Source organism: Carassius carassius, chromosome 32, assembly GCF_963082965.1.
Source record: "Carassius carassius chromosome 32, fCarCar2.1, whole genome shotgun sequence".
NCBI lineage: Eukaryota > Metazoa > Chordata > Actinopteri > Cypriniformes > Cyprinidae > Carassius > Carassius carassius.
In genome coordinates, this window is record NC_081786.1 from 3,216,816 (window position 1) to 3,360,994 (window position 144,179).

At 36.7% G+C, this 144,179-nt stretch overlaps 6 protein-coding genes, 2 long non-coding RNA genes and 1 pseudogene across 18 annotated transcripts; 5 read left to right on the forward strand and 4 right to left on the reverse strand.

The window, feature by feature from the left end:
- Positions 1 to 7,853: 7,853 nt before the first annotated feature.
- LOC132112413 (syntaxin-binding protein 5-like) lies at positions 7,854 to 46,552 on the reverse strand. 7 transcript variants are annotated; one of them, XM_059519875.1, is made up of 29 exons: positions 46,042 to 46,552; positions 42,752 to 42,849; positions 32,161 to 32,242; positions 31,894 to 31,994; positions 31,151 to 31,285; positions 30,926 to 30,989; positions 30,733 to 30,816; positions 30,201 to 30,324; positions 28,333 to 28,411; positions 27,898 to 28,052; positions 27,286 to 27,358; positions 27,065 to 27,212; positions 26,921 to 26,988; positions 26,717 to 26,757; positions 26,266 to 26,486; positions 24,588 to 24,775; positions 24,307 to 24,432; positions 22,999 to 23,150; positions 21,783 to 21,840; positions 20,933 to 20,991; positions 20,804 to 20,851; positions 19,849 to 19,893; positions 18,514 to 18,627; positions 17,490 to 17,729; positions 16,243 to 16,600; positions 16,003 to 16,168; positions 15,806 to 15,917; positions 14,412 to 14,632; positions 7,854 to 9,996 (listed from the first exon to the last, which is right to left on the reverse strand). In XM_059519875.1, exons 1-29 carry the CDS (start codon positions 46,183 to 46,185, stop codon positions 9,955 to 9,957), a joined length of 3,546 nt encoding a protein of 1,181 aa, XP_059375858.1. In that variant the 5' UTR covers positions 46,186 to 46,552; the 3' UTR covers positions 7,854 to 9,954. The 7 variants fall into 7 exon arrangements, with proteins under 7 accessions (XP_059375858.1, XP_059375857.1, XP_059375861.1 ...); XM_059519874.1 differs by having other exon boundaries at positions 20,804 to 20,991; XM_059519878.1 differs by lacking the exon at positions 18,514 to 18,627 and having other exon boundaries at positions 46,042 to 46,551.
- Positions 46,553 to 58,922: 12,370 nt separating this feature from the next.
- LOC132112415 (metabotropic glutamate receptor 1-like) lies at positions 58,923 to 74,009 on the reverse strand. 2 transcript variants are annotated; one of them, XM_059519881.1, is made up of 8 exons: positions 73,280 to 74,009; positions 71,918 to 72,167; positions 69,000 to 69,235; positions 65,038 to 65,284; positions 64,523 to 64,691; positions 64,293 to 64,419; positions 61,434 to 62,364; positions 58,923 to 60,096 (listed from the first exon to the last, which is right to left on the reverse strand). In XM_059519881.1, exons 1-8 carry the CDS (start codon positions 74,007 to 74,009, stop codon positions 59,271 to 59,273), a joined length of 3,516 nt encoding a protein of 1,171 aa, XP_059375864.1. In that variant the 3' UTR covers positions 58,923 to 59,270. The 2 variants fall into 2 exon arrangements, with proteins under 2 accessions (XP_059375864.1, XP_059375865.1); XM_059519882.1 differs by having other exon boundaries at positions 59,837 to 60,061.
- On the forward strand, positions 73,931 to 82,097 carry LOC132112417 (kelch-like protein 10). 2 transcript variants are annotated; one of them, XM_059519884.1, is made up of 8 exons: positions 73,931 to 74,050; positions 77,606 to 78,098; positions 78,938 to 79,363; positions 80,172 to 80,369; positions 80,550 to 80,699; positions 81,262 to 81,378; positions 81,715 to 81,806; positions 81,965 to 82,097. In XM_059519884.1, the coding sequence occupies exons 2-8, from the start codon at positions 77,679 to 77,681 to the stop codon at positions 82,095 to 82,097; spliced, it is 1,536 nt and encodes a 511-aa protein (XP_059375867.1). In that variant the 5' UTR covers positions 73,931 to 74,050; positions 77,606 to 77,678. The 2 variants fall into 2 exon arrangements, with proteins under 2 accessions (XP_059375867.1, XP_059375866.1); XM_059519883.1 differs by lacking the exon at positions 73,931 to 74,050 and adding an exon at positions 76,907 to 77,124.
- Positions 80,061 to 84,350, reverse strand: LOC132112418 (uncharacterized). Of its 3 annotated transcripts, XR_009424948.1 has the most exons (4): positions 84,215 to 84,347; positions 84,059 to 84,107; positions 81,699 to 82,132; positions 80,061 to 80,383 (listed from the first exon to the last, which is right to left on the reverse strand). It is a non-coding gene; the product is annotated as an uncharacterized LOC132112418 (long non-coding RNA). The 3 variants fall into 3 exon arrangements; XR_009424947.1 differs by lacking the exon at positions 84,059 to 84,107 and having other exon boundaries at positions 84,215 to 84,350; XR_009424949.1 differs by lacking the exons at positions 81,699 to 82,132; positions 84,059 to 84,107.
- Positions 84,351 to 84,428: 78 nt separating this feature from the next.
- Positions 84,429 to 89,437, forward strand: LOC132113360 (E3 ubiquitin-protein ligase SHPRH-like; annotated as a pseudogene).
- A 13,054-nt stretch (positions 89,438 to 102,491) lies between these two features.
- On the forward strand, positions 102,492 to 106,968 carry LOC132113154 (alpha-tectorin-like). The gene is made up of 7 exons (XM_059520974.1): positions 102,492 to 102,844; positions 103,253 to 103,341; positions 103,440 to 103,544; positions 105,173 to 105,333; positions 105,636 to 105,771; positions 106,300 to 106,394; positions 106,758 to 106,968. The coding sequence occupies exons 1-7, from the start codon at positions 102,763 to 102,765 to the stop codon at positions 106,951 to 106,953; spliced, it is 864 nt and encodes a 287-aa protein (XP_059376957.1). The 5' UTR covers positions 102,492 to 102,762; the 3' UTR covers positions 106,954 to 106,968.
- Positions 106,969 to 107,336: 368 nt separating this feature from the next.
- LOC132113155 (uncharacterized) lies at positions 107,337 to 107,843 on the forward strand. Its single transcript, XR_009425096.1, has 2 exons — positions 107,337 to 107,451; positions 107,531 to 107,843. It is a non-coding gene; the product is annotated as an uncharacterized LOC132113155 (long non-coding RNA).
- Positions 107,844 to 108,730: 887 nt separating this feature from the next.
- fbxo30a (F-box protein 30a) lies at positions 108,731 to 113,172 on the forward strand. Its single transcript, XM_059519885.1, has 3 exons — positions 108,731 to 108,815; positions 110,651 to 112,659; positions 112,752 to 113,172. The coding sequence occupies exons 1-3, from the start codon at positions 108,812 to 108,814 to the stop codon at positions 112,953 to 112,955; spliced, it is 2,217 nt and encodes a 738-aa protein (XP_059375868.1). The 5' UTR covers positions 108,731 to 108,811; the 3' UTR covers positions 112,956 to 113,172.
- A 7,883-nt stretch (positions 113,173 to 121,055) lies between these two features.
- On the reverse strand, positions 121,056 to 142,945 carry LOC132112420 (utrophin-like). The gene is made up of 15 exons (XM_059519886.1): positions 142,533 to 142,945; positions 138,174 to 138,304; positions 137,934 to 138,090; positions 136,937 to 137,048; positions 134,977 to 135,236; positions 131,962 to 132,037; positions 131,029 to 131,089; positions 130,523 to 130,584; positions 130,275 to 130,349; positions 129,410 to 129,611; positions 128,201 to 128,286; positions 127,764 to 127,921; positions 126,286 to 126,452; positions 123,248 to 123,359; positions 121,056 to 121,196 (listed from the first exon to the last, which is right to left on the reverse strand). The coding sequence occupies exons 1-15, from the start codon at positions 142,665 to 142,667 to the stop codon at positions 121,056 to 121,058; spliced, it is 1,935 nt and encodes a 644-aa protein (XP_059375869.1). The 5' UTR covers positions 142,668 to 142,945.
- Between the last annotated feature and the right edge of the window lie 1,234 nt (positions 142,946 to 144,179).

Here is a 144,179-nt window from a genome sequence, read left to right on the forward strand (position 1 = left end):
CAGAAATACACATACATATGTTTTTTATTTTCTATATTATATTTATATATTACAAATCAGGGGCGATTCTAGGGTCAGAGCTTTAGGGGTGCTGAGCACCCAATGAGCCCCAATGCCTCCACCCACCCTCTTTTCACACGAAAACAAAAAATATGTCTATTGAAAAATAACTTTATAATTTTAACATTGATTCAACTAACTCCAAAAATTTTTCTTTTTTTTGAGACCTTTTCAAAACAACAGCTTAATTGTGAGAGTTCACACAGACAGCCCCCTGTAACAAACACAAAACTTCACTCAGCTGGTTTTCCTGACCGTTAACTCCATGTGCCTCCTTTTGTATCAACAGTCATCAGATTGGTTACATTAGATTCAACTTTATTGTCATTGAACAAAGTAACAGGTACGACAACAAAATGTAATTCATCTTCTGTAAATTATTTACAAATGGCCATCTCTAACATATCTGGATGCACGCCTGTCTGAACTTTCATAAACCAATATGTCATCAATAAATAATAATAAAAAACAAGCTTCATATCAAGAGTCATTTTAAATGTCTTTATTATTATTATTATTATTGGGCTTAGAAACTTTTTTAAATGACAAATTCCTTTCACAAGAGAAGCTTGTGAGTTTGAAATAAATAAATAAAAAATAAAAGCAGGGGACCATTGACTTGATAAGTAATTTGATACAACAGCAGCGGGTTTGCATTATCTGTTACTTTAACTTAACTCTTTTCAGCAGAAAAAAAAAACAAGACAGAGGTCATTATGGACTGTCCCTACTTTCTCACCTGAATCTGTCTTTTTTCTTTTAAAGAATTGTCGTATGTCCATTGCTCACTGCCAGGCCACAGACACACACACAGACACACACACACACACACACAGAGAGAGAGAGAGAGAGAGAGAGAGAGAGAGAGAGAGAGAGAGAGAGTAATGCTAGGAGTTCAGGAGTTAAGCCTGGTTCAGTATGGAAGTAAAATAATGACTTATGTCTTTGAAACAAAAAAGCATGCCGAATAGCACTATCTGAAAAAATAATGCATTGAATTAACAGTACTTGCATTTTAATGCCTTGTATTTCCAGGGCTTGCATCTTTAGTTCCTGAAATGTAATATAGTTGTTCGTTTAAGCTGTGAATATTTCAATTAAAAATATTTCACACACTTTTTCATAATTAAAAAATCAATAATTCATATTCACGTTCCAGAATTCACTTCCAAAATATTAAATCGGTTAAAAAATACGATGTATAATATTCAACAGGCAAATTTCGGTCCATTTTATTTCACTTTCCAAATTCGCTTCCACAAATTCAGTGGTTAAAATTCGGCAGATAATTCGCCCTTTCACATCCGGGAGCTGCAGGAATAGCAGTAGAGCACAGAGGCATAATCTCCATCTGCTGTCAGTCGCTCACCAGCAGGTGGTGCAAGCAGCTTTTAAATAAGGCCAAAGCAACAGGTGGATTAAGTAATACAGTTACAAAAACTGATCTGCAGAAATTAAGCAAGCGCTAAGTAGAAGTTTTGATTATCGGGGCATGTGGAAAAGCTGATTGTGAGTATGTTTATTTCAACCTCTTTTCTGTTACCAAGTAAGCAGCATTCAATGGAGATTATTATGGTGTTTTACCCAACGCTGAATTACAGAACTAACATTACATCTAAGGAAGACATATATTGCTTTCGGTTGTTTAGTTTGCCTAACTTTGTGTCATGGCTTGTGCGTCTGTGCTGTAATACTGGGGATCCCCTCACGTCACATTCCAGGATTCCCCAATGACGAGTAACACTTCTCAGTCAATTAATACTGTGATATAAGACCTCAGATCTCAGAATAGATTTTATTGATGATTATTCAAACTATATAGACAGTTAAGCAGATGTAAAATATGAACGAACGCTCAAGGTTTCACGCGGTTTCCCTCAGAAATCTGTTAAAGAAAAGAAAACACGTGGCTCAGTGCACTAACAGTGACAGCGATTTAAAAACAAACTCACATCTTACTGATGATGCAAACTATATACAGACAGATGAGGATATGAACGCAAGTTACGGAACAAGAAAAAGTGCATGTTATATATATATAAAATTATTTATTTAATTTATTTAAAAAATAATTAATGAATGAATAAGGGGCCATTCACATATCGCGCCTAATAACGCGTGGAAAAGGCTATGTGCGCCGCTTTCTCCTTTTTTCCAAAGTGCTCGGGCAGAAGCGCTCCTGAGGCTAAGCAACAATGACGCGCTCTCTCCATGAAGACGCGGAAATTTCAGTAAAGGATAAATGGATTTGCAGCACAAAAAAATCGCTTTCAGTAGCTCTGCTACTAAATTTATTTAAAAATGGCAATCCATATACAGCTATGATCAGCAGTTCCTTCATCTTGGCTGAGCTTTCAACGTTGTTACGGGAAATGATGAAGCTGAATGTTTAGTTCTTGTCACATAACCCGCGGTGCGCTTGCGGCATTCTGAAAGTTGAGATGTTTTTAACTCGATGCTGTTCGGACGCGCCTGGAAAAAACGGGACCGCGTCGCACCGCGTGCGCATCGCGACCGCGTCGCTTCCATTATGAGCGCGCATACCGCGCGCCCACATTGGAAATAACGAACTTGAGCATGCAAAAGACGCGATAAGTGAACGCCCCCTAAGAACTGCGGTCTTCTACAGTACTTTAAATATGCCGTGGAGAATCACAGAAAGTGACCGAATTCAAGAACATTGTTGCAGCATCTCTCATGCAACGAATAAACACAGCTAACTTGGAGAATACAGTGAAAACTCCTCCTCGCGTCTGCCCTAGACCCTCGGCACAAACATCTCAGGTTTCTCGATGAAAACATGAGAGAATTAAGAAAAAAAACTTTATTTGAACATTATCAGAACATTTTCCTTGATGCAAGTGGTGCGGATGCAGCCGCCGTCACCAACGATGAAGAGGATGCAATAACAACTCGTAGGAAAAGGCTGGCAAAGGCTGAGCCAGTACTTCAGCGATGATTACAGAGAGTTCAGCCGAGACGGGTGGGAGCAGTTCTTGCTGGAGCCATGTATTCCACCAGATGAGGATCCCATTCAGTGGTGAAACGAAAACACGAAGCGCTTCACAAAACTTATTCGCTTAGCACACCGTTATTTGTGAGTCCCGACAACGTCTGTGCCGTCAGAGCGCGTTTTCTCCGCGGCTGGCCTTATTGTTAACAGACTAAGGAGCCGACTTTCCCCCAATCATGTTTAGGGGAGACCGGGGATGGTTGTAACACGGGTCAGTTGTAACAACTCCAATATGTCCAATCAGGAACTAGTTACAAATCACCTGATTCACTTCGCACATGCTCAGTTTAGTTCTTATTCCACATGTGAAAAAGTAGAGCCCTGTTGGAGACACAGCACATGTTAGAGTGGAAAAAACAATTTTGAGGTATGAAAGTAACTTTTTTTACTTTTTTTGTTTTTGTTATGGGAATTTCTGCTTTGTAGTTAAACTCCTCAAACTTTTATTATGTTTATTGTCTGTCTGTGTAGATATTTTCCATGCAAGTTGTTAGTGCTAATGTTTTGCCTGTTAGCTGTAAGGTGAGCTAGTTCATGGCTACATGACTCTGGGTTAGTTGTAACAACAAGACTCTGGGTTTAATTAAGTTTAATTATGGTCAATTACTATGACTGAGAGTAACACACAAACGTTTAATTCTTTAATTTAGTTCTTTAATTTAGTTCCTATGGTCAATTACTTTAACAGACACACACACACACACACACACACACACACACACAATGTTCAAGTGTTCAATTTTATTATGGCCAATACTAACACTTACAAACAAACAATTTTTGAGTTCAAGTTCAATTTATAATGGTAATTACTATGACTAGTTATATTGAAAAGTCAGTGTTGAATAAAAACCTTTCAAAATATTTTTTTTGTCAAAATCCTTATTTCATTATGTTACATATCACCCCGGTGGATATCATAATGTTACATCTCACCCCAGGGTATGTTACAACTAACCCAGACTATGGGGTGAATTGTAACATTTCACTCCTCGTGTTTGATACTAAACCAAGCATTTTCTGTTTGTGTTGCAAAGATAATAGCTATGTCATTTAATAGCAGACACTTGTAACTAGTTTGGATCACATTTTGAACACACTGACTTCAAAGTACTACAAGCTATAGACAGAAAGGTCAAAATTGTTACAACCATCCCCGGTCTCCCCTACATGCCGTATTTCTTAACAAGAACATTTGAAAGAATAGAAAAAAAAGCAAAAAAGATTTGCTGACAGTTTAAAAGTTAAGTGTACAATAGCCTAATTGCTGCAGGCTGCTTTACGTTTTTTCTTTGTTCACTTATTATTATTTTTTTGCTTTTAATCTTTACTTTTATTTGTTTGCACGCATTTGTAAAAGGTTTTCAGCTACAAAACACGATGTGTAATGTTCAAGCTTATTGTGTGTAAGCTTGTTCAAAATGACGAAAACAAATGTTGCTGAAAAATGTCTGACTCATTAAACTTAATTTAAATAAACGAATATTCGAATATTCTTTTTTTTGTGAGCTCAAATAGTCGAATGTGATATTTGTGGAAAACGCCCATCCCTAGTAAGTCAGTCTTGTATCTAGCAATGTACTACAACTGTTGGAACATGAAAACCCTTTCCAGGGATCTTTAATATGTAAATGATTGTATACTGTAAATATATGAAGGGAGGTTTTGGCAAAATCTCACCTGTAGAAAATCACTATGAGAAATACAAGATTAAGAATTTGACTGTGTTATTTAAAATTTTAATTAAAACACATTGGACCTTTTAACCCAGTCAGTGGAATTGTCAGACGGTCCCTTGGGTGCGGTAGCACGTCAATAATTTCTTCAGTTTACATTTTCAGAATATACCTAGATTGTTTTTAACTCATTTTTTATGTTAATATAAATTGGTTGCATATTGTTAAAACTAATCATGGTATTGATATCTTTGTGTGACTGTCGACTTTATAGACCAGTGGTAATGGAAATCAATTATAAAGAAAATGCAGCGCATTGGATTCTTTTGATCCCATTTGCTTGCCTGTATATAGTTTGCATAATCCTCAATAAAATCTATTCTGAGATCTGAGGTCTTATATCACAGTATTAATTGACTGAGAAGTGTTACTCGTCATTGGGGAATCCTGGAGTGTGACGTGAGGGGATCCCCAGTATTACAGCACAGCGACGCACAAGCCATGACACAAAGTTAGGCAAACTAAACAACCGAAAGCAATATGTGTCTTCCTTAGATGTAATGTTAGTTCTGTAATTCAGCGTTGGGTAAAACACCATTATAATCTCCTTTGAATGCTGCTTACTTGGTCACAGCAAAGAGGTTGAAATAAACATACGCACAATCAGCTTTTCCACATGCCCCGATAATCAAAACTTCTACTTAGCGCTTGCTTAATTTCTGCAGATCAGTTTTTGTAACTGTATTACTTAATCCACCTGTTGCTTTGGCCTTATTTAACAGCTGCTTGCACCACCTGCTGGTGAGTGACTGACAGCAGATGGAGATTATGCCTCTGTGCTCTACTGCTATTCCTGCAGCTCCCGGATGTAAAAGGGCGAATTATCTGCCGAATTTTAACCACTGAATTTGTGGAAGCGAATTTGGAAAGTGAAATAAAATGGACCGAAATTTGCCTGTTGAATATTATACATAGTATTTTTAACCGATTTAATATTTTGGAAGTGAATTCTGGAACATGAATATGAATTATTGATTTTTTAATTATGAAAAGGTGTGTGAAATATTTTTAATTGAAATATTCACAGCTTAAATGAACAACTATATAAAATTTCAAGACCTAACAATGCAAGCCCTGGAAATTCAAGGCATTAAAATGCAAGTACTGTTAATTCAATGCATTATTTTTCAGTTAGTGCTATTCAGCATGCTTTTTTGTTTCAAAGACATAAGTCATTATTTTGCTTCCATAGTTCAGGTTAAATCCTGTGTGTGATGAATGAATAAATACAGCAAAAGAAAAACATGAAACTTTATTTTATTGTCTAGTTTGATAGTCAGCCACAACTGAAAAATAACAGATATAAATCTAGGAATTAATAACAATTCTTTTAAAAAGCCACAGTGAGTGTTTTCAGTGATACGTCGTTTGTTTTCACTCAAAACGCCAGCGCTTCATGTTTCCATGACGACTGACGAGAAAAGACGCACGTGACGTCATGTTTACATGACTCCCGAGTATTAAATTAACGATAAACTTTAACAACAGAGACACACGTACGCACTACACAGGTACGCAGTTTATTTGTCGCGCTTCTGTTTTTGTTTCACGCTCTAGCAGTTAATAAACAGAACTGCATGCGTCTTGCGGAAGAACATTGTAACCGGCGTTACTTCTCTCCGTTTATGACTATGGACGAGTCACCCAGGTCCTGTGCTACTCCACAGCGGCGGGGACCCGCCGGCCTAAAATAGTCCGAAAATAAACACTTATTATAGATGTACCATAGATTATAGATGTATAGAACCACCATGGTGATTCAGGATACTGACTCCAGTATTCACCGATATGGTTTCGGAACTTAGTTGCATCACAACCGATCACAACACTACATCACGGGTTCTCACTCTGTGTGTGTTTCGCGCTGGATGACGGTCGTGCTGAGCGGTGCAGGTACAGAGGAGAAGTAGAAGAAGAGAAGAGGATGACACCATTTGCTATGCGGGGATGTTTTCATTTTCCTCATTAACACCCACAAACTACGGAGTATGTTTTGGACATTATTTGACCGTGTAAAAGACGAACAAAACTTTTATTATAACAACATTTCTCACTCCAAGTTTTAGGGGTGCTGAGCTCCTTTTTAGGGGTGCTTCAGCACCCCTAAAAAGGGGCTAGCCTCGCCCATGTTACAAATTATTATTTATTTCTTCGGAATTGATAGTTCAAGTTGTAAAACTGACATCTAGTGGCCAAAGTATGCAAAATGAGGTGTGGAATCAAAACGGCTGTAAAGACATCTTTCTCTTACATTTATTTATGCCTTATAAACATGTTTCCTAAACTGTTGGGTGGCAGCAGATTAAGACAAACATTCATGTGAAAGTCTGAATAATAAAACTGTACAATAAGTCGACTGCGATGAGAAAACCTGCAACCCACGGAGAATCTTCCCCGAAACTGACCGTTTTCAGGAGAGTATTTTTTTTCCTGGAGTACAGCAATGATGTTCAGGGAAACGCAAATAACAATGATGTGTGTATACTATCAGAGAAAAAAAATCACGCTTTCATTATAATCAATAGAGAGTAAATAGGCTACTTTTGATTCGTTCCTTTACAAACATCTCACTAGCAGGACTAAAGAGAAAGAACCAAAATATAATGTAGATGTAGATAACATCATGCTGCTTTTTGTTGTAAGAGAAATCAGAGAACGAACAGTACAGAGATGGCCAGTGATTTCAGAGACTCTTCAGCTCATCTTTTCCTCTTCCACAGACGACCAAGCAGATGGCTGACCAGAAAAGATTTCATATTTGATTAAGCGAGAATATATACACAAGTTCATCTCAAAATGCACCCTTTCACATTCATTTGTAAATTTAAAATCAATTATATATATATATATATATATATATATATATATATATATATATATATATATACACACACTGTATATATATATATATATATATATATATATATACACACACGTCAAGCGTCAACATATTTGACAGATGCTCGTAATCTGAAACACAGATAGCAGCAATTCCTTGCACCTCATAAATAAGAAAACACACTTAAAGAAAACATCCCAACATATGCTTTCAAATATATTGTATCTTTAGTTTATATAAACGTGAGCATACACATATTCTTGCGTACATGTATGTTCACGAACTTAGTATACGCACACGAGGTTAGGATATATTCATGGGTCACAAAGCAAAGGCAGAAGGTAACGCCCATCCGAGGGCTGCTGACCGAGAGCATAGAGTTGCACTGAACATTTAGTGGTCGGCTCCACTTCAGCAACAAACACAGAGATAGATATATTCAGCTCTCTGTGAGGATGACAAACTCATGCATTAGTCCATCCAAAAAGTCTTCTAAGAAAATACACAGATAAATCCATTCCTTACGTACTTCAGAGGAGGAAGTCACCAGGTACTGTACTGAGTCTCGCATTAGCCTCGAGATTTCCTCGTCCAGGAGAAGTTGCATCATGGGAAATAAGGAGGAAGATGTTTTGCATATAAAGAATCAGTTCTCTTTGCACATTTCAAAGGTGTCTCTTGTGTCCGGAGAACGGATGGGTTTCTGACATGTCATTCATCTCAAGGCACATAATCAAGATCATGCCTAACACTTCCCAACTCTCACTTGCACTCCCTCATGATAAAAATATCCTGCTCCCGTTGATCAAAAATAATTTACGTGCTCCAGATCTCTGTTTGTACATAACCAGCAAATATTCAGCAGTTGAAACCTTTTAAAAGCACGTCTGGATCATATTTCGCCCCCAAAAAAGTTAGAAAAACTTAGAAATAACAGTTTTTAGACAATTAAACCATTTTTTTGCACTGTGACTAATTGGGCATATTTTTATTCTGTAATGAAACAAAACAAATAAATGTACCAAAATGATTAAAAAAACATTTTAATTAACAAATATATATATATATATCATAGTGGTATTTGAACTGTCTTTAATTTATGCAACTAAATAAAACATTTAAATTGTATTACAGTGTTTTTTTCTAAGCACAATGCGAAAATGAATGATCTTACAAAAACTTTTCTTCATGCTAAATATTATTTTTTTCTTTTGATGTTGGTGTGGAATATGAGCCAGACACGTTTTTAGACAGTCACGCTAATTAGATCTTTATATATGTATATTCAAAATGAACATCTTTCTCCAGTGTCAACACAGCGTATGGAGTACATCAAAGTCAGATCTCTTCCCTAAAAGCTCTTTTGAGACCTGATCAGCATAAACCAATACGTCCTTTAGACGAAAAGACAACAAAATGATGCATGATCAGATCAGCTTCACTGCCCAGGCCCGTCTGCAATTTCATATAGCAAATTAATCACATGATATGTGGTAAATACAGCAACTTCCAGCCCTTTAGAGGTGAAATTAAATGGTACTTCATCACACTTTATGTAAGACAATCCGGCCTTTTCCACAGCTAACATGATTACCGGGTGAATCTACTTATGCTTCAACCTAAAATCTAATTTATGTAATATTTTGCTTAAAGAACACGCCTGCCTCCTAAAAAAAGGTTTTCTTTATGCAAAATATTGCTTTTGAGGTGAAATATTAGCTAGCTGAGATTCATCTCAATTACAAAAACAAGAAAAAGCACTAATTTCCTAAATTAAATCACTAGACATGCAACCTATTCTTGCTCTAGTGACAGATTATCAGAAGCATTAAGCATGGCAATGCTGCAGACGTTAGACTTTCTTTTGTCAGCTCTATGTCCCTCTGACCCATTTCATTCATCTTAAATCTTTCATTTCCCTTAAGGTCCTTTTTTGAGTTTCTTTGCAGACAGAATGGCAGTGCAAATGACAGCGTGGCGGATGAAGGTATAAGACAGGGCAGCTCTGGTGAAGAGCCTCCTCTCCCAAGACAAGATCCACGGCTTTGTTTTCAGAAGAGGAAGCTCAACTGCCACCGAGAAGTAAAGGAAATCCCGTCCTGATGCGTTTCGCCTGTCCCGTTCCTTCCCCTCCTGTCTCCTCTGTCTTTCCGCAGCTCCTCAGTTCGAGGTAATGCTGCGTGACGTTGTGCTGAATGCTAGTGGCAGTCTCTGGACATCACAGAGAGAGAAAGATACAGGAAGAGAAGGAAGAAACGGAGGAGGGATGTCTTTATAGGAAGGTGCGCTGACTCCCTGCAGGGACTTCAGAGCTGGTACCATTTCTTGTCCTTGTATTTCAGCATCATCTGGTGGAGAAAGGCAGATGGTTTACCCATTATCAAACAAATTAGCCAACACAAATATCATTCAGAATCAGACTCAGAAAGAGCTTGCGCATACAAGGAATTTGTTTTAGTGACATAAGCTTCCAGTACACAGAGACAACAACAACACAAAGACAATAAAAAAATAAGATGAGAATAAAAGAAATACACATGTAAACATAAATAGACAAATGTTGAAAAATGAATTGAAAAATAAATAAATTGTATGTACAGTTGTGCTCTAGATGATAGAATGGAAAAAAATAGAATGAGAAGCAGGGATGTACTAGGATGGAGGTGGTAACAAATAAATATTAGGTTATTGCACATTTTTATTGCATAATCTGGGGAACATTTAACTGTTCATGAGGTAGATTGCCTGGGGGAGGAAACTGTTCTTTTGACTGGCTGTCTTGGTGTTTGCGGCTCTGAAGGGCCGCCCAGATGGCAAAAGATCAAAAAGGGGATAACTTGGATGTGAGGGATCCACAGTGATTTTCTGAGCCATTCTCCTGAAGTCCACAATCATCTCCACTGTTTTGAGTGTGTCCAGCTCCAGGTTGTTAAGACTGCACCAGACAGCCAGCTGCTCAACCTCTTGTCTGTAAGCAGACTCGTCACCGTCTTGAATGAGGCCGATGACTGTAGTGTCGTCTGCGAACTTCAGGAGCTTGACAGAGGGGTCTTTAGAGGTGCAGTCGCTGGTGTACAGCGAGAAGAGCAGTGGGGAGATAACACATCCCTGAGGGGCACCAGTGTTGGTGGAGCGGTTGTTTGAAAGTGAAAGTGACGTGACATACAGCCAAGTTTGGTGACCCATACTCAGAATTCGTGCTCTGCATTTAACCCATCCAAAGTGCACACACACAGCAGTGAACACACATACACCGTGAACACACACCCGGAGCAGTGGGAAGCCATTTATGCTGCGGCGCCTGGGGAGCATTTGGGAGTTCGGTGCTTTGCTCAAGGGCACCTCAGTCATGGTCACGGCCCAAGACTCGAACTCACAACCTTAGGGTTAGGAGTCAAACTCTCTAACCACTAAGCCTCAACATCTAGATTTGCCTATCTGTCATAAAGCTGGTGATCCACTGACAGATAGAGCTAGGAACAGAGAGCTGGGTCAGTTTGTTCTAGAGGGCTGTTGGGATGATGGTGTTGAAAGCCGAACTAAAGTCAACAAACAGGATCCTCACATAAGTCCCTGTTTTGTCCAGATGTTGCAGGATGAAGTGCAGTCCCATGTTGACTGCATCATCCATGGACCTGCTAACAGTAGTGTAGAGAGATAGTAAGAACGGGTGTGGGGGTTTTCTAATCTACAATAAACTCATTCAGGTCTTCATCAAGTTGTTGATTCGCCTCAGTACTGGGGGATGTTGTCTTGTAGTTTGTGATGGCTTTCAGACCTTCCCACACTGAAGTGGAGTCATTAGAAGTGAACTGATCTTTCAACTTTTTAGCATAGCCACTCTAACCTCCTTATTCAGTGTGTTTCTGGCTCTGTCTTTGTGATCTGATCAGTGAGTTTTTGCAAAGCCAGGCTCACATGCGCCTGCGGAGGAATGTACACACTCACGAGTGAAACAAGATTTAAAGTTAATGAAGAGCACTTCTAGATCAGGACAGCACATCTTCTTTAACACAGTTACATCTGTACACCACCTATCACTGATGTAAAAGCATGTCCCACCACTGCACGATTTCCCCGTTGATTCTTTCCACTATGAAAAGCTGAAAGCACGGCAGATGTAGCTCGCTGTCCGGTATGGTGTCATTCAGCCAGGTTTCCGTGAAACAGAGCAGCAGATTGTGAGAAATCCTTATTTGTCCGGGACAGCAGAAGTAGTCTGTCTGTATTGTTGGGTAGAGAGCAGAGATTTTCCAAATGGATGCTAGGCATCGGCATTCAAAATCCACGCTTTCTGAGCTACACAAGCGTGGCTCCGGCTCGCTTCCCCCGTCTGCACGTCCAGAAGCATCTGATCAGCGCGCTGCTCCGACAACAACAACATTCAGCAAAACATCTGAATAATCGAAAACCGGTAGGAGACTGTGGTTTGTTCTGCAGAATGTTCAGCAGTACATCCCTGGTGAAACTGATCATGTTTGAAAAACAAAAAACAGGAAAAACTAACAAAAACACTAAAACAACTGGAGAGCAAAGCACCATGGCTGCCATGTGTGGTGTCACCTTAATTGTTTGTCAAAAATTACGGCTAAATCTCAAAACATTGAGAGCTGCCTACCTAGACAGCATTTCTGGACATCAATACCAATGAAAATTACAGTTTCTCAAAAGAGGACTCTTCTGAAAATCTGTAAATAATGCACACTCTCACTGAATCAGTGTGTAATCAGTGAAAGATTATATATATTTTAAATGTTATACATTACTTGATGTTTTAACAATTTAACAATATATACTGTATGTCTATTGTTTTAACTTTTTTTAACATATAACAGATTATGAGTGATTGTATTCACTCAAAATATTTTAAAAGTGCATACCCAGTAAAATTAAAAAAGTAAAAATCTTATCTACTGGTGATATGAACCTTTATGAGGATTAGCAAATATTTGCCACAATATACATTATATTTAGTATTTTTTATAGTAGTTTAATAACATCATTAACCTCTAGAAACTTTAATTTCATCCCACAAACTTATAAATATAAACGAGGCAGTGAATCGTTTATGCAGCCGTGTCTCTTATGCCTTTCGGAAGCGAATAGGTTGAAAAGTCTGTAGGTAGTGAATGAATGAACAATGTGAAAGTTATTTTCTGACTGAGTGTTTGGTCTTGTTTTCCAGTACAAATATCTAAACATTCTTAAATCAATATATGTTTACTTAAGAAACTATCAGAAAACAAGACCCAATGTCTTCAGTCATTATGCATCGCAAATAAATATATTTTTAAGAATGTTGATATTTGAACCGGAAAATGACAAAAAATACTCTGTAAATAAAGTCACTGTTTGCAGTCCCTCACTCGTGAACAAGACACCAAGATACTTAAACTCCTCCACTTGAGGCAGGAACTCTCCACCAACCTGAAGTGGGCAAGCCACCCTTTTCCGACTGAGGACCATGGCCTCGGATTTGGAGGTGCTGATTCTCATCCCAGCCGCTTCACACTCGGCTGCAAACCGTCCCAGTGCATGCTGAAGGTCCTGGCTTGATGAGGCCAACACGACAACATCATCCGCAAAGAGCAGAGATGAAATCGTGTTGTCACCAAACCTGACCCCCTCTGGCCCCTGGCTGCGCCTAGAAATTCTGTCCATAAAAATCATGAACAGAACCGGCGACAAAGGGCAGCCCTGCCGGAGTCCAACACGCACCGGGAACAAGTCTGACTTACTGCTGGCAATACGAACCAAGCTCCTGCTCCGGTCGTACAGGGACCGGATAGCCCTTAGCAAAGGGCCCCGGACCCCATACTCCCGGAGCACCCTCCACAGGCCGCCGCGAGGGACACAGTCGAATGCCTTCTCCAAATCCACAAAGCACATGTGGACTGGTTGGGCAAACTCCCATGAACCCTCCAGCACCCTGTAGAGGGTATAGAGCTGGTCCAGTGTTCCACGGCCTGGACGAAAACCACACTGTTCCTCCTGAATCCGAGGTTCTACTATCGGCCGGATTCTCCTCTCCAGTACCCTGGCATAGACTTTCCCAGGGAGGCTGAGAAGTGTGATCCCCCTGTAGTTGGAACACACCCTCCGGTCCCCTTTCTTAAGAAGAGGGACCACCACCCCGGTCTGCCATCCCAGAGGCACCGTCCCCGACTGCCACGCGATGCTGCAGAGGCGTGTCAGCCAAGACAGCCCCACAACATCCAGAGACTTGAGGTACTCAGGGCGGATCTCATCCACCCCCGGTGCCTTGCCACCGAGGAGTTTCTTGACTACCTCGGTGACTTCAGCTTGGGTGATGGATGAGTCCACATCTGAGCCCTCAGCCTCTGCTTCCTCAATGGAAGACGTGACAGCGGGATTGAGGAGATCCTCGAAGTATTCCTTCCACCGTCCAACGACATCCCCAGTTGAGGTCAACAGCTCCCCACCTCTACTGTAAACAGCGTTGGTAGGGCAATGCTTCCCTCTCCTGAGGCGCCGGACGGTTTGCCAGAATCTCTTCGAGGCTGACCGATAGTCCTTCTCCATGGCCTCACCGAACTCCTCCCAGGCCCGAGTTTTTGCCTCCACAACCACCCGGGCTGTAGTCCGCTTGGCCTGCCGGTGACTGTTTGCAGTGAATGCTTGAATTATTTTTGTGATTGCACAATTCTGGAGAGACTGAGATGTGCTCACTAGGTTTTGAAACGCAGACTCTGTATCACTTTAAAAAGCAGTAGTTGTGATGAATAGCAAGAGATTGTCTCACATCATGCGCGTGTTTAGAGAAGGAGTCAGCGCTGGCCATCATGCCTGCTGTCCTCTCCTCCAGCTCGCCTAGTTTCTGTCCTCTCTCGTCCAAAGCTATCCTCGCGCGTGCCAACTCTCCCACCACACCGGACGCGGCCCCCTTCATGCCCTCCATACCACCTGGACCTGGGATGTGCTGCGCCAGGCTGCGTGAAGCTTTACCAGCAGACACCTCTCCGACTGCAGGCGAGAACAAACAAGAGGGATATGATTCAGTGCCAGCATACGTTTTTCAAGAAAGTACACTTAATAGAGAAACTTAGTATCATCCCTTGTAGAGTCATAGCAGAAATTGAAAGCTTGTCTAATTTTTATCTGTGATAAGTACTAATGTAAGTGTGTTCATCTCATATTTTGCCTGGCTGTTTTCACTTGATGAGGAAGTAGTCTATATGGTGCATTCATTACCATACCTGTATTGGCCAAAACTATTTGTTGTTTTTAAGTAACAGCGCTGAAAGCAGATATTAATTTATGCAAATTACATGAGAAAAAAAGTCTCAATTAACATTAATGAGAATTTGGAGTGAAATCTGGCTAATTTTCGCAAAATAATAAAAATAAAATCTTCCTAAAAAATTAAATCCTGAAAAATAGGTTTTATTTCCTTAATGTAAAATTAGAGATTTCACAAAAGATCTATATTTGATCTATATATGACCCATTTTTAATTACGTGTCTTTGTGATATTCATTATATTGTTTTTCTCTTTGCCATACTTACCGTATTTTTCAGACTATAAGTCGCACCTGAGTATAAGTCGCATCAGTCCAAAAATACGTCATGATGAGGAAAAAAAAACATATATAAGTCGCACTGGACTATAAGTCGCATTTATTTACAACCAAGAACCAAGAGAAAACATTACCGTCTACAGCCCTCTCGCGGCTGTAGACGGTAATGTTTTCTATTGGTTCATTTCTCTCGGTTCATGTCAAATTAATTTTGATAAATAAGTCGCACCTGACTATAAGTCGCAGGACCAGCCAAACTATGAAAAAAAGTGCGACTTATAGTCCGTAAAATACGGTATAATAAATAAATAAGAAATAAAGGTTCTTTATTTCTTTCTGGCAAAAGTTAAAGGTTCTTTAGGAACCTTTCCATTCCACCTTATATTTTGGAAAAAAGGTTCTTTAGATGATTTAATGGTTCTTTCCGCTTTTTAAGTGTACTGTACATAAAAATGTTTTGATAGGAAACATTTAAAAAGTTTAATTGATTAAAAACATTATAGATATCATACAAAAAAAAAAAAAAAGATAAACAACCAGACAGAATTTTAGATCGCTTCAATTAAAAACGGTTAAGAAAAAACAGATTTTTATGTTTGAGTGTCAGATCACTGCTTACACAGATCCTCTCTGTCTAAGGACTGAGCCCCGCCTCCAAATAAACCCTTGAAGAAGCCTCGGTTTGGAGCCTCTGGTGTCTCCACTGGAGTAAACAGCTCTCCAAGCATCTCCTGCAAAAATGAGCACCTCGAAATAAATGGCTAATTTTGCCAAAAGGTTTACAGGTATGATAAGACATGATGTGCACAGTCTGACCTGCAGGTTATCACAGGTTTCCTGGATATAGGTGATTCTTTGGATCTCAGTGGGCGATGTGAGGTACAGGGCTTGGCCTTGGTTTGAGAAACAGAAGGTTCTAGCTATCCTCATGTCTGTCAGGGGAAGGTAGTTCACATCTAGCAGTGGCCGCAGGCTGGGCAAACTAAAAAAACAGACCATTTATGAGTAAAAATAAAAAATATTCAATGGCTTTTAATATCAGGTTAATCATGTTACCTGAGGGTCATGATATGGCCATTGGCACAGAAGCAGGCGATGCCGACCCCTGCGGTCATCGTCACCACATCTGCTCTCAGTACGAAGGAGGTCTCTGTGATGTTGTGTTCATAGACACAGTTTTGGGAGGGCATTGCCACCACCTTAGCCTGTTTCTCTGAGCAGACCACAGCGTACTGACAGTCCGGGTTCTCCTGAGAAGAAGGAGGCGAGGTGGGCCGGCGTCTCTGTGGCCGTTCTCTCTCCTCCTCAGGGGCGTTGGGCTCATACCAGGACTCGTAAACATGGGGCAGAAGGGTCCCGCTGAAGTCCAGCTGGGCCATGCGCAAAATACCTCCCTTCAAGCGCACGACTGGACCTGTGATGACAAGAAGTCAAGATAAATGTATTAGTATAGTGCTTTTCAAAATAAATATTGTTTCAAGGAAGCTTTACAGACAGATGTGATGTTAATGTTTATAGTATCTTAACATCTTCATGCCTTATAGTTGCATTTATCCGATCTGAGTGACAATATAGTTACATTCTGCAAAGATACAAGCAATTAAAACTTGACATATAAGTTAACTTTATGCGGATAAAGTAGGACATACTTATATATCCAACTAGGCAATAATATAGTTACGCTCTGTGACAAAATAAACAAGCCGAGATTTGCTATATACTGTATAGTATACTGCGTGTACTGTATACATTATATGCAAATAAAGCTGTATATACTTATATATGCAACTTTATTTAAAGAGCTGGCTGATAGTTGTATTTTACAAGATTTGCTATATAGTATATATTGCTTTACTTGAATATACTGGATGTATGCAGGTGTGAAACCAATAGGTGTGCCTTTTTCCATCAGCCGCTGTTTCCATCCAAAGTTACAAATTTAATACAAAGCTGCAAATGTAACTTGTGCAAAAATTGTAATACTGCATGAAACCTTTTCCTTCCCATGTGTTCAAGAGATCAAAATCGTCAGTTCCTGGGAAAATGATTAATTTCGGCAGGATTGCGATTGAACTTAAAGTTCTTCACACAGATTTTGCTCACATTCAATTTGCAATTTTGACTTAGCGAGTTCGGTTTGAAAAGTGACTTCTGTGGGAGATGTGTTTCATACATCGGTACATATTGACAATAAAAATGTCACTTTTTTCTAGTTATCTAATCACTGGTGTTTCTATGCAGTATCCCAAAGTTTGTGTTAAAATAGGTGGATGGAAAGATAGCTAAAAATAAGAACATATTACCACAGAAAGCGACGCCCACAGGCTGTTGCATCCTCTGCTCTGGTGTGGAGGGCACAGTGAGGGCGATGGCCAGCATGCTGCCCAATGAGGTACCAATCCACAGGCTGGGCACTGCCACAGTCTCGCTCTTCTTGGACAGAGAGTCACAAAAGTAGAAGGAAGAAATGACCTCACGTGACTCTCTGTCAATGCTGGTCACACTGGAGCTGCGTGAGCGGCTGAATGAGTTGTCCCTGGCGTCTGAGGACACGGTGAACCATCAGGGACAAAAAGACAATAATAAGAGGACAATTAGCATGACTTTTTTTAAATCAAGTCTGAACCACCTCAGGACACCTGAAATCTAAGGACAAAGCAGTCAAACCATTAAGCAGTTAATATAATGATGATACATTCTTAGTAAATATGTAGTGTTAATTTAAACTTTACATACAGGAACCGCACACACTGCCATGAAATCACAAGAACAATTCCAATCAGTATGAACAAAACTGGCAATCACCAATTACAGAACAATGTAATGCTGTTTTAATTTCACTCTCAAGAAACACAGATGCATTCAGATATCTTTCTGGCAAGCCTATAATTTTAGTGTAAATTACACTTTCTAAAAGCAATGCAAAGATGAGTCTCGCCAAAACTTCTAAATCATAAAACCTTATAATATTTTGGGGTAAAATATGTCCTAAGCTTTTTGTTTGATATTTACCTAAATAATGTCTGAAATTTGTTAGTAAACTTAAAAAAAAAAAAAAAAAAAAAAAATTATATATATATCATGAATTATTATTATATATTTTTTGTAATGTTTCTGTATTCCACTAATAGTATTAAACTTTAATCAGTTTAAAATCAGACACTGAGAAAAAAAAAAAAAAAAGGTGAGGGAATTTTTCAGTTTCACCAAAACCAAAATTGGACGGCACCAAGACAACGGGGCAAACCCCACACGACAGGCTCCAGTAAGAGTTAGTATGAACCAGGCCAGGCCAGGTCAGGTCAGCCTAAAATAGGACCAACTCACTGGGGTCACAGAATGAGGTCTCATGGAAAGAAACTGAGCGTTTCTTCTTCATTTCCTTCACTGAACTCTGTTGTTTCTTACCAGGGAGAGAGCAGTGACGCCGTAACCTCCTTTCTATACGCAGAACAGTGCACATTATAACGAGCTAGATAATACATATTGCACCTAAAAACAATTGTACACTTTTCCAATCATGCATGTCAGTTTATTTTCTACATAGACCTATATTATATTTGTTGTAGGGGTGGGCGAAATGACTAAAATCTTACAGCACAATATAAGTAATTTTATTTCATGGTAATAATATATATCTTTTTTTTTTTTTTTTTGCTTTAAATAAGGTCTTCATGATAACAACATTTATGATACCAAAGATACGTCTTAATTCTTGACAAAAAAATAATAAAAAAATAAAGAACATATATAAGAAATGCTATTTTGTTTAAGCTAATCAAATGCATAAAAACACTGCATATTCTTGTGTCAATTAAATACATTTTTTTTTTAAGTTACAAAATTAATTAAGTCCAGAACAGTTAGAGCTTTTCTCTCTTTTATTGTTTGATTATCATGAACGACAGACAGCAGCAATATTAGACCGCTGTCACTTTAAGAACTGCCTGGATCCAATATATTGTTTCTCTCTCCGCTGTCTGCTTTCACTTTAGACCTAAATAACTGTGTTTGACAGGATGTTTGCAAAGATAGCCATTTTGACACTTACAAGGGTATATTTAACCATTCAAGCCCTATAAAGTGGCAAAAATAACGAAGTTCAATACTCCCTCTCCGACAGTGCTCAGAAAGTCTCTCAGACAGCGGATACATATAGCAAAATGAGTTCTCTTTCACTGCTGATTATGTATTAATGGCTTAAATTCACTTATTTATAAAGTGCAATGCTTAAAATGCGTGTAAGAGATACGTTTCTATGACCAAATAGCACAGTCATGTGAGCGTGTAACCACGATAGAGACGATAGTCCAAAATCTCTCAGCTGACAAATTTCTACTGGTTAATAACGTCCACCGGTATATCGCACATCCCCTAATTTGTTGCATGCAAAAAAAAAAGTATTTATTGTTATAGTGTCTACTATATCAGATTTATTCAAACTCTACATAAAACGGGAACAATGACTAGTTGTTTTTTAAGACCTGTACAGTTTCATTGAGCAGTTCTAGGCTAGAATAAGCTGCAAACTGGACAAGAACTTTATGCTGATAATATAGGTAAAGTAGTGCTTCGTTTACATCAGCAGCATGGAAGAATTTAATCCCCTGCAAAAGATGCACAGCTACTCCTAGAAACTAAAGGGAGAGAACAAACTCTTACCATCTTTCTGATCAGCAATCATGTTAATTTTCCGGGATATCTTAGCTGGAAAAAAGAAAACATTGTTCTGAACATATAATCAAAATCATTCATCTGGGAAATAATGCTTACTAAAGTTAAATAAGAATTTTGGTAAGTATTAATCAATCGGTTTAAGAGAGAAATAAGTAGGTTGAGACTAAATTTATCAGCTGGAGGATCATGATGTAGAATGAAGCCAAAGAGCAGCCATGAGCCCATCAGCAGCTTTAAAATGAGAGGTTCGTTCATCTAGTATGTTACAATCAGAATCAACTCTATCGTGCCCGGAAAAATGAGTGATTAGTGGCAATGAAAGCAGAACCAATCAAGAGTCAGAACACCAGGAGCCTCATTTCTCTCTAAGATGTCTGTCATTGTGTGTGACGTCTGTCTATGATTTCAGATGTTCAGTAGAGATCAGTGTGAAAACATGATCTGGTCAAAATCAGAAATATGTTAAATGTCTGATATCATTTTCATCATCCTGTGTATTTTTACCCTTGAAACGCACCAGGGCAGAGTAAAAGCCTGCAATGTTAAAGAAGGTTAGAAAAAAGCACTCCTTGAAGAGACAATTTCTAAAATGATGAGAATAATACAGTTTTAATCTAAAATTTCAGTGCAGTATTTACAAACCATTTTGTGAAAAAAAAGATGACAAAAACTTTTACTTTAGATTAACATGCACTTGCACTGAATCATTCACAACTACTGTTGAAAACTTTGAAAGTGGTAAAAACTGCTCTCAAATAAGATCTCACTGCTCCAACATTTGCTGGCACACCTAACCACCAAGCTAAAGTTCAGCTCACCTACGCACTTAGGCAAACCCATGTTAATTTGTTTGGTTAGTTAAATTGGTTAGTGCACAGGAGCCCATTTAGCACAGAAACTGAGAGACCCAGACTGCTGTAATATGAACTTTATACAGTACCAAAGTCATTGGCAACAGTCTTGGATATCCGCTTGCTTTTGGACTTCACTGGAAAATGTAGTGAATAGAACCAATCAAAGAAAATAAAAGATTTCCTAAGACAAAAAAGCTGTTTATAATGTATCGTACCCCTGTCAATGAACCTTTGTTTGCTGTCTTCATCAGAATTGCACGGTGAACCGGAGCCTATAGCAACAACACAGTACAGTATACATAATAATGTGAAACAGCCGATGGGGTCTTACTGTACGTAACTTTTGGCAACCACTGTACGTGTATATCAAAGTCAAATTCCTTGTAAATGAAATGCACTTAGTCAGCCCACCTGATTGGGATTCTGACGATGCTTGCAGAATTTTTTTTATTTTTTTTAGCTGTGCTAAAGAATTTTTAACTATAATAGAGCTTCACGTCCAATGCTCTGGCATTGCAGCATTTGTCAATATGTCTGTCTATAAGTTGCAGTGTGCAATTTCTGCATGACCAATGGAATTGCATGGGTTTGGCAGGACTACCAGTTTGTCCTTTAGTTCAGTTTGGTGCTGCAGAAATTACACTTTGCACCTTAAAAGGCACAGTCAACACAAAACGAACATGCTGTCGTCATGAACTCAACCTCATGATATATCAATCTTGTTTTATTCTCTTTTGTTAAATAGAAGCAGCTAGAATACTTAAAATACAGATGCATATTACTAAACTTCACATTTTTGTAGCTCAGCAGTGTAAGATGAAAGTGGGTGGTGATTTATGAAAAACAAAGGATTTATGTTCTGCCTCTTTAAATACATGTTTAGAACAATAAAAGAGAGAGTAAGTTATGACAGAAGCTTCACGTTTGGGTGAATTGTTCCTTTAAGAGTCTGTCAATCAACTCATCATAAACTACCATCAGTCAATGCTCTCAATACATTTTGTTCTACCAGTAAATTTGACGGAGAATGAAAAAAGAAAGAAGAAAGGGGAATCTTTACCTGAAGTTGGTGATTTGCATTTCTCCTCTGGTGCGGCTGATGCATCATTACCATCACAAAGACCTGTTGAAACAAACAAGTCTAACCAAACAGCCTGGCTGACTTCACGCAATGAACATCATGCAACACTTAAATAATAAATCAGCACAAAAATAGACTATAGTGTTAAGCAAAGAGAAAAAGAAGAATGCAGGCAGATATAAAGAGAAGGACAAGACCTTTGATGAGTGCCATGTGACTTACTGAGGTAAGACGAACGAAGCTTTTTCACAGACTCAGAATAAAAGTTAGAGAGGCCGGACATGCAAGACTTCTTATGCAGAGTGTCTTTACGAAACCACAGAGAAATACGAATATTGAAAGGGTGAGACAAAACAATGACACAAAATCAAATGAACAGCTCGAAGGCCTTTGAACCGACACAGTCCAGAGACTGAATTCAGGACAGTTCCGACATTTGTTCTGCTTTTAATAAACGACTGAAGTCTATAAATAATAATATACAAAATTGACAATAAATGCACAATAATGCACAAGACAATGAATACTGCACATTAAAATTCAAATAAAAACTGTACTGTAGTATTTTTTTATTATTATGCTATCCAACAGAACTGGAAGCTTGTTTCTGCCAGATGATTAAAAAAATAAAAAGTTCATTCTGAGTTCCTCAGAATTACAAGATATATCCTCCAATCCAGAGTAAAAAAGTCAATTGTGAGATACAAATTGTCGCAATTATTTTATTTATACCCAAAAATGAGTAATAAGTGATTGATTGCTATTAAATAATGAATAAATTGCTCTTAAAATTGCTGTTTGGTCACACAAACTGGTAAATTAGTCAGATTTTTTGCAGCAGTGCATCGCTAACAATAATGTGAAATGTCACATGGCCTTAAATTCAGTCTGTTGGCATCTGTGTATTTCAAAGACTGAAACTCAGATGAGTGAACAACAAAAAGAACAAGCAAAGACGGGACAGAAAAGAACAAACACCGGTGCCCTTTACTGAGCATATGGATCGGATGATTTTCTAAGATTGGTGCAGATGGTTCCTCGGCCAGAGACGACCACCTGCAGTTTGAATGATGCAGGAGCATCACGGTCCAGAGACTGACACTGCTCAAGATGAGCATGTGCTTCACATTATCAGACACAAACTCAGACTGACAACATGCAGAGGTTATGGAAGAAGCTTTCTCTTAGATGTCTGTTCACCTGCCGAGGGCTGTCTGGTTTTGCGGGGCGAGCGCGGTTGTCTGTGGTGAGGATCTGTTGATCCATACAGCTCAGCTATGCTCATGTTCAGAAGCAGTGTTTTCTGAAGGTAATCAATCACGGCAAGTCCATTACCATTGCCAAAAGCAACTCTGTAAAACACACAACAGATTCATACTACCGGTCAAAAGTAAGGAATGATTAAGATTTGCACCAATGCTGCTTTAATTTGATCAGAAATACAGAAAAAACAATAATATTAAGACACATTATTAGAATTTAAAATAACTGTATTTTATTGTAATATTATTTTGATGTGTAATTCATTCCTGTGATGCAAAGCTGAATTTTCAGCATCATTACTCCCGTCTTCACTGTCACATCATACTTCAGTAATCATTCCAATATGCTGATTGTTATTATTATTGTTATCAATGCTGAAAACACCTTTTGCGGTTTAATATTTCTGCAAGCTGTGATTTACTTAAGAATTTAAAGTATGGGTATAGTGTCAAAAAAAATGCACTTAAAGATCTATACATAAAAGTAAACTGCTATTTATTGCTATTACTGCTATTAACAGTTTGCATTAATTTAAATCACAATTTCTACTCAAGGTTCCAGAACACACCAGATGTTAAACTGAAATCTCCATCCTGAAACCTAGTTCAAAATTCTTAAGTATTGTAATAAAGAACAATTATTCAAGCATGGCTGCTAAGCTTTAATATGATGGATCATGACACATAAAACTTGTCTGAAAGATACCGAACAGCTTTTGTGGAAAGGAAGTGTTTTTAAATGCTCAGTAAACTCATCATATGTGCGGTAAATGAGCTACTTGAACTTCAACAACTAGATGAGCCCCAGAGACAGATCCCCAATGAAGACCTTGTCTCCTAGAACACGGGAACCAGATGAGTCCTCTGCACAATCTGACTTTGCTGCAGCATGGATGATTGATCCATGCTGAGCACTGACCCCCGATTGAGCCTGGTTTCTCTCAAGGATTTTTCTCCATTTTGTCACCGATGGAGTTTTGGTTCCTTGCTGCTGTCGCCTCTGGCTTGCTTAGCTTGGGACAGTTCATTTACAGCGATATCGTCGACTTGATGCACAGATACTATTTGACTGAACTGAGCTGGTCAACGACATCACTGAATTTAATGATGAACTGCCTTTAACTGAACATTGAGTGTTTACTATTGTCCTTTTGCACTGACACACTATTTTCCTTTTACCGTGAAGCTGCTTTAACACAATCTGACACAGACTTGACTTGACTAGTGTTGTCGTTTGTGGACTTACAGGCTATATGCAGAGTTGACGGCCAGGCTGGTGATCTGTTGTGGCGGCTCCCCGCTGACCCACACCAGCTGAATGAGCAGCTCCACCTGGTAACCCGCAGACTGTTTGAGAGGAGAACTCCTGACCCTGGCCAAGTAAGACACAGGGCACAATTAACCACATGCAAATATAAGTACAGACCAAATCAAGTGGTCAAACATGTGAAGCGACCAAAGTCTGAAGTTGTTTTGACACGCAGCTTAGGTATGAGTAAGTCTGAAATAGATGAAAACAGACTGTACTTGAGACAGGGCACGTTATCTCGCAGGCCGTCAGACGAGTTGTTGCTGCTGGTGGAGGGGTGGGACTGAGGCAGGGAGGTCTGAGGGCTAGATTGGGTTCCTGGGGTGGACACAGCTGATGCCTGCTCGCCTCCGCACTCGGGAGACTCCACTTCATTCAGCTCACACTGCATACGCACCTCCAGGAGCTGCAGACACAAGACAACTCTCATCAAATCTATACAACCATGTGCATGTTCAGGGTTATATAGACAGCTGACATGAAAGCAATTGCACTCTGCTTTCACGCATTCTCTTTATTTTGTCTATAAACACAATCTATGCAAATCATTTAATATTTTAGAATTTTCAACAAAACTGACTGTCCTCATTAAAAAAAGTATTAAAATGATTGATATGGAGAGAAATTATATGGATAGAAATAATAAATAGTGTTGTTGTGTTGGGGATAACAATTTGGGTAATGTTAACGTTGCACTTTATTCATTTTTGTGTTGCGAACTGTTACTGGATGTTCAATTTAAATGTGAAAAGAGGCTCCGCCCCCTTTGTGTGTGAGAGACAGAAGTGGGGTCGAAAGAATGCCTTGCTGGTTCAAGTCAGGGGGTGTACAGTGTTGATTGTGGCCGACAACAGCCCAAATAAACCCCTCTTTTGCATCAAAACGCCTCGTCCTTGTCTGAGAAAGACGTTTAAATATATTAGCCCTATCTTATTATTCATTCTTTTATTATTACAGGCTTTGAAATTATCTTAGAGGTTGACTCTACAATGGAATTTATATATTACCTTGAAATAATATTCTTTATTAATTTGAATTCTATAAAAAAAAAAAAAAAAATTCAAGGTCATTTGTAGTCATATGTAAAGTCAAAAATCTAAAAACACAAAGAAATCTCCATAACTCCCAGAAACAATTGAAGGACACCTAACAAGTGTAAAATTAAGAAGAAGAAAAAAACAGAGGGACAAACAAAGGCGGAAAATAAAATATACAGAAGGGACATTAGATTGAACTGAATATGCTAACACTGTTATATACTGGTATAATGAAATCTCAAAATTTCTACATTTGTATACAGAGATTTCTCTTGTTAAAGTGACTCACCAAATTAATTTCTAATTGAGAAATTTCTTGGGGAACTTTAATATATCATGTAATACTGCTAATACTCAGACAGGAATATATTCTCCAGGCTTGTAAGTATAAAGAAGAGTTTTACCCACTATTAATTATATTTGTAATAGTTATGTACAGCTACTTCCATGTTCATTTATTCAGTCCTGTGTTGTGACACCTCCTCATTAAAAAACAAGGTTTTTAGCATTAATAAGCATAAATAAGTGAGAGCTTTACTCATTTGTGGGAATGCAGCATATGGTTTTCCAACTGTTGTCAAAACAACTTCATGCTTAATGAAATATCCTGCAGTGTGCATACTAAACTCCATCTAAAACGGCTTCAAACAGCACTTTTATAATTGCGTTATAATCACCATGCATATTAATATTAAGCATTTGTCACATAGCAGGACCATTTAAAATGACCTTGTTAAATAACAAACGTAAATCAAATGCTGACCAGCTGAATCTGAAATGTGTCTTAGACATTTGTTCACTGCACATATATACATCCTGCACATTCACACATATATACATGCATTTAAATGGGTCAGACCTGAACCACTTCAGTGGTGACTTCCTGTTTGCTGAACCTGTACACTATGACATGAGCTGAGACTCCAGCCACACAGAGCACACGGCTCTCTGGACACCAGGACAGAATCTGGATGGCGAACGGATCTTCATCCACAATTTCAGTGCTGGATTTCTCCTCTTTACTGCGGGGCTTCTCAAACACCTTCGCTGTTTTCAGCTTATACAAAACCTGCAGCATTACTGACAGACACAAAAGAACCAATTCAACATCTTTATTAGCTGTCGCTAAATATTTGTACAAATTCAATTCGAACTTCAATAGCATTTTCTAAATTTTAAATTGGAGAGAAATCTGTAAAATATCTGCAAAAATGTCTTAAATGTAGCTGAGAGTGTTTTACTCTTGGCAGCTGAAAGCATAATCAAACTGGCCGTACATAAAACTCACATATGCTGTACATAAAACTCACATGCTGAGGCATCCCAAAACTTGATCGATCCATCAGCATGCCTGTGGTTTTCAGAAAGAAAGCAGAAGAAAACAATAACAGCACTGGCGCTAAACAGAAAAGCATTTTTCCTTTAAATATTACAATTTCCCTCTCTAATCCAATTATTATACATGAAAAGGCTTCGGTATAACAAAGAGTGTGTGCATGTGAAAGATCACCTACCCAGTGATGATCATCTCTGAGAAACTTAGTGTTCCCTGGCCCCAGTTACCTCCACTTATAGGCCATTCCTGCATTAAAACACAGATTTGGATCAGCCGTTTTAGGACTATCCATTTTCTTAAACAGCGGAGGACAGAACATTACCTTTTTACTGAACCCTTGTCTCTTCTGTCTGGAGCCCACTGAGTAAAGTGCAGGAATGATTTCAGCTGGACAGTCGGCAAAATATTCACAGCAGGTCACTGGAGACTCATGGATGGACAGAGGATATGGATTCTCAAAGATCGGATACCTGCGCAGAGAGCTTTTTATAAAAACAGCTGCACAAAACAAGACAGAGTGTATAACGTTTGGCATGTACTCACCCAATTTGTGCAAGATCAATGAGAACCAAATCCTTCTCCAGCAGGACAACAACCGCATAAGGCTCCTGGAAATCTGTGGGGATACGGAAGGAATAATTATTTTAAACACTATAATGTAAAAAAAAAAATGTTTTTGATAAATGCTTTTCATAACTAGATTTGTATTTTAGTTCTTACATAAATGATCTACTTTGCAACAACAACTGTCCAGGCTAAAAAATATAGTTCATTAAAAGAAATCTAAAATAAAAAAAAAACTCCCAAGATTATATTGCCCAGCATAAAGCGCTTTGTCTAGTTTTAATTTGTCAGTATTTTTCTACAAAAATAAACCTAAATGTAAATAACAGATGTCATAGAAAGCATATATAAATATTATAAAAGTACCTAAAAATATAATAATAATTTCCAATATATTGCCCGGCCCAACAATGTAGCAATTTTTCCAGTTCTGATTTTAACTACAAGAAAGTAAAAATTAATTAAACAATATATATATATATAAGAAATAAGAAAAATTAAACCGATGCTGTTTTGTATGCCTCTGTTGTTTTTACAGGCACTGTTAAACATTATGGGAGAAATCCAGTTATAGGTGGGGCAGTGACTTGCCGTTTGGATATGGGGTTTCACACAGCGTAAGGAAATCCACTATGGGGTAGTCCATCTCCAGCACTGCAGTGCTCTTCCCATGCATCACAGTCAGACAGGCTCGTCTACCCACTGTATCATATGACAAACCTCCACACAGTATCATGAATGGGTCCCTTAACAAAACAAATGAACAAATCTCATTTTTCCATGATGCAAAGAGAAGCCATGCTGGAAGTGAAACAAATTAGTGCTTCATTCAGAAAGAGTGGAATGAAAAATAAAAATGATTAAATGCAATATAAAATGTACTGTCATATTAGCTGTATATTTTATGTCAGTCATCTGAAAAACAACATGTCATCCTGTAAACCCCATAAAACAGAAGCACCTATACCAGACAGTCAATGTGAGCATTGCATCATTCTCTGTTTGCTTCCTGAACGCAACCCTTACCCTGCCCTGGTAGTTTTGTACTCCACTTTCAAGATGGGTTTGCAAGGCTCCGGCTTCTTTCCATCCTTGGGCTGTTTACCTGCGAGAGAATATTGCATGGTAAACAAGGTGAGCAAGTATGCCCTCATGTATTTTATCTCCTTTTCTATCACCAGTCTCTTTATAGTCATTATCATGGGAACCACAATAAATTAAGTGTAGACAACTTTAGGCACATCATGCTTTGATTTTGATTCATTTGATTCTAATTAGATTCCAAAACCATTTTCGGTGCATCTACTACTAATTTAAAAAATAATAACATTTTAATAAATAATTTCTGTAAACAGATGCTGCACTTTTAAAAAAGAATCACAATGCAATTAAAAAGATTACTTAACTTCACCCTTACTAAGGATTTGAATTTCTTCAGTGAAAAACTGGAATATTATAGCTGAATTTCATAATTTTTTGGAGGATGAAACACATTCACACAGTAAAACACAATCAAACACAGTTTTTAGAAGCAGATGTTGTCATGGCTGTGCAAACTTCTATAGTGGTGAACAACAACAACAGATATTATTTTTTTTCTCCCATTAACACCAATAGCAAAAATCCATGAGAATGTATCTGACTTTACAAAAATCCATGAGAATGTATCTGACTTTACAAATGAGGAAAAAAGTATAGTAAGATTGATTACATGGGTCTTTTTTATTTGTTATTTGCACGTCTAGAGGAGGTTAAGTGTTGGATGACTCAAAATCTGCTTGAGATTATGTTTTTTGGCCCTGCCAGAGGATGTTTAGATATATCCACATATTTGGGATCATGGTCTGATTATTGCCATGACCAAATAAGGAATTTAGGTGTGGTGTTTGACCCAGAGCTGAAATTTGATTAATGCTAATTTGATTAAAGCAGATTAATGCTATAGTAAAGAGTTGTTTTTCCAGATTAGATCTTTTGCTCGACTAAAGTCTATTCTGTCAAGAAAAGACTATGAGAAGGTTATTAATGACCTTCTTTTGTCTCATCTGGTCTATTGCAATGTGTTGTATGTGGAGTCCTGCCAGGCCACTATTTCATGCTTGCAATTAGTTCTAGTGGATGCTAAGAAAATCCGTCATATTTCTTCTGTTTTAGCTTCTCTCAAGAGGCTACCAGTGAACTACAGGATAAAATATAAAACTCTTGTGTATGTTTTTAAAGCAGTGCATGGGTCGGCCCCTGCTTACGTGTCTTGCTGTTCGTCAAGCAACTAGGTCTTTAAGATCCAGTAATAAGTTATTGCTTACTGTCCCTCTTACTCATTTAAAGTTTAAAGCCGATCGAGGCTCTGGAATAGTAAAAACTACTTCTCGTCTTTAGCCTTTGAGAGGGTGGGCTAGTCTTCATTGTTTAATAGGATGTGTCTTGTGTTAAGTTAAGTGTTTTTTAATTGTTCAGGACTTTGGTTTGCAGGTGCAGTTGTAAAATCCTGTATAAATAAAGTGAATGAATGAATTGGTCACAGAAGAGAAAGATGTAAAAACCCTCAACCACTGTGTAAGAAACACTAATGCTGTTAGTTAGTGTTAAAAACATACATAACTTTGTTAGATTTACAACATTGATAACTGTTGATACGTGTCATCACAGTCTGTGAAAAGTATCCATAAGTAAGTCATTCATAGGCTGCTTGACTGAAAGTTTAGTGACTCTTTAAAATCACTGATCGGTTTCAGAAACCTGTTTGGAAACAATCATTTGTTTATTTCATTGGTGCTACTAACGGAACTCAAATGACATATTTCTCCGCTATGGTCTTGCAATATTTATTCTGTGCTCCCTGAAGCGTTCAACCTGAGGAACTTGGAAGGGAGTTTGTTTGGGCAGAAGCGTACCATGTGGCGTAATGATCTGGGCAGGCTTGGCAGGAGCACGTATATTCCATGTGGTAAGCGTGCCATCTGAGTGACTGCACACAAACTGTTTTCCCTCGTGATGCCATGCCACAGAGTGGATCGCCTACAGGCCAAACAAAAGATGAGTAATCAACCACAAGAGAAATCAGGTCAGGCAAACTACGGTTCATGGGTTGTGACAGCATATATGAGTTCAATCTTAGTTCCGTTCCTCATTGATAACACAAACGCATCTGAAAAAAAGTTACTTCCTGTAGAATAGAGTTGTTTATTTGAGTACTCAACAGAGTATTTAAGAGGATGATTTTTATTTTACGCTAAAACTGTAACAGGAAGGATGGCTGGAATTGAACAGCTGTTAATGTAAAGTTTACTGCGTTATATAGAATAACATGCCATAACTGATGTGATGTCACATCTGACAGTACTTGGAGTGCATCCCATCTTTACTGGAGACCTTCCTTCCGTACAGTTGTTTTGCTTTAAACAATGCTCTAGGATTCAGTCTCACCTCATCATAGCTGTACCGATAGTCAGCCTTCTTCGATTTCAAGTCCCACAGCACAACTATGCCACACTCAAAACCAATTAAAAGCTGCAAAAAAAAAGACACAACTTTTCTGAAATGATGCAATTTGACAGCTGAGCATTCAAAAAGTGTTTTGTGGGAATACTCTTAATCACAAAGGCTCAAGGTTTCGTACTTTCCCTTCGTCCATAGGGTTATCGCTGATATGAACTACAGGTCCAGGATGAGTCTTTGAGGAACTGTTGAAGAGAGGTGACAGTTTATGAGGAAAATATTTCATGGTGGTACGCAAAGATCATGCATGATGACCTTTTGTAAATATGTGCATACAAGTCCTTTAATTAAAATCTCCCAAACACAAGAGGAGAATCACTGGAGTTCACGGTGTCTAGACACTCACAGTTCGATGGCTTTGTTCCACATGATCACATAGCCTGAGAGCGTGAAGGACTCCACATTGACAATGTGAATGTTCCCTCTTTCTGTGCCCACGTACAGCCATTTACTCTGAAACGGCAAATGGCAAAACGTGATCCTGCCAAAGACAAGGAGAGGGCTGACCTTAATCAAAGTGAAATATCCCCTGTGATTATCTCATACGATGGCGAACATTTGACTGATCTGTGCCTCGTGACACATTAAGCATGAAAAGGCAATAACAGCAGTGAAATCTGGCAAAATGAATGAGTCACGGTTGAGAAATCATCTGGTATTTCTGTGAACGACTGTGCATTATTGCCATTGTGTGTCTTCTGAATGGGACACAAATCAAGAGCACTTGAGGACTTTGTCTTGCCCTCTTGTCTCCGAACAAACATTCATTTCAAGCCTTCATGGTCTGTTGATTACCAGAAAATGTAGAAATTCAAAGTACATTGCTACTTTTAAAAGACAAAACTTCAAGGTAAGGCCAACTTTTGTATTTTCTGAAGAAAATGTGATGTGACTGTGATGTGTTTGCCTGTGCTGCATCTCACCAAGTGACAGATGATGTTTTGTGCATGCTGTGTTCCCAAATGCATGTTAAAATGACACATTCACAGAGCAGATGATTTATATACAGTATAGAATTTGCGTATCGATAAACACACCAACTCCTATCACAACAGCTGTGCATGGTCTCTTTGGAGACAGGATGCTTACCTCTCCCGGTTAAATTTAAGAGAATGAAGGATGGCTGGAAGTTTTTGCCTCAGATTCCACAAATGAATACTGTCATCTGCCAAAGCACTAACTAGCGCACCCTATGGACCAAACAAACAAGAACAAAATAAAGGACTAAAGAGCTCTACATTTGTAATTCATTACATTTTGAACAAATTAAAAGACTAAATATTCAACCGAAAGCTGCAGGCAATGTCAGAGAGAGGGATAAGATCTGGAGAAATTAAGAAAGAGGGCAGAACTCACTTCATTTACAAGAAACTCCAACTGGATGACTGCTGAACCGCTCTCATGCTGGCAGAAACACTCCACTCCAGCTCGGCCGAATCTGTAGGCTCAGTTAAGGTACATACATCTCTGAACACCTCAGAGTCCCTGTTAAATGTGCTGAACACAGGATATGATGACTAGTGTATAAAAATGCATTGCATAATTAAAGGGATATTTACTTCCGACACAGTATTTTTTTCTTTTGAGATTCAATTTGCATACAAAAAAACTAGATGGTGATTTTTACCAACAAGCTCCAAAAAGTAATCCATATTCTTTCAATTCTTTAGAAATAATACTTTTTGTGTAAGTACTAACTAGCTTAAATATGTATTACTCTTACATGTGTTTACGGCAAAAAGCACTGATTATTGCATGTCAAATATGAGAAAAACCTCTTGGAGCTTTGCAGTAAAAATCATCAGTTTTCACTGCATAGAGAATAGCTCAGACTTTTTGGCCAAGATTCTTTTTTAGGGTTTAAGAAAGTGGAATGTGTTGCATTAAAAATCGATAGACTATACAACTTTACTGTATGACTATATAAATAAACTGCAAAAAGTCACAGCATCTAAAAATATACACATTCATATACATTTTAACATAAAAACTAAATGTTGTGAAAAAAGGTCTCTCAACGTGTTCTTGTTACTCTCAACTACTCACAGACAATGTGAAAAAGCCACCATGGTTCAGAACTATAGGGAATCCCAGAGGGTCTTGGTACCGAGGGTCTTGTCCATTGACTTAACTAAATGGATTATAAAAAGTCTCTAATCACAGTCTTAAGTCTTGTAAGTGAATGCTGCTTCAGCCCTCTGGTGTTGCCTTGCATGCTGTCTATATGCATTTAAGCACAAATGCAAGTTCTGTTTCATATCAGGTTGCAGATACCAGCGTTTCATAATGGGTGAGGAAATGTTTGTGTTGTTCTTTCAAATCTGTTAGATCGTAATATAATCCAAAAAAACCCACAGATACTTTATAGCATTCACTTTTATAAAGGTTTCAAAAAGGAGTTTTCTCAGCACTGCAATCGAAGAACCATTATGTGTTCTCCAAAGAATATTTCCTTAAATAGTCCTTAAAAAAAATAACCATTAGAAGAACATCTTAATATCCCTAAAGAACCCTTTTCCACTCTAACAAACAAATGGAAATGGTTCCAATGGATGTTAAAAGTTTTTCATGAAAACATAGAAGCCAATAGATACAATATAGGCGAGTAAAAAGAGCCTGTGTGACCCAGGGGCGAAGGCTATATCACTCCAGCAATATCCTCAGCTTAGAAAGCTTCTTATCTGCCAAGAAGCATCACTGCAAAACAACATATGGACGCTGTATGTTGTTACCTCAGGACATCTAACACACGTCTCATGCCAGGGAATGAATGCTAAAATAGTTGACACTATAAACAGGAAATGGGTGTCTCGTCCGTACTGAATGAGCGGTTTCCTGCAGCAGTGTACTAATTTCCTCACAACTGTGACAACATATTTATAAGACCTAAAAGTCTTACAAGTACACAGAACCAGCTTAAAGTATGTGAAGCTTGACAGAATCTAATATGTTCTTCAGTCACATGCAAGCTAATGCATCTCTGTTGAATAGATCAATTATGGTAAACAGCATTGGTAATACTGTGCACAGGAAAAGAGCTGAAGATTACACTGAAAATGAACTCACCTTGCTGACACGACAGTTTGCAAACAAGACAGCGCCAGAGAGTTCAAGAGGGCAATAAACTAAAAACAAGACGAAGCTATGGCCTGTATCATGCCTTTAGTCATGTTAATATTTCACAGCTTCTACATAAAACACAGTAGAGATTCGCTGATCTAGAAACGTGCAATTTAAATATAGTTCAAATCCCTAACCTACCAATTTATATCCTTCAATATAACACATTTAGTGAGTAACAAGATACCAGAAAACCATAAAAATTCTAGTTTTTTTTTTTACTTCCCTGCAGCCTCAGTCCTATTAATCATAGAGACAAAATTAGACAAACAGATTCATGAGATATTGTGGACATCAAAAGCTGACAGGAACTTCAACATTTCAGCTGTAATTTTTGCAATGGCATGCACCAGCTAACCAGGACTATGAAAAAACGATATTGTTTGTGTGACTTATTTTTACTTATGTAAATATTGCGAGACTTCACTGATGAATAACAACACTACAACTGAGTTCAATTAACCAAATTTAATTACCAAAACTGTATTTTCTGCTAAATGAAAAATTAATAATTCAGTTTTCAGGTAAAATGTTCATTTCGGTGCATCATTATTGGGGATAGCTTTTGGCTCTCTCTTGAGATGAATTCATTTCTTGAGATGCGCTGATAGGAACTAAACAGGGATGTTTACACAGCAGACTCGCCTTCACCATATTTGGCAAATGGACTGAATAAATAACAGCGGGCTTTTATAAATAAGTTGCAGTGGACCACTGACTCATTATTTATTCATAACTGTAAGCATCAAGCCCTTGACCAGCCAGTTTCTCCTCAGCTTAAGCTCTCTGTGGCGCTGGATCAGAGCCCAGGGTCAGACAGCAGCTCTTCACATTCCCTGCGATCTGGAGCCCAACCAAACAAACAGATCGCTATTCGATTGGATTAATGGATATAATGATCACCACAAACCAGCAAATAACACATTTTCAAGAGAGACACAGAAGCTATAGGACTAAAGATAAATGCTGTCAAATATATACATATTAAAGTTTTCATTTACCTGATAAAAAAAAAAGAAAAAAAAAAAGTAATTACATTTACATTTCATCATGTAGTTGATGCTTTTATCAAGCAACTTAGAATTGACTTGAATTGGTAACATTGGATCAGGGTGTCATGTTCTCGTGGGATATGAGTCAAAGATGACAAAAGATAGAATATCAGAATGTGTCCTATTTAATTTTTTTTTTCCTGAGCAAAAAGTAATGACTATCATAGATTTTTACCATGATTTACAGAATAAACCCACTTTTGCCACTATCTTTAAAACCATTGGGTTTTACCAGTTTGTCAGCAGGAAGTGTATAAAATATATTAAATTAAATCAAAATATAATTCAATTTAATATGATCAATAATTCCTTTATGTATTTAACAAGTACAGATCAGAATAAGCATGTTATTTCGTTTTTACATAAATATATCTGTTGTTCTGAATGACAATTGAACATTATTTCACCCATATTTTAACATTTTATTTTCACAAAAGTTATTTGAAACATTAAAATCACTTGCATTTAATATGCTTTTTATGTATATAAAGTCACTTTGGAAAGTTTTATTTGATGCAGGCACCAAAATGTGTCTCTCAACGTCTCATCTTTGACCCATATAGCTATATAATGTTGCAGACACTAATGTAAATCATCATTTAAAAAATAATAATGAAAACGAAACTTACCAGTGAACTTTTTTGGGGGAAATTATGTTACTGGAATTAAAATACAATTAAATTAAATAAATTAAAATGAAATAAAAATTCATGCAATAGACATAATAAAGTAAATATAACACAAATAAATCTAAACTGACACTTCATTACGTACAAAAACAGATTAGAATGCATTTTTGTTTCCCTACTGTTTTTTTTCTTTCTTTCAATAAATGGCTAACACTTACTGCATACTGGTGAATTATTGTTCTATTTAAATTCACCTATAAATATAAATTGTGGGGAGAAAGTTAACTGACTGGTTGCATATAATGTCAGTCAAATGGCCACTTCATGTCTAAGTGGGCAATTATTTGCTAAAATACATCACAGTGTGTGAGAATAACTTTAAACAGACCATCCACTTTTTGTTATGTGAGTGACACTACTTTCATGACAATTTCTCATTACGATAACCCAAAAGTGATTAATAAAATGTAAAAACCTATGGATCAAGCACCTATGCTGATTTATATCAAAGGCAGTGCAACAATAATCGCTCTGACTTAATTCATTATTTCGATTTTGTGCCAAAATATGACCTGGATTTGTTTATTCAATATGTTATTAATTGATTAATATTCAATATGTACATGCAACACAATTATACATCCCATAAAGAGCAAATGGTCATAGCTCTGTAACATTTCAAATGTAAAATCTACAGGAAAGCCAACACAGCTATATGTGCTATAACAAGCAAATGAACAAAGCTCTGTAACATTTCACATGGGAAATCTACAGAAAAGTTTTACTTTCAAAAGCATCACATTGCCGACCACAATGGGTGACTCAGTTCAAACAACAGCAGCTTCCGCTGAGAGCAAACACTGCAATCTGATAAGGGTGCTGTCATACTATATTCCCTAATAATACAGGCCTTAAGAGTAAAAGATTACAATGCAGCTAAAGCAGACAGGTTTGTCAACCTTCCCTGCAACCGTTGACATCTGTTCCTGAGAACTAAACAGTGCCAACAAGGCAGTGAAGCAGCTCTCAAAAGAGAGAACAAGGAGGAGAAGAGCAAAGCAGAGAGGAGATAAGAATGAAGACAAGATGATGTGGAAGGTGTGAACCAGTCAGAAAACTAACCAGAGGAAACGATCAAAGCCTTACACACATGCCTGTTCAGCACAGCACGAGGTTGGACATCTTTAATAAAACTGCCATCGGAGCATAATTAAAATTCTGTCTCTCTGGTCAAGAGCTTCTTGATAAGTTAATTAAATGAGACTCAAATATATCTAATAAAAATGCAATCTATTAACAAAGAAAGGAAGCTCATCAAGACAGGATTGTTGGCCTAAAGTCTTGCTGAAAAGTATGTGTATATATATATATATATATATATACATAATAATTCTAAAAAATATACAAATATATACATATGAAATAAAAAGAATTATAAAGCTCTAAAATAAATCATATGGGTCAATTTTATTATCATTTTAAATTTATTTTATTTATTAACAATTCCAAGTGAAACTTAAAATATTGTATGAGGCTTGCACTTTAAGTGACAAACTGAACAGAATTAAATCATTAAAATTGCAATTATCTGTATGACATCTGATTGCCAGCTCACTATCTGTGATCATGCCTGTTTTAAGAGTTGCTAGGTGCGTCTCAATCAGGGAGCAGGCCAGTTTAAGGCCCTCAATCACGAAATCCTTCCAGTCCACTGGAACATTCACTCCCTGAAAAATCCCACAATGCACCGCAAAAACTAGGGAGCATCAACGCTCACTATGCTCCCTTACCGGAAATAACGTCACATTTCTGAAGCATGAAACATAAACCACGAGTCAACTCGAAAAATATGACACGCGATAGAGGATTTGAAAAGACAACATTTTTTTTGTATTTTTCAACGTTTACACATCACTTGACAGGTTATGAACATTTAATTAACATTTTTAATTAATATTTGGCTGAAATGTTGTAAGAACGAGAATAAACAATATCAAAATGAGATTGGTCCTGTCTGTTGTCTATTAATTCATGTTCTACTACAGTATGTTGTCCGTTGACGTTGTACGTAATCATGTTACTGATTGAGATGCACCCTACATCATGCAGATACATAATGGCTTTGCTAGAGAGCAGTTAAGGTGTTTGGAATGGTTGCTAGGACACTGCTTGATTGATATAAAAAATATAATTATCTAATATCTACAGCAGAATCTGGCATGCTTCGGCAAAACAGACATGCACATACTGTACCACATTAATGACAAACTCTTGTGCAATGCAACCAAAAAACAAAACAATTATAAAGCTATTTGACTCTACAGCGTGCAAGTCGAGATAGGATCTGTCCAAACAAGATTAAGAACAGTAATCAAACAGGCCCTGGATGCCTTAAACAAACTCTGGAGGAGTCTCAAATGGCCGTTATTTAAAGCACTTGGAGTTGGGTGCTGCCAACAGCAGCCTACAAGAGCAGCAGAGAGGAGAGGGTCATAGATCACGGGGCAATCAACACTGATACACCACTGATGATACTAAAAATAGCACTAATCAATTCAATTTATACCACGCTGAAGCCTAATAAAAAATTCTTTGAGCGTGAATTGAAAAGCAGCAATGGCAAGGTAAATAAGCAAGGAGCTCTGAAGATGGTATCAGTTTTCAGCACACATTTCCTCACTTGGTGAGATCTGAGTGGCACTTCCTCATTCAGATACGTTTCTTAATCCATCTTTTAGTGTGCTCCTACACCTAGTGTAATATTACACAATTTACCACAATATTTTATAACCAACACTTTCTAATCTAGACAAAACATATATCTTTGCAAAGTTCTGCATCTCAAAGTTGCATAATTGTTGGTAATTTTGTGATAGAAGTAATATTGAAACAAAAACGTATACATATGTGACAGGAAAATAAAACAAGATTTCATTGGAGTATTTTAGACGACGATGCTTAAAACTTGCATTAATCAATTAAATTTACATCATGCTAAAGGCCAATAAAAAAATGAGTTACAAATAAATATAATTATAACCCACGCCAGCAGAGACAAATTGCACCATTTATACACTTATCCTTTATTCACCAGCTTATTACGAAATCACTACGTTGACAATCTTTAACATCTGGTAAACATTTTACAGTACAATCTACACTAAATTTTACAGTTCACTTATGAATAAAAAACAGGTCTAATGCACCTAATGTACTCTTTAGGTCAAAATGTCATGGCTCAGAAACCTAGTCACATGCTTTTTGATGCCATGTCAGTCTTTTTTAACCCTACATCATCAAAGTTCATATAGTATTTTGCAGCACTTGTCTTCAGTGAGACAGTTGTGAACTAAGAAAGGATGAAAGAAAGCTGCATTCTCAAAGAAAAGGAGGCAACTTCTTCATCTGGTAAACCACAGTGGCTTGTGGTATTTCTAAGCACAAATGCAAAGAAGGCTTTCCTCATTCGACTGACAATGTAAAAAAATATAATGCTTGACTCAGGCTCAAGTTTTTGTGGGTTAAACACAGACAATTCTGATTTCTTGGGTTAAAGGGATACTCCACCCCAACATGAAAATTGTCATTAATCACTTACCCCCATGTCATTCCAAACCCGTAAAAGCTTCGTTCATCTTCGGAACACAATTTAAGATATTTTGGATGAAAACCGGGAGGCTTGTGAATGTCCCATAGACTGCCAAGTAAATTGCACTGTCAAGGTCCAGAAAATCTGCCATCAGTGGTTCCACCGTAACGTTATGAAGTGACAAGAGTACTTTTTGTACGCGAATAAAACAAAAATAACGACTTTATTCAACAATTAGTCTCTTCTGTGTCTCTCATCACCGTAGTGCCATTTTGGTGAATATTAACTGAACGCACACAGCATACACTCTTCTGTGTCAGCCGCACTGCACTGATGCGCTGTTTTCTGTCAAATCAAAGCATAAATACATGCAGAAAACGTATCTTTGTGGCGCAGCTGACACAGAAAAGCGTACACTGCCTGCATACAGCTCATATTCTCCGAAATGGCGAAACGGTTGAACCACTGATGTCAGATGCACTATTCTGACAATGCTTTTCATACTTTTCTGGACCTTGAGAGTGTAACTTACTTGGCAGTCTAGTGCAACAGTTTTCAAATTTCAACAGCCCACAGTTCATTCATGTAGCTCTCTTCTAACGAGCTGGTTATCTGAATCAGGTATGTAAGATAAGAGAAACATGCAAAATATGCAGAGCGTAGGGGTGCGCGAGGACTGGAGCCTCCCGCTTTTTATCCAAAATATCTTAAATTGTGCTCCGATGACGAACGGAGCTTTTACAGGTTTGGAACGACATGGGGGTAAGTGATTAATGACAAAATTTTAATTTTGGGGTGTAGTATCCCTTTAAGCTTGTATCTTCAAGAAACACATTAATGTTTCTTAAACACTTTTGTTGGCAGCGGTTGATTAAGCTTTTAAGTCTTTACCATGCATAAAACTTCACGGAGCATAATCAGAACAAAAAGCATTCAACAACAATCCATCTGTGAATTATTCATGCATAAAACCTCACAAATGTTTGCTTCTTAGTACTGTAATTTGAAAAAAACATCAAGCAGTGACGAAACTGCATATTAAAAGAGCGCTTAACTGTTTTAATGCAAACAAGCATCTCTAACAACAAACTGCTAGGACTTATTATAAAGCCAAGGCAGCTGAAACTCCCAACTCCTCAACGTCCAGCAAGGTTTCTATATGAAAACACACAGATAGAGACAAAGGAGACCAATCATGTAAAATGAGATATTTACTGTTAGTAAACACCTGAGTTTGTGTCAGCTGAGCTGTGGCGCTGTTTCCCAGTGCTGGGGGCAATGAGGCAAAACGATACATCCTGTCTTTTGATAAATAGCCTAATCGACTGAATGACAGTAAGCCCATCAGCCCTCGCTGCACATTTACACATCCAGGCAACAGCTGAGCAAGAGGAGAGAGCCAATCAACTCAACTCTCCACCACAGAGATCACTGACCTGGTGGGTGGCTTGTGACTTTCCACAAAGACAAAATGCCATTGATACAGTGAAGTCTTGGGCAACCTACTACACACCATTACAAAAGCATAATAGAGCTGCACTCCCACGGCCAAGATTCATATCTGACAAGAAGAAGTCTGGCCTTCAACCATGAAGCCTTTTTTGGTATAACTAAAAGCAACTAAAATCATGTTTCATGGTGTATTTCACAAAATAGATGAAGACATCAAACATTTTTAGGAAGTAGACTTGCATTGTGACATTCTAATAAATTTTTGATGATAAATTGTATTAAATCATTAATCCAGAAAAGTTGAAAAAACAACACAACAAAAAATTCCGGAAATAAAAATACAACATTTCAGAGGGCCTTGTTAATTTTAATAAATGAGTAATAAATTATGACATTTTAAAAAGTTTTGAAATCAATTGATGAGACTTAATTAATTGATTGAATAATTAAAACGTAAAAATTTATTCCAAAAGAATTCAAATGGAAAACTGAGAATGAGAACAGATTTAATGTTAAAATGTATAAATAAAATATTGTTAAACTGTATACATTTCATAATTTTAATTAAGACACATTTTTTGACTATTGAAAATCAATTTAACAATGAAAACATAATACAGAAAATTTTAAATAGAAATTTTTGTTTTTAATAAAATAAAAATTGCATTTCTAACTTTCTTTTTTATGTTTTGTTTATTTGTATAAATTTGATTGTTTTTTATATTACAGAAATGTAACTTAAATAAAGAGAAAAAATAAAATGGAAAACAGAGAATTTTAGAAGAATAAAACTAATTTTTATAGGGCCCTAAAAATTAACTTTTTCAATTTGTTGTTAAATTGTAGAATTTTCCTTATTGTACATAAGACATGCTTTTTGATTGCTGTCATTTGATTTAACAATTAAAACTGAATCTATAATGACTACTTTATTTATTTATTTTTGCATTTCTTTTTTTCAGCAACTATTTACAGACTGTAAAAAAATAAATATGAAGGGTTTGTTTGATAAAAATACCATTAAAAAATATATTTAAAAAACTCTACCATTGCACAATATATACTACCCAGCCCTACTCTGTAGCCATGTTTCTTTCAACTGAAAAAATGGCGTGGTGTATATCTGAACATGAAAACACTCAGAAATAAAGCTGAAGTGGCTCTAACAGACGTGCCCAGCAGGACCAGCGATGTTTCCAGCACGTGCGAGGTGGCTTTCTGGCAGATAGTCGGCAGCACCAATGATGAGACGAGCTCTGCAACATATGGCAGAGGAGCTGCTCATGCCACAGTGGAGATATATTAATGAGCACAGCTCCTCTAGGAATAAAGACCCTGCTTCTAGGAAATGTGCCTCTGAAATAAGGCTGCTCGAATGCATGACTCTGTGAGAAACAGGCTGCTTTGATTTTTACTGCCTGGAATCAACTGACCTTCTCACTGATGACTGAGCATATAGTGCATTAAAGCATCAGTTTTGAAATGCTCATTGTTTCTGTTCTACATTTTAGCCAAGCAATGGAGGAACTGTAGATATGGGCCCCGGCTAATATATACAGTATGAGTATGTGATTTTTACATTTTTTTAAAGCAACGACCCACATAGTTTGACCACAGTTAATATATATTATATTAGATATCAGGATTATATCAGCCACCCTGCCTTAAAAATTGGCATTGACATCGTTACTGAATAACATATATCCGTTGATCAACAATACTAGGCATGTTGATTTGCTAATGCAAATTTTTCTACAAGCCCAGGTGTCTTTAGTCTAGTTTTTCATGTTTCTTAAATCATTAGCTCCTATGAAGCTTCTCTAGGGTAAATATTCATATCTCCTGGGGGAACAACAAGGCTCTTAAAAGCTAATTTACCAGAGGATGTTGTTACTTGTATTTTGCAACTTACATAATCATATGTTTCTGTGGAGTTTAGAAAAAAAGAGCCACGCATGCTTTGAACAAGTCAATTACTTTGTGCAAGAAGGGTGGGAGGACTGCCTTTGTTTAAATATACATAAACAACACGACCGCATTTGACACTTATTGCCCCCCAGGTATGTTAGGATGGGTATGTTGCCAGCTCTTCAAATAAAGGATACAGTCTCAGGGCTCCACTTTGTGTGCCAATAGCCAAAATTTTCTGCACAGGGTCAAAAGCCATGGAGGAGGGTTGATAGGGAAAGCCATGTCGCACTGTCTGTGAAGCAGAAGATGATTTGCATTAAACTACAAACAAGGCAATTGTGTTCTTAAAGAAACAGTTCACACAAAAATGAAAATTGGCACTTACTGGCATTTGGATCAAAACCTGTGTTAACCATCAAGTGCACTATATTCGAAGTCTTCTGAAGCCAAAAGATCAGAAATTACAGAAATGGAAATAATGATTTGCTGGTAATAATGTATGTAACTGAACACAGCACACACATTTACATTTATGGTGTTTTTTCAGAAAAATGTTCTCTTCTTTTATTTCTTTTAATTTTTTTACAGAACTTTTTTTAGGAAACAACCTATATTTCAATCTGTTCCTTATACCAAGCAGGGTTATTATCTTTAACTAAAACTTAGTAGACACAATGTAACTAGTAAAAAAAGTAATAAAATTACTAAAACATACAAGACTAAATTACTAAAACATACTACATTTAAAATGAAAAGAGAAAATATAAATACGAAATATATTTTAAAAAATTAAATATAGTAACAAAAACTATATTAGCATATCAATAATCCCATATTGCCTCAGAGTACTGGGAATATAAAGCATGTTTAACATGTTTTTTGGGGAGCTTTACAGACATGTTAATGCATGCATAAATATCTACAAAAATTGTCTGTTTGCGTTCCATTGAAATACTTCACAAGGGTCAGTTATTAACAACAACAATTTTGATTTATAGTTATAACAATTCAGTAAAACACAAATCATTCAAATTGAGCAAGGTCTGTCTGTGAAAATGAAGAGACAAAATATTTATTATGAGTAAATGTTGACATAAGTAATATTTGTTCATTAGTTATTAGATGTTCTCTTACTGTATTTTTGTCGAATATTTTTTTTTTGTTAATTCAGTTTTGTTATAATATTGTTTTGAATGGTTATTATTAACTATTTTCATAGCTTGATTCTTGGAGAATCGGTTAAAGTCAGTTTGACCTAAAACAGCCTAATAATTATTAGTTATAACAGCATATAGAACCCATGACAATTAAGAAACAAAAACATATAAAAATGTATTATAGATAATAACAAGTGAGATTAAAGGGATAATCACCCCAAAAATGAAAATTACGTGTTCAACAGAAGAAAGAAACCTATGGGCTTACATGTTTATACAGGATGAGTAAACAATGTCAGAATTTACATTTTGAGGTAAACTTAATGACCTTGTAAACAATAACATTATGAATGGTCATGTGACAAGTGTAAACAGGGCTTTAAACTAACTTGAACCATTTAGCTACAACAATTTTCCACAATGAGCGAACTGGAACACAGATTATCTGTTCACGCTAGCAAAAGATCTAATCTGGTCTACAATCCAAATTAAACTGTTAGACAAAACATTAAGCACAGGTATTTCTTGACAGACGAGACTGGCACACCTTGAAATATGACATGAATGAGTGTCTCATCCTAACTTGAATCAGTTCCGCTCCTTACAAAAAGTAATTTGATGTTAAAGGGTTACTTCACTCCAAAATTCAAACTCTGTCATTAATTACTCAGCCTAATGTCGTTCCAAATCTGTAAGACCTTCGTCCATCTTCTGAAAACAAATTAAGATATTTTGAATTAAATCTCAGAGCTCTCTGGCCCTGCATAGGCAGCAACACAACTGAAATGTTCCCAGACATGGAAACGTTGTAAAGACAAAGGTAAAACAGTCCATATGAAACATGGCTAAACTTAAAATTTGCAAAGTTACAGAAATACCTTTTGTGCGCAACGAAAACAAAAATATAAATTTATTCAACAATTCTTCTCCCCGTGTTAACATCCTCCGCCATTTGGAAAAAAGAGTACCCAGAAAAATGCCTGTGCTCTCCCCAGAACATAATCAATGTAATCAGCATTGTTTATGGTGCGCATGAGTCGTGGTACTTTCTAAACAAACGTTTCTGGTTCTAGGAACGTTTCAATTGTGTTGCTGCCTTCATTTTGGGGTGAACTAACCCTTTAAATGAATTTCCTTTTTAAAATAACTGCCACCAATACAGCAACGGTCAACTCAGACGTCACACGAGCGATTAATCTCGTTAACCGAGCTCTCTGGGTGGTTATTCCAAATGGTGATGGTTATAAACGATTCTGAGGTGTTTTGTTTTAACCGAGTTGGAAACCATTGAACGTTGGCGAGCTGCACTTCTAATTAGTAGGGATGGGCGAATCGATCCTGAAATATTAATATATATCGATACTGATGCGAGTATTGAAGGTATCGATACTCAAATAAAAAATATTGATACTAAGGTGTTTTTATTTACCAATGATTTTGTTTATTAAACAAAATATAATGCCTACATTATGCCTTAAATTGGACGAATAACCTATGTTAGCAAATAATTGTGTGTAAGGGATTTTCCTGCTCATCTGAACACGCAAATGTTGCAAGGCAGAATCAATCGATTACAGAGAGCATTCACTCACTTCTCACAGTGCATTTAAATAGAGCTGCGTTTCCCAAGAGTAGCCTATAATAAGAAATAATTTATGTTTTTGAAAAAGGCAGCCCAGAGCAATGCAGAAAAAAACATAGGCTATATGTTTGAGTTATTTCACAATAAACCTATTGAAATTGTACCCTAGTTTGTAGTACATTTATTTAAATTTGAATGTTAAAAGTTCATATTGCTCATGTTCTATTCTGTATTTTTATTATAAATAATATACTCTCCGGATAAAAAGGTTGGATTTTATGCATGCAACAGCCTATTACTGGCAGTCCCTTATGACAGTGAACCATAGTAAAGTGAACATAGTTTAACTATTGTATTTGTAGATTTCCTTGTTTACAACTACAGTAAACATATTTTAACCATGTGTAAACAAAAATATAACCTAATAAGTTGCAATTAAGGCATATTGAATGTTAAAATGCATTTTAAATATAAAGTTAAGTAGGTATTATTACCAATTGTACTCATAATAATTAAATAAATGTCATAATCTAAAAGTTCAGTTTAGAAGTATCGTATTGGTAGTGAGTGAGATATATCGGTATCGACGATACTGGCCATTAAAAGTAGCGGTATCGTATCGGAAACAAAATATGTGGTACTAATTAGAATATTGAGTCGAGTTGACGCCACTCACTCACCTCCACTCACTCAACCCCAACCCCCCCCCCCCCCACAAGCATGAGATCACAGTAACTAATCCCACCTTGCAGAGCTGGAAATGCTCTGACTGCAGGGTCTCCTGAATCATGTCATTCTCCCGGTTTCCCGACTGAAGGGACGCGGCGGTGGAGGAAGAGGACGCCGCAGTCAAGCCGTCCAACACCTTCCTGATATTAAACTTCTTCATTTTGCCTCCCAGCGAATGCGAAACGAATGCAAAATGTGCATCAACAGAGCGAGCATAAACAGACGGTGGCGGAGACAGCCACACAAGCGCACTGTTGTTGTATTTGTCCTGACGTCTCACATGTCAGGCAGTGTTGTCATCCCGTCTCGTGTCATAATCCCACGCTCATTCCCTAAACACGGACGCCGGATGGTATGTCACGTCTTTTTCATTTTAATCGAGGAACGGGCAGTGTAATTCAGTTAGATTTGGCCACTCTCGCTGTGCTCCGTTCCCCCCCGCTACTAACGCGGAAAAGCAGAGCGCTGCAATCACCGCGACGCGTCTGCGCTGAAGAGGCGACACCCGGATGTGAGGGAGAGAGAGACGCCGCTGCGGCGCACTGACTCTGGATCAGCGCGCGTGGCCTGTAGCTGTTGTCTATAATAACCTTCAGGAAAGTCAACAGTTCAAACATTAGATGATGATTGTGATGAAGATGAGGGCAACACCCACCATGATGGCTTTAATCGGATTTATTTTAATATACACAATAATAATAATACGGTTATATGAAATCAATATAAGAAAATCCAATAATATTTAAAACAATGATTGATATATATATATATATATATATATCAATCATTGTTTTAAATATTATCAATCATCATCTAATGTTTGAACTGTTGACAAATATAAAATGTATAATATTATTGTTGTTTTATAAAAAAAATACCATTCCCCATTTACCATGATAACATTATTTAGTTGTTAACCTATTATTATTATTATTATTATTATTATTATTATTATTATTATTATTATCTAGCAATATTTACTAAATTATAATTAGATTTAATGTAATATTATCATATTGTTAATAATATAATATTAATAGAATTATTTAATAATATTTTATAATAAAATTATATTATTAACTTATTTTTATATAAATAATTATATAACTAATTATAACACTTTATTGTTATTATAAATTGTATTAATAATAACAATATTTAAAATTTTGTGATAAATAATAATGCTAATAATATAATAATATTATATAATAATAATAATAATATATATATATATAATATAATTGTTTTATTTAAAAAAATACAATTTACCATAATAGCATTATTTAATTTGTTAACATTTTATTATTATTATTATTATCTAACGATATTTACTAAATTATATTCAGATTTAATGTAATGCTATCATACATTTAATACTAAAAATTTTATAAAATAATTGAATACTATTTTAGAAAAAATTATAATATTAACTTATTTTATATAAATAATTCTAATACCTAATTATAACACTGTTATTATAAATATAATTAATCATAACAATAATTAGAATTTTATGATAAATAATAATGCTAATCATTTGGTCTTTAACTGTACATATACATTTATACTCAAGTGTTTTAGAAAGAGTGCAGTTAACAGTATAACTCATTAACTCAACAGCTTTCTCTCTGTAACAGTACTGATTGTTCAGGTCTTCTGGGTACAAAATATTCTCAATGAAGCCTGTGACAGACACATGTGGCCCGTCCCTCCTGTAATAGCTGCTGTTTCCGGATGCTTAGTAACACACAGTCTCCAGGGTCTCCTCTCAGCATCTGAGGAGATTAATGGTCTAATTTTTAATCCTACACTATTGTCTATGCAGAAAATATTACAAAATCCTAAAAAATACTGTGCATACATAATAACTGCAGTATATGATAGTGGATAGTGGATCCAAATAATGTAATTTGTATATTGGTTGCTTTATCATCACAATGGGTTTAAAATCAACTTTAAACTCAAACTATACTTTTAAGCATTGTACCATTTCTGCTTCATAATGGGTAAACATAATGGGTTAATTTTAAGCAACAAATCACTGGCCTCTTTGAAATCAGAACTAATTTAAAGGACAGTCTGTGTTACACACACTAGATGGAGCCATAATCATTCTTACATCCCAAATCAACATTGACATGAATGAGGTGATTCATATGTTGACTGTTAAATGAAAATAACACAATCTCTATATTATAAGAGATAATGCCTTAATTATAGTGTCATCAGTAGTACTATCTGAGAGCAGCGGTAACACTTTACAATAAAGTCCCATTAGTTAATGTTAGTTAATGCATTAACCAGCAGCGAGCAATACATCTGTTACAGTATTTATTAATATTTGTTAACATCAGTGTATAAAAATACAACTGCTTGTTAGTTCATATTAGCTCAGATTCATTAAATGATGATTATGATGAAGATTAAAGCAATCATCCATTATAATGGCTTTGCTCAGTTTTAATTTAGTATACACTGAATAATAATAATAATAATATATAATTTGGTAACACTTTAGAATAGGTAACACTTGTTAACTATTAACTACGACATTTCTCTCAATAAATTCTTAATTTGCTGCTTATTAATAGTTGGTAAGGTAGTTGTTTGGTTTAGGTATTGGGCAAGATTAGGGATGTAGAATAAGGTCAAGTAGAATAAGGCATTAATTAGGTAAATAATTATAAATACAATATAAATCTTGTATAGAAATATAAAAAACTGTATTATATGTGCTGAAGAGGGGGAAAGTGATTGACAAGTTCCGTTTTTCCATCTCAGGAGCTGTCATACCAACCATCACAGAGCAACCCGTCAAGAGTTTGGGGAAGCTTTTTGACTCCAGCCTGAAAGACTCTGCCGCCATCCAGAAGTTCAACAAAGAACTTGGAGCTTGGCTCACCAAGGTTGATAAGTCCGGTCTGCCTGGTAGATTTAAAGCCTGGATCTACCAGCATTCCATCCTGCCCCGAGCTCTGTGGCCCCTGCTGGTCTATGCAGTCCCGATGACAACAGTTGAGTCCCTAGAGAGGAAGATCAGTGGCTTTCTTCGGAAGTGGCTAGGGCTTCCACGCAGTCTTACCAGCGCTGCACTGTATGGGACAAGTAACATCCTGCAGCTGCCCTTCAGTGGCCTCACTGAAGAATTTATGGTGGTACGCACCAGAGAAGTCCTACAGTACAGGGATTCCAGAGACTGCAAAGTGTCATCAGCCGGCATTGAGGTGAGGACAGGAAGGAAGTGGAAGGCTGGGAAAGCAGTGGAGCTGGCAGAGTCACGCCTAAGACAAAAGGCATTGGTGGGCACCGTGGCAACAGGCAGAGTGGGCTTGGGCTACATCCCGAAGACTTTGGTCAGCCAGGTCCGTGGCAAGGAAAGACACCATCTACTCCAGGAAGAGGTCCGAGCATGTGTAGAGGAAGAGCGAGTGAGCAGGGTTGTGGGACTCCGGCAGCAGGGAGCATGGACAAGGTGGGAGAGTACACTGCAGCGCAGGATTACCTGGGCAAACATCTTGCAGGCAGATTTCCATCGGGTCCGTTTCCTGATACAAGCAGTCTACGATGCCCTGCCAAGCCCAGCGAACCTCCATGTCTGGGGGAAGAGTGAAACACCTTTCTGCCTTCTTTGCTCTGGAAGAGGCTCCCTAGAACATCTCCTCAGCAGCTGCCCAAAGGCTCTGGCAGATGGTCGCTATCGCTGGCGCCACGACCAGGTGCTTAAGGCAATTGCTGAGAGTGTAGCCTGAGCCATTAGCACCAGCAAACACCATCATGCTCCAAAGAAGGCAGTCCTCTTCATCAAAGCTGGAGAGAAACCCCTGGCACGTCCACAATTAACAACAGGTCTCCTCCACAAAGCCTCTGACTGGCAGCTGCAGGTTGACCTTGGAAGACAGCTGAGGTTCCCTCAGCATATTGCAACCACAAGTATCCGCCCAGACATGATAATTACTTCCGAGGCTTCAAAACATCTGATCATGCTGGAACTTACGGTGCCATGGGAAGAGCGTATTGAGGAAGCCAATGAGAGGAAACGCGCTAAGTACCAGGAACTGGTGGAGGAGTGCAGGGAGAGAGGCTGGAAAATCTTCTATGAGCCTATAGAAGTCGGCTGTAGAGGCTTTGCAGGGCTTTGCAAAGTCCTTAGCCGTTTGGGTCTGACAGGGGCGGCCAAGAAGAGGGCCATTTAATCTGCAAGCGAAGCCGCAGAAAAAGCTAAAAGGTGGCTTTGGATTAAGAGGGCTGATCCGTGGTCTGCTACTGGAACGCAAGTCGGGGCTTGATCAACCCCGGCTGGGTCGCCTGGGCGAGGGTGTATGATGTTGCGAGACCCGAAACACCCAATGATCCCAGGATACATCACTGAAGATGTGTCCCAGTGCATCCATGAGATGTTTCTTGCATAGAGTCTAAAAACTCTACAATAAATACACTTAAGGATATAGGATAAATATAAAGTCTAGTATAAATCTTATTTGATTTTATCAATTTCTTTTGTGGCCAATAATAATAATAATAATTTAAAGGAAAAACAATTCAGAGAAACTTTTAATTTACTACAAATGGCCATCTTGAAAGCACCCTTCATTGTTAGTTAATGTTAGCTAACATCCATTAAATTTAGATTTTTAAATATTTTAAAGTTCTAATATTGACAAATGGATCCGTCTTGTGAAGTGTTAACAAAAAAAAGGAAAAAATTTCTTCCGAAGTTAAATCTTTGTTTTAATTAGTTTAATCCTAAAACGTATTTCCAATTACGAAATTCACAGATTTGCAATATGGACCCCATGTACAGTATACAGACTTATCAAGGTCAGAAACATATTTGCAGAAAGGTCACGTTTGGTTTGTGTTGCTGCTCCTCATGTGTCCTGTGGACTCTCTTCTGTCCAGCTTCCCTCCTACTTGTGTGATTCTCAGGCTCTGTACGTCAGCACAGTGATCATCCGCTTCTCCATGAGAGCCATCTGCTCACTCACATGAAGCCACCGCTTTACCCATCGCACACAAATACAGTCTCTTGTGTCCCATGACAGAGTTTGCTCAGGGTAAGTTGTGTCTTGTGTAAAGGGGAAGGTTGATGGAGTATGAGAACAATTAATGAGTGCTTATTTTGCTGAAAACTACTCACAATCACCTTGCACCAGACAGGAAAAGGTTTAACATTCAGAAAACAATTTTACCCCCAAATTTCTTTGTAGTATTCCATGGAGCGCTGACAACAGACCAATAGTATTTATTTGCTGGAAAGCTATTGTCATTATTAACAGAGCCACTGACAGACTTTATCCCACAGATACTAGTTTGGCCTTCATTTAGTAATTCATGGATTATTTGGCAAAAAATGTATAAAACATATCGCATACACTCTTAAAATAAAGGTTTCGGAGTTTATTGTTCCAGGAAGAAACTTTGTCATCCATGGAATCTTTCCATTCCATACAAATTTGGAAACGGCTTCTTTAGATCACACACGAAAACTGCATTTTGATGGATTTGTTTCTTTCAAACACACATTTTTTTGAATCACAAGAGTGCACTGCAGTGGTGTGGATTACTTGTGGATTATTGTGATGTTTTTATCAGCTGTTTGGACTCTCATTCTGACGGCACCCATTCACTGCAGAAGATTTATTGGTGAACAAGTGATGGAATGCTACATTACCCTAAATCTGCTCCGATGAACAGACAACTCATCTACATCTTGGATGGCCTGAGTACATTTTCAGCAAATGTTATTTTTTGTTTAAACTATTTCTTTAAAACAAGAATAAAACATTTGTCAGTGAGGTAAGCAAATAATAATTTTAACTCAAAATAATAAAGTTTATAAATACCTTTAAACAAGGTATTTTTTTCTTGTTAAAAGCTTAAAGTCACTTCATTGTAATAAGTCTTTCAAAAAACTAGCTTTAATATCTTATATTGTTTAGATATTTGTACCGGTAAAAAGACATTCATTCGCAACATTAATGCAACAATTACTGTATTTAAAATTTTGAGTCCACCGGAATAAGTAACTTTGAAAGAGCAGAATTCTGACGTTTTTGAAATGTATTATACATGTACAATATTTTTGTGCTTATTGTTAAAGGATTTCCCACAAACATTCCTTCACTCTGAAACTAGGTCGGAAGTATATAGGACACAGACTTTGGCTTTGATGGTTTTCCTCTAAGCAAAACAACCACTTCAAATGAAACCAGAAACAGTTATAATGCATGTAGAGCTGTCACATTTCACCAAAGAGTAGCTAAAAGTTTCATGTGTTAAGATCAATAATAAAGGTTTTCAGGCTTCATCAGGACAGATGAATTCACTCCACATTATTTGTAAACAACTGCAGCGGAGGGGCTCAGATAAGTGGTATGTAGAACAGATCCCTAGACGCACACCAAGGACGCTACAAAGTAAAACTACGGGACGGTGCGGAACAGATGGGAGAGTAAAAATATCTGCCCTCCTGTACGCACCATGTCAGCAAAAACCTGCCTTCAGGCTCAGCGTTCACACGATGAACCAGAATGAGACCACCACAGTCCACTGTCCAAGCGACTGAGAGATTAATCAGCAAATTATTGAGAGACAGAAAATGGAAATGTTAGTTATTTTAATAGAAAATCTATAAAATGCCATACACATTCAGTGAATGGGTGCCGTCAGAATGAGAGTCCAAACATCATAATCCACAAGAAATCCACACCACACCACTCCAGTCAGTCATTCAATGTCTTGAGAAGTAAAAAGAAACTGCATATTGGTTTTTAAACAACAAATAAACAAACATTTGAAACAACTTTAAATGTTGTTTCAGGCCAAAAACGCGCTCATCATCCATAAAAACATTTCTTCCAGTGAAAACCTCCTGTTGTCCTCTCACATCAAAATCCACCAACATATTTATTTAGATCAGTTTTGGACAGTTTTTATCTCATAAACGGTGCATATTTCTCTCCTAATTCAGAGGTCTCCTAATTTCACTAGAGAAGTGAAAACTGTTTTTCACTTCACAAGACATTAACTGATGGAATGCAGTGTTGTGGATTATTGTGATGTTTTTATCAGCTGTTTGGACTCTCATTCTGACGGCACCCATTCACTGCAGAGGACCCATTGATGTGCAAGTGATGTAATGCTACATTTCTCCAAATCTGTTTAGATGAAGAGTTAAACTCATCTACATCTTGGATGGCCAGAGGGAGGAGTATTTTTTTTTTCATGTTATGTGTTTTAATGTCACATTTCATAGTGTTTAATATAGTACAATAGTACAAATACAGTCTCACAATGACTGAAACAGCATTTTAAAATAAATTAACAAATAAAAAGAAAAGAAAATCAAATTGAAGTCATGAATTTATGTTAAATTTAATTGTTTTTTTTAAATGATTAATTAATTTATTAGATTTTTTTAGAACTTTGAAATTAGCATATTCATTCACCAAAACTAGCGCAGAATAATTTATTCATAGTTTTATAACCCTTTTCTCATTATTGAGCAAATTACTTAATTCCCTTTTAAATAAATTTTTAATTGAATCACAGTTCATCTTCAGCAACAACATTGTGACTCAACAGTGCCTTCTTGTTTTCTCACAATACTAGCTTGGAAATCTGCCAGAAAAGGTAAAAGCTCTACACCTGTTTAACCTTTCTAGCAGCGCTAACAGATGGGAAGCACTTATGGCTGAGACGGGAACATTTCTGGTGTCTCTGGGGGAACGTGGTGAACGGCACACCATCAGAACTGTGTGATAAGTTACACAGCCTCGTATGAGCACAAAAAACTCTGTAAACCCACTGAAACCTGCTTTTCCATGCACAGAATCCTCAATATGTTGGCATCGGATGCCTAGTGAGTTGAGGCTGCTATGGAGGCTTGAACGCAGTATTGTTTGCTCAATATAGTTCAGATCTCTGGGGGAGCATCAGAATGCCGGAGTTTTTCACATTCACTCAAAAATGCGTGGCAAAATTGGGTCACGCTGGGAACGGCTTCCTATTTCTGTGATATTAAACATTGTGTATGGAAGCTGTGCATCATGTTGTGTTTGATTGCTCCCTTGACCTGGATACGCTGTATGAGGCATATTTCTCTTCTATATTTTATAAACTTGATAAAATAGAGCGGCTTTTGTTTTGTTTTGGACTTCTTGGTTACTAAAGTTGCACTGAAACGGAAATTCTGCCACTTTTTGTCAAATAATGTAAGGAGAGCTATATTAGCTTGCGATCTGAGGCACAGCATTACTCATTTATGCTTCATGAGAAGTTTATTTAAGTTTATTCAGAAGCCCTGATGGAATATGGAGTATTATCCTGAAGCTACATTTATTTTTCATCAGTCTAACTTCATTAGATTTATTTTTTATTTCAAACACATTCTGTCCTATTGAAGTTTTTCAAAGAAAACAAACTTTTGACGGCTATGTATGAAAATATAGGCCATGTCTCTGTGCACACATGCTTTCTGCAGAGAGAGACATAATGAATTTGGCATCTTGACAGTATTTCTCGACACTCCTGAAATGTTGTAGGCTGAAGTGTGTACAGCGGATCTCGGTTTGTCTCCTTCCATGCTGATGTATTTAATAACCCCTGTGCATGTAGCAGATTAGCAGGGCAAATGAGAGGTATTTATTAGATACTCAGCATGAAACTCAGTCAACATGGTACTTGTTTGTGGCCCCCAAAATGCTTAGATGAGTATTAATCATTGACAATAAAAAAAAATACAAATTGCAAAATGATATGCTATACAGAAAGAATGATAAACTGCTCAGTTATCTCTTGAGTTTAACCTCAATAAGGAAGCTTCTCAGACTAGGATGTGAATCAGCAGCAGGTTGATTTGCTCTTTGCCTGCTGCTTCAGGTTGATTTGCATGTTCTGCTCTTCTTCTTTCACTGATTCCTCATTGTTTTGGAGAATGTGCTTCACGAGGAATTTAGCAGCTTCATCCACATTGATATTCTCCTAAAACACAAAGAAATCACAAAACTCCATTGTAATGAAACAGAAGTGGAATAGATGTGACATTACTATACACTTACTATAGGCAATAGTATAGATAGTAACAACATTTTCATAAAAAAACTATATACATATTGATACAGGCATTCAGTCTTCAGTGGCACATGATTATAACTGTGCTCAATAATTTTATTTTATCATCAATGTTGAAAACAGTTTTTGCTGCTAAATATTTTTGTTGAAATCGTGATACATTACTGTTATGTTTTTTTTCTTCGAATAAATTATTACTTTTATTATGCAGTTGATCATTAAATTGATCAAAAGTGACAGTAAAGACATTTATAATGTAACATGAGATTTCTATTTAAAATAAATGCTGTTCTTTTCAACTTTGTATTCATCAAATAATCTTGAGAAAAAAACTGAAGCAGTACAACTGTTTTTAACATTGATAATAATCTGTTTAATAACAATGTTTCTTGAGCAGTAAATAAGCATATTAGGATGATTTCTGAAGATCTGAAGTAATGATGCTGAAAATTCAGCTGCACATCACAGAAATAAATTCCATTTTAAAATATATTCAAATAGAAACAAGTTCTTTTAAACTGTAATAATATTTCACAATATTACTATTTTTACTGTATTTTTTTTTTAAATGAATACAGCCTTGGTGAGCTGAAGAGACTTCTTTTAGAAACATTAAAACATGTTTAATGTTTACATAAGTTAAAATACAAAACTAAACCAAAGAATCTAATTAAGTGTATATTAAGTATGTAATTAATACAAAAACATAGAGGAAGGTCACTGGTTGGGTGAGGACTGAAAAAACCCTGTTTCTTACCTAAAATAGGTGTAAATATGGAAATAGCACAATAATAATCAAGTCACCTTTGCTGATGTCTGAAACCATTCAGTGAAGCCCTTCTCCTGGCAGAGTTTCTCCAGAAGAGAGGTATTCCTCCGACACACTTTAGTCTCATCACATTTATTGGCCAGAAGTACAACAGGGATCGGAAGGCCGTTTTTCAGCATTACTTGACCATCAAGTTCATGTTTCCAGTTAAGAGCTCCATCCAATGTTGACCCGTTTGTCACATCAAACACAACAAGTGCACCACTGGATCCCTTAAAGTACACGTGGTTCAGTCCCCTTACATGCCCCTTACATGCTCTTGATCTAAATAAATGAGAAAAAACACTTCCATCAGAAAGCACCAAATGAGCTTTCTAATTACATTAGAGAATCAAAAACTGATCAGTTTACAGTTGTGTCATTTTGGATCTTACGGCATGACATGTTTTTCTTACCTGGAGATTTATAGTCAATAAATATAAATCTAAAAGTAAAACTTTAACTAAATGATTGATAATGGCCAGTGGCATTAAAAAGTTGTTTTAAAGAGTTGTATGCACTGATGATCTATTATGACCTATTAAAATAAAAACCCACATAGTTCTATTATACTAATTTCAGGTTTAAATAAAGGCTTACCTGCTATATCCCAAAGCTGTAATCTGACCCGTGTGTGACCATCACAATCTATCACCTTCATGGAAAAATCCACACCTATAGTCGTTTTCAACTCCTCGTAGAATTTATTTTTCACATATCGTTTAACAAAGCTGGTTTTCCCAACTTTATGGTCTCCAATCACCAAAACTTTAAATAAATGTTCTGTGAATCCTAATTCTGTGTCTCCTGACATTTTCCTGGATAGCGATAACAAATCGCATCTGTGGTTAAATGACCCAGTTCAGATTTATTCTGCTGGTTGAACCCCTGTCACATTTTCCAACCATGCTACCAGGAACACAAACAGTTTCCAGCATTAAAAACCATAAAACAAAGACTTTACAAGGTAAATCAAATGTGAAAGTTCATCCATTTTGAGCATTTCTGGTGCAAAGCGTGCATAAAGTGACAGTGAGACACACATGTGTTGAAGACGATTCTTTAACATGGTCATATGAAAGCAATAACTGGTCACATTTTGGGAAATTATTCACTAAACACCTACTGTACAGCAGCAACAACCCTGAGAGCTTATGTACAAAATATACAATATTTATCATAAACCTAATAAAACATGCCCACTAAAATCATAAGCTAAACAATTCCTGACAAATACAGAAACAGTATATCTTAAGATAGCTACATCTAGGCTCATATACTATGCAATGATTGATTCTATTAAAAAAAACATAGCACAAATGTTTTCTTAAATCTAAAGTATAGTTTCAAAACTATAGTATGCAATCTGACAACACGTATTGCACTACAACAGAAAAAAAGAAAACTTACAGCATAATCATTTCAGATAATATCTAAAATTTTACTTGAATACAATCCTCTATAATTGCTTAAAATCCCATGATAATTTAGTAACTGTCATGTCGTATAGGACGTAAATGGTCATGACGAGGATATAACTGTCTACGTCGTGGTACATTCTGGAGAAACTGCCGTCGGTGGCCCTGCTGAGCATGATCTTCATTAACACATTGTCTTTATGAAGCACATAAGCATTTGGAGCTGATATGAAAACATTTAACCAACAGTTAATACCGTAGACGTTAACAAATACAGACAATAATGTCTAATGGAAAAAGTCTATGAAATAACTCTAACTTTATGTTATGACCATTTTAAATCCAGAAATATAAGATATATATTTACATTTTCTTTATTATAAAAAAAAACAACGACACATAAATAGAACAAAAATAATATATACACTTCTTATTGTACTTTAAACACACAAACTATAGAAAAAGTACATAAAAACAATACAGCATGAAAAAATGCAGGTGGTTTTGACATTGGCACTGATTTTTTGCAAACAAATTTACTAGGCAATTGTTATCTACACGTATTGTAGTTTACTGCATACATATGCTGCATGATTTGATGCTTTAACTACACCTAAAACTGTTTGATCATCATGTTTATTTTAATATAGACTTTTAAAATGCAGTTTATAAAAGTTAAGACTGTATAAAATACCTTAGACACATTAAATAGTCACTGATAAAGTTGCTGCACATTGTTTGAATTCCTAAATCTGAATTTTTTATTTATTTTTTTGCTACAGTGGTTGTTTTCTGCAAATCATTTAGATGATTTGATCTATTACGAAAAGCATAAAGAGCTCAGAATATACAGCATTACAATGACTGGTGTTGGTTTCATGTCAACTACTGCTGCCATACAAAAGCAAGTGATAGTGACACAAATCAAAGGGAACCTACACGTTAAGTTCCTGCTTTTACTCACTCTCTCACTGACATTAAGGTCCAAAATTAACTTTTCTTTGCCACACAAAAATGGCAGGACGTTAAACTGTATTTTGCTTTTCAGGGTTATTATTGTTAACTAAAAAAAAAAAAAATGGAGAAACATTAAATAAAAATAAATAAATAAACAAATGTAATAAACAAAAAACAAACAAAACAACAACAACTGAAACTTATTTTATTTTAGTTGGTTGCCAAGACAGCATCTAATATTAATTTAGTTTAATTAAGTACTAAATTATCTAAAATTAAAATAACCAATAAAAGTTGTAGACAATTAAGGCGAAAAAAGAAAAAAATGGATAAAAACTAATAAAAATGAGAAACAAAAGCTGAAACTGTAATTAAAATGAAAATGGAAAATTTAAATGAATTTAAAGTATTAATTAAAAACTATAATAGTGTATTAGTTAACATTTTGGTTAACTGTCAGTTGCAGGTGAATTTACAAAAAAATGTTCAGCCATTAAATAATATTTTGTTTTATTGTTCATTTCTGGGTTATTATTGTTAACTAAAAGTGAAACCAGAAAAAAAAAATAATAATAACCGAAATATCCAAAATAGAAATGAATATACTGGAATCTATACAGGGAATACATTTCTTTTTTTTTTTTTTATGATAAAAACACAACAAAATTCCTAAAACTTAAACAGAAATTAAAATGACAACACAATATAAAAACAAATTATATTTAAATAAAAAGTATAATAGTAAATCAGTAATAGTAAAATAACACTGGCTCATTTAAAATAAGTTTTAATTTTATGTGCATTTTGCACTTCGCAAGTCTTAATTTTGGACCCTGTTGAACATACATTCCTTTCCATACTCTCTCTTTAAATCAAACATATAATATTAAAGCTCTCCAGTGCAGGCGACTTGCAGTCACATTATTGCACAAACTAGCAGTAGCTATTATTTCACAAAGCTGGAGCTGACATGATCTCCTAAAATAGATTTCAAAGGGTCGAGGAGGTTTGCTTATAGTCTCTGAGAATGACGGATGTGTACGTCACGCTCGGCGGTGTGCATAAGATGGACTCGGACATGGGGGAGCTGGAAATGGGGCTGCCCGAGCCGAGCGAATCCCTAAACGGAGAAGGTGGCCTGAGGGCCACAGAGTCCTCCATTGTCATTTTAATCTGCACCAACTCCTCCTCATCGTGGATCTGCGCATTGTCATACATGTAGCCCTGAAGAAGCCCAAACTGGTCGTTTTCAACCTCCTCCAAAGGGGAGGCAGGTTCGTCCGGGTATGCACCCAGTTGCATGGACAAAATCGGATATGGGTGCAATATTTGGGGCTGAAGGGAGGAGATCACCTCGTCGCCCGGCTCGGGCAGGTTTATGATCTCATCCAGATCTGGCATGTTTGAATTGAACTCAAGCACCTCTTGATCTGCAATACAATATTGAGGAAGAACACTGTTTTTTTGTGGCACGTGTTGCTCAGGAGTGTAAAACGTCATATCAGCGCCCGATTTGATCATAGGCTTGCTGACAGGTGACTGCCTGAGAGCCATCAGAGGAGGGCTGCCCGGGGGATTGTATCTGATCGGGTCGCCCTCATCCTCCTCGGCTACATTATACAGAGTCTTGGTGCTTAAATCAGAAAACTCCATGCCGGGGTTATTGAAGGTATTAGTTAGGGGTTTGATGACAGCCGTCTGATTGGATCCAGCTTCCTGCTTCTTCACATGTACAGACAGTCTGTGCCACATGTGTTCCCCTTTCGGAGGATGTCTTGAACCTGGTTCAGACCATGACACAGACTTTCCATTAGAACTATGAACAAAATAAAGACGACTGTTATTTCACAGGAACCGAGAAAGGTGAACACAAGAGCAACATTTCTGGTTCGTGTAAAAAAATTGTGCCATAAATATATACTAAATATTAGTATTCAGATATTTGGCATATGCTTTAAAAAAAGTTTATTTTTACAGATCATTCTAATATGACCAAGATCGTAATCACAGTATACAGTAAGCAATTTACAGTTTACAGTGAGGTCCAAAAGTCAACAACTAACTTGAAAATGTATTTTTTCACATAAACTTGGAAAAACAATTAATTGGGAACAATTCTGATCCTGCACTATGATGACTAATCAAATGTATTTTGAGTACATTTTTGTAATGAGATTTTCTTGTCAGATTGTCTTCCAGCAAACCTCAAGATGCTTTTTGAACATCTCAAATCATCATGATTTTTAATTCCAGTGCTGCTGCCATTAAAGAAATTTTTTTTGGGGGGGAAATTCTGACTTTTTACTCAAACGTTTATATATATATTTCAAGTAATACTGCATAAAAACAAATGCATAATATAACATAAATACATTTAATTTATTAAAATATTACATATTATATTAAAACACAGGAAAATTGAAGCATTTCTATTAGTGCTCTCAAACATTTGGACCACACTTTCTATCCCAAAATATACATTAAAATATTTTTTTCATTTTCTCTTTTCATCTGGAATTTAAGATTCTCGTTATTCATTCGTTATTAAGATTCTCAGCAAAAATTCAGTTTATTCATAACAAATGAATCAGTCTGGCATCAGGGCAGAAACATCTTCCATTATTAACACAGATGACTAATATTATAAACAAATAGTTGCAACTCTACATTTTGACCAGAGCCATTGCAAGACAGCCGATATACATGTACATATATTATGCATTCTATATTATGCAACAATCACAATTGTAAAACAATTAGTCACAAAAATCTTTTACTTGTTTATGACAAGTCTTTCCATCTATTTTTGCTTCTTGCTTTATGTGTCTACTGGTATAAAATTATTGGTATAAAAACTATTATCTACAGACTATCATACCAACCAGTAGTGGAACAAAAACAATTCTTGCTCTTTGCCATTACATACATTTAAAGCTACTATAGTCCTACAGTCTCTCCCAGCCCTGCTGCTCAGACGCCCCGGGTGTGTAGGTTTTAATTGTAGTTGACCTTAATTGAGATGTTAATTGAAGAAGCTCCTCTAAATGGCATGATCTTAAGATCTGGAGGGAAGCTGTATTAACAGGACTGGACCCATGGGCTCTAACGCAACAGGACAGAGAGAGACTGTGCTAACACCGCTTAGCTACTTACTTGGCATTTCCAGACGATTTCTTCTTGCGTTTGAACATGTTTAGCAGGGTGTTGCTCCTACAAGCAATTTTCCCATCACCCACATGCATGCGCACCACGTCTGAGGTGGTGAACGCACTGCGTACGTTCCTCTCGGGCTTGGCGATGATAATGTAAATTTTTGGTGTGAACATGCAGCCGAGAGCCACCGTCACGCTGAGGCTCACAGAGAACGATGTGGTGATGATCTTGTAGTTGGAGCCGAAGTAGATCGGCACAAAGGCCAACCAGATAATACAGGTGGTGTACATGGTGAAGGCGATGTACTTGGCCTCGTTGAAGTTGGCAGGGACGTTGCGAGTTTTAAACGCATAATAGGTGCAGCTGAGAATGAGCAGACCGTTGTATCCCAATGGTGCCACCATGCCCAAATTGCTGGTGTTACATATTAGAAAAACTTCTTGAATGCTGGGGTAGGATTTTATGGGCTCCGGAGGCTCCAAGATGATCAGTGTGACCTCCAAAGTCAGTTGCATGCTGATGAGGATAAAAGCGATCACCACTTGCGCCCAGGCGCTCATGAATCGTGGTTTGCGTGTGCATATTTTCTTCTTGCTGCCGGCTAGAATGCGAGCGATGCGGTTGGTCTTGGTGACGAGAGCCGAGTAGCACATGGAGGCCGAAAGACCCACGAGAAGGCGCTGCAAGTAACACGAGGCTATGGTGGGACGAGCGATGAGAGTGAAGGGACAGATGTAACCCAGGAAGATGCCAGCCAGGATGATGTAGCAAAGTTCACGACTGGAGGACTTGACGACTGGCGTGTCTCGGTACAGTATAAAGATGAAGGTGACGAAACTTGTCACTAGGATGCCCAGACATGAAAAAACGACAGCCGCAATGGATTCAGGATGACTCCACTCCAGGTAGTGCAGGGGAAGGGGCTCACAGACTGAGTAGACAAGACAAAATGATTAGATCATATTTGACTATGAACACAATACATTCAATAATTAATTGTAGTGTTTACTAAGGCAAGCATCCCTATTATTCACACTTAAATTGTGCTATTAATGGTGTGCAAATAATTTTCTAAGCATCAGACTTTTTATCTGGTAGACAATAAACCAAATAAACTCTGTGAGAGTCAGTTGGCACTACTACATTACTATAATATTGAAGGTTAAAATTGACTGATTTGTAACAAAGTAGTCCAACCTGTTCATTAGAAGGGGTGTCCTAATACGTTTGGCAATATACTGTATGTCTATAGTCATAGGGTGTGAGACATTATGAATTAATGCTTCCACCAATAAGCAAACACTCTAAAAGGTAAACAGGAGGTTGAGATCAATGGATGTTGAATATGCATTAAAAATGGTAAAAGCATACACTCTGCATTGCTTCGTGTTTTTGTAGGACTGAGTTTGACCAGCTTGCTTATGCACCAAGTACTAAAGTAGGTTTCCAGCTCACCTAAAAATAAACAGCCCTTCCACTTAGGGACCGGCCGTAAGAAAGAACCATGCCAAAGGAGACTTGAGAGACTGTAGCAGGAGAGAGGAAACCAATGCTTCCTCATTACCAACACCAGTATTCATGAGAGCCAGACACTTTTACCAGTGATAAAACTCAAGTTGAGTTTAAGGACAACAATTTGTAAATAGAAATACATGAATCACAAATTAAATTTGTATTTGTCCCATGCACATGGTTTATTCTTGAGTTATGTTGAATCTGTGCATTGCTGCAGTAGCACAGAATGGAGCTACAGTATACATACAGTATAAAGGACAGAGAAGTAGCCGGTGAAGTAGGGCTGTCACAGGCGATAAGTTGTACGGCGCAAGCAAAAATGATAAATGGCCTTCAGGTGTCACAGAAAACCTTCTGAAAATAGGACAGTGAAGGTCTTTTAAAAAGCCAAATCAGTAATGTAAGAGTTGGAGAATGGGATTCTGCATGGATGTTTGATGACGCATCTATGATGCTTTGATTCAGACACGTGCTTTTTCCTTTGACTTTCCAAAAGCATTAAAGTGATTTAAACTATGTCGAAAAATCATTAACAACTTTTTAACATTTTTTTGAAGAAAACAAATTGTGCTTGTCCATGCAAAAATCACCACTGTAACTCTATCATCATTTAAAAATAATAAGTCTGATGGCTTAGAAAAATATAGCAGCGGCAACACATAATACGCACGTTCTGATTGGTCAGAACGCCTGTCAATCAAGCTCTTTGCAAACGGTCAGTTTAAGGTCATTCTTGTCTGGCATAAATTGTGACACTGAATTGTTAAAGGTTGTAGACCAAGTTATATCTTTGAATATTTAGCTTTACAGAAACATTTCAAATTTAAAATGTTAATTATTTCACACATGCCCCCCCCCAACAACTATGAAATCAAATAGAGATAAAATTGAGACTTTTGCTTCATACTTCTGCTGATTCTAGTAATATCATGTCTCCTCTAGATCTTCAGAAGAGTTCTCAACCTCAAGAAACCAAATTACCAAAACCAACTAAAATGCAAGATTTCAGTATTTTATCAAACACTTCTCTTCAAAGAATGTACATTTTCTGAGCAATATAATACAACAAAATATTACAGGTCTATATATCAAGTATGGTCTCATTTGTGTCTATTGTTATTTCTCCTGTGGGAATATTAGGAGAAACAGCTGTCACAGATGATCCTTCAAACGAAAACCAACCACATTTCGGTTAGCACTACACATTTTCATAGTTTTAATTTATTAAATATTTGGGCTAAAATGATAATGCTTTCAGCTGCTAATAAGAGTGTAGTACTTTCAGCAACAACAACTAAAATTCATCATTTGGCCAGGTCAAGTCTGGGCCTGAAGTTTAAGTACCTTGCAGTTCATTGTCTGGCCACCATCCCAGCTCACAGGCTTTGCAGGTGAACTCATCCTGGACATATTCATTGTCCTTACAGGCCGTACAGATCCAACAGCAGCTCACCTCCCCTTTCCTGATCACCTGTGAAGACACATTATGCACATTTTTTAAGAAGAAATGGATGCAGTGGAAATAAAGTGTACTTTTTTCATTAGAGTTTTTGCTAATAAATATACAAACTAACCTTGATCTCTCCTTTGGAGCAGGGCTCACTGCAGACAGATCGGACCATCTCACTGCGGTTCATCTGGATCATATAATCATCGATACTTAAAACGCCTTCATGCCACGAGCCAACGTTTATATAGTCATAAACGCCAGGCTCCACAAACTGCAGGTTCATAATGTCATACCTTTAAATAAGAGAAGGAAATTAATCTACAATACAACTATTATCGCTCATATTATAGCTCCTAAACCTAATTATTAAACTTCAGCATATAATTCATCCTATCTTGTGACCTTAAATTTTCTTTGGAATGAATAATGCAAAACATTGATTATTGCCACCAAAAGACAGAATTATGGACAGAACAGCCAGAAATGCCTGCAAGTGAGTTTTTTCCAAAGTCAGGCCACTGGACTTATTGGATGCACAGCACACTCCATGGTGGTTTAAAAATTAATGAATTGCTATTTTTGTGTTATTAGTTTAGTGAATAAAACGTAAATTTATGTAGGCCAGTAAGTAAGACTGACCTGCCTGGTAAGTCCCCGTTTTCATCAAACCACACATCTTCTCCAGACACACCAGTAAATGAGGTCTTGAGGAGAAAGTCCAGCAGTTTGCTGCCGTCAATGGGGTCCATGGCGTCACAAAGTCCCACGTGACCCGGACACAAGTGCTGATGCATATCATGAAGACCGTGAGCCATGGCATAGATGGCATTAATGACGAAGCCCATCTTACTGTCCTGGACATAGTTGTCCTCTAGGCTTTCGTAACCTGTGAGAATCAGAAAAGCAAAACGCAATTATAAGAACATCAGTGCAATGCAACCTGAGTGTTTTAGTCAACATGAAACAACATTTGCAACCCATTTTACGTCACTATAGATCTTAACAGCTATTTGACTACTGGTTGATGGCATCCAACAGCCTACATGGCCTAAGTGATGTTAGTCTTTTCATATAGGCAATGTAGTTTTCTTTAGAATAATGTGAACTAATGAATCATTGACAGTAATTACAAAAACATGCATTAAGTGAATTCTGATTTCATGTTGACTGCAGTAAATCATTCAGCAATACCAGCAAATCCTGGAAAAAAGTTCCACATTTTGCAGCTAAAAGGCTTTTACTGAAATGAAAATCACAATGAAAATCTCCACTGTAACAGTTCAGCCATGGTATTTCCAGACCCCATTTGATAGTAATTTTTAAGCATTAGAAAGGGAACAATAGGGTGTCCAAAGACATCATTATTCCTAAGCCACGGGAAACAGGAAAGTAAGTTCTGTCTTTTTCTATTGGACAGTGAATCAAAAGACTGCAGCCTTAAAACAGAAGATCAAACGAAATGCAGTTGCCCTGGCGAGGCAAACCATTTATGTAACCCAACTCAGCATTTAATTAGTAATGGTCATGATGGGGACATTATTATTAATTGAGCAAGGAAATTAACTATTCATCCATGTTCTCATTCTTGCCCATCTCCCTCATGACTCAAAGTAAATGTGGCTGACAATTGAAAAAAAGATTGCTGTGTTAATTCAAAGGAAGGGGCAATGTCAAAGGACACCCTACAGTATCATCTGGTGATCTGTAACAAGCCAGCAGGAAGCAGTATCAGGCACCATAACTGATAAATATGGTGTATTTCAAAGATAAAAAATACATATTCAAAGAAAACGCTCATTGTGATGGCTCTAACATTATATCTGTGAATTAAAGTGCATTGCAACAAGCCAAGAGTGAAAGCTAAAACCTAGGCATGCTTCGCTTGTAAATACCTCATTTTTTGGGATGGGCACAAACCATAATATAACAGTGACAGTTTGAGAAAAACTTGAGAAAAACATGAAATACATGTTTTATTAATACTAGAGGCAGATTGCGAGGATTTCTCTGTGTTTCTAACCCCTTGGCTCTCTATTAGATCATTTATTTCTAAACCAATTTCAAAACTTTTATTTGGTATGTCAAAGTTTTGTTTACATGCAACGTGAAATAATTAGGACTGGAGGCTTCAGTAAGGATATGATACTGTGCTATGTTATCTATTCCCAAATATCATCTCATCACAAAATTAATCTCATCAACAATTCATCAAAATCATTCCAATAATCAGATTGAAAAATCTGAAAAACAAACAATTGATGAACAACATGCCTAGTTTAGTTTAATTTATTTTAGATCCTTAAATATTGATTTTCTTATGAATAAAGAAATAAAGTCACCATATACTTTACTTTACAATGACCTCGTCTACCCTATTTACAATGTGACACCAGATTATAATGTCTGGTCACTGTTATTTTTGTGAAAATTAGCGAGCACCAAATAATTTTTTACCATAGTCACAGTATGACATCAATACAATTAATTTTTCTATTTTTTTCAGTTGTGAATGTTTAGCAGATGCATGGTGTAAGTGGAGCCGAATCTATAGAAATAAGAAGTGTGACCTCTTTATTTCTTCTCTCTGAAGGCTCTGATTCATATTAGCACAAGCATATAAAAATGTTTGGAGCTTAAAAGAGTTCCCCACTGGAACATGCAGCAAAGCCAACTGGCATGATAAATCTAGCTGTTATTGGGATATAAAGTTCAAACTGAAGTGCCCTTACAGATGCTCATTTCTTATTTGGGGGGAAAAAAAACATCCCAATAACTCCATATATTAGAGGTCAACCGATATTCAGTGCTGCATTGTGACCTGAACTTATTAACAAGAGTAAACTCTCTTATCTAATAATGTTTACTAGTGATATTAAAATATATAGTAAAAAGACAGAGTCACACACCATTTATTTTGAAATCATATGGTTGTATTATATCAGTCGACCTCTATCTATATTGCTGGAGTATCTCCACGTTAGCTCTTCAGAAAAATATTCACTTACCATCTTGGAGTTCTAGACAAAGAAATAATAACAGAACAGCAGACTATGACTATTTCTCTGTTTGATTATTTGTAACAGTTTGCATTTTGTGTTTATGTTTGCATTTCCAAAAATTTAAATGAACATTTTGCATAAAGATCACCTCTTGCCTAAAAAACAAACAAATATATTTTTTTAAAGCAAAGCAACTCTGTAAAAATATGGACAAACAACATGAAAATAGCATAAATGTAGATCAGATAATAAAGCATTCTAGTTTAAAAGCATGTAACAAGCTAAAACATAAATATATTGCTTTGTGAAACTAAATGTGGCACTGCAAATGCAGAAAATAAATATAAAGTCAGGTGTCATTTGACCTCATGCTTACTGAGTGTTGACTCAAAACAGTGCTGATGTTAAATATGAACCCAGCCAGATAGAAATGTGCCATAAAAAGAGTAAATTTACCTAGATCGCCTTTTCAGTCACCAGAGATGGTTTCAAAGATACAAAAAGAGCAAAAACACAAATATATGATTTTAAACCTTATAAATGATTTTAACCCTTCTGTTTTGGGAAATAACAGCTTATAGCATGCAAAATGGGTCAATCCTGTTCTGCCGTACATTTTAGGCTGATGATAAACTTTCTTAGCAATGTTGCCTTCAATGGGCAACCAGATGAGACAAGGGCCCACAACTGATCTAAAATATCCAGATAGAAATTTGTTGCCCATTCTCAATGGGAAAGTGCCCAAGCAATGTTGCTTAAAAAGGTGCCCCATGTATCATCAGCCTTAAACTCCGTAATTTGACAAAAACAGGAGAAATTATTATTATTATATATCTTTTTTTTTTTTTTTGCATGACAACTATAGCTACAAAACAAAGAATCCTTCAAATCCACTGCTCACACTTACAAATGTTTGTGCCAGTCCAAAATACCAGTTCATAATCCATAAAAATGCTTCCTCCAGTTAAAAAGTCCACCATCTGTTGTCCTCTCACATCAAAATACACCAACATATTTGTTTAGAACTGTTTTAAACTGTTTTTAATTGTTAACAGTGCTTGATCTGTGCATATTTTTCTCTGGATTTAGTCTGGATGACTTTTTCACTGGAGAAGGCAATAAAGCACTCGTCTTTTAACGCCTTAAAGATGGATTTGCTTTTTCACATCAGTTAATGGAATGGAGTTGTGTGGATTACTTGTTGTGAATTACTGTTTTTTCCCCCCAGCTGTTTGGACTCTTATTCTGACGGCACCCATTCACTGCTGAGAATCCATTAGTGAGCAAGTCATGTAAAGCTAAATTTCTTCAAATCTGTTTTGATGAAAAAACTAACTCATCTATATCTTGCATAGAGTAAATATTTAGCAAATTTTATTTTCTGTATGAAGTTTTTTTATTTTTTTTTATTTTAGAACTTCATAACATTTGCCTGAACAAAGTAACACATTCTTTAAAATTCACCTCTATGTTCACTTATTTGTGATTTTTCATCAAAACTCAGATAATATTTTATCTAATATATTAGGTCATCTATGATGGGGCCATGAAAATGTACTGCATTTTTGGAATGACCCATATACAGCCTTGCTCTCCTCATACCTGAGCAGTTCTTCTTATAATTTGTGTTTTCTTGTGGATGTCCCGGGAGGCGGCACTGGAAACGATGCTGCCAGAATTCAGCAAACCAGGGGTTTCTATTGTTGGTGTTGAGCTGTAACTGCAGGTAATAGTCATCGAAGGATGTGACCTCCTCTGTCTGTAGCTTCATAGTGATGCCACCCACAGCTTCCTGCTCGTAGCCCTCCACGACCTCATCCCTGTCCGCCCAGCCGTCACTGAAGGAAACGGGTCACAAAGTGTCTAATTAGTCACCTAATTACCACCAGCTTCCTCTTCAATCTCTCACCTGCAATGCCTGAATAACACTGATGCTTGAGTGCATTGACCTACTTTAGCACAGGCTGAAAAACAGACTCAGCATGCACAACACTTTGTGTTAGATGGTTCATCATTTGTGATGATGGCTGTCAGTTGATTGATATAATCTTCTCTGATGCTTTTAGCAACACCATTCGAAATAGTTTACAACTGGCTGCCTTTGCACTGAATAAGCTGCTATTTCGGACATGTCAAAAGAGCATGAAAATATTTACATGAACTATATAATAGCAAGATGTAACCCCAGGCTGTTTTTTAGTCCCAGACCATCCCTACTTGAACGTGTGTTGTTTGAGCTTGTAATGAAGGTGTCTTTCTGTGATCATGGCATCATCAGCACCATCTGCCTCTCAGCATCTTCTCGGCAGCATGCCAAAAACTGACTATTATTAGTTGACACTTCATATTTCACAGATGACACTTTATCAAGAGCAGCTGACATGCATTGTGTGTTCTCAAAGTGATTACAGCTAACCAAAGGAATGCCACAATCAAGTGTTGCTTCAACTTTTAGTCAAATTGCTTCAAATTTTAGGTCCCAGGAGTTGATGGGAGTTTTTAATGAAAAAAACAAAAATATTATAGATTTTACTTTTGCGTATCAAACTGACAAATGGCTTTGATGATTTATTGATTGGATTTAACAGATTACACTTTCAATAAAACATTTCCAATTTGATGTAAAAGGTGTTTTTTTTGCATGTTTTGGCCAAATTTTTGTTCCTTGTACAGCTGTGACCAGCAAGCGTCAATGACGTGTGGTGTCTGGAGCACCGTGAATTGAAGCAATGATTCAGTCAAGGGCTTGTCCCTACCAATATCAATTGATGTTAATAGTTTTGATCAAACAGTTGAGTTTTTGTAATTACTGCTATTGGAATTTTGGCTGAATCTGAAATCCTAATATTGATATTACCTGAGAAATTAAGGTAAATATGCTAAAAATGTACATCCTTGAAATGGAGCTTTTCAAAACCCCAAATCAGTTAAATCATTGCATCGCAAAATGATTCACTGTTTTGAAGCACTACAGTCTGATAGCATATCACAAATCAATTTGATTCAGATCGGGAATTCAAAGCGCTTCGGAGCGGGTTCGACTTCAAAGCACTTCAGAACTTCGGAACAGGTTTGTGAATCTTTGATTCAGATTGGGACTTCAGAGCACGTATCACAATTTCTTTTTTTCTTAAAAAAAAAAACAAAAAACAGTAAAACCTTGGTTACTTTTCGTAAGGGATATGTTGCCAGGTTAACAAAAACAGTAATAAATGTACAGCTTAAGAGGACACATAAGATGAATATAGAGATACATTCTGATTGCTTTAGGATTAACAGAGTTTTGGATAGTTTTCCTAAAACAACTCTAAAAAGAAAAAAGAGCGGTAGATTTTAGAGCCAGATATTTGTTTATGTGAAATTTGGCTTGCAGGAAACACAAATTAGTTGACTTTATTTTTCTATATTCTCTTTTGAGTAGTCAAACAATCCAAAGAAAACATATTTAAACCTGCTGCTTTAATGTTGTTAATTTTACATAATCAAAATTGCGTAATTATAGTCTGATGAATATGCTAACATAGAAAAAGCTCTGTTTATGAATTATAAGTATGTTAGCTATGTTAGCTTCCAAAGTTTTGGAAAAGGTATGTTTTCCCCATAATTTGTCATGCAAAACCAAAAAAATACTATTTATAAAAATAAAAATAAAAAACTACTGAAATTAGTCATGAGTAGCTACTTCTTGTGCAACACACAGGCTTGACCTTTGACCTCATTTTTGAACATTTGGAACTTCTGCAATTTTAAATATTTGACATTTGAAAACTCATAGTAGTTTTATAATCTAAATATTTCACAATTCTGATTACAAATGAATACAAATGAGCAATTACATTTTATTAAAATATAATTTACTAAATTCATCTCAAATACATAATATTCAAACAAAATAATTTTAATTGTTACTGTGCGCACACTGTTAAAGGGATAGTTCACCCAAAAATGAAAATTCTGTCACTATTTACTCACCCTCGTGTAATTCAAAACCTTGTTTTCTAAAGATATTTAGAAAATTGCTGGTAATCAAACAGTGGTTCCCACTGACTTACATTTTAGGAAAAGAAATACTATGGAAGTCAATGGGAACCACCAACTGTTTGATTACCAGCAATCTTTAAAATATCTTCTTTCAGCCTGGTGAGACTATTATGTCTTTCAGTTAAGTTACTTTGAATTAGCCTCCTTTAAAACAGTCTCCTTGACCCAGAATAAAGCAGCCTTGTCCAAATGATGTTCCTCTTTTCAGTCCATAGAGACTGCTTTGGCATCAAGACAGAGGTATAAAATACTTTACACCAACAAGAGAGTTTTTAAAAAACTCAAGGCACAGTCATCCATCATTTTAATATCTCATTAATAGAAACCTGCAGCATCAGGAAATCACAATAATTTCTAGCAGAATCCCTCTGATAGATCTGATGCTTTATAAAACGATTAAGGATTATGTTTTAATGCCTCTAAATGCCCCCAGCATCCCCGAAGTGTCACATTTCATTAAATTAAAAATGAATAGTCACCTGCCAATGAGGAGGAATTCTCCGGCTACACCAAGGCGTCTCATGGCCATGAGGAGACCACGAACAGTCATCCCCTCACAGAAACACACCACCACGCGAGCTTTGGGCAGACGCTCTCGCAGTTTCCTCAGCAGACGGTCAAAGTGTCTCTCCCCAGCGTTGCTGTAGATCTTGTCAGAATGTGCGATACACAAACCTTCCTGAGACGCCAGTTCTTTAAAGGCCTCCATCCCGCTCTCACCATAGTTCCCTGAGGAACGACAGCCAACACAAGAGCGTCTAAATCAGAGTCTCTCAGTGCCTCAGTCCAGCTCAGTGTCCATGCAATGAGTTTGGCACTTTAGTCTGATTTAAATTACAAGTGTCACAACTTACCCTAAAAGTCTAACAAAAAAATATATTCTGCCTATTTTTAGACAGTTGTCTATTCGGAATGTAATAACTTGCTCTTTTTCTTTTATGTGTGTAAACTTCCACGTTAACATTGAATCAGATTGTGAACTGGAATGAAGATTTTTCTAAATTTCAGGTATTATCCATTATTATATACATCAGAAAAAGTGTTTCTAGAAACATTAGATGATATTAATCCTCAATGTTTGAAATGACTCTTATGTTTGTCACTGGTGTATATGACATTGGACTGATGATGACACAGATATTTGTTTCATTGAATGATTTGAGAGCTCAGGTTGTGATCCTGATTGTGCTTTCGAATGCTGTTGAGAAGATTAGATTACTGTGTTACTTTTTAATCACAGATGGGGTTGTATTTGGAATAATGTGACAGGATATGAGACCAACATCAATCTCTTGATAATGATATGGTGATTAAAAGACACTCAGCATACATAATGATTGTCTGACCTTGTAGAGGAATTTTAAGTGATATTTGGATTCAAGTACTGTAACCTCTGGTTCTTCTGGTCTGATTTCATTTTACCGTCCCAAACAGGCATATTTATGTTATTTTAAATGCAATTTGGGCTATTTTTGAAAGTCAGACTGAAGCATGGGGTGATCATGTAGAAAATCAAAATCAAAAATAAGATTTATTATTTAAATACTGAATTCTCCTGAGAAACAGATCCCAATAATCTCACAAGCATCTCCACAAGAGTTTCAAAGAAATCTTAACATCCTAAACCGTGCTCGGTTTTGCAAAAAAACTATTATAAGTTAAAGACCTCACTACATTTTACATAAAATTATTTTTAGACCAGATGATCTGACATGCAATGCACAATTAATTTTATGGCTCTATGATGAGAACCGAATAATTTGTGTCTGTTTTTCTTTTAAGTCTGTTTTAGGAGAACCATCTGAGATACATGCTGATACTAACTCATATATATAACTCACCCTCGGTGTGAACTGCTGACACATACGTCCAGTTGTAGCGTTTAACGATATCCAGGAGAGCTCTGGCCTGAAGAGTGTCAGAGGGCACGACCCTAAGGAAGTACTTATAGAGGGTTTTATCGCTCAGATCAATGCTTGTAGCCGAGTACGCAATCTGAGGGATGTTGAACAGCTGCAGCAGGTTCTGAACTTGAATGGCCACTGAACTGGATCCAGGTCCAATCACACCAGCGATGGGTTTTTTGGTGGCCGGCGGCTGAGCGGAAGGATTTGCCTCAACGCACCACTTCTGCCCGTCCTTTTCATCACGAATGGAGATAAGCGAGTCTCTTATGAACTCAATACTCTGTTCCAAAGCCACTGATGAGTGCCAGCAGGAGTCCCTGATCTCACAACCCAGAGTGATGTTGGGAAGAAGGTTGGGATCTGCGTTGATTCTATCTAGTGTATAAAACATCGCTTCCACCCTTTGGATCCCGTACTGTTCCCTGACCTCACCACACTTTCTTTCCGCGACCTTCTCTGCTGCAGGTTGATGATGGACAGAAAACAGAGCACCGATGATTATGTCACCATCCATCCTTGCCACGGACCGGGAGGCTGCTCTGGGAACCACTGACCTCTGATGAACATCAGCAGATGAGATGGGACAGGTGCAAAACAATAAGACTGAGAGACACAAAAAAAGGAGGACATTCATTCTCATCATCATCATCATCATCGTCCTCATGGTGTCAGATGTCTTCAGTTAAAATCAGCTCCATCCTACTGGTAAGAGACAAAGATATTTGTTGCATTCCAGTCCAGCCATCATCATCCAAACAGCTTCCCTGCAGAATGAGGATGAGAATAAATCACTTCAGATCACATTCTAGCAGCAGCAGCTACAGATGCGGTAACTCTCATGGTTTGTTCTTTTTTAATTCATGCCAGTATATTAAAGTCTGATGAGCCAGAAATTTACTTATTCAAAGGACAATGACATAATCGTTCATAATGAAACTATATAACCTTATTATTTTTAGATTAATTCTTATACAGACATTTGATATTCACAGACAATACATATGCAAATCATCCTAGATATCTGCTGTGGACTTTTCTGAATCAAACAGAGATTGAAACAACTTACAGAAGTCTCCTTAACATGCTCCATGTGTCCTAGATGAGCTGGTCTGTGCTATGATTCAACTAAAATATAATAGTCAGCATGCAATAACTCCTAACAGGACACTGGTTAAGTGATCTGGCTGATGTATTATATCTGTGTCATGCATTCAATTCTCATTTAATCAGCTCACCTGAAATCACAGCACGTGTCGTCGCATCTCTCTCCTGAGCCGCTGGAACACAAACTGAGCCTCCTGTATTCATCCTCCAACATGAGCGCAGGAACCTCCTCCTTTATCATCACGGCTCACACACCAGACACACAAATGCAGAAGAATATGAGAGAAATATTATACATCACATTTAGCCAAGTATGTGTTATGTGTGCCTTCTTTAAAATTAACAACTAATCTAAAATGCATTTTTTGTTGTCGTTTCAAAATAGTACTTATTGCAATATTATCCACATTCCCCTTCAATTATGAAAATACAGATACACAGATTTCATACAATTGATAATTGCAACAGTTTGTTGAATTATTATTACATATCACATTGTACTTTTTTTAAGATTGTATAAAATAAAATATTTGACAACCTCTTTGACGTTCTCTTTGCTCATATATTCATGCTTTCTAAAAAGATTAACATAGATATAGAACTGAATTATTATCAATGCTTCAAATATCAAGTAATAAATAAAAACCTGATAAGAATATTGAATTGTGGGGCACTTTAGAGTCCATTGCAAAAAGCAGGTGACAGGGCCCTCTGGTGGTGAGATTAACGTACTGCACTTGATTCACACACTTATTTGACCTTGAAATATCACTGATTCTCCATGTCCCACAATTTCACTTGCCATTAATTATTAATAAAACAGCAACATTGCTAGGTAATAAATTTTCAAATGTTTAAAATAAATACCTGACACGATCTGTATCTAACAGATTCTGAATTATGAGTGATGAACATAAACAATCTTTTGTATTTTCAATAAACAAGGTAAAATTCATAATTTGAGAATGAAATATCAGTGCATAATAATGTTGAGCTCAAGATGATCATTGAATGTATTCAAACTCTGCAACCATGAAAGATTCTCAAACTCTCCTGATCATTGAGTCCCACAAAGACTAAATCTGACATGAGTTTGAGCCACTTCTTCAGTTTGACTGTGATTTTGAGAATTAGTGATCAGGAAGAGACATCAGCCTTCCAGATTCAGCATAAGATGAGCTCCACAGCCTTTAACATTTGTAATCAAGTGTGTTTAGAAGATGAGCTCTGACAGACCCTCAGTTACACTCAGAGCAAGCAATTTCTAATTTCTAAGAGCTGTTTCCTGTGAGAAACTACGTAAACCTTCCTCAAGATGGCGTTCAGAGACTCAGAAAAAAGAAAAAAAAAACTCCTGTTGAGCTGCATTCAAATGTCCATAAAAACACAACATGTTTCCATATTAGAACTATTAAATCCATTACAGCTGTTAGTTAATGAGAAAGTTAATGTCAGTGTGTTGTCAACTGTGTGTCTCACAGAAAGCATAAAGACACTGAGGAGCCCCGATCAGGCCCAAATCCAGCATAGAGGGGTTCAGTAAAGGTTGTGTTGAAAGTGTGTGTGTGTGTGTGTGTGTGTGTGTGTGTGTGTGTGTGTGTGTGTGTGTGTGTGTGTGTGTGTGTGTGTGTGTGTGTGTGTGTGTGTGTGTGTGTGTGTGTGTGTGTGTGTGTGGTGTCACTGATACATTCTATTTACCACATTACCAGTATTGATAACATGCATGTTTGCTTAAGCAAGGGATTATAGTGTTATTATTTTTTTCTTAGTGATATAACTGTCGTTTTATAAGTCTAACTTTATAAGTTTATTTTTCTCGCTTTAGACTGGACCGATGTATGGAATACTTCAGTGACTAAATAATAAATGAAATTTACCACAGGCTATAATTTTTTTTTAAAATAGTTGTTATTTTTTAACTGTGCTTCTCATCTGCTACTGTGTGGGTAGCGCAGATTCACCAATAAAAACGCACAGCTCATTAAAACAGCCTGGGTGCTCATATTTCTGAAATCAATATTTCTGTGAAATGCATTAGGTGGCACCATAGACTGTATTCTGTATTTGTAATTTCACCTTTACTGTGTTTAATCAAGTACCATGTAATACCAAACTATTCTGCATTATGTAAAATGTCAGTGGGAATGCAACATCTGTTTGACATCTGTTGAATCTGCCCTACTGTCAAAAACTCACTAGTGTTTTGTGCCATGTATTTGCATGATTGCATGTTCAAATGTCTAATTATTTAATCTCTTTGTTTAATATTATTGGTCACTGAGTTAAAAATCAAATGGTTAATTATTATGAATTGTTAATAAAAACGTTGGTTTTTGATGCAAAAGCCAAATACTAAGGCCAAAACCCAAATTAATAATGAAAAAAGCCTATTCCATCTCTGCCACTATGATGTCACAAAGATATTCTAGAACTAGAATATATGGAACTCCTGAGACTTCAATCTTGAGATGAGAAGACTGCATACATTTACTAAAGACCAAAAGCTGGTAAAAATAGATATATATATATAAAATGGAGAACATCAGTCCCACAGTCTTGAACGTGTTTGATGAAGCACGTTTACTGGGTGAACATACTGACTTGATCATCAGGGCAAATGACAGAGAATTTCAAGTGCACAAGATCATCTTGTGTGGCTGCAGCCCTTATTTTAGGTGAGCAGAAGCATTTAAACTGCAACTGTGTACAAAGTGGCCTACCTAGAAATAATTATAATTATATAGGCCTACATAATTTTCATCAGTTTGCATCATACTGTTAAAACTGTCTAAGATGTCTAATGCATACTGTACATGAATAGAAATTAAATAAGTTTATTGGCAGAACACAGGACATTACTACAGTATTTAGATAAAAATGTTTCTTGAAATTAAATTCTTAATTTTAATGGAATTATAAGAATGTTTATGAGTTTACGCAGCATGTTGAATTCAATATATGACAACAATCTGTTACAAATTAATCAATCTGTGAAATGCCATTCATTGAAACAGCATATATTTTAAAGCAATATGTTTTTCTAGCCTACTTGTGAAAACTGATCTGAAATTAAATTGTAAATAATATATCTCTAAATGTGTGAAACAAAAATACTCATTAATAATGCCTATATTTCTTTTTCAAAATTGTTTGCAGGGTTCTTTTCTCCGCTAATTGGACCAGAATACCGGAACAGTTCTATGATATTCCAGGATTGTCCCGAAACATCATGTCTCTTATTATTCAGTATGCTTACACAGGATCTGTCCTGATGACAGAAGAGATTGTGCTGGAGCTCTTGGTGGCGGCTGATCAGTTCTTAGTCTCAGGTCTTGTAGATGCCTGCTGTCAGTTCCTGGAGTCACGCTTACGTCCGGACAACTGCATTGGCATCCGCATGTTTACAGAGGATTTCCACTCCTGCTCAAAGCTCTGCCATAAAGCAAAGCTCTACATCCTGCAGCACTTTGAGGAGGTTCTGCAAGTATCTGAGGAGTTCCTGGAGCTCTCACTGGAACAGCTCGAGGAGATCATTGATAAGGATGAGCTGAATGTCAAACAGGAGGAGGTGGTTTTTGAAGCCGTGCTCCACTGGATTGATTACGCACCTGAAAGCAGGAGGAAACACATCACCATGCTTCTGCCTAAGGTAAAACAGCAGAGCTATTTTTCAACAGTCTGCATTGTTTTTTTAGTTAAAAAAAACAAACAATGTATGTTTGCTTTGTTTTCAATAACAAATATCTAAAAAGTCTTAAATCAAGATACATTTACTTGAGAAGGACAGTGACTTAAGATGCTATGTCTTGTGTATTAAACAATATAAAATAATAACAAAATTAAGTTAGTTTACCCTTTTTTGTCAATATATGAAATTAGTTTTATTCTTGTTTTCTGTTTAATTTTAGTTTTAGTAATTTTGTTGTGTGTTTTTGTAATTCTTATTAATATATTTTTATAATATATTTAAATTTTTTGTTTGTTTATTTATATAGTTTTTCATTTTCAATTATTTTGTAAATGTTTTATTAATATTTATTGATAGTTTTATTAATTTGATTTTTATTGTTATTTCAGTACATGAAATTAAACTATATGAAATTGCGAATGCATTTGATGTTGCCTTCACAGCTGGGAAAAAAAAAAATATTTTACTTTTTACTTTTAGTTTTTGTTAAATATAACAACCCTGCCAATGGGGTAAGAAAAATAATACTTTTGAAAAAAGTTTTTCTTGAGATATTTTTCTTATTTTAAGCATAAACATGCATAATAATTATATTTTTTTCATAAAACAAGACTTAATATCTTAAATCATTTGTCTTTGTATGTATCTTAATTTTATAAAGTTTAAATATTTATTCTAGAAACAAGACAAAAAATACTGAATAAAATATATTTTGTAATGGTGCAAGCACTTTGAACACCATATCAACTGCCTAGTAACAGCCTTGCAACAATCTAGCAATTCTTTTCACTGTGCTTCAGGTTCGAATGGGATTGATGACATCAGACTACTTCATCAATAATGTAAAGAGCAATGCACTGGTGATGGAGAATGAAGCCTGCATGCCTCTCATCATCAATGCAATGAAGGCTTTGTTTGAATTTGACATGGATTTACATGGACCCATCAGCTTAGAGCTCATACATCAACTGACACGCCCACGTCTGCCCTCTGCGATCCTATTGGCCATCGGAGGATGGAGCAACGGCAATCCCTCCAATGTGATCGAGGCATATGATGCAAAAGCAGACCGCTGGGTCAGTGTGACTCTTGAGGATGAGCGTCCCAGAGCCTATCATGGCACAGCTTACCTGGATGAGTTTGTCTACTGTGTTGGTGGTTATGACAGTGTGGAGTATTTCAACAGTGTGAGAAAACTCAATCTAATCACTCAAATTTGGCATGAGGTGAGCAATGTTGTAGGTCAACCGGTAACTTGAATTTTGCTTCCTTCAAAAAAAAAGTACTGTGGTGAAATGATGGGTATCAGATTGTACTTTGATATGAACCACAGTACTGAATGAAATTGGTTTAAACGATACTTTAAAGAATAACACTGTATTACCATGGTTCATGTCCAAAAAAATGGTAAAACCATGATACATTTTTGTTTCCCAACAATTATTGTAGTTTCAGATATAATATAATATATAAAGTTTTATTCAATTGTATTTCAGAGATACGATTTTTAATTTGTATTTTTGGCATTTTAATTTCAATTTATATATATATATAATTATAATTATTATTATTATTATTAAATGTTCAATTTTACCTACTTTAGTAGATCAATTTAAACTTAATAAAAATAAGAAGTGTTGCTTTGGAAACTATCTAAAAATAAGTTTAAGGGTTAATTTATTTTATAAATAAATGTTTTTTTTTCACCTTCTTTTCCAACTTCCAATCTCTATTTTATTTCATGCACTTTTTTTGTAAGGTTTAAGTTTAAGTTAACTATAATAACCCTGATAATATAATATAATATAATATAATATAATAGTTTGGACCATAACAATCATAATTATCCTCAATGATTCTGTCAAAAAATATTTTTTTTTTAAGCTCATTTATATTTATTTAAAAGTCCATCAAAAATCATGGTAATATCATTGTACTTTATTGCAACTGATTAAAGAGAACAATGAAATAGTGTATTGATATATGCACTGACTTATATGAAAAAAAAAAAACGGTAAAACCATGTTGTTGTAGGTGGCTCCCATGTATGAACGGCGATGCTATGTTAGTGTTGCTGCTCTGGATGGTTTCATTTATGCCATCGGTGGCTTTGATGGACATGGGCGGCTGAAATCAGCAGAACGCTATGATCCTGACACCAACCAGTGGACACTGACCGCATCTATGAACGAACGGAGGAGTGATGCCAGCGCCACATCACTGCACGGCAGGGTAAGAACACGCACCTGTGACCTGTACAACAGAAGGACTACTGAAACATAAGAGTACCTTTAAATAAGAAAGAGAACATTGTATGAAATATACTGAGGGTCGTAAACACTGTTTTTCTGAATCTATAACAGCTGTGTGAAAGGCTTTAGTAACGAACACCATGTGTATTATATTTGGCAGGTTTATATCTGTGGAGGTTTTACTGGGACAGAGTGTCTCTTCTCAGCTGAAAGCTTTAACCCTGACACAAACCAGTGGACTCTCATCGCTCCCATGAGAAGCCGGCGCAGTGGTGTTGGTGTGATCGCTTACGGGGATCTAGTTTATGCTGTGAGTATTAAACACAGGCATCACTGTTATTTTGAAATCATTGACATTCTATTTTAGCTTTGATTCATATTTTGCAATTAATTTTTAAAACATAAAACATTTTATTTTAGTTTATTATTTTAGGCAATTCGTTTTTGTCATTCTTTAATTTTTTTTTGTTATTTAAATATATATTTGTCTAAAGTAGCATATGCTTCTTTATATCATTTTAGAACATAGTTTACGTTTTTTTTTTAAAAATCAGTTGTATTTTTTTGTACATAATTTAAGTACGTTAAACTAAATTGTTTTATGTCAGTATAGTTTTAATAATTTTTATTTCAGTTTTAGTTTATTTTACTACCTCAAGTTAAACTAAATGAAAGTGAGAAATGGTGCATTGCTGAACTATCTGAAATCATTTGTTAAGTATTTTGTTTCAAGAACAATTTTTAAATAGGGTAATAACCCTTCCACACCTACAGAATCATGGAAGCAATCATAGTTTAAAGATTGTTTTGTGTCTATGTAAATGCATGCATGAATATGCATAAAAATTCACAGAATGCATACATTTTTAAAGGTTGGTGGTTTTGATGGTGCCAACCGTTTGCGGACCGCAGAAACCTACAACCCACAGACTAACATCTGGTGTGATATAGCATCCATGTACAATCCACGCAGTAACTTTGGCATTGAGGTGAGTGGACAGTTATGTGTATTTGCTGAAACTATGAAATAACATTACAATAAGTATTTGGTAATTATGAATTCAGGGAATCTATATTGTTCCCATATTGACCAAGTGGAAAGTTGGATCTAAAAAAAAAACTCCAGAAGGCTTAATGGAAATCAGAATGAATCAATATTGCCAAGTTTGTTGGACTATGAAAACATCTTCCTAATTTCAATAGTCAAGAAATTCTACATTGTATATTGTAGGGTTTCACTAAAGTGATTCATCATTTATTCATATTAACGTAAATACTTTGACTGAACATTATTTAATTTCCTTTATACCTTCTTCAAAATCTAGGTAGTTGATGATCAGTTGTTTGCTGTCGGAGGGTTTAATGGACTCAGCACAACGTCTGATGTGGAGTGCTACGATGAGAAGACAAATGAATGGTAACATCCACAAACACTTAATCTCAAATCATTTGACACTGCATGAGCTAATGCCTCTAAATGAGACCTAATTGCACGAAGAAAAAAAAAACATAATATCACTCAATGAAAATGTAGAGTATTTTTCTTTGCATTCTCAGCCTCTGTTTTCCACACAGGTTTGATGCAAATGAAATGGCCATTTTCCGCAGTGCTCTGAGTTGTTGCATAATATCAGGATTGCCTAACATGGCACAGTATGCTGCCCAGCGAGACACAGTCCAGATACAAGACGAGTCTGACAGTGAATGACCTGCTTCCAGCACCATTCGGACCTTTCACAGCACCTGTGATGTCACACATGAATAAATGTGATAAAAAAAAATATTTTGAGTGTTAATCTTCCTGTCAGATATGGTATTGTTCATCAGATTGTAGGTGTGGTAAAATAACCATACTCAGAAAGAGTTGAGACATGTAAAATACCAAAAAAAAATAAAAATAAAAATAAATTGCTAGTAGCTACCAACTAAGCTACCAACACTGCTAGTCAAGAATACAGATTCGATTTCCGAAAGCCTGTGATTATAGTAAAAACTGTTAAAAAAAAAAAAAAAAAAAAAAAAAAAAAAAAAAAAAAAAAATCACTTTCTGACTACAAAAGGTCTTGATTATAGTTTCGAATGCTTACTGAAATTTTTCCAAAAGAGAGAGCAGTGGGAGATGGCGATCTGCAGGTACGAACCGACGGCCACCAACTGCCAAGCCCCAAAATTAAAAAATTCGCAGTTTATGCTCAGTCACCTTTTTGGATTTTTTTTTCTGTAATTTTTTTTTATTTGTTAAGTTAATTTGCTTTGTTTTGTTTACTTCAAAAGTAAAACTATTTTATGTATCTTCAGGTTCAGGATAGGTGAAGTAAAAGGTTCAAATAAACCCCATTTCAGGCTGCTAAGTATAATAAAAACGCTGTCAAATTAACTTTTTTTGCTCTTTTTGACCACAGATGGTCATGATGTAAAACATGACAACAATTTCTGGGGTCAGAATTTTATTGAAAAAGCATTTTTGACATTATTTCAGCTTGGTTACAAATTTAATCTTAAAATAGACACTAGAATGATAAAGAAATAACAGGTTGTGGAAAAAAAAAACAAAAAAAAAAAAAAACCATGCACTTGAGAAAACGAAAAAATAGTTGATCCTCTACACATCTTTGGCCATTTTTTGCTATTTTTGTCTAGGAATAAGGTCAATGTGTTATCAAATGTCAAAAATAACAATTCCAATAAATTCCTGGGGTCAGAATTGTATGGGAAAAGGTGTTCATTTTTTTCTGTATGTTGTTTACTTCTAAATGTTACGCCACTTTCTATATCATTTTTATTTTATTTTTCAGGTACCGGTTGGGTGCAGCAAAGGGTTAAAAAAAAGAACCCTTTGGGAAATTATTTCAGCTTGGTACTTGGCAGATTATGAAAATAGACACTTTAAGGATTTAAAAAAAAAAATCAGGTGGCATAAAAAAGCCGGGGGGTGCATGTGGACCCCTATTTCCATCTTGACTATATGACTTCTGAAAACAATCAAGAGTGCACCAGTTGTTCTGAATAGGTGTGTAACACTAGGCTCAGTCAGGCCAAGTTCAGCTGTGTAGTAATTTATTCATTCATAGATAATTAAAAAACATACATATTATGATACTTGTACGTTTAGCGCCATCTAGTGTTTAGAATATTACAGTGCCTTGTCATTGTTTTGGTTCCGACTGACGTCGCTTCCTGAATTTTAAATATTGCGGATTAAAAAAATAAAAAAAGTTATTTGCTGCTGACAAGAACACATCCCGAAATAAAACAAAAGTACGTTTCGACAGCTGAGGAGGCGTTATAGTCTGAAATCTGCAACGTTTGACTGAATAAATGAAATCCATCGAATCAACTCTGTATAGTTACTGATGTTCCACCAAGTATTTTCAATGGATTTTGCAATAATAATGGTATACACGTATATTTATCAAGTGAGTAGTGTTACGATCCCCTCGGTGTCTAGGGAAAGTAACAAAAAGATAAAGGTAAAGAGGCAACGAAAAGCGAGAACACACTTCAATCCTCTGTCCCAAAATGAAGAGTGTGTGTGAGTGAGTGAGTGAGTGAGAGTGAGAGAGAGAGAGAATTATTAATGTGAGCAAAGGCTCAGGGGAGGGCAGGGCCTAAAATAAAAAATAAAAAGTCCACTAACTAAATTAAGTTAGCAATAGAGCTTTAACTAACCTTAAAGAAAAGGAAAGGAAAATACAGTCAACTTCCCTCACCTCCCCTGCTATACAAAAACAGAGGCAACAAAATACAACAGAAAAAGACAGAGGCACTCTCCCCCTATAGCACACAGACTATTTTAAATCACTTGAGACAAAAGAGCTACAATACCTTTTGCTCAATCACAACCTGGAACATTATCCATTAACAGTCCATGCAGAAACAAAAACTAGCCACTGCTAAACACAACTATTATCTCTGCATGAAAAGCTAGCACAAGGCTCAGTCTGGAACAGAGGTGCAGTGTATCTCCAAGCAGAGTCTGAACTGCCCGGATATCCTCTTGGTCTTCAGGCAAGCTCGAGCAAACGAGCTACAGGTGGTAATGATTTGCCCTGAGGAGTAGCAGAGAGAGAGAGAGAATGAGGGAGAGACAGAGCAAAAGCACAAAAAGGGCATTTAACCATGCCCACACCTGTTAACAACAATAAAACAAATTCATGAACAATAATGGTATTAAAAATAATAAAAATACGTCCCTGTGGACGTAACAGCACAGTGAATAATGTTTTCTGTAAAGAATTAAGTGTACAGCAAATAAGTGATTACGTTTTTTAATTGTGATGTATTCTGGTTTAACGTGTTCTGTGTATTTATTTGCATTATATTCAAAATTGATGTGCATTCTCATATATGGCAACCTTAAACTAGTGTATAAATCTGCTAATTATCCATAGACTGTCTATTCATGTATTCTGATACATTTAATGAATTAACTTCCATGCATTTTAACTCGAAATGGTAAATAAATAGGAAACATGTTATTTATGAAACAGGAAAGGGCGCATTAAAAGAGCCAATCGGCTAATGCAAAAATTTATGGAATTCTCCTATGACCTCATCGTTCCTGGTAATCTTTCGTTTATGACAAAAATAATATTTTAAAGAACCGTTATACCAGACATGATTTAATAATCCGTAAAAGACTGCTTTAAGTTAGATTGTAAAAACAAAAACAAAAAACATAATGCAGTAATGCACTTGAGCCTGGAGGTGGAGCTGCACTTCAAGACCCACAAACCCCAGAAGCAGAGCTGCACCACAGGATCCACTGTGCAGTATTCTAATGTAATTTGCATAAGCAAATCAATTAAATATATAAATACATATTAATGAACTAAAATTAGTCTAAAATAAACAATGAGCCTTAATACACTTTACAGAAGGACCAAAATACGGAAAGTTTGCCTTTCATAAAATAATAAATAATATTTTCTAAAAGCAAAAGATGAGGTAATTTCAGTTTATTTTTATAAACTGATTTACAATTTGAAATTATTGCTGTGGCAACATATAATGCAGATGCTGCGCATATATATTATGTTAAACATTTTATTTAATATCCCTTTGTGAACTTTATTCCAATGGTCTCTTATTTCCGATCAATGGTAGAGTTGATGGTGAATGAAGAGAAGGAGTGTGACACTGATCTGGAGCGTAAAAATGTTGAGGAGCTGTACGATCACATCGGACTCTGGAACTGGAAGTAGTGAAGCAGAGTTTGACTTCGTTCTGAGCGTCTGAGCCAGGCAGTCAACTGGATGCTGAGGAGAGAAAAGTACAAAAGCAGCAGCTCTCAAAGTTCAGACATGTTCTACCAATGTTTTTTTTTTTACATTATCTTTGTTGTAGATCACGATTTGTAACAAAAAGCTCTTTTACAATCCCTACACTGGATGGTATTCTTTTTCTGCTTGGAGCAAAGCATACTGAAACTGTAGTTAAAATAGATGTGCATGGACTTTCTAATCTAAAAATAATAACATAAGTGCATAAGTCGTTGTTTAAATTCCCTTCAGCTTGATTAGAGAGTTTCCTCTGGCTGCAGTGGACTGGCCTGGTGGGATCCTTGCTGATGAGATGGGGCTTGGGAACATATGGAAGTATTGTCCTTTATTCTTTGTAACACCCAGCAAAACCTGGAGCACGGGTGCTCACTTTAACAGTGGTAAATTTAAGATTATATATCTGCCCTTGAATGCATGCAAATTATATGCATGCAAAAAAAAATGATGTAATAATTTCAGTAACACTTTACAACAAAGTTCAATTAGTTAATGGCACCTGCAAAGATAGTCAGTGGCCCGAGATGATTGTTGTTTATATTCACTGCATGCTAAAACCATCACACTTGACACAGTTGCATTGACAGTAATTTATTAATGTCAGAGAAAAAAATTACATCCAAATCAATTAGCAATTTTTAAAATTTTGTATAGAATAACAAACTTATTCATATTCAGTCACATCTGCTCCAGTTTGTTTGAGTTCAGAGTTCTTTACTAAAGAGTGTATATTAGAACATCTATTAACTTTTGTTTGAACTTTCCAGAAATGACACTTTTTGTTTTCCTCTTGTGTCTCTGTTCTCTCCGGAACGATCTGTGAATTTCTTTGTCCCTCCTCCACCATTAGAGAGGCAACGAACCATGAAACATGAGGTGAGGCCCAAGGAGAAGATCATTTATCCAGGTAAAAATGTTTTTACTAAACAAGGACATGTTCCCGGATCAGCATGCTGATTGGTCCTGGAGCAGCATTTCTATCAGCCATGTTTCATTAACATGTCATCTCATTAGGTATGTTTTAACCTGTTCTTTGATAGGAATATTATTCAAGGACGGTCTAAGATTGTTGACCCAAGAACATGTCCCAATAGTATTTAATGGGTATTGAATGTATAGTAAATACATAATTTCATGCAATCTTTCTCCAGCTGTGCGTGAGATGCTGGCAATTAGGGAAATAAGGGTTGGGAAAGGAGCGTCAATCAATGGAATTTTTGCTTATCTATGGACCATGTACAAGAATGACACCCTAAAGAACCGGAAACACATAAAGAAAATCCTGACTAAACTCATTAATGAAAACATTGTGGAGCAGATCAAAGGACGAGGATTAGCAGGATCCTTCAAACTGGGAAAGAACTACAAAGAAGAAGAAACTTGAAGAGCAACATCTCCTATAGAGAACTTTAACACTTTTTTGTGAGTTTATAATATAGAACTAATTTTAATTATACTATTATTATTATTATAACCTTTATTTCACCTTCTCTGAAATTAAAAATATTTTACAAGAGTGTGCTGGCCTATAGAGAAATGCATCAAAAATTTTTTTTAGAGTTTTTACATTTCAGTGACTTTAGCTCCAATTCACAAATATGAGTCTAAATGTTTCAGAGACACCAGATTATATAGCTTCCTATATCTATACAGATTATAAATTATACATGTCTAATATTATTTAAGAAAAATTATATTACTGCTTTAAACTCTGATAGATAGAGCCATAAACCTTCATATTAAACACCTTTTTTATTACATTTTTTAAATTTACATTTTTTAATTTTTTTTACAATAAAAAAAACAAGGCACACTATACATAGGTAAAATGGAACATGCACTTTTTTTCAGATGTTTTGTATTCATTTGCAGAAGTCATTTGACAAGGCCACTGCAAGGAGAACATCTCGCCGGGTTTCTGGTCAGGAAAAAGAGGCATCACAGACCTTGTATATGACAGCATCAGATTCTGAAGACAGTGTGGACCCTCCTCTCCTCACAGAGGAACTGAAATGGGAGTCAGATTCCCTTATAGACTCAGAGAATCCACCTACTGACATCACAGATGAAGATGATAAAGAGACAACCATGTTGAGAATCAGATCCTACACAAAACCTAACACCTGAACCCGAAACCCCCACCAGAGCATCTGTGATCCCGTTTAATACTCCAGACTACCGCTTTGTGTGCAGGTGTGGAGAGCTCGGCTTGATGGACTACAAGCCTAGGGTCCAGTGCTTGAACTGTCTGCTGTGGCAGCACGCTGAGTGTGTCAACTACAAAGAGGAGAACCTGGAAACCACCCCGTTTTATTGCCCTCACTGCCTGGTGGCCATGACACCTGTGTCTACTGGAGCTCTTATCATCTCACCCAGCTCCATCTGTCTGCTGTGGGTGGATGAAATTAACCGCCGCATTCACACTTCGTCCCTCAGAGTGCTGGTAAGGACCAACTAGAGAGTAACTACTGCAATTTACTTCGTTTGACTGGTGGTTAGGACTTTGATTCTATTTTGATTGCATTGTTTATTAGAAATTCATTTCATATTAACATTAATGTTTAAAACAGTTGTGCTGCTTAATATTTTTTGTAAAAACTGTGTATTTAGGATGCTTTCATGAATGGAAAGTTCCAAATAACATTTTGTAACATTATAAATGTATTTACTGTCACTTTTGATCTGTATAATCTAATTCAAAATGGGATGAAAAAAGCGAAGTTTTCCTCACTAAATAAATAAGTGGAAGAATTATATTTTCAAATCATGCATTTTATGTATTTACATGCACCAGTCTAATAATATATAGTGATACATGTTATGGCCCATTCATAGCAAGAGCTGTAACTATAGAGATATCGATATCACTTTACAGTAAGTTTCATTAGTTAAGATTAGTTAACTACTTTAATTAATATGAACTAAGAATGAACGATATACAGCATTTTGTAATTTTAGTTCATACTAATTTCAACATTTACTAAAGCATTATTAAAATCAAAAGTTACACTTGTTAACATTAGTTAATGCACTGTAAATTAATATGAACAATAATGAACAACTTTCATTAACTAACATTAAAAAAGATTAATAAATACTGTAATAAATGTATTGTTAATTGTTTAACTAATTGAACCTTATTGTAGAGTGTTACCAAAATGTCTAAGCATCCACACTAATGCATGATCATGTTGTTTATTAGACATTTTTATCATTCATTAGCTCTGAAAGTGCTTCCAATAAAATAATTGCTCTGTGTTGTTATTGTTAAAGGAGTAGTTCACTTTCAAAATAAAAATTCTGTTATCATTTACTCACCCCCCACTTGTTCCAAACTTGAGTTTATTTCTTCTGTTTAACACAAAAGAAGATATTAAAAAAATGTCGTGGTTGTTAACAGTTGATTTTGACTTCCATAGTATTATTTTTAGTTTTTTTCTACTATGGAAGTCAATGAAGCTCATCAACTGCTCGGGTACAAACATTTTTCAAAATATCTTCTTTAATGTTCAACAGAATAAAAAAACTCATACAAGTTTGGAGCAAGTAAATGATGACAGTATTTTCATGAATTACTCCTTTAAATGTGAACTTCCCAGTGTTTATAGAATTAGAACAATTATCAAAACTTATAGTTATTGGTGTGAATGTGAATTTTTAATGTGTATCAGGGTGTAAAGAGACACGGTTTCATCACCACTTATGATGTGCTGCGCACTGAACTCGATATGTCGACATCCCCTACAGCAATAGCAAAGACGGCTGCTGATTCCATAGCGATGGCCATAGCGAGCCCTCTAGTGACTGTGGAGTGGTGGCGCAATTCCTGCTTTATTTAGGCGTTTAATATGTATTTTACAATCTATGTCAAATACAACTGTGCTGTGACCATGTGACATTTTCAGTCAGGTCAGACTTGTAGAATCTCTGTAATCTCTTTCCCCTGTAGGGTAGCCTTTCCACGAAGGTTGAGGCTGTTGTTCGAGCCTTAAAGAAAATTCAGATGACCGATCTGGGAGCCAAGTCTCTTGTGTTCTCCACGGTAACACTCTCATTAAATGAGTAACATCATCAAACACCAGACTACAGCTCTTAACCTTTGACCTTACATTTACGCCTCTCTTTTCAGTGGCAGGACATCCTGGACATCAGTGCAAAAGCCCTTTTCAAAAACATGAAGTTTGCGCATATTAACCGAATTCACACATTTCAAGTTTGTATAACGACAGTGTAACATAACAAAATGTTGTTCTTATGAAGGATTTTTCCCTCTTTCTTTTCTGTGATTACTTAAATATCTCATAAAATTAGTATATCCAGCAACAGTATTAAATTAATAAAAAAAAATTATTAATAAATGAGACACAAAACTCTAGAAATTAAATGAATCAGATTTAAAACTGATGAAATCTATGCTTTCTGCTATTCAGCCAATTGAGCAGGGTTAGCAGCTGATGACAATAATCACAAAATAACACAATTTTATCCAATTAATTGGTCTGAACATAATATGCCATATTACATGTAATATTATGACTGTTGCATTAATTTGTAGAAGAACCTGAGTGCCAAACAAGGGCTAAACATCATTGTGCTGCTGTAAAGCCCATCCTAATCCCTGCCACGAGCTGCAGGCTATAGGAAGAGTGCACCGGACGTGCCAGACCAAGTAGGCATCAATCCAATCATATTACGTTCAACACAACGCATGCTGATAACATGATATAGATTATATATATATATATTTCAAGGAATAGTTCACCCAAAAAATGTTCACCCTCAGGTCATTCAAGATGTAGATGAGTTTGTTTCTTCATCTAAACATATCTGGAGAAATGTAGCATTGCATCACTTGCTCAGCAATGGATCCTCTGCAGTGAATGGGTGCCGTCAGAATGAGAGTCCAAACAGAATATAAAAACATCACAATAATTCACAAGTAATCCACACCAGTCCAGTCCATCAATGAATGTCTTGTGAAGCAAGAAAGCTGTTTGTTTGTAAGAAACAAATCCATCAAGACATTTTAACTTTAAACCATAATTCAATATAAGTCCATAATCCATTATAACATTCCTCCAAGGAAAAAGTGCATCTCACATCAAAATTCACTCCAATATTTGTTTAGAAGTGTTTTGGACTGTTTTCTATTGTAAGCAGTACTTGATATGTGCATATTTTTCTCAGTGCACAATTTTTTCAGATGCAAGTGTTACGTCCCCCTCTGTGTCTAGGGGAGTAACATATGCCATTTAAGAAAAATTAACAATTGTGTCGTTGAACCTGCAAACAAAATAGTGAGAGAGAGTTGACTATCTGTAATCCCAGCACTCACACTCATGGAAACTCTTCAAGATTTTATTTACAATGTAAAGTCTTTGTACAGCATTAAAGGGTAAGGGGAAATTAGAGGTTTAACAATATGGATAATTCAAAAAGAAAGAAAACGCTTGTAGCTTCAGGAGGGGGTTAACGCCAAAATAAACAAAAAAGGGGATGCTAACTGAAACAAAGTAATCTAACTTACCTAGCAAAGAAAACATCAAAATCAACAACATGTCTCTTCCCTGACTTCCTCACTGTTCCACAAAACCAGGAGAAAAGCATACGTTGATAAAATAAAAGTGGCACCCACCTCCTTACTGTGTCTGCAGGCAGAAGAAAAAAAGAAACTAATTTCTAATCACTACAGCCAGTACAACAGGCTGTCTTGAAGATACACTACAGGCCCTGATCACACAATAGCAATCAAATACAACAGGCTTTCTTAAAGCAGCACCACTGCTTAAACCACCAACTGGGAAAACAGACAAGCCAAACTCTCTCTCGTGTTGTGTCCGTTCCCTCGGTTTAAATACAAGCTCCTCTCGACAGCTCTGACGAGGAACAGGTGACATCAATTAGGTCTTCTGTGAGAGGACAGGGAGGAACAGAGGAAAACCAGCAAAAACTACAACTCCCAACAGGATGTCAGGCATCAATGAAGCACAGTTACATATGGAGTTAACACACAGTATTACCAGCAACAATGACATACGTCTTAGGATGTAACACCCCCACCCATAAATTTACAGATTACCACCCTAATTCGTAATAATTCAACAAAACATGTACTCACGTACAAAGGGGCAAAGTATCCACAGGTCAACTGTCTGCACTATTGGTTCTGGACAGTGCATCTGCAATGACATTTTCTGAACCCTTTTTATGACGAATATCCAAATTGTACTCTTGTACAATGAGGGACCAGTGCATCAGGCGTTGATTAGAGTTACACATTCGATATAAGAAGGTCAGGGGATTGTGGTCAGTATAAACTAACAATGGGGTACAACTACCTCCAACATAAACTTCAAAATGTTGCAAAGCCATGAGGAGAGCTAAAGTCTCTTTCTCTATGGTGCTGTAATTCTGCTGACATTTGGAAAGTTTTCTAGAAAGATAACATACTGGGTGGTCCACTCCAAAAGCATCTTCTTGCAGGAGAACTGCTCCTACTCCAGTTGCACTGGCATATATTTGCAACTGGAAAGGCAAGGTGAAGTCTGGGGCAGCAAGCACAGGGGAATTACACATAATGTCCTTTGCAGCAGCAAAAGCGTTGGCACACTCTGCACTCCATAGGAATTTCTTAAAGGGACTCAGAAGGTTAGTTAATGGAGAGACTACGGTGCCAAAATTCTCACAAAATCCTCTGTAGTACCCTACCATACCCAAAAATCTACGCAACTCGTTTATTTATGGGGACTGGAAAGTCCAGGATGGCCAACACTTTAGCCTCCACCGGGCAAACTTGACCATGGCCAACTTTCTTACCCAAGTATGTAACGATGGCTTTTGCAAAGTCACATTTCACCAGATTCAACATCAACGAAGCTTCAGCCAAACGACTAAAAACCTCAGTGTGTCTAGATGGTTTTCCCATGTATCTGAAAAGATCACTACATCATCCAGATAAGCTTCACAGTTGGCTACTCCAGATAACACTGTGCATCAGACGCTGGAAGGTGGCTGGTGCGTTTCGCATCCCGAAGGCCATTACAGAATATTGAAGGAAGTTATCTGGAGTCACAAAAGCAGATATCTCTGAGGCTCGGTCTGTTAGTGGCACTTGCCAATAGCCCTTTAGTAAGTCTAGTTTAGTGATGTAGCGGGCTGCACCAATTCGGTCCACACAATCCTCCATCCGAGGTAATGGGAAAGAGTCTGGTTTAGGAAGACTATTAACCTTGCGAAAAATCTGTCCCTCACACCACTCTCGGTAACGGGAGGCTGATTATGAAACATACAGTTCACCGGAAAAACATTTTTGTGGGTAAGCACAAATTCATCAGCGCTAACCGCTGCAGAGAGTGTCATGACCTTCTGGTCATTCAAATGAACTACACTCTCTGGCACACAATTTTTAAAATCTTCCAGTAAGATAAGTTCTTGAAGCTGCTCAAGACTCGAAATTTTACCAGCACCACACCACTTTTCAAAGAGGTTTTTCTTTACTCTAGCAAGTTCTGTGTATGTTTAATTGACTGTTTTCGTTAATCTTCTATAACGCTGACGATAAGCTTCTGGCACTAGCTCATAAGCTCGGAGAACGGCTGTCTTAACCACTTCATAGTCCAAACACTGCTCGACTGACAGAGCACACTTGCTGTGCCCTGCCAGCAAGGTTACACTGGAGCAGTAGTCCCCACATATCTTTTGGCCACCCCAGCTATACGCTCGAACGCTATAAAATAAGAATCCACCTCAGTTTCTTTAAATGGTGGTACAAGCTTTATGTGCTTGGTCACATCAAAAGTGGAGTGAGACTCTTGAGGGCCGGAGGAAAAAGTGGTTCGCACACTAGCAGGGGAAGAGGGAAGTCTAGCACGCGGTGCCGGGACAGGTTTTCGCCGTAAAGTCTCTGCCTCTATATCCAGGGCACGCAATTTAATATCTCTGTTAGCCTGTACCTCTAATGTACGAAGATTGACTACCTGAAGCTCTTGTTCCTGCTTCTTTAAGGCAAGATCTAATTCTTTAAACTTAAGCGCAAGCACAGGGTTAAACCGTGGACTGGTAGGATCAATACTGGGAGGCAGACCAGCAAAAGAACCTACATCTGCGGTCTCAGTATTTTCCTCCATGTCTTCAGAATCGCTTGGCAGAATACCAGCAGTAACTAGCTCCATGTAAAGCTTATCTTTAACTACCCGTTTAGCAGCTTCTCTTGGAACAGTGATACTAAAAAAAAATCTGCCATCACCAGCAAGTCCTGCTTTCTGCATTTGTTATAGACTTCAATAGTAGGAGCTAAAGTAAACGCTGTTAAATTGAACTCCATACTCACCCTCCAAGAGGTCTCTTCCCTATCGCCCAAAAACGGAAACAGTCAAGCAAAGTAGAGTAAGAAATAATCTCTTTGAAAAAAAAAAAAAAAAAAAGTTTAAGACGAGCCCCCAAATATGTTACGTCCCCCTCTGTGTCTAGGGGTGACAAGGGGAGTAACATATGCCATTTAAGAAAAATTAACAATTGTGTCGTTGAACCTGCAAACAAAATAGTGAGAGAGAGTTGACTATCTGTAATCCCAGCACTCACACTCATGGAAACTCTTCAAGATTTTATTTACAATGTAAAGTCTTTGTACAGCATTAAAGGGTAAGGGGAAATTAGAGGTTTAACAATATGGATAATTCAAAAAGAAAGAATACGACGCTTGTAGCTTCAGGAGGGGGTTAAGGCCAAAATAACAAACAAAAAAGGGGATGCTAACTGAAACGAAGTAATCTAACTTACCTAGCAAAGAAAACATTGTTACGTCCTACTAGTGTCTAGGGTTCTTGTCTGAACGTAACAAAATTAGGATTTTAAAGAGCATTAGTCAGGGCCCTGCCACAGCACCACAACAGCAAGAATCGTTTTAAGGCTTTTATTTAAAAGCTCTTAACAGAAAGAACGTGTACATCCATGTCAAACCTTTAGGGGAACAAAGACTTCAGAAGGGGGCAATGCCAAAATAACAAACAAAAGTTTAGTCTACCTGGAAATTGAATTCTTAATAAGCTTCACAAACAAATAAAATGACAGAAATGTACACTCACTCCCTACCTAACCACAAACCAGGAGAAAACAGGATTACAAAACAAAATGGCGCCCACCTCCCTACAGTTCCCAAGTAACACAAAAAAAGTAAACAATCAGGAGAATAACAGCCTGAAAAGGGAAAAAAAGGGGTGGCTTTATAACAGTGAAATGTTAGGGGCGTCTCACCAGCAACAGAGCTCTTAGGCATCAGCATTCAACAATGAGCAGACTACAGCATTCAACAATGAGTGGACTACAGCATTCAACACAACGGTTTCAAACAACTGGACCGGGCAGGACACAGACCAAGCTCTGGAGAAATGTTCTCCCCGATTGAGAGTTCTGCTGGCTTTTATGCTGCTTCCCTCCTGGTTGGTAAGCAGGTGCAGCTGGGGACGCAATCAGCTACCTGCCAGAGTGAAAGAGTGGGAGGAGCCAAAGGAGAGCAGGATACACAAAACAAAACCGGAAGAAAGAAACGCATACCACAGTACCATGCAGGTCTCACAAATATATATATACGTCCTTGGACGTAACACCCCCACCCATAAGTTACAAACAATACCCCCAAAGAAATGTTTGTAAACTCATGAATTAGGCAATATCTTAACAACATCCTAACAACATCTATTTTTGTTAGTTGCACCCTAATTATCCACACTGTATACTCTAGAAAGTGCATCGGCTACAAGATTTTCTGAACCTTTTCGATGCTGAATGTCAAGGTTGTATTCTTGAATGATTAAAGACCAGCGCATCAGACGTTGATTTGAGTTACACATTCTCCAAAGGAACACTAAGGGGTTGTGATCAGTGTAAACCACCACCGGATTACAACTACCTCCCAAGTAAACTTCAAAGTGTTGCAATGCTAATAGTAAGGCTAGAGCCTCTTTTTCAATAGTACTGTACTTTTGTTGACACTTGGTAAACTTCTTGGAGAAGTAACTCACAGGATGCTCTACACCAGCCGAGTCCTCTTGTAGCAACACAGCGCCTGCTCCTGAAGAACTTGCATCCACCTGCAACTTGAAGGACAGAGCAAAACTCGGAGCTGATAGGACGGGGGCATGGCACAACAGATCTTTTGCAGCATTAAATGCACAATTACAATCATGACTCCACACAAATTTTCTGGAGGTGCTCAGGAGATCTGTCAACGGGGCAACAACAGAAGCAAAGTTTTTACAGAAGCTTCTGTAGTAGCCAGCCATACCCAGGAATCGTCTCAGTTCTCTTTTGTTAGTAGGAATGGGAAAATTTAATATGGCAGCAACCTTTTCTTCAACTGGCCTCACTTGACCTTGGCCCACCTTTTTACCCAAATAGGTAACTACAGCCTTCGCAAACTCACACTTTGTTAAGTTTAACGTCAATGACGCCTCAGATAACCTACTAAAAACTTGGTTAAGTCTATTCAGATGGTCTTCCCAACTAGCTGAATAGGATCACTACGTCATCCAAGGCCTCACAGTTGGCCACCCCTGACAACACGTGCTGCATTAGGCGTTGGAAGGTCGCAGGCGCATTTCGCATCCCGAATGCCATAACGGAATACTGTAGGAAGTTGTCAGGGGTAACAAAAGCAGAGATTTCTGAGGCTCGAGGTGTGAGTGGCACCTGCCAGTACCCTTTTAGAAGATCCAATTTGGTAACATATCGCGCAGAACCAACTCTGTCAACACAATCCTCTATTCGAGGTAGAGGAAAAGAGTCAGGCTTGGTGATGTTATTAACTTTGCGATAGTCAGTGCAAAAACGATAGGACGAGTCAGATTTAGGAACAAGCAAGCATGGTGAACTCCAGGGGCTTTGGCTGGGTGTAGCAAAACCATGTTGCAACAGATATTCAACCTCTGACTTCATTACCTCACGTTTATGCGGATTGACACGGTAAGGATGTTGCTTAATGGGTACTGAGTCACCTATATCGATGTCGTGTGCAAGGACAGTAGTTTGGCGGGGAACATCAGAAAACAAGGTGGGAGGCCCACTTATCAATTCCACTAAATTTGTGCGTTGGTTCTTAGGCAAATGAGCAAGATACGAGTCTAAATTACTCAGTACTCCAGAATTGTTTAGACGTGTACAAGACATTCGATCTTCATTTTCAATCAGATCATCTTCCAATGGACAATATGCAGTAGAGAGCACTGTAGTAGTAGCTGCCGACACCACATCGGAGACAGGGGTTTTGTTTGCGACTTCGTTCGTGACATAAGCCTTCAACATATTCACATGACACACTCGACTTTTTCTCCTACGATCTGGAGTTGAGATTGCATAATCAGTGTCAGTAAGCCTTTTCTCAACAGCATAAGGACCAGAGATATCGCCTGACTCTGATGTTGCGATTTGTTTCCCTTCCGTGTTCCTGACACATAATCAGTGTCAGTAAGCCTTTTCTCAACAGCATAAGGACCAGTGAATTTAGCCTGCAGTGCTGACCCTGGAACCGGAAGCAAGATCAAAACCAAGTCGTTTGGTTGAAAATTGCGCTTTACACTTCTCTTGTCATAGCGCAATTTCATCTTAGATTGTGCAGTTATCAGATGAGCTTTTGCTACATCACAAGCCTTATGGAGACGTTCACGAAAATCACTTACGTAGTCCAATACATTACTAGACACTTTCTTTTTTGATAATAACTGCTCACTTAGCAGTTTCAAGGGTCCCCGAACAGTGTGCCCAAAAACAAGTTCCGCAGGGCTGAAACCTAATGACTCCTGCACAGTCTCTTGGGGTGCGAACTCGTATCAGCAACAACCGGAGAAGGAAAAACCTTACCGCCTGCCAAGTCATTCCCCAAGATAAGGCTTACCCCATCCACAGGCAGCTCAGTTCACACCCCAAGAGGAACCACACCTGTAACTAGATCAGACTTAAGATAAACCACATGCACTGGGACCCTCACACATCCCAACTCAATTCCACGCACCAACACATCAGTACCAGAGTACGTATCAGCAGAAAATGGCAAAGCATCTGCTAAAATAAATGACTGTGTTGCTCCTGTGTCCCTCAGAATTGAGATAGGCTTACCCAGAGAGTCAGTACCAAGGGAAACCGAACCCTTAAAAAGAAAGGGTTCATACCCAGTACCATCAGCCGACACTGAACAGTTTTTCGGGATTGAGACAGCCTGAGCAAAAGCTACACTTTTAGATTTCCCAGCAGCATTTTTCTGTTTCCATGCTTTACAATCCATTATCAAGTGGCCTGGATCCAAACAGTAGAAACCAACACGTTTGTTACTGGAGCGTTTTGCATCAGCTTTACAACCTTTTTCTGCCATCTCCCTCAAAACACTGGAAGTTTCCCTCTCCGCCTGTTCAGTATTAAACTGACGTTTGGACTGACGTGAAGATGGAAATACTGTCTTATGGGTGAGCACAAACTCGTCTGCTACCACAGCAGCTTCAGAGAGCGTGCTTACCTTTTGTTCATTCAAATGGACAACTACAGTTTCAGGTGCACAATTCTTAAACTCCTCCAATAAGATAAGTTCCTGCAACTGCTCAAAACTGGTGACTTTATTAGAGAGGCACCACTTCTCAAAGAGTGTTTTTTTCTCTCTCGCAAACTCTACATATGTTTGTTTGGCTGTTTTCATTAAGTGTCGGAAGCGCTGACGGTAGGCTTCAGGAACCAATTCATATGCTCTCAATACTGCCGCTTTGACAATTTCATAATCAAGAGACTGCTCAATCGGAAGCGAAGAACAGACCTCCTGTGCCTTACCTATAAAATTGCACTGTAGAAGGAGCCCCCACATGTCTTTTGGCCACCCCAACTTAGCAGCGATGCGCTCAAAAGTGGTTAAGTAACAATCTACCTCAGCTTCTCTAAAAGGTGGTACCAGTTTTACGTACCTCACAATATCAAAGTTAGGCTGGGTATTGCCAACTGGGTCGTAGCCAACCGTGTTGGATTGTGAAGGTGAACTCTCAAACGTTGGTAAGGAGGGAGATCCCAAGCGTGGAAGGGGAACAGGCTTCCTGCGCAAAGCTTCAGCTTCTAATTCAAGAGTTTTTAAGCTTGATGTCACGCTCCGCTTCAACCTCGACAGTACGGAGTTGTACTACTTTAATATCGTGTTCTTGTTTTTTTAGCTCCAACTCAAGCTCTTTCAATTTAACTACCGTTATCGGATCTAATCGACATTCAGCAGGAAGGGATACCTCTGAAGAAGAAGTTTCTCTCCCTCCTACGTTCTCCTCTAACACATCCTGTGGTGATTCAGCAGGTAAAATGCCTGTACTCACCAACTCATCATACAGCTTCTCTTTAATCACCTGCTTGGTAGCATCTTTATTTACTATAACATTGAAGAATTCAGCAATTAATAACAGATCTTTCTTTCTGCACTGATTAAAAACTTCTGTAGTTGGTACAAGTGTAAACGCCAATAGATCAAATTCCATTTTTACGCATGCAGTCTGCCCTCACCCCCAAAAAAATGAAAGCAGCCAAAACTTACTTTACCAACAATGTGCTACAATGCTCTACCCCATAAATGTGTGTTTTTACAAGAGAAAGTCACCCATAATAGGAAAGTTCAACAAATAACTTTGTAGAGGACACTTGTTAACTCTACAAATAATTAAATTCGCAAAGGACGAGCCCCCAAATATGTTACGTCCTACTAGTGTCTAGGGTTCTTGTCTGAACGTAACAAAATTAGGATTTTAAAGAGCATTAGTCAGGGCCCTGCCACAGCACCACAACAGCAAGAATTGTTTTAAGGCTTTTATTTAAAAGCTCTTAACAGAAAGAACGTGTACATCCATGTCAAAACTTTAGGGGAACAAAGACTTCAGAAGGGGGCAATGCAAAAAAAAAAAAAAAAAAAAAAAAAAAAAAAAAAAAAAAAAAAAAAAGTTTAGTCTACCTGGAAATTGAATTCTTAAGCTTCACAAACAAATAAAATGACAGAAATGTACACTCACTCCCTACCTAACCACAAACCAGGAGAAAACAGGATTACAAAACAAAATGGCGCCCACCTCCCTACAGTTCCCAAGTAACACAAAAAAAGTAAACAATCAGGAGAATAACAGCCTGAAAAGGGAAAAAAAGGGGTGGCTTTATAACAGTGAAATGTTAGGGGCGTCTCACCAGCAACAGAGCTCTTAGGCATCAGCATTCAACAATGAGCAGACTACAGCATTCAACACAACAGTTTCAAACAACTGGACCGGGCAGGACACAGACCAAGCTCTGGAGAAATGTTCTCCCCGATTGAGAGTTCTGCTGGCTTTTATGCTGCTTCCCTCCTGGTTGGTAAGCAGGTGCAGCTGGGGACGCAATCAGCTACCTGCCAGAGTGAAAGAGTGGGAGGAGCCAAAGGAGAGCAGGATACACAAAACAAAAACAACAGGAAGAAAGAAACACATACCACAGTACCATGCAGGTCTCACAAATAGATATACGTCCTTGGACGTAACAACATCAAAATCAACAACATGTCTCTTCCCTGACTTCCTCACTGTTCCACAAAACCAGGAGAAAAGCATACGTTGATAAAATAAAAGTGGCACCCACCTCCTTACTGCGTCTGCAGGCAGAAGAAAAAAAGAAAAACAAATTTCTAATCACTACAGCCAGTACAACAGGCGGTCTTGAAGATACACTACAGGCCCTGATCACACAATAGCAATCAAATACAACAGGCTTTCTTAAAGCAGCACCACTGCTTAAACCACCAACTGGGAAAACAGACAAGCCAAACTCTCTCTCGTGTTGTGTCCGTTCCCTCGGTTTAAATACAAGCTCCTCTCCACAGCTCTGACGAGGAACAGGTGACATCAATTAGGTCTTCTGTGAGAGGACAGGGAGGAACAGAGGAAAACCAGCAAAAACTACAACTCCCAACAGGATGTCAGGCATCAATGAAGCACAGTTACATATGGAGTTAACACACAGTATTACCAGCAACAATGACATACGTCTTAGGATGTAACATTTGGAGGGTGAGTATGGTTAAAAAACGATGCTTAAAACAGCAGAAAAGAGCTGAGTCCTTGACACACAAAGAGGATATTTAAATTAAACTAGTCCAGGTATGTTTCTCCCACTATAACTATCCCTGTACCAATTTACTGGTTTAAAAGAAAACTCATCAACACAGAAAAAAAACTGCATTTGTCAAGCCACTTAATGTAATCTTTAAATACATAGTGATAGTATACTCAAGTATTCTGTAGATTTCCTTTGTTTACTGAAAATGACCTTGACTAAACTGTCTCAAACCAACATCTTCTCCAGTCATAGTTCCACATCTATGAAGCATTCGGAGGCCTCCGTGTTTACAGTGGCAGACCTGGCCGAGCTGTTCACTTAGAGTAAATGTCTCTGCAGACCTGCCAGTCCAGAGGCCAGTAATGTGGACACTACACTAACACCAGCCAGGAGACGAGCTGTGCACTGCTCTCCAGCTCTCCTTTATGTTTGCTTTGCACATTCCCTTTTGGTCTGTCCCATGGTCCCATTTATTCATGATACTCAATGTGAAAAAGAAATCAGTTTAATATACCATATACACAGTATCGGTCCTGTATGTCTGTTTGTTTTCTAGATTGATATATAGTGGGTGTAATTTTTATCAATGCAATCTTGTGCATAAACAAGAGATTTTTAATATGATTTAAATGAACCAAATTGAAATTAGAATGCACTTCTAATGATGTACAATGCATTGGTTTTAACATTAGCACTCATGTATTTGTGATTGATCGATTAAACCTTTTTTAAGAAACCCACAGTAATCACAGTCTGTCAGTCTATGCTGTAAAGTCAATAAAAAAAACACATTATGTCACATTTTATTGGAATTATGCCCTTGTTTATTTTTTTTATCTTAAATGCATTTTATGATGTTTTGGAAGGAAATTGCTTGATTTTACAGCAATCATCTTCCGTTCAGACTCTCTTTTCAGTGGATTGTCTGAATAAAGTTGTAGCAGACCATTTTGAGCATTTATCTGGTGCTATTTGCAAAACAAAAGACACGTGATTCAGTGTCCATAAAACTAATCCAATAAAGAGCACTTGTAAAAAGTTAAACCAGAAAGTAAAAGGAAAGAGACTTTCTTTGTCCTAGAATGGACAAGGGCAGAGGAGGAAACTGAACTCTTTCTGTCAAGCTGGACTAAAATGGCAAATATCTTTCATGTCAAGTTATTATAACCCAAATATAGTATTGCATATTTTCTCAGACTCAAAATTGTCTTCATTAAAAAAAAAAAAGATTTGTCAACAGAGGAATTAACCAAAAATAAATATTCAATTTACAAGAAGAAATGCATTTTATTGTATATTTCATTTGAATTTTGTGTAGTTTGCAATGTTAACATTTTATTTTTCAGGGAAATGCTTAGCAGACTTATCATTTTTTTAAATCCCCTGAAAATGGATTGATTGCAATGCCATCGCTTTGCATTTTGGCATCTAACATTTGAAATTCTCTTAAAGACATCAACTCTATGGCTAAGATGTCAGTGAACTGCCCTTGACTCACTGTGATGGGATTTCTTTTCAAACAAGTTGTTGGGGTTCCCGAAACAGTAAAGCGTTTGCCATGCCCTTTAAAAACCTATACAGACAAAAGAGAGAGATAAAACAAAACACCGCCCCTGTACCTCCAATCCCTTTGCATGACAAACATACTTCTTGTTGACCAATGCACTGAGTTGTACAGTGCGCCGTCTGCTAAGTGGGTTGTCTTGTCAGTTGTATTTTTTTCTACTTTTGCCTGAAATCTAGTTGGTTGGTGTAACCTTGGACTTCCCGCAACTTGTCCTATTCGTGTGTGGAATCTCATTGTTGGTGTGGACATCATTCAAGTTGGTGTTTCAAAGCAACTGGAGGTTCCCACTTCATTACAGCTGTGTTTCGGAGGGCTGGAGAGAGCGCAAGCACTACGTCTGACTCTGACAGCCAGTCAAAGTGATAACCAGAAAGATTTGGCTGAAAGGGCCGAAGACGAAACTACATTTGAGGAGAGAAGAATCCAGAAAGGCATTAAGGATGACACCTGCTACACTGGCACTGACATGGTCTTTGCTCTCAATATGGACAGTAACTTCTGCTGTGCAGATTGAAGAAGCTGGTAAGTCTGATTAAACACATGCAAAGAGAAATATTCAAGTGCATGACTTTATTGTTACATGCACGTTAACCAGTTTGAATTTGTGATGTACCTGTTGGCAAATTTATTATAATAAACCTAAAATTAGCTTTTAAATGTCTTCCATGCATTGTTTTACATTTTATCACATTACAGCATCTACCATTGCACTGCAATTAATATATTGTGTGTATATATATATTAAAATTATATATAAAATATAAATAAATTGCAGTGCAATGGTATATATAAAAGAATGAAAATATACTATTTTTTTATGTTTTACTATTTTTATTTTTTTTGAACACTAAAGCATGTACCATCCAATATTAAAATATTATTATATGCAAAATTAATACTTAAACATTCTTCCTCTCTGTTTTCATCTAGATCTCAATGAGACCGTCATCTGCACAAACGATCAGATGCAAGTTATCATTCCCAGTGTGTTTTTTCTAAACAAGGATCCAGCTGTTTACGTATGTTTATTCCATCTATTTCACAAATAATTAAATAAATTGAACCTTTTTTTGCTGTTTTATAAATTGAACCATTTTTTTTGCTGATCTCTTTTCAGGTTTGGGATTTGCACTTGAATGATCCTGACTGTCGAGGTGTTGAGGTTGGGAACGACTATGTCTTCAGCATCAAGACAAACCTCACGGACTGTGGCACCATTATGGTAATCCTCATTAACATCATCAGGCCATTGTGTGTACTGCAATCATAAAACCACTTTAGATGATCACAAGGGCTAGTTTCCTCCAGCTGATTGTAAACACTTGTTGCATGAAGGCAAACTACAAATTGGGCCTCTTTGCCTATTAAGCTTAAAAATACAAACAGTAAATTTCCCTATTTTACAATCCTTTCATTGGTTGAAAGGTGACCATGTGCTTTGTTTATGGAATTATGAAACCTTCTAAAAATATAAAGAATAAAATATTATAGCATAATAATTATGTGCATTGTAATAAGGGTCAACCATGATGCTTAGATATCCTTTTAAGGAATAATTGAGTTGATTTAATTATTTTTCAATGCACATCATTGTTCATTTCCCCCCAAATTGGCTGGCTAATCCTTTCAGAGCTCGGAGGGGAGGGCACACAGCCATGCAGCTCTAAATTATCCTGATTTATATGGAAATGATTACTGTGTTTTCAGCCATGGTGAAAAGGCCGACCTTAATTCAGTGCCGTACTTCATAGTCCTTCTTTTATTCTGCCCTACAGCCAGCCTCAAACAGCGCTATTGCAACCCAGAGGACAAGCTTCACTCTGGCATGGCATAAATCTGTACTTGAGACCATGAGTATCGTTGAGAGCCTCTCCCGGGACTCAGCAGACTATTTCTTGTAAAGCCAGCAAAAGGTTAACGCAGCTTAGAAAGGAGACGAATTCCCTCCTTCTCCCCCTTTAGAAGTTTTACAAGCTTTTTTCATACTTGCTGGTTAAAGTAGGGCGTCTTTGGATTAGAGAAATAAAATCCTTGGATGTAGAAATCAGCTGTTTTTGAGAATTAGAATCTAGATAGGCAGCTTTCTGTCCCTTGTACATGCAGGATTTATTTAAACCGAAAAATGTGAGGCGAACAGCACTAACGTTTGGTCAAGAAGATGCTTGTTCACTGAATCAGGAGGTGTGTTTGTAATGGTCGGGGAAATAAAAGGGCAATAAAGTTTGTTTTACCGGATGTGGTTGGGCACAGTTTAGCCCCTTCAATAGCACGTCGTTTTCTAATGTTGACCTTTAACTTCTTACGTTTTATTCTCCTGTGAATGGCACTCAGACGTTATTAAACATGATGAATATTAGGCAAACGTGAAGTTAGACAAGACAAAATATATCAAAAGACTTTCAATGTAAACTCATCAAGATAAATTATGAAATTTAGCTAGACTAGTCTGTAAGTTTACAACCGTTTGAAGGATATTAGATGTCTGAAAGTTAATTAGCCCATGTGTAGTTAGAATAGTTTGAAGATAGTTTAGAAGTTTGAAGCTTATTTAAACTCTGATATGATCATTATTATATGCATTGTGATAAATAGATAGACAGACAGACAGACAGACAGACAGACAGATAAGATAGATAGATAGATAGATAGATAGATAGATAGATAGACAGACAGACAGACAGACAGACAGACAGACAGACAGACAGACAGACAGACAGACAGACAGACAGATAGATAGATAGATAGATAGATAGATAGATAGATAGATAGATAGATAGATAGATAGATAGATAGATAGATAGATAGATTCTTATTTACTCAATAATTGAAAGTGTTTCATGTTTTCCTCAGGCATCAGATGATTCTCATATCATGTTCACCAACTCGATCCGCAATAATGAAACCGATATCATCACCAGAAGCTACATCAACATCACATTTGGTTGTCGATACCCAGTAAACTACATGGTTCAGCACCAAAACGGGGGGAATCTGATCAGAGTGGATGTGAGGTGAGCTTCTCTAGTCATGACATCACCAGTTAATTAATTCTGCAACTCTTTTTGGTTCAGAACTCAGTCTGTCTGGGACTGCAGCACTCCATATGTAGTAATGACTTTAATTATCACTATTTTTCCGAGCTTAAAAAAGGCCGAGCCCCTCACTAATTGTTTGTTTGTATGTAAACACAATAAAGGAAGCTAATGGTAACAAAAGACTGCCCTGGGGTCCAACTCTAAGAGTTTCATTCAATATTCATTGAGCAGACCTTTCAGCCCCTTCAATGAGTCTTTTAAAATTCTCTGCCCCGCAGGACAATCACTCTGAACACGGAGGATGGAAATTTCTCAGTCTCAATGTTGCTGTATAAAGATGAAGCATTTCAGGATAAATGGACCACTGTTCCTTCTCTCACACTTGAGGACAACATCTATGTCAAAGTTTACATGGTGTGTGTTGAGCTGAATAGAGGACATTACTCACTGCAAGCTACTGAGGGCTTTCATGAAAGCTGCCGTGCATGTTATTTATGCTGCAGTTGAGAACTGTTTGGCTCTTTGTTTTTTTGAGATGAACAGAACATTCTATCTATCCATCCATCTGTCTATCCGTCTATACGCCTGTCTGTCTATTGTTTTTTTGTTCGATGTTCTATCTATCCATCTGTCTATCTGTCTATCTATCTATCTATCTATCTATCTATCTATCTATCTATCTATCTATCTCTAATATTTCTTTTAGAAAATACTATTTCCACTCAAAACAACTTTCATGTACATAATTCCTGCTAATTACTTTGAATCACAAATTCTACATGCCAGTCAAAATGTAATCCTATAATTTGTGGAATGTACTAAAAATGTACCATATTTTTATTGTAAGATGCTTGACACGTATTCTGTATATGAGCAATAATTATTTTCTAACGGAGTCACTTGAAATGTGCTAATGAAGCTTTCTGGGATTTCATTCTACAGATTCCAGCAAATCTTTTTCTAAGAGTGGACAGATGTTGGGCCACACCAACCAGTGACCCTTACAGCAACATTCAGTATTTTTTCATCAGGGACAGGTGTGGGACATAAGTTTTAGCCTTTGCCTATCAAGCATTTAATTTTAGTTATTGCTTCATTAGTCTTTTGCTCAGGTTTGAAGCATTTGAAATGCTTAATTCAGTCATAATTATCACCAGAGGTGTGAAAGGATGTTGTTGAAACCATTGCTAAAGGAGCATGCAGCTTTAGTCATGTGACGACCATCAGCAGCCGTATGTTTCAGTTTAACAGCTGTGCTTGTCCTTGACTACCCAAAGAGATTCTCCACCAGGGAAAAAAAACTATGAAGCATGTAGTTTCTGAGAAGAATAGATAAAACTTAATTAACTCATTCCCTTGAGTACAAATATCACACTGACTTACATTTCTCTTCACATCAGTTGTCCAGTGTTGTGGAATGACCAGACACTAGCCGTGATGAAGAACGGTCAAGGACCAGAAGCTCTGTTCAGGATACAGATGTTCAAGTTTGTTGGAAGCTCCTACACAGATGTTTTCCTGCACTGCAACGTCCAGATCTGTCATAACACAGTGTGCCAGCCTGTGAGTTCCCAAGTCATGCATTGGTTTGATTAAATAAAAACACAGTAAAAACACTAATATGTAATACTACACTAATACTAATATTCCAAAATGTAATTTATTTCTGTGGTGCCAAGCTGAATTTCAGTCTTCAGTGGCACATGCTCCTAAAGAAATTGTTCTAATATGCTGATTTGTTGCTTCAGAAAACAATCATTTTATTGTAAAATTTACTGTTGCTGTTTATTATTTTTGTGGAAACAATTTAGGTAAAATATAGGTAAAATCTTTACCATCACTTTTGATCAATTTAATGCATCCTTGCTGAATAGAAGTATTAATCTTACTGACCTCAGACTTAGTTTAGTAGGTTAGTAAACTTTTCCTTTACAGTGTTGTTTGCATCAAAGTAACTTTAAACACTTGGTGCATCACAGAACTGCTCTTCTGAAGATGCATCAGTACGGACACGCAGGGATGTTGCATCATCTCACACTCTATCGTATGGACCAATCAGAAGGCTCAAAACTGACATGGAGAATACTAGCCCCAGTAAGTCTTAGAAACTCGTGTGCCTTCATTAGAGTCACCATACTCACCAAATGTGCTCAATTTATTTGGACATCCCCAGATTCGAATGTGCCTCCTGTGGAAACCTTTGTATTGGGTGGTCTGCTGTTCATCCTGATTGTCATAACAGGAGTTTTTGGGAAACTCTGGCTCCAGAGCAGGAACTTGTATCCAACCCAAGAGGCCCAGCTCACTCTCTCCAACATCCACCACATCTCAGAGGTGGCCAGCTAACCTGAGATCTCATTTACACACAGTGTTGTGTCAAATATGTTCAGTTTGAAAGCGTTGTCTAACCTATAGTGTATTTTTTTTTATAGTAGTTGTTCTTTTTGTCTTTTATTGTGAAATAAATAAAAATGCTTTTTGATTTCCTAACAGCTTACTTAATATACTTTTCAAAATTAGTAAATAAGCTTTGTGGTTGTGAAGAGTGCAGTTGAACATGCTCAAAGTAAATATGATGATCTACATCTACACCTGTTTGAACTTGAGGAGAGCTGACTTCATATAGTTAGGCTACATAAAAAAAAAAAAAAAAGAAGAATAGTAAAGTCAGTGAAGAAACTCTCTAGATCTTGATCTTGTTTGGATTTTTTTTAAGCATTTTAATGTATGACTTAAGTTTACAAATAACCTAAATTTTTTCGGGGGTCATTATACAACATTATGTTTACAATGCTTTGAAACCAGTGAGTTATATCAATGTAATGGTTTCAGTGAAGCATACGATGATATTTGTTATGAAAAATAGTACCCTGAACACATACCACACATAGTTGCATGAATGAATGATTAGGACAGGTTTTAAAATGTCTCCTTTACATTAAACAATAACAACACTCATAAAGAGCATAAACGAAAAGAATGTTATTTTCCAAATGTACAAAAAATCATGATTTGTCTTAAATATTTATATCAACAGGTTTAAACTAAAGGTAAAGTAAATAAAAATTTCAAATATGGATTTTATATATATATAGAGAGAGAGAGAGAGAGAGAGAGAGAGAGAGAGAGAGAGAGTGTGTGTGTGTGTGTGTGTGAGAGAGAGAGAGAGAGAGAGAGAGAGAGAGAGTGAGTGTGTGTGTGTGTGTGTGTGTGTGTGTGTGTGTGTGTGTGTGTGTGTGTGTGTGTGTGTTTACTGTTTAGTCTCCGCCCATCTATGGGCCTCAGTTCAGTGTACAGTGAGACACAGATTTCAACAGAAACACAGACAGACAGCAGTGAAAACAACATCACTGTCATTATACTCGATTAGATATTATTTTTAAATTAAATAAATACTTTATTGTCCACATTAAACTACAGAAGATTCGTCACAGATCAACGGTAAGACACTTTAATGTCTGTTTACTTTGAGTCGTTTCCTGACCGGCTCCAAGCGAATAACAGCCCGATCTTCGTTCAAATAGAAAAATATTTATTCTTTTATCTCTTCGTCAGTGTACAGCGTTTATTAATTGCGTGTGTGTTGTTTTCATTTAATCTTGCAGTTCGCGGCTAACCAGCTAATGCTAAAGGCTTTGTGTTTGTCAGTTTAAGTCATAATACAAACATAAAGGTGTTTAAGGATGATTCAGTGGCGTTAAATAGTAAATTATTGATCTATATGAGCTGCCAGGTTCATGTTGTCAGTCGTTTTACTCCAGTTTAGAAAGAACAACAAAAGCTGCTTGAAGTTTAGCAAGTTTGACTGGATAGAGTTTAGTGCATCTGTAAAATATGATTGCCATCATATCATATTTGGGAAATATAAGCAACTGTAATTAATGGGGGAAAATGTGTGTGTGTGTGTGTGTGTGTGTGTGTGGGTTATATTAAAGTGAAAGTTATATTAAAATTATTAAAATTAAAACTATTTAATGGCCTGTTTAGTCCATAATATTGAGCTTATACTGTAACTGACATATACCTTAAGTATAAACAGTGTAGACTGGCGTGAATAATACAATTCAGAATATTTTAAATAACAACATTTCAGGTTTGATTGTTTTTAATTCTCTTGTTTCATAGAATTCATCCCATTTGAAAATTAGGTGAAGTGATTCATTGAAGTGTTAGACTCTGTTGTTGTTGTTGTTTGTTTGTTTGTTTGTTTTTTGGAAAACTGTAGGAAGACATTAGCTTATTACCAACAGGTTTGGTATATTTACTTATTTGTGTAAACAGTTTTGTTTGCTATAAATGAACCTATAAGAATTCCAACTGGATTTGTATTGCTCACCTTTCTGTTCCACTGAAAGCACACAATAAAATCCAATCAAATAAGCATCATACATCACAGATCTAAACAAAAATGTCTAATGATATGCTTTGAACCATAAGTTCTTGCACAAAACTGTAACCTATATAATGCCACAAATCTGAACCCCTCTAAAACTGGAATCCTGAAGTCATGTCATGTTTGGGGTCATACTGACATGCTGTTAAGCGTGCTGTCTGTTGTAAGACCTTATGAGTGATTGCTTGTGGAACTGTATGCCTTATTGCACATGAGCACTAGATACCAAACACCTAAGTATTCAGAAAACATCCTCAGATGTGTTTTGCTATTTCAAAAGAAGCCATCACAAGACACTGTGGCAGGCTGACACGCCGGCATTGTACAAAAACGTTTCGCAATGTTTATGCCCAGCTGATATTACAAGGGCTATGTTGAAAGTCAGTTTGATAATTCAAAGCTTACACCACAGCATGACAACCCCCCAACCCCCCAACCCCCCCCCCCACACACACACACACACCAGACCCCAGACCGCAGACCTCAACCCGACCCAACTGACTCAGACGGTTTGTATTTAGATAATGCCGGCTATGTCTAGCCAAGCCCTGTCATGCTGGAGAGAGAGAGAGAGAGAAGCCTTCTTGAATGACATTACAAGATCCTCATGGAAGTGTTTCGTTTGAGAGGAAGCCATGACTGATTCCTGTAACATATGGTTCAGAAACAAGGGGTCATGTTCCTCGAAGAACCGCCATGACCGTGCAACTTTAGGAGAGTTGTGAAATGACAGTGCAATAGTTTAGTAATTTGGTAAACATATGTAGAGAGCAATGGGGTCTGATTTACTGATGATCACAAAGACACCCCACATGTGTGTCCAAATAAGATCAGGTCTAACAATCTCTTTTCTTTTCTTCTACAGTGTTTTGTGTAGTGTCTTTGGGTTAAGTGACTCACTAATGTTTGCAATGGAGGAGCTTCATATTCATTGCTTGAAATGCGTCAACCGCCGATGTATGATTAGACCAGAGCCTAGCATTTCCTGTGATCTCATGGGTTGCCCTCTTGTATGTGGAGCAGTTTTTCACTCATGCAAACTGAATGAGCACCGCTTGCTCTGTCTGTACGAAAGAGTCCCGTGTCTGAACCGTGGATTCGGATGTCCATTCACCCTAGTCAGGGCCAAAATGGCACATCACCTTGAAACGTGCCCAGCCAGCATTGTGTGTTGCACTATGGAATGGAATCGATGGCCAGTGAGTTATGCAGATTGTAAGTCTTACGATAACTTGATTAAGGAGGTTTGTGATGTGGAGCAGCTCGACATGGCTTTGGCCCTCCAGGATCAGCGAATGTTGCTGGAGTCGCTTAAAGTGGCGACCACTGTGACAAAATCTCTGGAGGAAAAAAATCAGGACAATTCCAGCCCCCAGGATTCAGACCCGGAAAATGAATTTACACAACCTTACACAATTTCAGTGGAAAACAGTAGAAGCTTTGCTGCCACTTTGGACGTTCTCCGTAGTGCGAAAAATATTGACTTGATTGTGGAGAATCTTGATGGTGAGGAACAGAATGAAGGTTGCAACAGTGTTAGGAATGGCGATGGGGACTTCAGCAATGACACAAAGGAAAATGACACTGATTCAGATTCAGATCTGGGAGCGGTAGGTGGTGCTGACTGTCCTTTTCCAGAAGACCCTGAAGATGAAAGAGATGATTGGCTGGAGAACAGTGGATGTGGTGAATCTTCTGAAGAAGAAGGCGAAATGAATGGTGGGATAGAACTCAGTGGACTTCCTAATGAAGGGAACACTGACAGCCAGGTTAGACTTGAAAGAGTCAATGACTCTTCAAACGTAAGCCAGGTTTTACCTGATCATTCCATACCTGCTCTAGCGCAGGAGCCTGAAATTGCCCACTTGCCCCAACTACCTATTCCTATGCCCATCCCTGTGCCTAACCTAATGCACAACAATGTTCTGCACCATTTCTCTTTTAGAATTGAGGACCGATGGCTGGAGCGCAAGTTGGAAAATCTCCAAGTACTCAGGGGAATGAACTTGTTTACAATCAATGGGCGAAGAACTCTGTTTTCTAACCCCTATTTATTCAAAGCCAAGATGGAGGACAAGGCTGTGGACACGTCCGACCTTGATGTGGCAGATGATCCGATGGGTCTTCACGGCATTGACCTCATCACTGCTGCTTTGCTCTTTTGTTTGGGAGACTCACCTGGAGGTAGGGGCATCTCAGACAGTCGCTTTGTAGATGGGTATCGAATTGACTTTGGCACGCAAACCTTCTCCCTCCCTTCTGCCATACTGGCAACCAGCACCATGGTAGGTGACATTGCCTCAGCATCTGCCTGTGACCATGCCAGTCCGCAACTCTCTAACCCCATTCCATTTCACACCCTCAGATTAGACCTTGTTCTAGAGTGTGTAGCACGCTATCAGACCAAACAGCGCTCTATGTTCACCTTCGTATGCGGACAGCTGTTTCGGAGGGATGAGATCTCCTCCCATTTTAAGAATGTCCATGGTGACATACATGCTGGCCTTAATGGTTGGATGGAGCGAAGGTGCCCATTGGCGTACTATGGATGCACCTACTCACAAAGAAGGTTCTGCCCTTCGGTACAAGGATTCAGAATCATCCATGACCGACACCTGAGCTCCTTTGGGGTGCAATCTGGGTTAGCAGCTTATCCCGATGAGCCTCTATCCAAAACTGTAACCTGTCAGTCCAGGTCCCACTGTGACCACCTTAGTGACCTTCCTTTTGAGTTACTCCAGCACATTGCAAGCTTCTTGGATGGCTTCAGCCTGTGCCAACTCTCCAGGGTGTCTCACACTATGAGGGATGTGTGTGCCAGTCTTCTTCAATCACGTGGCATGGTGGTCCTGCTCTGGGAGAAGACGAAGCGAGCTGATGGAACCTCATCCTGGCAGATACAAGACAAGGTAATCAAAGAGCATTCACCTTGTTGTCTTGAAGCACCAAGCATAAAAAGCAATTTTTTACAATCTAATCTTGCTGATGTTTTTCATTTTAGGTGTGGCGCTTCAGTACGGCATTTGAAACTGTGAACGAGTGGAAGTTTGCAGACATTTCCAGCATGGCCGACCACCTCAAGACGTGCAAGTTTAACACCATAACACGGAGAGAAGAGGCTGTCCCACTTCCATGTATGAGTTTCACAAAAGAACTTACAAAAGAGGGACGCTCTATACGTTCAGTGCTTAAACCAGTGATATAGACTGTAGTCAAAATTCAGATGAGGATTTCATTTTATAATACACCATGCCTTATGTGTTTAAGTGAACCGTGGGATTTGTTTGGCGACATAATCATTAAAATAAGAGCCTCAACTTAAACCACTTTTGGAAGAGTTGTTTTTGAATAAACAATATCTACCTGCTGTAGTGATGATGGTTGTGCTGTCTTGCACTTTTGATATAGTATATTCAGGCTTTTTTTTACAAATTCATTGCTTTTGTTGAATTTTGTTAAATGGTGATGACCAAACGGAAAGCCATTGTCTTCATTTTTGTAATGCAGGAATACACAATACAATTATTTCTGTCATATAGATCAGTGGTCCTCAAATGGTTTTACTTTTGGACCCAAAGTTACATTGAACATGAAATGGTGACCATATACAAATCTGGACGTAACTCATCTTTACTGTACCCCTTGGTCATTTATTTTTTATTTTTAACCATACTTAGTTGTCCTCCTTGAGGATGATGTCAAGCAAATTGTCCATTTTGGCATTTGATTCAGTAATTAAATTTGTTCCAAAATACAAAGTTTGATTAGACATTGTTTAAAATATATAGAAACTGTCCATTTATATTACTTTCCTACTTATTCATGGCTATATGGTTGACCGTTGATTTCATTTGATCAATTTCGTTTGATGAACAGAACAGACCTGCAAATTGAGAACCACTGATGTAAACTTTATTCACCTGATTTCTCTCATTAAAAATCTATAAATTACAGTCTTTGATATTTTTAATCAGTTTTTCAGAATAAACACATAACAATTATTTTTCTGAGATGCATTTATATTATCCAGTTTTAACTGTATAAAACATATACTACTTGATACTGTCACACACTACACTTCCAGTGGTCATCCTGAAATGTAAATGTACTTTCTATTTTGATGGCATGTGCTGAATTATTACTTTTTCAATCTACCTGATTGTGAGTCATTGTTCAAAACCTGCAGGACAGGTATAAGACTGCAGTTGTTGTGTTTTTGGTTGCACACGGTACATGTGCAGATTTACTTCTCTGTCTCTCAGGGGTTTAACATTAAGCATAAGCCATTATAGACAGTTTATCTATGAGAAGCTAGACGCGAACTTGTGATTTTCTTCTACTTTTATTTGTTGATGGTTCAAAAGTCAAGTTTACAGTTCCTAAAAGTTAAGATTTTTACTGTAACTCTTTTCAGGTGTGCAGTGACAATGTTTCAGATTGCTAACATTTTGAAATGTTGCAATATTTTCATCTGGAAAGAAAACAATTCTCTCAACCTTGTTTAAGGGATTAGATGTGTGATATGTCTTACTGTTTGTGCTTTCTGTGAATTTTGAGTATGACAGTCCTTACATTTGTGTTGATGACAATAGAACAATATTCTGGAACATTTGAGTTTTGAATAATCTAATTTTAACATCTTTGAAAACTTTATAGTTATAAAAATGCTTTTAAAAAAAATATACATATATATAATAATTTAACAGAGTTGACATCAGTCCATGTGCAATGTGTGATCATGTCTTTGTTTGAGTGATTTTCCCCCCAAAGGAACCAAATGCATTTATATATTGCATAAAGCCTAATTTTGTTTTTGAACAATTGTGATGTTTTTTATTCACTTAAGTACTTATTCATTTAAGTAGTATGAGGGAACTCTGGTTTTTAAGGAAGAGTTGTGGAAAAATTGGGTAACGATTATTAACTGTGGTTTTCATTTTATGAAAGGAAATGTACAGTTAATTAACTCTCCAAACCCTGATATTTTTGTAATACAGTATTCATATTTGCAAATTCATATGACCTTATATTAGTTCTGAAACTCCCTTTTCTATTGTAAATAATCAAATCGTTTGTCCATCTAGGTTAACGAACCTAAATAGAACCTATATATATATATATATATATATATATATATATATATATATATATATATAGTACAGACCAAAAGTTTGGACACACCTTCTCATTCAAAGAGTTTTCTTTATTTTCATGACTATGAAAATTGTAGATTCACACTGAAGGCATCAAGGGCTATTTGACCAAGAAGGAGAGTGATGGGGTGCTGCGCCAGATGACCTGGCCTCCACAGTCACCGGACCTGAACCCAATCGAGATGGTTTAGGGGTGAGCTGGACCGCAGACAGAAGGCAAAAGGGCTAACAAGTGCTAAGCATCTCTCGGGGAACTCCTTCAAGACTGTTGGAAGACCATTTCAGGTGACTACCTCTTGAAGCTCATCAAGAGAATGCCAAGAGTGTGCAAAGCAGTAATCAAAGCAAAAGGTGGCTACTTTGAAGAACCTAGAATTCCAAACTTTGAGAGTAATGGGTGGATAATGCTTTGCTTCAGTAATTACTTTTTAAGAATTTTTTTAAGAATATAAATAATAAATTGTGCAATGCATATGCATTTAATATTTTAAGTACATAGGGTGTCTTTGATTTTACAGCTATATTTTTGTGTTTGTAAAGTGTTTTACCTCCAGGTGGTGCTGCTATATTCAGAAGCAGAATAGGCTAATAAAAAAGCAGGTCTTTTGCAAGTTACATTTCCTGAGAGATACAAATTTTGATTGATTTGCTTCCTAAGAACAGTGTTTAATGTTAATTAAAGTTGGGTTTGGCTTTTGAGTAGCCTTTATATCACCATTAATGAGGCCAAACTTGTATAGACAAATACTTTACATCTCTTTTTCAGCTTCTATCTCAGAATAATTTACCTCTGCGCCGAAACATACACATAGACGGTGAAAAACCAAGATGAATGTCCTGAATGGATCCAGGCCTGAGGGGCTGGACTGTGGTCAGGTGGGCTCATCTGCTTCAGTATCCTTAATGGAAATTGGCTTTTACAGCAGAGTTCTCAGAAAGGTTAAGACAGACAAATACTACACCCAGAACCATCACCACATTTCTTAAGCGAAACAAAGAAAGCACAGCTTTCTGGAGCACTAATGATCTTCAATAAATAATGCATGTCTTCATAATAATCTTTACAGAGACTATGGATATATCCTTAATCCTTAAGAAGGTGTGTGTTCTTTAGCAACAAATATTGTATGCTTTGCATTGTAATTAATATTATGTACTACCGTAATTACCAATTAGGCATTCATAAAGAATGAAGGGTTCCTTAAACCATTACCCCATTAGAGAAAAGTTTCCATCATCTCCAAAAAAAGATGTGGGCGGCTTTAATAGCATCCTGGTTACGGAAATAGACACTTTTTAGTTTGCAAAATTGTAACTGGAAGAAGAAAAAAAACAGCAAAACATCAGTGTAGCCGAGACAATAATCAAACTGGCATCCTGTTAAAAAAAATCCTTAATTAATCAGGCATTACTGATATTCAGTTTGAGACTGATTATCAGTAATATTTTATTAAACTTTTCACTCACTTTTCACTCACTTTTTTTTTTTCACAAAGGATGCCTAAACATGGCTTTTAAAATTCATTATCAAAATTTGATTGAAAATACAACAGAAACATCTGAGACAAAAATATATATTTATTACAATGCTGCTTGTCAAATCCAAGGATGGTGACACAGAAGCTTTTCAACAAAGCAGCAATTTTAAGTTAATTACCAATATAATTTTAAGGATTTGCTGTGATGCCAAAACACACAATATAGTGTCATACATAAGATGCACACAGCAAACAAATGTATGAAACAGATTTTGGAAATAAGATTGAGGAAACATTTATTAAATGTCCAATATCAATGGAATCAGAAAAGAAACACTCCACTTGTGTGATTCCTTTTCAAATTCTTACTGCTTTTGCCATATAGATAGACAACAGTGCAGCGCATATATGTAGATGAGTTTACAACAAATTAAAATGAAAGCTCCTTGATGGATTTGTTTCTTACAAATACGTTGCTTTTCACTACACAAGATGATAATTGATGGACAGGTGTGGATTACTTGTGATGTTTTAATCAGCTGTTTGGACTCTCATTCTGACGGCACCCATTCACTGCAGAGGATCTATTGTTGAACAAGTGATGTAATGCTACATTTCTCCAAATCTGATGAAGAAACATATTCATCTTGTTCTTGGATGACCTGAGGGTGATTAGGTTTTGAGTTCATTTTCTTTTTCTGTGAACTCTGGGGTCTGATCGGCGAGTAATCTGTCTATATGGTCATCCTCTAGCGAACAGCTCACGAATAAACAAACACATCTGCACTGCGGTGGACTCCAGCTCTTGTCAGTTTGAGGAGCAGAAGACAGCGATGATGAAAGTCCTGTCACACTAAAGTGGCATCAGTCATCTCCGTGTGGGGTGTGAGATGCTCTTACATGGGTGAAGAAAGATGAAATCTCATGCAAAGAAACTCAAACTTCAGATACTAGGCCAACACTATCTCATCTGATTGAAGAATCTCATGTGAAGTTGCCAAAAACATCCTCAGATCTAAAGGAAAGAGGGTAGATTATGAAAGATGGTTTCTGGCACAGAACTAAAACAAAATAATTCTGAGTTTATATCCGGCGATTCTGACTTTTTTCTCAGAATTTCAAGATATAAACTTAGAATTCTAAAATATAACCTCAGAATTCTAAGGGGAAAGTCAGAATTGCAAAGAAGAAAAGTCTGGAATGTGAGAAATAAACTCTCAGTTGCAACGGAAAAAGTTATTATAAATTAATATATATTAAAATCTAATATAAATTTTAAAATAAATTTCACCTTTTTTTAAAATCTTTTATTCATTGGTGGGACCAAGAAAAAAATAGAATTGTGAGATGGAAATTCAGAGAAGTGAACTCGAAATTGCAAGATAAAAAAAAAGTATATTCTGTGGCATAAACAGGCTTCCATAGTAGATCTAGATACTAGATTAAAACTTAACTTTAAAACTTAAACTGTATAATTTATATTTTCTGCTTATAAAAACAAATCATAGTCGTGTATAAATGCTGTAGAAATGGTGTAAAAATATTTTATTGCATGCAAACATTTGACACATAGGCTGTGTCTGAAATTGCATTCATTCTAATTAGGAACTTTGTAATTACTTAGAGACCGCTGTATAAAATATGAATGTGTGTAGTATCAGTGTTATCCAGATGTTCTGCATTCATCATGTTGTCATTGTCATGTGACCTACCGGTGCCAGTTGTGTCATTTTACTGCCATTCACAGATCCTCTGCAGTGGCCTCATGGGAAAGTGTCAAAGTTTCCATTTGATGCACAATTCAGAATTTTGTCAGAAATAGTAGGTCATCTTGGCACTTTTTGTACTTACTACTCTCTTATCACATATTGTTTTGGTCTTCTGTATTGTAGAGAAGCATGTGATTTTGGATAGAGCCATATAGTAGCAAGCTTTACGAGGTTGTTTTGCTAGCATTCGTAAGGCATCAGGCCACCAGAGGCGTCAGAAACACATCAGTGGCCCTCAGCGTGTATCAGGTGACATGATGCAGGTACCTGTCCGCCTCCAGACTCTGAGAAGGTTCCAGCTCATTCATCATCATCATCTCTGTGTCGGATGAGCTCTGATGTGCACATGGAGCTGCTCTCTCATCAGTCTGAGTGTGGATGTTGTCTGCACTACTGCAAAGATGACCATGATGAAAGATCATTTTGCATACTCTTTTACATAATATTGCATTTTGCATAATAGATTATGTCTAATTAATTAGCAGTGACATCAAAGGCAAGCATCAATTTTCTTGCTTTTAGCCTTATTGTATAAGAGTTGCCTTCTATTCTGTGCTCAGATTTAGAAATGTAGAGAACTGTTTTTAAATTTGATTTCTGTGAAAATTAGTGAAATTCTTCTGAAAGTTTAGTTTTAGATTTACCTTTTTAGAAAAGAAAAGAAAAATCATGCTATATTTATTAAAAACCTATGCTGAAAAATGACATATGGTGGCCAATCTGTGGCATGACAAACAACAAATAAAAAAAAGTTGATCTTTAATAAGGCGAATTAAGGAAAAGTAAGCAATGACACTAAGTTGTTAAATGCAAATGCTTTGTTAATTAAAAAAAGTAAATAAATCCTTCACTGAAATAATATATATATATAATATATATATATATATATATATATACATACATATATATATATATACATATATAAACTCAAATAGTATCTCAGTTATACTAAAGTAACTTTGGCGCAATGCTTATTCAAAATTATTTTTAGTATCTCTATGATTAAACATGAGCATACTGTCGTTATATGTCTGTATTGAATTAGTCCAGGTGTATGAAACAAATGTATTTGTGCTGGCCACAGTGAGGTCAAATATTAAATGTTCACTCATCAGTCTGTTAGTTCAGGTGTCAGAGTGATTGACAGAATGACAAACTGCTGCATACATGAACCAAACGATTTGCTGCGACTCACATTTTTCCTGTTGACAGGTGAGATTCTGCTACAGGTAAGATGGCACTAGATTCTCTGTTGTTCTGTGTCGACCTAAAAATGAAAAGTGAAAGCTCAGTGTGATGCATATACCCAACTGTAAAATGTGTAAATGTCTGAAGCATTTTCCCTGCAGCTGTCAAGATTAAATAGTCAATTCAGCAAAACAGCTTGTTAAGGAAAGAGGCAAAACAACACAGCTTAAAAGAAAACGTACTTGTAATAGGGTAAGAAAAAGAGATGCTTTTTTATAAAAACCTGTTTATTAGTGGATACAGACTGCAACTGAAACCTTTTCAGTGTTGCCAATTAATAAACCTTTCCTGTTGTTATGAATACACTGTTTCAGTATCTATAGTGGACACACTCCAACTGCCATTACATTAGTTAAAATATCAAACAACGTGGGGTTTATTTAAAAGAAAGTTGGTATAAGCACAACTTATTAAGCCTAAACTTGAAAGGAGTACTGACATTATGCATCCATTAACAATCACTGCAACAAAACAGCAAAAAATCAAAGCATTTTATTTAAGTAACATAAGTGCAGCATTTGAGTAAAGCTGCTAATTGGTTTGATATTTAAAACATTCATACATTTTAATTGTGGCCACTGCATATTAAGAGCGTATACACTGCTTGAATTCCCTAATGTCCTTTAGTGGATGAAGAGATGAAAATAGATTTAAACTAAATCAGAGAATGATAGGAGAGACTGCAGATACTCACTCATACTCCTCTGGACACATGCTTACAGATGCAACGGGGCTGCCAAACATACAGAGTGAGAAAATATCATAGATATCAACAAGAAAACCTCATGAAAGCTGATCACACATGGGCATTACTTGACCTTATAAACTTCTAAAAATAAACTGCCTTAAAACACACTTTTCACACTTACTGTATACATTACTTCAGTTTGTCCACCAAAAAACAGTGCTTATGCATCAGAACAAATCAAATCAACAAAGCTTTTAACTTTCACTCAGAGCTTTCACTCTGTTTAGATCATTGTTAAAAAATGTAATTAAAAAAAATATATGTATTGGTTTTTTTTCATAGTTTAACATTAAGCATCTGGGTCTAGGACAATAAAATTTAATATTGCAAACCATAAAAATAAGCAAATAAGAACTAAAAGTACAAAAAAGCCACAAGCAGACACTCATATAATGAATCCGGACACATAATAAAGACACTCAACACAAAACTACTATTATCTGTGCTCTGACATTACAACAGCCAGCGAGAACAGCTGGTTTATTTCAATATTAACGACTGCCGAGAACATGATAAATGTCCTGTCTCTTCATTTCCCCCTCGATCTCACTAAACAGACACCTGATTGCTTTTGTAATTAAATTCACATCCACGAGAGGGAAGCAACATTTGCGTGTCGATGTTCAAGTGGCAGCTTTGGAATTTCATGAATGAATGGCCTCTTATCTGTTCCAGCTTTCGAATGACACATGAATAGACCTTTAGTAATTAATGAACTCCTCAGCAAAACAAAATCAGAGAAGCATGTTTCCCATGAGGCTGAGCAATGATGGGAAGTCATTGCTACAATAGAGAAATGGCACCCTGTAGTGTAAATCTAGGACGTATAATATTGTTTATTCTTGCGCTTTTTAGACAAGAATTAGAGAGGAAAGATGATATATTCTTGAATATATGCACTGGACAAACTCACGTCTCTAAATGCTCTTCCTCAAGGATGGTCTGCACGGGCAGGTAGCCGAGCCGAGGGTGTTTGGTGAAGTACTTCTTTGAGCGGAACTTGTTTTTCAGCACCTTGGTGAAGTCTCGCACATCTTCTCCTGAGGTGGTCTGTAACAGAGAGGCTGTAGGGAAATGTTCTGTTGTGCATGAAGAATTACAGTGACAGAGACAGGAGTGTTTAGGCATTTAGGCTTAGAAAATTCTGGAAAAAAAAATCTAAAATATGAATGCACTTATACACACAAAATAAAGTAGATATATAAAATATCTAATATTGTATTTTAGGGCTGTCAATCGATTCAAATATTTAATCATGATTAATTGCATGATCGTCAACTTCACAATTTAATATTAAGTACTATTGACCACCACCTATCTCACAAATGGACCATTGACTCTCTATCTACAATCTCAATTAGGAGTTTCAATGGTCCACTTGAGAGATAGGTGGTGGTAATGCACTTATAGGTCTGCGATCCGCCATAAAGCAAGTGAAGAAGAAGACGCCTCGCGCCTGCCGCTGAGAACATGCATAAGATGACAGTTTACACATTGCATGAATCAGAAATAAAAAACGATATAAATACTGTTCAGTTTCTTGTCTTTACGCATCCTCACGAGCCGCTGGGTTTAATTTGGTTTTGTTTGTGTTTTTGTTTTATTGTATGTTTTAACTGTGATTCCCATCCACTTCCATTATAAGACTGATAGACTGCAATGGTTTGTGTTAAAAATCCTGGTATGTGTTCTACTGAAGAAACAAAGTCACCTACCTATCTTGGATGCCCTGGGGGTAAGCAGATAAACATATACAAATTTAAATTTTTGGGTGAACTATCCCTTTAATACAGGAAAATGAAAGAAAGAAAACCACTCACTGCTCTTGACTGAATTACTCTGTAGTTATGATAAAATAAGGCGACTAAAATATTTTAATGCAGTTAACACACTGACCCCACACCCAGACCTGTATATCATCTTACATTTCATACTGTTGACAAATATGATGAAGGTCAACAACTCATGCACTGAATGCAGTTATGCCCTAAAATTCAAGATATTGGTGCGAAAATGCCATTGTATGTGTTTTTGTCTCCTATTTATATCATACAATAAGCGATATCACATGTGCAGCAAGAGCAGCTGTTACACAAGTGCTGATTTTGTCCCGAATATCAAAAGTTTAAGTGTGATTTTATAAAAAAAAGTTCAATAAATATAAAGGTTAATGTGTTATATTTTAAACACAATATTATGTGTTTTGCTAGATGTTGTAAAGAATATATTACCTTTAAAGCCATAGCAGAATTGTTGTGCATCTTCAAGCAACACAGCAGTGTTTAGTTTCTGATTTAATCGCGTTTAGAACGAATCAAGTGAATCAATGATTCAAAGGCCCATTCATAAAGAGAGCCGTTTACTTCATTCCTGAATCCTGAATGAATCAACCGTTGAACATTTACCGCCACCTGCTGGCAGATTTAGTTTCTTATTAAAAGTATAATTTCTTTTAAAAAAATATATAATAATAATAATAATAATAATAAAAAAAGGGAAAGTTCAGCCAAAGAATTTTAATTCTGTCATCATTTACTCACCCTTCACATTACAAACATGTATTTTGTAGAACATAAAAGAAGGTATTTTGAAGGCTGTTGGTAACAAAGCTGTTTTGCCTGATGACTTTCATTTTACAAACAAAAAATCCTGAGATGTTTCTCAGAGTTTCTCTTCTTTGGTGTTCCATAGTTTATGTTAGGCCATTGTAGCCTTAATGTTTACGTGTAATAAATCTGATGTTGAATCAAATAATTAAAATAATAATTTCTAAAACTAAAATTTGCAATGTCTAATTGATAGATTTAAAAAATCTTTTGTGGGTATTTTCACAGTCAAATTTATTTTGTGATTAATTAATCGAAAAATCATGTTATTAGTTAGATCAAAATTTTAAATAGACTGACAGCCCTAATATAAATATAATTTATATTATAAAATATAATAAATTATATAATATTTAGAAATAATCATGAAATAAATTTTTACAAAATATTTTAGGGTGGCACAACACCCACATTATTGCCACCCTAATTTCTGAACCATTTTTTACAATGAACCATTTGAAAACAACAAAACACAAGCGTCTTCCAGATGCTCACAGGGGTGCAGTACTCCACCATTGGATATCTGAGATGATGGCCCTTGGAAATCCTTCCCGAGAAGAAACACATCTGACACACATTGTAGTTGAAGTGCTTCAGACTACGATACCTTAGAGATAAACAGATGCTTAACACACTAGCAGCTATGAATTTTGCAACACTGAGCAGAACTGAATCAACACTGAACTAAACTGAGCTGAACAATGACACTGTTGTTTTCTGTAGAGCTTCTTATAACTTAAATTTAATTAGTTTAAGAATTTTGCAACCTTAATATTTTTTTTCGGTTTATTACTGTAAAGTTTCTCGAAAACGATCTATAAAGTGCTATATAAATAAATATGACTTGACTTTTATGACACTGTCCACACAAATAATATACATTGATGAACCATTACTTAATTATTTTATCAAATGCACAAAAAACCTTGTTGTCCATTCTGACAAGATACTGATATTTTTAGTGTTACTATTATAATTATAGTGTGTTTTATTGTATCATTTTAAATTTCAACACTTTTTATAAATATTTAATTGTAATGTTTATTGCAAGAGAGTAATGAAATCACAAATATCAGGGTTTTTACACAATAATAAAGAATATATATATATATATATATATATATATATATATATATATATATATATATAGCGTAATTAATAATATATTATTATAATTTATTATAATATTTATTATATTTATTAATAATAATATGTGAACTTGGCCCACAAAACTAAGCTTTCCATTGATGTATGGTTTGTTATGATACGGCAATATTTGGTCAAGATACAACTATTTGAAAATCTGGAATCTGAGGGAGCAAAAAAAAATCTAAATATAGAGAAAATTACCTTTGAATATGTCCAAATGAATTCCTAGCAATGCTTATTACTATTCAAAAATTAAGTTTTGATATATTAACAGTCATTTCACAAAAATTCACAAAATATCTTCACGGAACATGATCTTTACTTAATAACCTAATGATTTTTGTCATAAAAGAAAAATTTAAACTTTTGACCCATACAGGGTTTTTTTTTTTTTTGGCTATTGCTACAAATATACCACAGCGACTTAAGACTGGTTTTGTGCTCCAAGGTCACATATTATATATTATTAATAAATGTTATTAATAGCTAATAAAAGTATAAGTATAATAAAGTATATAAAAAACAGTTACAACCCGAATTCCGGAAAAGTTGGGACGTTTTTTAAATTTTAATAAAATGAAAACTAAAAGACTTTCAAATCACATGAGCCAATATTTTATTCACAATAGAACATAGATAACATAGCAAATGTTTAAACTGAGAAAGTTTACAATTTTATGCACAAAATGAGCTCATTTCAATTTTGATTTCTGCTTCAGGTCTCAAAATAGTTGGGACGGGGCATGTTTACCATGGTGTAGCATCTCCTTTTCTTTTCAAAACAGTTTGAAGATGTCTGTGCATTGAGGCTATGAGTTGCTGGAGTTTTGCTGTTGGAATTTGGTCCCATTCTTGCCTTATATAGATTTCCAGCTGCTGAAGAGTTCGTGGTCGTCTTTGACGTATTTTTCGTTTAATGATGCGCCAAATGTTCTCTATAGGTGAAAGATCTGGACTGCAGGCAGGCCAGGTTAGCACCCGGACTCTTCTACGACGAAGCCATGCTGTTGTTATAGCTGCAGTATGTGGTTTTGCATTGTCCTGCTGAAATAAACAAGGCCTTCCCTGAAATAGACGTTGTTTGGAGGGAAGCATATGTTGCTCTAAAACCTTTATATACCTTTCAGCATTCACAGAGCCTTCCAAAACATGCAAGCTGCCCATACCGTATGCACTTATGCACCCCCATACCATCAGAGATGCTGGCTTTTGAACTGAACACTGATAACATGCTGGAAGGTCTCCCTCCTCTTTAGCCCGGAGGACACGGCGTCCGTGATTTCCAACAAGAATGTCAAATTTGGACTCGTCTGACCATAAAACACTATTCCACTTTGAAATAGTCCATTTTAAATGAGCCTTGGCCCACAGGACACGACGGCGCTTCTGGACCATGTTCACATATGGCTTCCTTTTTGCATGATAGAGCTTTAGTTGGCATCTGCTGATGGCACGGCGGATTGTGTTTACCGACAGTGGTTTCTGAAAGTATTCCTGGGCCCATTTAGTAATGTCATTGACACAATCATGCCGATGAGTGATGCAGTGTCGTCTGAGAGCCCGAAGACCACGGGCATCCAATAAAGGTCTCCGGCCTTGTCCCTTACGCACAGAGATTTCTCCAGTTTCTCTGAATCTTTTGATGATGTTATGCACTGTAGATGATGAGATTTGCAAAGCCTTTGCAATTTGACGTTGAGGAAGATTGTTTTTAAAGTTTTCCACAATTTTTTTACGCAGTCTTTCACAGATTGGAGAGCCTCTGCCCATCTTTACTTCTGAGAGACTCTGCTTCTCTAAGACAAAGCTTTTATAGCTAATCATGTTACAGACCTGATATCAATTAACTTAATTAATCACTAGATGTTCTCCCAGCTGAATCTTTTCAAAACTGCTTGCTTTTTTAGCCATTTGTTGCCCCCGTGCCAACTTTTTTGAGACCTGTAGCAGGCATTAAATTTTAAATGAGCTAATTAAGTGGATAAAAGTGTAAAATTTCTCAGTTTAAACATTTGCTACGTTATCTATGTTCTATTGTGAATAAAATATTGGCTCATGTGATTTGAAAGTCTTTTAGTTTTCATTTTATTAAAATTTAAAAAACGTCCCAACTTTTCCGGAATTCGGGTTGTAAATATATATATAATAAATAATTAAAAGTGCAACATTGTTATTATTATTTACATTTTTATTATAATTTATTTTATTTATTTTAATTGTATATTTTATTGTATAAATTTATTGTAATAATAATAATAATATAGGCTAATGTTATGCACCTCCTCTGCTGAAAAAAATAACATTTGAAGAGTTTCTGTTCTCTATATGACAATGTCATAACTGTCCACCCTAAAACAAATTTCACCATAACTCCCTTTGTCTACCTGAAGCCCACCATGGGACACTCTTTACAGATGTTACATTTGGCCTGATGTTTGGAAGTTTCTGCAGCGGTGACTCTATGAAGTACAGGCAACCAGACCATCGACTGCGGCTCCAAATGCATCCAGTCCACAAACTGCTGCAGCTCAATGACATCAGCACGGCCCACCTGAACACCAGACGACAGACAAACCCCTCAATCATAACCACAATGCACTGCAAGACGCTCTATAATGGAGCCGTCTGAGTCTAAAAGCACTCAGATGGTCTCTTTATCATTTCAGAAGCATATTCAACTACAACCCAAAAACTATAATATCCTATCACAATCTTATTAGCCTGAGGGGAAGGAATCCATTAGTAATTTTGAAGTGAAGCAAATGAGGCCAATTGTGATCATTTGCGTCTCCCCCATGACTTTAAAACTGCTACAACTATTATGAATCAATTACAGCAGGCCAGTTAAGGCAGGACTATCAAGAGTCTTTCATTACATGCAACATTAAATGAAAAGAGCTCCACTGTGACCCAAGTAAAACAGAGAAGTATTGGAGGCTCCGTCCAGGATGGCTTTCAGGAGAGCTGAAGGGATTTATAAATACTCCATTACACCAGCGGATGTGGTCCACATCATAAAGCACTCCATCATGTGATATTATGGGAATGTGTGTGCACAAATCGAGTGGATTTCATTTAAATACCTCTCGGTGGCTTGTGCGTCAGCTGTCGAATCGAGTGCAAAGCATCTGAAAGTGGCGATGTAAATCCACTCTTATAACTGAGCTCATCATTTATTTGTATGTCAAAACTCAGTAAAGTGTAATGATGAGCCCCTATCACCAAATAAACAAGTCTGAGCATCCACTCAGCAGTCCCCATTTTAGGAATATATCATGTCTCGCACACCTGAATTATGTTTCATAGAATCACGTTCATTGATTTTCATGTCAGAATTATTTTTGTTAAACATTGTCAACTTGTACACATACTTTTTTTGTACTGAAAATATTTGTGTAGATCATTTGGCCTTGGAAGAAGTTTGTCCTAGGATCTGACTTTTCAAGTGCACACTTTGGTGTTACATTGATTACTATACAACTATCTGAAATAAAGGTGAAATAAAATGAAATATATAGACAAAAAAACTAAATAAACAAATTTGAGATCTTGTTTAGGCACTAAAATAACTGGACATATATCAAAACTACAACTAAACTAAACTAAAACTGAAATAAAACTAAATTAAACTTAAACAATAATACAAAAAAGTTAAATATAATACAGAAATAAAATTTCTGGTGGATGAGGAGATACCCCCTGACAATGTAAAGCGCTTTGCGTGCCTAAAAAAGCACTATATAAATGTAATGAATTATTATTATGAATTATTATTATTCTCAGGAGAATAGGTCTTGTTTTGACCTGATAGAAAGATATGAAGAGAGGTCTCTCATGATCTTGTTTTATAGTGTTAACTCACATTCTGAAAGCAGCTCCGGACACTGGGCTCCATGTTACTCCCTCCGAACGCTGCGGCCTCCCCGAGCTGGTGTGGGATCTGGATGCTGTTGTGTAGCAGTAACGCCAGCTGTCTCTGGTTACAGACGCCTGTAGCGCCAGCCACCTGAGCAAACAGATCTGTGGAGGACAGCAGGAGCATGATGAGACCAGGAGGGTGAGCGGCTAAGATTTTAGACTTAAGATCCAATTTATAAATGTCCTTGTAGGACCTACAGCAAGGACAGTGTTGCATTCAATTCTCAGTAGCTCTGAGACACTGAGATCAAAGTGAAATTGTGCACAGACATTAAAGTGAGAGAAAGAAGTTAGTGTTTCACAACAGGACTCAATTCATTTATAAATTGAAAGCAGGATAGAATATTTTATGCCACTTATTTTCAATATCAAAGTACTTGCATTTGTACTTATCCTTTAGAGGTCCTTTTGAAAGAGAAAACAAGCCGATCTTCATGGACAACACTTGAACTTTTCCACTTCTGTCGCTATTTAAAAAATAAAGACAGCAAAAGGCTAATTCAATCAATTCAATTCAATCTTTTAAATGTTGTTCAAACAAAATCGGGATGTTAGTTGTAGCAACAATACACTGAATTCATGCACAGCCTTCTGGCTACACTTACATTTATACACCACCCAAATTACTTATTATATTTTAATAACATAATATCTTGGGGAAAGACACTGGTTATGTCTTTACTAGGATGTCAACTTGTCCTCTTGGCAAAAATAGAAAATTGACTGCAAATTAACATAAAAGCATTACATCAAATATGTATGAGAGCAACCATTGCAAGAGGATTGTCTGCAATAGTTTCGAGGTCATGAGACACACTTTTTAGTGGCATTACTTATTCAGATTTAAAATTTCATAAATGCCAATATTAGATAAATATTAAACCAAGAGTAAAGCTTTTTTTCAGAACAGAACTGACACGAAAAGTGTAATCTTTTTTTATGATTAAGCTGGCAAATAAATGCCTTCATATATTTGTTACTTAATAAATGGCAAATATTTTTTTTATTGGATGCATTTATACATTTTTAAGTTTGACTTAAAGGAATAGTCCACCCAAAAAATTTAATTTACTCGCCCTTAGGCCATCTATGATGTAAATGAGTTTGTTTCTTCATAAAAACAGATTTGGAGAGATTTAGCATTTCATCACTTGCACATCAAAGGATGCTCTGCAGTGAATGGGTGCCATCAGAATGAGAGTCCAACCAACCGATAAAAACATCGAAATAATCCACAAGTAATGTACGTTCCTCACAAACTGTATGTGCTTTAATAAACAAAGCAATCAAACCATTGCTTCCAAATAAAATGGATAGAGTCATCTATCTTTAATATTGCTTTCTCCACTGAAAAAGTCATCTAGTATGAATCAGGAGAGAAACATGCAGAGATCAAGCACACTTTATAAGCAAAAACAGTCCAAAACTGTTCTAAACAAATGTTTCAGTTGACTTTTTCACTGGAGGAAGCATTGTTATGGATTATGGAATCATATTTTGGCCAGAAGCAATGGTTTAAAGCTGTTTAAACTCAGCACCCATAAGTGTCTAAATAAAAGCCACTGTTTTAAAGTTAAAACCCATACAGACCTGTCGTAAACCTTTAGAAGCCAGTTGAGGCACAGATCCACACACAAAGGCACATTAACCAGATCCGGATGCACCTGCTGAAGTTCATGGTAGATTGTGCAGAGACAGTTTATGATGCCTGGAATCTCCAGTAGCTGTCCATTATGCGTGAGTTTGTGTTGATCAAAGACACCCTGGGCGATGCTGAGCTCCAAAAGGTCCACTGAAACAGACAGACAGATTTCATCTCCACTCATTTCAGTCTCCACAATGAATTTCATTCAGCGCATTTTGATGAAAGTCACCGGAGCGTAACTCATCCGTTGGCGTGTAATGAAAATTCCCTACTGAAAAGGCAGAAAAAAATTATATTTCTTATCAGCATTCATCAGATTTGCAACCAATTATACATTTCAACAACTAGCCTTTCACAACATCACCCACGTTCAAAGACATGAAGCAGAAAGCAGCTGCTGTCTGTTACCAAAAACACCATCCGGCTAACCTGACTGAAGGCTATTTCTGCACAGCTTGAACTGTACTAATGTTGTCAGCGGGTGGCCTGCCGGCTCTAATGCTCTCAAAACTCTTACTAAAGATCAAAGGCTCAAAGTTAGTGCACCATAAACGTCCTGACAAAATTAGCAGATAGAGCTCGAGATTGCTTGGTTAAAATTGCCTTTGTCTTCTGCAGTAATCCGTTTACTTCCAAAAGTCATTTCGAGTGAGAAGTGATGAGGGGTTTTTCACATTGATGGTAATTTGCAATGCAATGATAAATGTCCAAAAGCATATGGTATTTGCTACAAAATCCCCCACAGAAGATCCATGGAACTGTTTTTTATTAGGAAAGCATATCAGACTTAAATGATAAGTTATCACTCACAGCAGAGGGCTTTCTGTAGCCGGCGGCTCTTCATCGCCGTGCGGTAAGCAGAGAAACGCACATGGCTCAGATCAGCTGCACAATGAGGGTAAAACATAAAGACTGGATGTGAATATTATCAAGAAGAAAAGTCCTAGTTCTCAAGTTCAAATAAAGAGCAAAATGTAAGAAAGCATGTATACTGAACATGTTTAGTGAACTACGTGGACAGAAAGACTTCACAGTGATTGACAGGAGCAAGAACAAACCCATTGACTGAAATAGCTGTGTCATCTTTGGATGATCCCATGAGGTGGTCTGCTGCTCATGACTGAAAGATAATTCATATTAATTAACTTCAATTCACTACCATGGAAAATGTATTTTGGTATCTGGTGAGTATAAGAATATAATTGAGTTTCTCACAATTATTCATATTTTTATTGTACAAACTCAATACTTTTATTCTGTGAGGATGCAAAAAGATTTCCATTTCAAATAAATAAATGCTATTCTTTTGAACTTTTCATTCATTTAACAATAATAATAAAAATTCATTTTAAGCAGAACATCTGTTTTCATCATTTATAATAAGAAGAAATGTTTCTTGAGCAGCAAATTAGCATATTAGAATGGTTTCTGAAGGGAATGATTATAATACATTTTAGTAAGGGTGACTGCAACTAGATTAAAATTTGTTGAACAACTTCATTCTGATGCAAAACTGAACACATGGGAAATCATAGCAGAGATGATCATGTATGAAACAACTCACTTGATATAATAAGGGACACCGTTATGAAAAACAGCTCTTTGCCAAGGGAACTGAACGGAAGCTGGTTGGGAGACAGAAGGTTTCAAAGTCATGACATTTGAATCACTTTCACGCAGAATGGTTTTTATTATACAGGGGAAAACGTATTTAAGACAAACTGGGTTTTCTCTGCTTTTCTGAACAATGATTTTTCATGACTTCTTCAGCTGTTTCTGGTAGCCCGAATGAAGATTTTTAAGAAAAAATTAAACAGAGAGCAATTTCTAGCCAGCTGGTGAATATCCTAGAGTTGAGTAAAACTGAAAAAAAAAGTGCATTACCATTCAAAAGCTTGGGGTTGAAGATTTTAGATTATTTTTTGAAACTCTGTTATGCTGCATTTATTTGAACAAAAACCGAAATACAATAAAAGAGTAACATTATGAAATATCAATACGATTTAAAATAACTTTTTCTATTGTATTGTAAATTATTTCTGTGATGCAAAGCTGTATTTTCAGCATCATTACTTCAGTCTTCAGTGTCACACGATCCTTCAGAAATCACTCTGCTCAAGAAATATTATTATACTATCAATATTTTTATCAGGATACATTTTTTTTCAGGGTTCTTTCATGAGAACAAAGTTTAAAAGAACAGCATTTATTTGAAAATCTTTTCAAATCTTTTGTAACATTATAAATATCTTTACTGTCACTTTTAATCAATTAAATGCATTCTTGCTGGAAAAGTGTTAATTTCTTTACAAAGTCAAGTCTAACTGACCCCAAAATTTTGAACGGTAGTATACACCCATTCACTACAGAAATTACTTTTCAAGTACTTTTAGTCTTCCAGGCCTAAAAAAAAAAAAAATCACCATTTTAAAATTAAAAAGGTTTTCCATGACAATGCGAGTACTGACAAATGTTTAAAAATGTTTACCCAACTTACCAGACAAGAGGTCATGGGAGAAATGTCTCTTATCTGTCTGAGAGCATTGCAAGTGCTGGTGATTACCCACAATCCCCTGATAAGAATTGAAAAAGAAAAATATTCTCAAACAATCAAGATCGAAGGATTATGACTATACCAAATGGCAAGATAAAAAGTTATGCCTAACATCTTACTGTGCTATCAGACCATAATGCGCTGATCGAAACAGACATAATGGTAGCTAAGATCAGAGGGAAATTACAGTGCTTTAAACTATGAGATGACTAAGCAGTGGGCAGTCTGGAGAAAAATCAAGACATCGTTCTGAGAATATGAGAAAGAAGTCTCTGGTACTTCACTCCTGAAATGACCAGACACTCATTATCCAACACGTCTGTCTTCAAGAGTCTGTGGAGACACATCTCTGCCAAAATATAATGAGTGCCCTTTTCATCCTGTGTGATAGACAGTGCCACATCCCAAAAGCACAAATGGTGCAACTCATTCAGTTATACTTCAATTATAACTATTACACGAAATCCCAAAATGCACACTTGGGGTGAAAAATGTTGTTGTTCGAGCTCCAAAAATGAGTTAGTAGAAGCCTGACTTTGGTTTGATGAGGGGTGTTTGTGAAACAAGGCCCAAGAGTGTCATTGGGCAGTAGCAGCTTAATTATCTATGCTCTCCAGCTGCCCAGATCGATACCGAGGGTCAATATTTCTGCCCACAGGATCCTCAAAACAACATGACAGTCACACACTCGTCAACGCTGTGGGATAAATTAGAAATCAGAAACAGACTGGACTCTGTGTGGTTTGAGTGATCCTAAAGCATGATTCAAAATAATCGATTCTTTAAGGTCAACGCTGGGGTTTGAATGCACCTATGAGCATTTTAGAGTGGGATACCAATGGGCTCTAATGATCTGTTGCACAAATTGGCATCTTTATAGCTATTATGTGGGCTAGTACGAAATATTCTAATTAATAAATAATCTGACATTTTGACCTTTAGTTCACCCAAAAATAAAAAGGCCATCCAAGATGTAGATATGTGTAGATATGCAAGTGATGTTTTGCTAAATTTCTTTAAATCTGTTCAGATGAAGAAACAAACACATATACATCTTTGGATGGCCTGAGGGTGATTAAATTATAACTTTTATTTACATTTATTTGCACTTAGCATGACCATGGATACATAAAGCTTGGGACGGTTCAATCAAACAGATGCATTTGTACAGTCAAACCTGAGTCTGATATTTCACTGGATCTGCCGTATTCTATTCTAGGCTAAAATTACAAAGAAGCTGTCATATTTGATCATCACATGAGACATGATGAATGAGCTGCCTGTGTGGAGGCCAAACTGGAATAAACTGAAGAATAGAGAGTGAACACACTGACATCTGAAGTACTAGAGTAAACTGTCCCTCTTCTCTCAAAAACACCGGTAGACTCTTAATAATAATCTTGAATATAGTTATCGTATACATAAATGTTGAACAGTATAGCATGTCATTATAAAACAAACACTAGCAGAGTTTATAATAAAAAGGTTCCTAAAAACAAAACAAAAAAAGACACAAATTCTAGTTTATACTGAAAGGTGATCATTTTAAGCTTTAAATGAATCAGGAATTAAAACATTTTGAAGAACAATTCTGAAACATAAAATCGAAAAAAAAAAAAAATTACTAATTCTGCATCAATAAGAAAGAAAATTAATTTTGGTAGCATTTTAAAAAATGTCCTATTTGTTTAAAATTAGTTACAGAAAAGTTAGAAAATTTTGTGTCCTCTGTGCCACAAGGATGTGCTGTTTTTATGTTGTTGTTGATTTTGTTGTTGATTTATTAGACAGTAAAAAATAAATGCATAACATGAAGTCATCACAGTGACATTATACATTAATCAGAACTGTCGAGGATAACACAAGAAAGTTAAAAACTTATTTCCATTGTGGTCCTCGTTGTAGTCTGATAAAGATGGTCAGGCAAGCTACAGATGACTAAGGTACCTTGTACATTCAATCACATCCAAAAAATAAAAATAAAATAAACAAATACATACACTTCAATAATAAATATTCCTTAAGATCACATAAAAAAATTAATCTAATTAGCATTTAGCAACCATTCACCACATGCTCTATTAAAACAATGATCTGACTGGCTTAACTTAATCTCAGCTGGGAGTTTGTTCCATTCCATTGCTGCAGTGTACAAGAAGGTGTTTTGCCCAGAACAGCTCTTAAATCTACAAGGAACTATGTCTGTGGCACTACCTCTAGTTGAATAGCTATGAGAGTTCCTAATAAGCTTAAAATAATCTTTAAAATACTTTGGCTCATTCCTATACAAAATCTTTCGTGTCAATCTCAGTTTCAACTGTCTCACCCTGTATTTACGTGTATTTAACTTTGATTTAAACTAAAACAGCACATCCTTGTGGCGCGGAGGACACAGAAGAGCATACTCAGCACAGTGATATGGAGTGACACAGAGGAGACTATTGACAAAGGAATTATTGATTAAAGTCGTTATTTTTGTTTTCTTCGCTTTACAAAAAGTGTTCCCATCGCTTCATATAACCCAGATTGCAGGTCTAAAGGCAGTTGGAGCATTCTAATGACGATTTTCATATCTTTTACAGACCTTGACACTGTTATTTACTTGACAGTCTGGGACAGTCTCAAGCCTCCAGGTTTTCATCCAAAATATCTTAAATTCTGTTCAGAAGACGAACGGAGCTTTTACGGGTTTGGAACGACATGGAGGTAAGGGATTAATGTTAATTTTGGGGTGGAGTAACCCTTTAACAAAAAGAATTAACTAACAACAAAAAGTTATTCTAAAACAGTTATTAGTCTTAGTCAACATTAACTAATAATTAAGAATTGTAATGATACAATAGTGGACACGATTAATAAATCCTGTAACAAATTAGTTGCTCATTATTAATTGCTATTAGTTATTGGATTAAGGGGCCTCGTTTTACATCCTTGCTGTGATTTTTAATTTGAACTCACTGTATTTTCCACGCTCTCCAGCACACAGTTGAGCATGTTGTGTTCTTCAGAGTGCAAGCTCTCGTTCTCCATCTCAGCCAGGCCGAGGTCCAGTTGGTTCATGGCTTGTTGCAGGTCCTGAAGTTTCCCCAGAGCCCAGTCAACCTCGTGCTGCCAGCTGGCGGCCTGAGCACTGAACCGCTCCCAGTGCTGCTGGACCTCAATGGCCTGCTCCTGAACCGCTTGAGCCAGCTGGCGAATCTTCACCTCCTGGACTGTCTCTGCTGAAAGTTAAGGACAGCATCACTCATATGTCCTCAAGTGAGATGTTCCACGTCATGTCATTTTAGTTATTATTTAATCCAAAATAGCATCTTTTCTGTGATCTGTGGGTTTCTGCATACTATAGTGACATTTATAGACCACGATGACCATAACGCCCTTTACATTATTACAGTAGATTACAACATCATAACAGTAGACAGTAAGCAACTTCAAGCTATGATTAGTGGAGTAGCTGTTTCAATGTCACACAAACTTTAGCTACCTCTGTCTTATATGCAGCTTTGGAAAGTTCAGTTCTTTACATTTACATTTAGTCATTTAGCGGATGCTTTTATTCAAAGCGACTTATGAGGACAATAGAAGCAATCAAAATCAACAAAAGAGCAATGATAAATAAGTGCTATAACAAGTCTCAGTTAGCTTAATGCTGTACATGTAGTAAGGTTTTATTATTTGTTATTATATAAGAGATAAAAAGAAACCAGATATAATATAAAAAGAATAGATTAAGCTAGTGTTAGAGGCCTTTTTTGCTTTTGTTAATTGTATAAATGAACAGACTGCAAGTCTAAAAGGGACAAGTTTTTTTAAAGAATAGAATTAGAATAGAGAGTGCTAGAGTTAGAGGGTCAAATAAAAATAGAAAGATCTGGGTTTTTAAATTCTTTTTACTAAATCGGTTCGTTTGGACGGTTCTTGTAAATGTACAGATTCCGAAAAGTGGCATTTCGATTCTGTTTTGATGATTTCGTTTTTGTATGCTTTTTTGCATAAATTAGGGACAACTATAATTAGTATATACATTTATATGTTTACATGCATAATTGTAATTGTTTATTCACTTGTTTTATAAACTGAGTAGCTTCAATGTACTAATACTTTTGGCAGTAAAGATTATCTGCTCATATTTATCTGTTCAATTCAGATACATGTAGACTGGGTTTTACAGGACTGAATATTTTAGTAGTAAAGAGTCCTAGTCCTAACCATATTACTGTGGACCAGCACTTACCATGTCTCTTTACTGTGGAATCTAATCTTTCCTCTGCGATCAGCTGCTATAAATCCAGCTCAGATTTAAATCCGTCCCCTTCAGCACTCTCGCACTTTTCACTTTGTGTCCTATAAGGTTTATTGTGTCCACTGAGCCATTACAGAGACACATAAATCAAGCAGCAACGACGCTATAGCCTAAAACTATGACCTCCAGAAATAAAAGGTGTAATAAAAAATTAGTGTTTGAATCCAGGAGACCACAATTTACATCGGAAAGACAATACACATAAAATTTGACACTTGGTGGCGTCTTTAATAGAAACAGACAATTGAGGACAAAACCAGACTGATCGGTTTTTCTCCTACACAGTAATAGGAGTAAATTGTTTTTTGTTAAAGTCCCCATCTTCTCAGATGTTTCTCTTGAGAAAAAGATCCCTGTTAATCACACATCTGAGTTTCAGAAGGATATTAACAATGTCTCAAACTCTGCTGAGATTTGCCAAAACATCAAAGCCTGCAATTAAAGGCATTTCTTATCGAATTCTCCCAAGCCCAAATGATCTGAGCATTGTTATCCATAACATATGCTGATTCTTTTAAGAAACATAACTGAGAATTTCTGTGCCATGAAAGAGAAACCTCCAAAAGATAAAATGTCCCTCTGGATGGACGCAAACTGACAAACGCCGTCTCTCACCCGCAGCCGTCTCTGTATTGCTCAGGACTTCCATCGCTATAGGTTGAACAGCCAGAGACAGACTCATCTGATTCACATCTTGCCTTCGTCCAATCAACTCGCTGTGCCGGGCCTGTTTCAAACAACACATTAAAGATGCAGGGGTGTGACATTTAAACTAAATCACACAGATAAGGCTAGACATTCATTACAGCTCATTCCAGACAATTTAGAGGCGGTAAAATTGGAGATATAATTACTCGAAAAGCAATCAGTAAGCAATGTATAAACCCAAACATTAGCTGAGCGGAAAGTGACAAATCGAGAAACAAAATCACTGAACCAGAAGAAAGACGTTTGTGGTCAACATCAAAAGGAAAACTTTTGCTTAATTCTGTGTGTTTTTTATTGATAAAGCAAGATAATATCATCAACAAATCATGTAAATGTGGAATAAATGAGGTATAATTTACTATAAAATACTGTTTAATTCAGTCACGGTTACATAAAAATACTTTATAATACTGTTTACTGCAACTGATGCAATGTTTCAATGCAGTAAATGACAATGATAAAACAGTGCTGTACATCTAAAGGACATCAATAATTCAGCAGAGCAATAACAAACAATATTCCAGCTTCGGTTTGAGGAACTGTAATCAAAGGGTTTAATTATTTTGCATTGTTATTAAAGTAGACATCTATATTATGAAGGGACTGCAAGATGCCTATTTAAAAAGGCAATAATCTGTGCACAGGAGGAGGTACTGGGTACAAAGAGGAAAATTATATAAGACATTATGTAAAAAAGATATGACGACATCACACAAAATGGACTCTCTTCCTGGTCATTAAAATCAGAGATGCCTGATTAACCTGTGAACATACTACTTTGGCATCCTTTTTGAAGCTAATAAAAATGCTATTTACATTCTTTTAAATTCAAGAAAGACTAGATACACAGATTTTGAAGCCACAAGTAAATGTCATTCCCTCTTCCACACACAGCATGACTGACCGTACAGTAGCCTTGTTTCTGCAGTAAAGTATGTACATCTTCTCCCACCGGCGTCTGGCTTGTCAGCTCCACATCCTTCAGTTTTACCCAGAACCAAAGCTCTTCAAGGATGGCTATGAGTCCTGTCCATTTCTCTGCACCTGCCTCCAAACACTCTCTGAAAGAACATGAGAGTTTGAAGGAAAGTTCAGGACCTTGGAGGTATCCGTTTGTTTATATTGCTGGATATATTGCACAAACCTTCTCGAGGCTATATGAATGTGGTCCACATCTCCGAACTTATCAAGTTCTTGTGCCTTGGTATTCTGGATCTGACTCCCCAGAGCCCTTTTAGAAAGATCAGTCTGGGTATCAACATCTGCCTGAATGTCCTGAGGAGAAATAACAGTATGCAGAAGCTGAAATTGCACCAATTCAAAATAATCTCAATAGACTCTGATTAGGTGATCGTCCCTTTGGTTTATGTGGCCTATAAATAGGACTAAAATGAAGAGAAAATAGCACTGCTGTTAAAAGAAATAGTTCACTCAGAAATTAAAATTAGCTGAAAATTTACTCTCTCTCAGGCCATCCAAGACGTGCACGAGTTTGTTTCTTCATCAGAACTGATTTGGAGTAATTTAGCATCACATCACTTGCTCTCCAACAGCTCCTCAGCAGTGAATGGGTGCCGTCAGAAAACGATAGTTGATAAAAACATCACAGTAATCCATAAGAAATCCACATGAATCTGATGAATAAACCAAATCATCTACATCTTAGATGTCCTCAGTATACGATATTTTCAGCAAATTTTCATTTCTTTAATGAGACTAACACAGCCTCACAAAATCTGGAAAATACATAACTAGGAATCCAAATAAACCAATCAGGATCCAAAGCATATCTGTGGTTGACAGAACACTTAACTACAAAATAAAGCTGCACACACCTCACCTGCCTTCAACGGTCTGCTGTAATTCCTATCTATAAAACTTTCATTTATGGTGGCAGTCTCCTTAAAGCCTCCACAGACATAATGAGTGGTTGGTTTATATCAGAAAAAATATAGCTCTCTCGTTTAGGGCCGCAGTGATGATATATAGCCAGAGAAAGACATCAAACAGAGACATAACAAACAGTCTGCTTATTATTGCGCTGGAATCCATTAATATCGTTATCTATTCTGCTAAAATGTGGAGCTGGAAAAGATGAAGGAAAATGATATTTGCCATCATTATTACTGCTATAATCAGGGCTAAAATGGTGGGTAGAAGTGGGGGGATTGATCCCCTTGTTAAAAAAAATGATAAAAAGCATCCACTCTGTAAAACTACCATCCCCTTTAGAACAATAATGCTGTGTATTATGTAGCCTAAAATTTATCATGCAAATTAAATATCAATATTCTTTAAGTATAATAATTGGTTCACTAAATAACAGCTATTGGCCAATCAGAGCTCATATTAACAAACTGTGCGTGAGCTCATGCATGTTTTCGTCATTTTTCATGCAAAAATGGTTCAAGCTCAACTACTGCTGTTCTTTGAAAAGACGACAACATAATGAGGTATTATATTTTCTTGATTAGAGTTTAAAGACATTCCCCTGCCTGCACTATGTGTGTGAGGATGATACTGAGCCAATAATTCAACAACCATACATAAAAACAGTCAACATGGACTCAGCAATTTTGAAAGAATCGTTTGAATCAGTGATTCATTTATTAAAACAGACACTTGCCGCCACCTACTGGCAGTTTAGTGTCATATTTATTTATCCATGAGTAGCCTAAACCAGCGAAATAACACACTCAGCATTTTTTTTATTATAGTTATCAGCAAAAATCCCCCACATAATATTAAATAAGGGGGATTGTTTATGTCATTTGGCACACAGACACACAGATTGTGTGTGTGCGCGCGTACATGTGCGTGTGTGCATTGGTTTAACATACATTGTGAAGACCAAGTGTCCCCCCCCAAAAAAACCCTTAAAACTTTTGACATTGTGGGGCCATTTCAGGCTCCACAAGGAAAGCAGCTCATAAACTTTTGTTGTTGTTGTTGTTTTTGTTGTTAAATAAAAATGTGTTTAAAAATTAAACATATTTTGTAAGCATTTGTAATCACAGGACACCATCCACCTTGACATTTTTTTACAATTCGACTGCTGGCTATAACGATACCTTACCAAAAAGTAGTATACTTCAAGTTTATTTTATAGTAAAGTTCCAGCATATTTTTAAGTATACTTTATGTAGCAAGTATACAAATATCAGTGTTCTAGTAGTATACTTGTAAGTATACTGTTTCAATACTCTTTGGGACTAAATTGGCCCACTTTCTAGTATATAAACGTATACTTTTAAGCATAACAGTAGCAAACTTTGAGTACACAACTAGTTTAACTTTATGTTCGTAGTTTGTACTGCAATTATACTAAAAGTTAACTTATATGTATACTAATAGTTTACTAATTATATACTTTGTACACTTTGAAGTATAGTCTCAGTAAACCACTAGTTTAGTAGTTTTATACTTCAAGTATAGTCATAAGTTTTCTTTAAGTGAACTTTACAACATACTTATACTACTATGTCCCTATTTAGGTTTTAATGTGTAACTATTTTGTTGACATTGTTAACTGTCATTTTAAGTATATTTCTGAGTAGTACATAAAGCCCCAACCTTTTCATATATGTATTCACCAAGTTATTTAAAGGCCTACGACATATCAAATGACGGATTTGAGCAAACTGACATGAACCTCCGCTTCGATCGTCCTGTTTGCGCTAGGATCACAACAATCAACTCTTCCTGGTGTTAGGACGATAAACCAAACAACTCTGTTACATATTTGAAGTGGAATAATGCTGAATAAGTGAATAAGCTGATAATGTATTACCCTCAATCCAATTATTTTATTATAACTCAATGCAACTGTAGTAAAAACACGAAGAAATTCAAAAAGACTCTCAGTTAGCGGTTATGGGTCACTTCAACAACTGAACTGTCAGTGCATCATTACTGCTCATACTTTCCGTTCAACCAAGAGCAAATATGCTTCAAAACATGAAAATCCATAACATAATATCCAGAGCTTATAAATTGTATTCATTCTTGTTAGTGAGATTCACAGACCAGTAATTTCCTGCAGATCATCAAGTTCATCATTTTTCAATTTTATTCCAAATGGAGACAAATACTCTCATGGGTTCAAACCCCACTCCTGGTAAATTTGCACAAATCTTCAATTAAAAAAAGGTACTGCTCTCTGTAAAGAATGCTCAGTTGCTCAGCGCTGACTTATCAATGTTGTTCAGATGAGCCAAACATGTACTGTATATTTTTTCACTGATGCACCAATTTGTACATAACTGATAAGATTTCAGAAAGTAAGCGTTCAAAATTATCTTCATAGGTTTCCTGCTGAAATTTGAAATTCATTAATGCCTTGTGCAGAAAAAAAAGCTATGCAAAATATTGCACTTTGTTCTTTTTATATTTTAATGTTTGAATTGCAGTCCATTGTCTGCTATTTTTCTTAGATGTATCGTTTAACGCAAGCAGCAGCTTTATAAATCATAAATGTAATATTCTTAAATAAAAGGTTAGGAACAAACCTACTTTTTTTTTGTCCCATAACAAATCTCTGAAAAGACTCCAGAAACTTAGCTTAGAACATATTTCAGATAAGCAGTGAAAGTGTATTTGCTTTTAGTCTGGAAATTCGGAGACTGGCATATTGTTTTAAGACTTTAATAAGTTCATAAATGTCTATGTGCCAATATTCTTCACCGGAATGCAATACATTGCTGTGAAAAAATACTGATATCAGCCATAAACTGTGACCAGGATGGCAGTGGTTCAGGCATTGGGTCCAATGGACAAATGTGACCCTGGACAACAAAACCACTCATAAGTGTCAATTTTTTGCGATAGGACAATATTTGGCTGAGATACAACTAATTGAAAATCTAAAAATGGAGAAAATTGCCTTTAAAGTTGTCCAAATGAAGTTCTTAGCCTTGCATATTGTCCAAATTCATATAATATATTTAAGGTAGGAAATTTACAAAATATCTTCATGGAACATGATCTTTACTTAATAGCCTAATGATTTTTGGCATAAAAGAAAATCAATAATTTTGACCCATACAATGATTTTTTGGCTATTGCTACAAATATACCCCAGTGATTTAAGACTGGTTTTGTCTTCCAGAGTCACAGATGTCCTCAATGGGTTTGAACCCCACTCCTGTTAGAGACCTGTAGTTTTAAAGAGATTACATGAAAGTTTGAGATGCAAATTTCTGTATAATTCATTAAATACCTGTTAGAGAATAAATAACTGTGGCTTTCTGGACAAGATTTCTTTAAAAGGTCAGTCAATCATAAAAGTTACGGCTGCTTTGTTTCACTATAGACCCCAGTTTAGCCACAGATTAATCATGCATCCCAATGCAATACCATTGAATGTTAAATCTTGGTGAATGCACTTTTCATTTTCAAACACTGAGAAGCTGTGAGCCCAAACACACACACAATCATAAACAGATCAGAATAAAATGCACCTTCGTAGTATAAACAAAGTAATTAAATACAAACGCTCTTTTACCTTGCACAGTTTCTGATAACGTGGTGACGTAACGGACATTCTTTGAATGTGTTGTAGAAAAAGCATCACTTTCTGCAGTGAAGATCTCACCATAGCCATTATCTTCAGACTACTGGGCTTGTTTAAGATTCTCATCCTAAAGGATTGCCACTCCTGAGGTTTGCACAGTTAGCACATCATCTTGGCTTTGAAAGTGAATCCAACTATTCCTACAGCATGTCCAACAACTTAAGAGGCCACTTGCAAGTGTGAAGAAGAGAAAACACGTCTCCAAAAGCAGCAAACAAAGCAAACACAAAGATCCGACTCAAGAGATGTCCTGTCTTCAGGCTTGTACTTTACAGTGATCTTCAAAGGTATACTGAACAATGAATAGAGGACCATGGAAATTGAAAGTTTTACTATGGTGCAAAAGCTTGTTTCCTTGTCAGCAAAAACTCCCTGTCTGCAAGAGATGATGCTGAGCGAGAGAACGAGAGTCTGAGTGAGTGGCAGAGAGAGAGAGAGAGAGAAAGAGAGAGCGATTTGGGGAGAACACACAGCATGCATAGACCAAGACTGTATTATACAGTGAGGACTTATACAATGACAATGCTATTTTTTCATTACAAAATGTATTAAATAAAAAAAATAGTGATTTCAGATTATATTAGTATTTGGTTTGTCATATATTACTTGCTCTACTGACAGCAGCACTAGAGCTGACAATGATAAAACTTGAATCCAATATGATTTGAGTTTGAGATGTTCTGAAGAACCATTTACCGCCTTTAGAAAACAATCACATGATCATTGTCAAAAATGTCTGAAAAAATGAATTAAGAACACTATTTGATTTTTAACAGTATATCAGTCAACTTGCTTACATAAAATATTGGTTAATATCGGTTGGCAAAACATAATGCAATGCAATACAATGATCACTGAGCTGAACAAATAAACATTCCTCAAAAGCCTGATCAATTATATTTGATGCTCATATTTGAATTTTTTTTTTTTTTAAACCTAAGGTACTTCAGTCAAGTAATTGATAATCTTGAAATATTACTAACAATATAAAAGTTATTCTTACATTTACTTTCCAAATATTTTTAAGAATGATAAAGCTCTTTCCTTGTAAAAAGAAGTAAAAATTATAAACTACCAATCAGACGACATGAGGCATGTAGTGATTGTAAACGCTTTTTTAGCAAAGTTTTGATGATATTAGAGAAATGTGTGAGTCAATGTGTACAGTATAATATATGATACAGATTTAGGATTCTCGCGTGATTAAACTCCTAATCTTTAATTTTAATACATTAATGGTAGTTTGGGGGTAAATGTGGTATGAAAAATTAGCTCTTAATTACCTGATAAATCAGCAACACATTAAGGTGACTAATAAATTGATAGGAACCTTAAGGGTTTAACCCTATACAGCTTATATTCCTGTTCAATATCATTTGTATTCACAACCGCATTTCATTTGCAGTGTAATTTTTCTGTTATACATGTTTTTCCCCCTTAGAAAACCACAGAAAAAGAATGAAAAACATGACTCCAAATTCTGCCATCACAATACATCACTAATAAAAAGGATGATTATTGTGAAAAGTTCCCTGTTGTAAAAAAAAAAAAAAAAAAAAAAAAATAGCAGTCGTTGGG

Excerpts from the sequence above, each read along its gene's own strand:
- LOC132112413 (XM_059519874.1), bottom strand. The coding sequence starts at position 46,185 with ATGAAGAAGTTTAATATCAGGAAGGTGTTGGACGGCTTGACTGCGGCG. Across the intron at positions 28,412-30,200 it reads CCAGATCATTACGCCACATG|GTAAACAGCCCAAGGATGGA; the intron begins GTACGCTTCTGC and ends ATTCTCTCGCAG. Across the intron at positions 14,633-15,805 it reads CTTAGACAGAGAGGATCTGT|TCGGAGAGGTGTCTGCTGGT; the intron begins GTAAGCAGTGAT and ends TCTCGCCTGCAG.
- LOC132112415 (XM_059519881.1), bottom strand. The coding sequence starts at position 74,009 with ATGAGGACGATGATGATGATGATGATGAGAATGAATGTCCTCCTTTTT. Across the intron at positions 62,365-64,292 it reads GCCAGACAATGAACTGCAAG|TCTGTGAGCCCCTTCCCCTG; the intron begins GTACTTAAACTT and ends TTGTCTACTCAG. Across the intron at positions 60,097-61,433 it reads AAATCGTCTGGAAATGCCAA|TTCTAATGGAAAGTCTGTGT; the intron begins GTAAGTAGCTAA and ends TTTTGTTCATAG.
- LOC132112417 (XM_059519883.1), top strand. The coding sequence starts at position 76,982 with ATGGAGAACATCAGTCCCACAGTCTTGAACGTGTTTGATGAAGCACGT. Across the intron at positions 77,125-77,605 it reads GGCTGCAGCCCTTATTTTAG|GGTTCTTTTCTCCGCTAATT; the intron begins GTGAGCAGAAGC and ends AATTGTTTGCAG. Across the intron at positions 79,364-80,171 it reads TCACTCAAATTTGGCATGAG|GTGGCTCCCATGTATGAACG; the intron begins GTGAGCAATGTT and ends ATGTTGTTGTAG.
- LOC132113154 (XM_059520974.1), top strand. The coding sequence starts at position 102,763 with ATGACACCTGCTACACTGGCACTGACATGGTCTTTGCTCTCAATATGG. Across the intron at positions 103,342-103,439 it reads ACAAGGATCCAGCTGTTTAC|GTTTGGGATTTGCACTTGAA; the intron begins GTATGTTTATTC and ends ATCTCTTTTCAG. Across the intron at positions 105,772-106,299 it reads TCTATGTCAAAGTTTACATG|ATTCCAGCAAATCTTTTTCT; the intron begins GTGTGTGTTGAG and ends TTCATTCTACAG.
- fbxo30a (XM_059519885.1), top strand. Across the intron at positions 112,660-112,751 it reads CCTGGCAGATACAAGACAAG|GTGTGGCGCTTCAGTACGGC; the intron begins GTAATCAAAGAG and ends TTTTCATTTTAG.
- LOC132112420 (XM_059519886.1), bottom strand. The coding sequence starts at position 142,667 with ATGAGAATCTTAAACAAGCCCAGTAGTCTGAAGATAATGGCTATGGTG. Across the intron at positions 137,049-137,933 it reads AGAAACAAGGCTACTGTACG|GCCCGGCACAGCGAGTTGAT; the intron begins GTCAGTCATGCT and ends TGTTTGAAACAG. Across the intron at positions 131,090-131,961 it reads CTCCCATGACCTCTTGTCTG|CTTCCGTTCAGTTCCCTTGG; the intron begins GTAAGTTGGGTA and ends TCTCCCAACCAG.